This window comes from Cibotium barometz, chromosome 45 (genome assembly GCF_041138505.1).
Source record: "Cibotium barometz isolate CiBa-2024 chromosome 45, ASM4113850v1, whole genome shotgun sequence".
Classification (NCBI taxonomy): Eukaryota; Viridiplantae; Streptophyta; class Polypodiopsida; order Cyatheales; family Cibotiaceae; genus Cibotium; species Cibotium barometz.
The window spans coordinates 37,597,056-37,740,824 of NC_141090.1; the positions used below are offsets into that span (position 1 = coordinate 37,597,056).

Below are 143,769 nucleotides of genomic sequence, written 5' to 3' on the forward strand. Positions count from 1 at the left end.
TGAAAGAAGCTTTTTTAAATGTCGTAGGAATAACCCCAAAACAGAGAGAGAGAGAGAGAGAGAGAGAGAGAGAGAGGAGAATTTGAAATTAAATATTTTAGCAGATTTAAATAAAGAACTTACGACTTTCAATAAGACTTATAATAAATGTTTGTTTAGAAGATGGCCATGGAAGAAAAGCAAAGAGTCTATTAGGCTAGTAGTGCAGCCCACAATCCCTTCTAATGAATGATTACACACAACGTAAGGACAAAACCATGCTTTCAAATTGCATACTATAGGCATGAGTTTGCACTTGCATAATCACTTTGAGCATAATCACCCCTTTGCATGATGGTAAGGGAGTTATAGCAATGGCAAAAACTTTTCATGGTGGTGGTGGGGTTGGGAGTTGGGGTTTATAGGACCTATCTTGTCTTAGTAGGTTGGTTATAGACAAAGCTTTGCCTAGATTTTTGTTTTGAAAACACAATCAAAACATTAAAAGATTAAAACTTGGATACAAATCCATCATACACATAAAAATGTGGTTTACTTAATTATGAGGATACCACATAGTGGCCCGTCATTCATAGTGGTAGTTCAAAGGGAAATCTAAGGTAGTTAAAGGAAGTTGGACATGGAAAAAAAAGAACCAATCACCACAAAGCTCCACTTTTTGCAAGGGGGTCCTAGTGTCCCAATTTTTGGTGGCATTTTGTTCTGGGTTAAGGATGTCCTTGATCCACTTATGACTTTACAAATGCTTTGACAACAAATGCCCATACTATGGCTAGGTAATAGAGAGGATGGTTGTGTGAAGTTCGTTGCTTATCATTTCTTCAACCATAGAAACATCCTACTCAACAAGCATGCAAGTAGATTGAATGTATGTGTGTAAAGGGGTGAGCATTTATGTACCACACTCAAAGATGCTTGTAAACTACATAAGATAGAAGCAATAAGTCCTAGGCTACGTGTAACTTGCTCAAATTTTAAAGCCTAAGGTTCATCTCTTCCCCATGACCCCACTCCACCTTCTTCTCCTCCTCATTCTTTCTCCACACTATTTTGAGCCCTTTGCCACTCCTCCTTTACACCTTGCCCATGCGGTTGTCACTCCACCCTCGGACGTCGCCCATGAAATGGACACTCCTAATGAATGCAAGGGAGAAAATGCAATCTAATGACACTTTAATATTTGAATCAGATGGTAATAAAGGTTAAAAAAATTAAATTTAAGAAAACGGCTGTGTACAAACACAACACATTGATTAAGTGTATTAAGGAGATGGAAGGAGAAGAAAAAACACCCTTTACAAATTACAAGACTAGGTGGGTTGATAGTCATTGTGAGTATTATCTATGCCTGAAAATACATTAGGTACTGAGGCAATGGGTGACATGAACAATTGGTGAAATCATTTTTTATGACTCTAGGGATGGATGCTATCACAAAGTAGCACATTGAATGGACCAAGAGAAGATTATAGAGTTGCACTTGGCCAACCCTATTAGAAGTAACTCCTCCATGAGAGGCCACTAGGGGCTCACTCTACACTCTCTTTGTGTCACCCAAAGAGATCCAAGAAAGCTGGGTAGGAGCAAGAGGGAAGGAGCTATGGAGAGCTCAAACTCTACCTCATGCCAATCGTATGCAAACAATACAAGATGGAGAGCAATGAGAAGGGAGAGCAACGCCATTCCTATTCACATACACCAACAATCACAAGCAAGCAAGCAAGCAAGGCATCACAAGCAAGCAAGCCACCATAAGCTCAAAAGAGAGAGAGAGAGAGGGAAAGAAGGAAAAACTCAATTGAGACAAATGGGATTGTCCCTTTTCATATTTCATAAAATGTCTTATATACATGAGCTCATATTTACAATGTCAGGCCGCCCAATTACAAATGGGAACCCAAAACTAGTCTTCCTAATTTATCTAGCTCTATGTACATCAATTCCATATGATCGGCATTACCCAAGCCGTAAGCTCAATCATCCCATGTCTCATTTACAATTGGTGCTTCGCACGATTACAAAAAGATAAATTACAAAAGAAGTATAGTAGCTGCGTGAAAGGTCATGTTGCGAGAGGTAGGAGCGGGAGGGGCACGATGGAAGATACGGTAGCTCGCCCAGAACGTCATCTCCATCATGTCTTCAAAAGTTTGGAGCCTCCAAGCAGGCATCCACATGACTCGTTCGTAGTAGCCAAACAGCTGCTTGAGTGGGGGCCCTTTGTTGATGTTAAAGGCGAGGCCTTGGACTCCCTCGAAGTAATGGTCCCATGTCAGGAAGGACTCCAACAAGGTGATGATGAGGTTGAAGAATCGAATTGTGGCAATCACTGCTGGGTCGGGGACCTGGTTGTAGTGGTGGATGAAGTCGTGAAAGCGCCTGACCATGGATTCTTCAATACAGGGATGTGGTGGTGACGGGGGCACAAACCATGGGAAGTTGAATTGCAACTTCGGGTTCTTCTATTGCTCAATGTGGAATGCCTTTCAAGCCGAATGGGACGATAATCCAAGATGATCCTCAGCACGCGAGGCACGTTACAGTAGATGTCCCAGATGAAGGGTTTGCTGAGGAAGGGCCGTCACCAGGCCGACTTTTTAAACTTCTGTTTCGGGGGAATTCATTTTAATAAGAAGGCATATTTTTCCATCCAAAGATATCTAAAAACTGAATTACCTCTCTCTAGAACATTTTCTCTCTCTAGGCCAAAACAAGTAGAAACAAGATCTTTTATTATTTCTGAAAACTTGGAGCTTTTGTTCCAATGTTGCCAACCCATGGATTAAAAAAACCCACACAATGTTGTAGGTATTTCTCTTACAGTTAGAAGGGCCATATGAAGGCAAGTTGTCAAAAGGCAAAGAGCAAGGCAACTCATTTGATCTAAGTAATAGGTAACCCTCAAATTTCTTCCATGAACACTATTGTTTTAAGTCAGTGTGCTTGCATGGAATGTGTTTTCAATGTGGCAATCTTTGGACTTGATACATATGTATGGGTCGATGTTAGGGGAGACTATGCACATTCTTTTTGACCTTGGTGCCACTCACAACTTCAATAATGCTGAATTTGTGTAGAAGCTAGGAGTGAAGATGCAACCAAGTGATCAGTGTAGTATCATTTGAGCCTGGTGGCGAGACATGTACAAATTTGGGACATGCATGTGTCTCAATTATCGATATCTATCCAAATTTATACAGTCTCCCTAGATTTTTTTATTATGAATCTAGACAGGGTCGATGTTATACTAGGTAAAGAATGGTTTTATAGCCATGACGTCCATGTAGATTGTAAGGGTCATATTTTGTCCTTTTTAGTGGAAGATGCTCCAGTATGTTTGAAGGGTGAATTTGCGATCGCACCCTCTATTTTGTAATTCAGTAGGACTTTGTAACATAATGGAAGATGATCCAGTATGTTTGGAAGGGTGATTTTGCGGTCCCATCCTCTATTTTGTAATTCACTAAAACTTCGTAATATAATGTGTCTTTTCTCTGAAGTGTTTCAATACATTTGTACCCTTTTATCTGATGTTAATTATGGTTTATAACGGTTAAGTTAGATGTTTGGGGGACACTGGTTTAGGAAGCATCAGTGTGGGGTTTCACAAATGTTTTCTTTGCTGAATTAGTTGTGGTCTTCAAGCTGAATGGTTGGTTGATAATAGAATTGTTTGGATCCTAGGGTCTCAACTTGTGAGAATATTGTAGCTTACAAGATGAGCCATCTTGGGGAGAAAGAGATTTCCTGACAGTAGTCAAAAAATCACAAGATTGGGACACATCGCATAGTGTATTTCCATGTGGGACCCCCATCAGGAGGAGAGCTGTTGGATGCGTGGACATGTGTGAATTATTTCATTGTTTCTTCCATTGGTTTACCATTAGGGTGGACCATGACATGGGGTGGAGGTGTAGTGCATCAAGACTTAGTTAGGAAAGGATTGATCACCCTAACTCGACTTTAAAAGTCTCAAGGAAATTTTATATGGTGTGTATCCCAGTGGTATGGGACGCTAGGATCTGCAACATGTAGAGTTTTTGGGTGTATATAAATTGTTTAACCTTGTTAAGTCCTATCCGTATGAAGGATAGTTACCCTGTGGGGGTGATTTATACGATCAGAGGGCCATCTCGGGCTGATGGGCATTTCATTCAGTATTGGAAGTAGGTCCAAGTGGGGAGCTCCATTGATTTAGATCATGACTCAAGGATCATTCCACTTGTTCGGGTGGAAGGTAGTACCATATTCGAAACCCATTGTTGTTTCAGATGGTAGAGCCAGTGCGCCGGATTGTGTTGGGATTAGGAGAGGAATTCCTTATTATTTTCGTGCAACGTTCCTACAGCAGGTCATCCAGAGATTCAACGAACTTGGTCTTTCTGATTATCCTCAGTTCAATGGGTAGACAGAGAGGGTGGAATCAGGTTTTAAAGGTTATGCTTTGTGCATATGGCTCCAAGCGACCGTTTTATTGGCGAAGGTATATCCCTATTGTCAAGTTTGCATATATAATTACTGAGCATAGAATACATTTGGTAGGAGTTGGATTAAAACCCATACTCCCTGAGACTTTGATAGCTTGAAGGAGACACAATTATGGTGCTTGATAGTTTTAGGAGTCTTTGAGAGGGAGATATGATGCTCCCGAGGTACGAGGATTTACCAAATCTTAAAAAGGATGGACACTATGTTGTATCTAGCACACAGTTGTCTCAACAATTCTAGGTTTCCAATTCCACAAGGAGTTGGAGGATTAAAGGATGGTTTAGGTTCTTCGAGGATCTAAGAAGGTTCTATTTTTTTGTCTTGTTCCCACGATCATATACTAGAGGAACAACAGCTTCAGTTGAGCTAGTTCCTAGATGCTTAGCTATGTGGATTTTACAAACTTGATTTTGAAGACAATTGATGTATGTAGCAAGATTCTCCTTCATTTATTTCCAAGGGTGGATATATCCTAAGTGAGGAGGAATGTTACGTACATAGCACTAACCCTTCAGATTAAGAACTAATCCAACAAGATTTGATAAGCCCTTAGATTAAAAAAAGCATGTGGATTCAGGTGGCTAAGGTTCAAATTTAGTACATCTAACATTATTGGCTATTTATGATTGGATTGGTATTTATTACAACAATAAGTATTATATAAGGAGTCTTGGATTATTATTGATTCATTGTGGTCTGAACCTAGACCAAGAGGCTTACTCCTACCATGGACATGCCAGATCACAGATAGTCCTGCCGAGGGTCCTTGCCTGGTATGGACGCGTGGGAGTGAAGCCTTTGCCCCTGGCTCAAGAGAGATTTGCAAACGTGATCGTACAATTGCTTGCCCGCACCCTTCTTTGTTTGTACTAATCTTGTTTATGCATGGATATTAGCTTATCCCTTACAAGTCCCTTACAAAAACCTTGCATATGGCCGGACCAAAACTAAGAGATTAAAATATTGAGCTCGAATTTCAAAGAAAATGAAGAAAGTTGAAACAACCTAATTAAGTATCATGTTTGCACTATAACCTTTGTGATCATTACTTTCAATAAAGAAAGAGAAGATAGAAAAGAACCATCACGGTAATTATGTGACTGCACATGCCAAGCATATAACAAACAAAATGAAACAGGAAACTTAGGCTAGATGTTTTAAAATCGAGCATCTTGGACTTATATATTAAAACTAGTGGAAATTAGTATAACAATTTTCTGCCTTTAAATTGTAGACATGTTTGGATGTGTACATGTTGCGAGTGCCCGTGCACGAATACATGCATGCATGTGTGCACGCACATGCGTGCGCGTGAGAGTGTGTGTATATGCATGTGTGTGGCTGGGTGTGTAAGTGAGAGAGAGAGAGAGAGGAGAGAGAGAGAGAGAGAGAGAGAGAGAGAGAGAGAGATGCTTAATAAAGAGAATAACTTTTCCTTGCTTTAAAGAGAGGAATGATGCAATTAACAAGGCTTCATACATTCAGCCTTGAATATTAAAGTGTTTTTCTGCTCCTTCCGTGGTACAAATGATAAAGAAACTTACAGCAATGCAATTAGCTATCCATTTTTGTGCCGTCAAATGGCTCATGATTATGTGCTTTGAAAAATCATTTATTACAAGCAAGGCTCATGATTATGTGCACCAAGGATTGAATCTTGGTGCAAGATTCAATAACCTGGCCCTTGAGATAATATTCAACCGTACAATCGGGACCATATATTTCTGCTTTGACAGAATGATTTGTGATTTTTTAAGTGAGTGACTCTAGATCCATGCCTACCCAGCATGATATACTCAACACACGATCTTAGTGCTGTTGAAATCTGTACATTGTTTATTTTGCTTGGAGGAATTTTAGGACATGACAATGCAAAATTTACTACTGGGATGACTCGCATGGACAGTTAATCACGCATGAAAACAGTTGTTAAAAAAAATCTTAAAGTGATAAGTTAAGTTCCAATCAGTTGTGGACATATACTAAAGGTGTTAGTAAATTTCAGAGGTAGATATTGCATGCATCCACTCATTCTTGTTGGTTGAAACTAAACATTCTTTAAAATCAAGAAAAGATCACTTGATACACTTCAACTGACCCAGAGGCTGGAAAAGGCTTCTTCAAAAGCTCTCCGACGACCCAATTCTGGAGTCCAGCCTCCTGCTCTGGCACCCCTTTCTTCTCTGAGCTTCCTTGTTTCTTCATCTTCAAACAAACCTTCACGATCATGGCTAGTCAGTGCAGCAGGTTTGGGTTGTACAAACACACTGCCAGCTGCTACTGCTGGTGCATACATCCCACTTGGCACTTGTCCAACAGACTGCGCCTGCATAATTGCAACACACAATACTCCTTTTCTTCTTTTTTTTACTAAGCATGTCCAGATCCCACAATATTGCTTACAGAATCAACAAAAAGACATGTAAAATAACAACCTTGGATGGCACAAATAGTTTGGTCAAACCAACTACTAGGTGGTCTTACTGTTACACAGCCCATCTGCACGTGCTCAGCTTCACCTGCCCCACGCACTTCCTCTGCCCCCCCCCTTCTCTCCTGTTCTGTGCCTTTGCCCCATCTCCCCACAGCTTCTTATCTGAGGCTAGTTTAACTCCACAGAGCCCCCATAGTCCTGCAGCACAGCCCTATTGTCCTACTAGATTCTGTAGCACATCTCCCCCCATGGCAGCATTTCAGTTGCCTATGCCCCACAGCTGAGATTCAAACCTGGGCAGATAAAACCTTTGGCATGTGTGCGATCACTCGTCAAAGGCGGTTTCTGGATCTCAGTCTGCTTCCCTGACTTGCCCAAAGAGTATTTGTATCATGAGCACGAGACACCAAGGACTATCCTGTCGACTTTGGCTGATGCCACATGTTGCTTAGGTTTTTTGTTCCCTCCCCCAAGACCCTTTCCAGCAGTCATCCTGCATTTGGCTGGTTCTTACCCCTAAGAAGAGAAAAAACTTCGCACCCAAGGCTGTTTTCTGTGCCATCAAATGGGCCATCTAATGAAGCATGCTTGCAATGACTGTCACCAGCCCAGACATTTCCCAGTGTGAAAGGGGTCTGGTGGACTCTTGGATGTCTAAATATTTGGTAAGTACAAGCTTTTGGGAATGGGGGATTATCCAATACAAAAGCTCTAGCACCTCAACCTTAGTCTAGGCGATTGAGATGGCTGCTTGGACACAGAAATGGGCATTGGAGCTCAAGTGTCAAGTGGAAAGCATGTATGGCGAGTTCCCGAGGATTTGGGAGAGATCTAGTATTGAAACATGGTTCTACATGGTGCTCACATACATTTCTAATAAGGTGGAATACAAAGGATCACACTCCTAAAATCTAGGAGGGTGACTATTTTTGGACAACCCCCAATGGTTCTACATGGTGCTCACACACATTTCTAATAACATGGAATACTAAGGATCAAAGTGCTAAAATCTAAAAACGTCTGTAAGCCCAACGGGGCATGCAATGACAGACTCAACCACATGTCCAAGAGATAAAGATATAGAGACAGGGTCGAGTCAAGTGAGCTGCACCCCCCTCCCCTGCTGTCGTGCTGCCCGAGTTCCCCCCTCGTCACCGCCCTGCCCGTTCCCCCCCCCCCCTCCTCTTTCCTGTCCGCCTGCGCCTCCCTTCACCCCCCCTGCTTCTCGCGCCGCCCCCCCTTCTACTCTTGTTCGCGCCCTGCCTACTCCCGGCTCCCGCATTCACCCCTTTCTTGTTTTTGCCAGCACCCCACCCCCCCCCCTCCCGCCTTGCTCCTACCCCCCCAGCCCCACCCACTCCCCCCCCTTCCCCCCTCCCCCCTCCTCCCTCCCCCCTCGCGCCCCTTCCCCCCCTTCTTTCCCTCCTCTTTGCTCAAGAGTTTCAGGCTTTCTTGTGATAGTTTGCTTTCCAGGCCTCAAGAAGGAATACCTTCCTCTTCTCCCGGTGATTGGTGGCGCCATCGGGAGAGTAATGGAACCCCCCCCCAACCGTTGCCTCGGCCCTCGCACGAGCAGCCGGGATTCCATCTCTTCGCATCCGTGTTGCCTCACCGGATTCTATGCCTCACATGATATCTATTCCCAGTCTTCAGGGTGACCCCATTATGTAGCGAGTGGACTATTCCGGCCTTCCAGGCCAATGCATCTGGCCAGAGCTTGCCCTCGGCGTCAGACCAGGCGACCGCCCCGATGGTTTCCCCTCCTACTTCCCGCTCAGATCCTCATTAGGGGGCCAAGGGAGGAGCTCAAGCCACAGAGCACCTAGTTCCGACCATGGATGACCCATCAGCCAAAGAGTGGCGGACGGTTGGCCCCGCCCCGGTTGCCGACCAAGCACCAGACCTGAGGGTCACCACCGTGCGCGCCAAGCTGGCAGCATGCAAGAGGATTCGGTTCTGTCAGAGAACCGTTTCAAGCTTGTCGTGACTTCTCCTCTTGCCCTCAGTGCCCAGTGGGGCAAGTTGACCCCACCCTCTCTTCATCGAGGAGAGCTGCATCGAGCTATGGTGGGGGGACCTATCGACATTCTTTTCCTCTAGGAGCACCATCCTACTAAGGGGCGTACCCGCCGCTACGGGAAGATTATACCAGGCAAGAGTCATACTTTTTGGTCTCCATCCTTCGGCCCTTCAGGGACGTAGGGAGGAGTGTCTCTCTCTGTCAATGAGCAACTTCTGTCGTCTGTGACAGGATCAAGAGTCATACTTCTAGGACGTGCTCAATGGGTTACCATTCTAATTGGAGAGGATAGCGTTGGCTTCCTCAACATTTATGCCCCGAATGCGGCTGCAGGTAGAGCTATCTTTTGGAGCGCTTTCCGACAGGCTCTGCCCCAGGCTGATTTTTGGTGCATGGGCGGTGACTTCAACATGATAGAGGCAGCAGAGGACAGACTTGGAGGTGGTACGGCCACAGTCTCAAAAGCGGAGTACTCTGCATGGAGGAGATGATACTGATTCTTAGGGGACATGACCCTTGGCATCTTCCAGAGTTCGGGCATAGCCCTGGGAGTCTTAGCTTCTCTTGATCGGATAGGCGGAGCACTGGCCCCAACCTCTGTTGGCTGGATAGGTTTTATGTTGATGAGTGGGCTTGCAGCCGTGGAGGCATGGTTAGTATTATGGCAGACACTACATTTTCAGATCATGCGCCCAGTTATTATGTCCCTAGAGGACCCATGGAGGCATGACAGACATGCGAGCTCCAGGATTCCAGACAACCTCATTCAGGACCCCAAGATTTGTAGCCGGATTGAGCAGATATGGGCGGGACTGGACTTTTCCTCAGGATCTACAACGTGCACTTTGGATGATGGCCTTGGGGAGGTCAATATTTTCTTACAAGAGGCAGCCCAGAGTAGATTGGAGGGATTTCGCGAGCAAGAGAGGAGTCTGAGGAGGGGCCTAGCCTCTTTACCGCGTCTTCAGGAGAGCTCCCCAGACAGCCCGTGGATTGAGAGTCAGATCATTGCCGCCCGCACAGAGATTCGGTCCATTGAGGAGAGGAGGGTGGAGTATAGATACCATGCCAGGGCTTCATTCTGGACTCGGACAAAGTTACTAGAGACTTCTTTGAGATAGTCGGCCCACACAGGAGGAGAGACGGTATTCGCAGGCTACGTGGCCAAGATGGAGCTATTGTGTCTGATCCCTCACAGGTGAGAGCCATCACCACGGATTTCTTCCGATCTCTTCTCACTAGTGCCCCATTATCCCCTCAGGTGATGGATGCGCACAAGAGATTTTGGAGGCACACGAGAGAGGTGGTTCCCCCCTCCCTTCGGTCTTTCTTATTGACCCCTTTCACTACAAAGGAGCTGGCGAAGGCGGTGAAGGCATTACCCAAGGGCAAATGCCCAGGGGCGGATGGGCTTCCTGTTTCTTTCTTTATTCGTCATTGGGACCTCATGGACGGTGGCCTTCGTGCTACCTTCAATGAGATTATGCTCACAGGTGCCATGCTAGAGAGGCTCACAGAGGGCTTGATACATTTGATTCCCAAGGAAGGTGGTGATAGATTGGAGATTTGGCAGTGGAGTGGAGACCCATCACCCTTCTAGGGACGGCCTACAAGATTCTGGCCAAGGCCATCAACAGGCGACTTCAGTCTTCCCTCCCAGACTTGATCCATGACACTCAAACTGGTTTTGTTCAGGATCGGAGTATTCTGGACAACATCTTTACCTTTTGGGAGGCGACAGCTTCGGCCAGCATGCGACAGTAGGACCTCATTGCGCTACTCCTAGATTTTGAGAAAGCTTATGACAGAGTGGATTGGAACTTTCTGGAGGACACTATGAGCCGGATGGGATTCCCCATGGAGTGGATTCGTGGAGTCTCAAGACTTTATTCAGCATCTCACAGCCAGGTTCTCATTCAGGGAGCCCGAGGCGATAGATTCCGCCTTTCCCGCTTGGTTCGACAGAGCTGTCCTCTGGCACCGTACCTCTTTCTATTTGTCGCCAAGGCCATGAGTAGTTTTCTCTCCACCCAGGAGACCGGACTTCAGGGATTGTGCCTTCCCCTCCACACGCAAGAGGAGCTGCTGGACTCAAAGTTTGCAGACGACACAGCAGCCTACCTTGCTGGAGATGTTGGGAATCTCCAGAGATTCATGGAGGTGATAGAGATTTTCTGCCGTGCATCAGGAGCACAGATCAATTGGCACAAGTCGTGTGGTTTTTGGTTAGGCACAACACCCACCCCAACTTGGCGACCATTTGAGGCTTTCCAGTGGATCCCGAGGGGCACTCCACTCCAATACCTCAGTTGCCAGGTTGGCATTGATCTCTCCCCCGAGCAGCAGCTCGCTCCGCTTCTTCTGAGTATTCGGAAGAAGCTTCTATACTGGAGCTCGGTGAGGTTATCCCTAGCACGCAGAGTGGTGGTGGCAAACCAAGTACTGCTTGCCACCGTGTGGTACATCACCTTGTGCTGGGCCTTTTCTCGAGCTTGTATTGGCCAGGTACAACGTTTGATCCGGAACTTCTTGTGAGCCGGAAGTGATGGGAGGGCAGTTAGGGCCAAGGTTGGCATGGAGGGTAATCATTCAGCCACGTAGCAGAGGGAGGCTCGGCCTCATTGATCCAGCTATACACGGCCGTGCCCGGCTAGGCAAGTTGATTGTCAAAGGACTCCTACCCGGTGGTGAGCCTTGGAAGGATTTCCTCTTTGCCCAGATTTCAGCACGCACTCCTAGTCTTGGAGGCCCGTGGCTGCAGAGTACTAGATGGATCTTCACAAAGATGCGAGCCCGTAATTTTAGTCCTACCTTTGAGGACAGATTCGCAGCCAGTCTACTTCGTGCTTGGGATCATCTCAGGCCAGCCCTCAGACAGATTGTTACAATGGCCTCAGAGGAGCAGCTTTGGCAGCCTTTGATCTGGAACCCCCTGATCCATTTACCCAGTGGCCACATGCTAGGGGCCCAACTGCACATATCCGGGGGCGCCTTGAGCATGGAACCAGCCAGGTCTCTTGGAGATTGGGTTGCGCATAGGCAATTACCTCAGGAGGAGCAGGAGAGATGCCTGACAAGGATCCGGGGTAGAGACAGGCTCAGCATCGACATCGACTCAGCTATTCCTCCGGAGTGGCTGACTCCTATTCCACACCCGACTCCTCTAGTGTGGCTAGGTGTGTTCACCAGGCACGATATCCTCGTGGCAGTCCATGGAGCATATGAGGACAGTGGTCTGCTCACTTTTTCTATTGGATTACATGGCAGATTAGAGAGATCAGAGCACTCCTTGGAGGATGTCAAAGGCTGCACCTTGCAGAGGGTGAGGGTGATTAGTTTTTGGGCATGGGCAGGGCACGCAGATCCAACACCAGCCAAGGTGGCCAAGGAGAGATTTTGGCGATTATGGATTTGGGAGTGCCGACCTCTCACGCGGTTGCAGTAGGACCCTGGAGAGTGGACTTGGCATGATCCCACAAATCCGGTGGAGACTCTGGATGCCCCTTTCTTTGCATATACAGTGCGGCTTGGCCGCAGGATCCAAATGCTAGAGGTAGATGACACACCGGCACTAGCAGCACACTGGCAATCTTAGGGCCTATCACAACGCTTCCTTTTAGATTTTTGGAAGAGGCTATGGGACAGCTTTCGGCGGCAGAGGAAGATCACTCTCTTCCTTTGGCTGACAACATAGAGGAGTCTGGTGGTGGGTGCTTGGCTGGTAGTCAGAGGTCGTTCAGCAGCTTGCTCGAGGTGCGGCCACCCCCAGGAGTCTCAACGACATTGCCGTTGGGATTGCCCGAAGGCTCAGCAAATTTGGCAGAGGTTTCTCTACATCTTCGCTATGGACAGGGCATCGACCCGGATCATCACTTGGGGTACTGTCGCTTGGGTCACCAAGGCTAGAGTGGTCAGGACTTACGAGGAGGATGGGGGAGGACTTGCCCTTCAAGTCTCCCACCATCGTATTGCAGTAGTACCAGTCACAGCCCCACCGGCAAATGTCTGGCAACCAGGCTCGTACCAACGATGGGAGATTTGGAGTAGCATAGCCCTCATAGAGTGGCCAGCCGGAGGAGAAGCATCTCTTCCCCTTATGATCACTTGTTTCCCGCCCTTATATGAGGCGAGTTTGTATTTAGCCCTTCGTGGTTGTACTTAGCCCTTTGTGTCTGTTTTTTTCTTTAACTAATTGAAGGATCTTTTTCCCAGAAAAAAAAACTGCTAAAATCTAGGAGTAGTACTATTTTTGGACACTCCCCTATGGAAACATTACGTCCGTAAGCGAAGCACAGGGTGACTTGCTCAAGCATCTTTGACTTCAGAGATGAAGTTTATGGGTAGGAACCATCTCTTAAATTGGGACATGTGGCACAACAGTGGATCAAAGTGAGACAAGTGGCCTCACACTTGTCACCTCAACTCCCCATTTGTCATTATAGCTTTACTTGCCATTCTAGCTTATGAGAGCCCCAAATCTATAAAGCCCTCTCTCTTTATGCAGGCTCTATTGCTGCAAACTAGCCTCTATCATGTTGGCAATTCTTCTCTATTCTTGGTGGTTCTCTACTCCAAGGTTATGGCTCTCTGCCACCGCTCTACAGACTGCCCTAATGTTGGCTGCTCTCTTTGTCTCTCTCTCTCAAAGGCTGCCCATGAAGTATACTGGCTGTTGGGGACTGTTTTGAAGGCTTCCATCGCGAAGAAATATTGAGGGCAAGGGTGTTTAATCATTGTATTATGATTTTCAGCCATTGGGCATTTGTCTTCTTAATTGATTATATATGGATAGTCATTGGACACTTGCTATTGCCATTGGGCATGAAATTGAGCCATAGGGCACTTGCTATTGCCATGGGGTAATGTATCTCAGCCATATTGGCTTATGGACGGCTTTATAGGCCTACGATTCAACCATATGGGCTTATGGACAGCTTTATGGACTTACAATTCAGCCATATGGGTTTATGGACAGCTATGTAGGCTATTGGATAAGCTATGTTGGCCATGGTATCCACACGGAATATTCATATGCTTGGCATTTTCATGGGGCTTTTTGATGATAGCGCGTGTATATGAATTATTCATGGTTGTATGTGGATAAATCTGGAGCATGTGCTCCCCCAAAGCTTGTACATGATATTTTCTCCTTGGGGTAGTAAAATACTCCAAGGGGGGGCTCAGCCCATCCTGGCCTCTATGTGGTGTCAGATGTGCACATCTCTCTTCTACAATTTTTGTGGAATTAAGTGGCATATGTCTAAGGTTGTGGCCAATTTAAGTGTTTAATTCAATTAATGGTCAAGTGTTTTAAAAGGCTCCATTCATGTGTGCTTCATCGAAGTAAGTCTAGCTGTGGCAACACAAGACAGCGACGCAAGAGCTGGAGCTCCCCTATTCGTACACCTGCCATCGCCATCGCCATCACCATTGCTTCAACACCCCCCCCCCCCCCCCAAAAAGAAAGGTGTCACCTATGCGTAGCCCCCTCCCTCTCCTCCTACCATCGCCCTCGCTTCAGCACCCTTCCCCACCCACTGTGCGCAACGCTTGCCTTTGCTGCCTCCTTCCCCGCTGCCTCCCGCCTTTCCCTCCTTCGCCGCCTCCCTCCTCACTACCCCTGCCTTCCCCTGTGGTGCACTGCTTGGACCCTCCGCCTCTCCTTTGGCCATCCTGTCCACCGTCTCCCCGTGTGGTGCCCCCTCTCCGTCGTCTGCCTGTCCACCCCTCACCTTACCCTGCACCTCTTTCGTCTCCTTCCGAGCGCCACCCAGCTCACCCTTTCAACTTGCTCCTTCCTTCCCCCTTTTCCCTCTTGTCCGTCTCCTTGAGCAAGTGCTTTTTACTTTGGCGCAATCTCCATTTACAAGTGTTTCAAGCAACTTGTAGTCTTCAAACCTCCAGGAGGACTCCATGGCAGCTCTGCTCTGTCATCCCCAACCGAGGCCGCTATCACCACTTGGTCCCTTCTCCAGTGTTTCACACACTGAACAGAGCCAAGGTGCGAACGAGGATTTTCCACAGAAGAAAGCTGAAGCATTCACTGGCAAAATTTTGGCCTGAAAGATGGCTACAGAGCATGGGCAACATGGGATTTTATTTTTTATTGTAACTTAAAAGGTTTATAAGTCAACAGGTTCACACATCATTAAAGTTTGGCCGGACTTATTACTTTTTGGGCATGTATATGTGGACAGAAGGAGGCACCTAAAGGAAACTTGGCCTACAAGCTGGGAAAAGCATAAAGTTGATATTTTGGGCCAGTCCAGCTACTTATTGCAGAAAGGAAAAGCACCACCCAAAAGTAGAGCTGGTCAACTTTATTAAAAGCTGGGAGGTGTTTCTCTTGGGATCATCATCATTAGGCGCATACAGTTCTGGCAGACTGCAGCTGAGATCTTTCCTTCCCTTCTGCGCTGGCCGTACAGTAGTAGCTATCCTTGGGATGCACATAGCCGACAGCTTGGAGAACTTTTAACTCTTTTATGCATAAGAGGACTCGGCACCTGCTTTGCTGCTGTTCTTGTCTATTGGCCGCCAGCAAGTTGGTCTTACTGTTGGCCGACAGCAGCCACCTTTTCTCTCTTTTGCCCTGTCTTGGAGCTGGTCGTCTACAGAGCCACCGACAGCCATGCTTTGCTAATATGCTATTGCTGGCCGCCTTCTAGTTAGCCGCCTGCTGGCTGTACAGACAGCCGTACAGGAGCCATACAGCCTCCACACGTGTGGGTTTTCAGCTGGTGATTTTCTCACGAATCTGGCCGTGCAATGGGAGTGCTTGGGGCTGATTTTTGTGACTGTTTTGAGACAGCTTTGGACGGTTTTTGGAGCTGATTGTATCTTGGCTCTAGACAGAGATCTGGGCAAGAGTTTTGCTGATGCTTTGTGGAAAATCTAGTGCAAGTCTAGACCTGCACCTTGGTTTCTTGTAAAAGCTTCTATCTGAAATAAAGAAGCTTCTACAAGGGCCGGCCGTTCCAGCTCAGTTTAGTGTCATTATATTATTTGTGCTTCTTCCGCTGTGTTTTCATAGCTCTGTCTCGTATTTGTCTATTGTTCCGGGTCTCCACATATCAGTTACAACCGCCATCCCTTGCCTTTCTTTCTCAGAAGCGGACCTCCAGCTCCTCACTTCGATAGTCGCATCTTTGGAGGCCTCCACCTTGGTCTACAAGATTGTGGGTAGCCGCCCGACACATGGAGAGCTCAGGGGTCTGTTTACAGGCAAGCCTTCTTGGCGAGCCTGGAAAGATCACTAATATTCATCCCTTGGGGCGTGGCTACTACCATGTTGAGTTCAATTTGCCTACAGCTTCGGACAGAGTCATGCAGCTGAGCCCCGTCGCACAACATACGGCCCAAGCCTTCTTTGCGAGGTGGCAGCACGGCTTCGACCCAACGTCCGACCCTCTCGCTGGTGTCTCAGGCTTTCCCGTGACAGTCCGCTTTCTTGGTCTCATGAAGCAATACTTTCCTCTCCTCCCGATATGTCTCCCATACACTCTGACCTCCTCAAGGTCTTGTGATGACCTCTGCAGCCCCGTGTCAATGATATCCAGCTCCTGTAGTCTGATAGGGTTGTCCAAATCAAGTAGTGGGACCTGCTCACTCCCCATCCTAGCGTCCCTGAGCAAGAGGACTTCCCCCAGCTGTGAGAACTCTGTAATACCCCCATATTATGGTAAGTACGGTGACTGCCCATGCTGTGCGGCGTAAGGGGAGTGGCTCAGTGCAAAATAACGCACAACAATGTGGATGACTCTGTCACCGTTAAGCTGTAGTCGCACCCAAAGATACCGTGCATCCTGGTCCTTTTGGACAATGCTGAGAATCTATAGATCTAAAAAGGAAAGCTAGCCCTCTTGAACCACGTACTCCTCCTGGTGTGCGGGTCTCGCCTCAGAAAGCTGACTCCCACTCATACCCGGCTATGTATGGTAAACCCTTCTCAGGGCTTTGATGAGTCTCTCTATAGAAAATGACATCCCTACCTGTGAGAATCACACTAAACCTATTCGACCACAGGGTGCCATTGTAGTTCCATATTGCTAACCTCAAGTGTTTGGTCTCATAGACCCCGCATCCCTATTTGAGACAATGCTCAAATGGTTCCTCACACTATGAGGCAACTTCAGACATTTTGGGATTCATTGTCTTTTCTTAAAAAGTCAGTGAGGGATTATTCGGATCTGACTGTTCCTTTCACAAACCTCCTCAAAGGACGGGGAGGAAACTTGAAAGTCCAATAGTCTATTATCTAGAATGAGAAGCTTGGCGAGACTTTTCGTACTCTCAAGCTTAAGGTGAAGGACTCGCATGTTTTGACCTTCCAGATCCAGGCAAATCATTGGTGGTTGAGACTAATCCAATGATTATGTGATAGGATCTGCCTTGTTCCAACTTCCAAGATGGCCGATTGTGACTTTTGAGGTAGGAAACTTGATGATACCCAAGTCAAATCGGATACTAATGAGAAAGAGTTATATGTGGTGATTCACGCATAGAAAATTTGGAAACATTATTTATATTGATCCAAATTTGTTATCTTGAATGACCATGAGTCGTTTGGAACACTAGGCACTTGAGGGGTACGATCTACCCTATCCAAATAGGAGGACATGTCCGAGACAAGACAAGAGACTCAACAACATTGGGATATGACATAATGTTGATTTGTGGGATGGCCCCTTTGCTTGTTTGGAAAGATGCCAATCAAATCATTGTCTTCTTTGGATGACAAAGAGTGTTTGCAAGTGTTCTTGTACAAATACATATTGTGGGAGTTGACATTGTCTTCAATGATGGAATGTGGCTTAACGATCAAGGCTGGATGGGCATCCCTCTTATATAAAATTCTATAGCTTCTCTAGCAAAAATTTCTAGAAGAGCTTAATACTATGTGTAACTCTCTGATGTATACTGGCCACTAGATCCAGGATACTGCAGCAAGCAAGCTCCATGATCTGCAATAGCCTACAAAGGCATGAACAGAAAGAAAGATTTGCATCAGCACATAATCAGCCTAACCTATGCTCAGCCCTATCTAGCCAGATTTTTACCAAATGTCTTCTTAAGCCTCCATGATAAGTTGCACTATAGTCAGGCTTTGCCCCTACTATTATGGCCTGAGGACTTGAGCCAATGTTGTTTTTGCTAAGTGGATTTGCAGGTGGATTGTTGAAGGTAGTCACGGTGCCAAGAGAGGTGACTGCGAGATCGAGAGAGAGAGAGAGATTACACAACTCAATGATTGCTTTGATTGATGTTGTAAAGCTTACACCAAGTACATGCCTTTTGTAGGTTTAGGACCTTATCTTTTGACTCTCTCATATCACACAGGGGTGTTCACACCTAAGCAGGTGTTCACACACACACACACATACATGAATAAGGTCTTACACACACATAGGGTGGACACATACACATATACTTAGCCCTTTTGGGGCCTGTACACACACGGACACAAGTGGGTACACATGCGAGATGGTCACATACACGAGTACACACACGAGAGCTCTGAAACCCCAACAAACCCCCCTTCAGAGCGAAGGTGGAAATGACATGAGAAGACTTTCAACAATACTCTATGATGGCCTCCAGACCATACCATATCCCAACAAGACATGTTCTACAATGTCAACTCAGAGGTTAAGTCTGAGCAAACCTCAGAGACTCAACCAAGCACTACAAGCTTGTGTATGAGCATGGCTCAAAGGCTCCATGTCTAAGCATGGTTGCACGTAGACTCACCAGTCTGCGGGACTATGGCACCCACATCCTGGAACTCACATGCCAAGCCTAATTTGTGGGAGCTCCACATAGAAGCATTGAGTCCTCAGAATAAACCCTCCTCGCTCTAAACAGGGTATAACATGGGAAATGAAGCCTTTTATAAACCAAGGCACATAAGACAAATAAAAATAACACATAACAAATATTTATTACATATCTTTTTCGAGAGACGAGCCGGGCAGAGGATCCTTACTTACCCTCACACACAAAACATATAAATTTGGAAATTTTAATGACTTCAGGAATTGGTGAAGTGTCGATGAAGATGCCGTTTGTGACGGTGGTGCCAAGCGATTGACCCTTGGGCAGTCATTTTAGGCCCGGGGGCCAAGGCACAAAACCCGATAGGACTTCAATTTGATGGTTTGAAGCTTCAGTTAATCGATCTTACCCAAAAATTCGAAAAGCCCCAATTTTTGCTGACCAGGAAGCTTCAATTTGCTGCTAATTGTTCAATTTTGCGGAAAGCCCCAAATTTATCGAATGTTGGAGCTTCTATTTGATGGAGAGGGATGATTTTGCTGGACGCCCCAAATAATGGTGAGCACAAGAACATTAATTAGACAAATTTCACCTAATTTGTGAAAAACCCTAAACCATTTTCTAATGTGGCATTCACAGGTACAGTCAGAGGTGACATTTGGCAACGCCGACAACTCTGGGCATTGACAGCAAAGGCAGTGCTGATGGCACTAGGCGGAGGCGGTGCTGATAGGCACTAGATGCTGCGGGCTGACAGCAACGTCAACTGTGTAGAGGCCGCACAAAGGCAGTGTCACAACCGCCGGCAGCACTATGGGAGCTGCGTTTAGTGGCACATATGATTGAGGCGACCATGGGCACAGGTGCTGGTGGAGCTGCGTAGGCGTGAGCTGGTGAAGCTGATGGACAGCCTCCAATAGCTAGGCGAATGGTGGGCAGCTGCAGGAGAGATGGCAGGCAGCAGCGATAATGTGACAGAGTGTGAAGATAGATGGCGGTTATGGCTCATGCTAAACCTGAGAGAGAATGAACTGAACCGTAAAGAGAGAGAGAGAACACAACTCAATGATTGCTTTGATTGATGTTGTAAAGCTTACACCAAGTACATGCCTTTTGTAGGTTTAGAATCTTATCTTTTGACTCTCTCATATCGCACTCACATACAATCACATGACAGGGCATATACTTATCTTATCCAGTTATAAGGGGTGTTCACGCCTAAGTAGGTGTTCACAACTTCACACACACATATACATGAATAAGGTCTTACACACACATAGGGTGGACACACACACATATACTTAGCCCTTTTGGGGGCAGTATACACACGGACACAAGTCGGTACACATACGAGATGGTCATATACACGTGAATACACACATGAGAGCTCCGAGACCCCAGCAATTATCTCCTTTCTGGACTGCATCCTGACTCCTTTCTTTGGAAGAGATAAAGCTTGTAAAAACTTTTGATACTTAAAATAATTTTCCCTTTTTAATCCACCAACAGAATATTAACTCGGGTGGGGGCGGTGAACAAAAATTAAAACAAAAAGAGCATGACCAAATAGGTCCTTCAATTAGACTTGCCTGTTCCGAAGTTGCTTCAGTATTCACAAAAGTTTGCACAGTTTGCTTTCTAAGAGCTGCCGATTTTTCCTCTGCCTAAACACCCAAAAAGAAAAAAGGTTATACCATGAATTAACTCTCTCTCTCTCTCTCTCTCTCTCTCTCATGATGATGTATTTTCATGGTAGTTTCTAGGCAGCAGCTGTTCATTTTCTCTTTCTTTTGTCCCACGGTGAGATATAACATGGACTATGATGTAATCTTTTCATCTCATAGGCCCTATGGGTCTTCTGAAGACGATTAATATAACTTTCTTTCTTTCTTGTCTCTTCAACAACAAAGAGAGTTACCACCACAGGTAGTGGCTATTGAGGCCTTGTACTCCGTCCGTGAGGATGAGGATCGGGCACATGAGGTCTTTTCCAGCCTACCCCAATGTATACACAGGGCCTATGTAGTACGTTGGCCGCCCTTCCGCACCTTAGAAGACTCTGTAAAGTTACCCCCAGTGTATGCTGCATCAAACTGCTGAATAAAAGTCAGCGCTTTCAATTTGTCCTGCATCCCACTGAAAGTCTCAAACTTTACTGCTTGACCTCCTTCTTTGTAATCCTTTTGCACCTTTTCTGCATCAGTCCTTACTGCTCTTTGTCCACTAGGTTGAGAAAATTCAGCCACACTGACAGGTGTTGCGGGCCCCAAAGCTGGACTAAAATAAGTTTGAAATCCGGGCTGCACACCTATATTGGCATAAAGAGGGTTCACAGCTTCCATAGGCATCATTCCTGGTGACCCTCTTGACATCAATCCTGGCAAAACTGTGGGCGGCCTAGCCATGGCCTGGAAAACAGACCCACCACCAAAATAGCCAGGCTGGAAAGCAACGAATGGAGGAATGGTCGGCATGACCCTTTGCACATTACTTTCTTGGCCATTAAATGCATGTACTTGTGCCTGTGTAACATGCTGCACTGGATCAGCTGCCACTGCTGGTGTCTGCTCTACATGCTGTGGCATCCTTGGCACTTGTTCCTGTGCCCTCTCAACTGCATGCTGAGATGATTCAGCCTGGGAATCCCCTGTCCTTGACTGCAAATACCTCTTCATCCTGGGATTCTTCACCAACTGTTCAAAGGTACCAACCATGCTCAGGAGCTGCGCATGAAATAAATCCTCTTGTTCCTGTTCTTCCTCTAACAAGGCTGGCTGTACTACTGGCTCCATCCGAGCAGAGGCTGACACCTGGGCACCTGTCACCTCTATATGGTGTCTGCGAGTAGAAGAGGAACTCTCTTCGGCAGGGAGCTTGCCTTTCCCTTTGTCTGTCATACTGTCAACTGAAAGTTTAAGGGAACCTGTATCCAAAGAAAGAGACCGTACTCTTTCTCACCTGTAATTAGTTGTACCTCAATATGTGTCTCCTGTTCACCCAATCCAATCCGTGTCCGGGCTCTTGCAAAAAAGAGGACCCTATCCCGGCAATGGAACCATAAAACCGGTCTATGGACACATAAAGCGGTAATTCATTCTCAAATAACCTGGTCTTACTCAGACACACAATCACAGAATCCTCGCTCCCTCGCTCAACAACACATTGGCCCCGAAGTTCGGCGCCCCTTGCGGTATTTCTTTATTGTTAAAAGGCTGGAAATTACAAAGCACAAGTGCAACAAAGCACTCTACTTACAACAGCTGAGTTTTATAAATTTTGGGAGAAATTTGCCAACATAACTGCACTAAAACTGTTCCATAACATCTCAGAATGAGTCCCAACTGACAGGCTCACTTCCATAGGCATCAGGCTACCCAATGGAGTCCAAAACATCACAATTCGGCTTGCTGTAATTTTCTGCACAGACCTGTTTTCAGCTCTGTTTTCAGCCCAAAATAACCCTTGTACTGTCCTAGAGGACTTTAGCAAAGTCCTCCTGCATTTTGGCATCAACCGGGCAACATAACAGCCCAAAAACAGCACCTAAACAGTGCTGAAACAGCATTGTATTGAAGAGGTTATTACCCTCTTCCGTCCCTGCTTTGGTGTAGGAACCAACTACACCCGTTCCTGTTCAAGGAGGCAACTAGCCTTTGCATATAAGCATGAAATTCACACAACTGTACCTGATTTTATCTGATGAGAGCATTTCCATAGTCTGCAAAAGAGAGAAAGAGAGAGAGAGGCTGTGGGGAGCAAGCTCAACCCTCAATTCATGAGTTGTAGGGCAAGGGAGTGCACCACCATAGCTGTTTTTCCTGCAACAAAACCACACGATGGCTGCAAATGAGCCTCCTTTTCCCGAATTCCCACGCTTCCCTCTTCTCAATGAGGAAAATGCACCAAAATTTGACACTTGGCACATTTTTAAGCCTTTTCCACATGCAATCTTCCAGGCTAAAAATCTCCTGACTGGTTCACATTCTCACAACAGTCCTTTGTCAGCTTTTGGTCCCCTTGACATTCCGCACAAACTGACGCGAACACTTTTCAATTCCGACACTGCCAAAAATAGCAGTTCCCTAGATTTTAGGGATGATGTCATCTGCATTCCTTCTGGTCTCCTGACCATCTTTGACCACTATGGTCACTTCAAAATTTGCTTAGAATTCAAGATACATTCACATTTCGGTGGCGGCCACTTACTAGTGTAAACCGGCCTATGCCCTCATTCAGTGGCCATGTCCTGGACACTGTCATTCATCTTTCAATGCCCATGTCCTGGACACTGTCATTCATCTTTCAGTGTAGTTCTCAGGCTTAGCCAACCACTGGTCCAAAGTCCCACTGGCTGACCCATTCTGACATTGCAATGGCCCAAGCCCTTCCAAGAGATCCCGAGGGAAAACAACAGCAACCAAAGAGAAAGAAAAGAAAAATATATATATATTTATAAAGAAATGTAAATAAAGAAAACAACTGCAAAAAGTTTCACCTCCTGGTGACACTATGCCCCAGAACAGATGGTATGATGACGAGTGCAGAGCCCTATACTCACGGCAGAGAGCCTTGGGAGCCATCAGAGAGCAGGAGTCGAGGAGAGAGATGAGGAGACTTACTCGCCGCAAAAGGCGGGCCTTCACAGAGATACAGGAGCTAGAGATCTTCCATTTCTTCATGAGTAGAGATAGCCCTATCTCATGGCGGCACTTCAGAGAGCCCCGGACACCGACACCCATTGCAGACCCACAGACATGGGACACATATGCAGAGGGCCTATACCACGCCCCACAACAGCCACCTATACCTCAGCCACAGGAGCCTCGACCTACCACAGCTAGCTTCTTTACCCACTTGATGGTAAGGGAAGCTATCCGCCGCCTACAGCATGGACAGGATGCCGACCATATGGGCCTACAAGGTGAGCATCTCATATATGCAGTAGATTCTTTGGCTTCTTTTCTTGGACACCTGTTTAACAGGGCACTAGCAGAGGGTTTGCCTGCGGAGTGGACGATGCACACCATTGTGCCGATCCACAAAACAGGGGATATGCTCGATCCGAGCAACTACAGGACGGTTATGGTTGGCCACGTGTTGGCCAAACTCTGGTGTGCACTGTTGGAGCAAGAGCTTAGCTTATATGCTGAGCGAGCAAGTTTACGCTAATCAGGGCACGCAGGCTTCAGGAGAGCTTTCTCTACCACTGACCATTCGTCTACTGGGTATTCCAGGTACTGGCCAGGTAGTCTAGAGCCTAGTGGATATCACATGCCATAAATCCAAGTATTGTCCACACATCAAAAACAGCACACAAAATCAAATAAATTCAAACATACATCAGTATGTAGTGCACAAGTAATGATCCTCTTGTTCATGGATTGTCTTGTCTGCTTTCATCGAAACCATGCTGAGCCATCTAGCCACTAGGACCGCTCAAACTATCCTCAAGGCCATCTGGTGACTAGGACCGCCCGAGCATTCTTCCATAGTCATCTAGGCCATTTGGTCGCATTGACCGACCAACTATGAGATCCAATACAAACATATGGGCCATCTCGTCTCAATGACCACCCGATTGCGAAATCCAATACAGTCATATGGGCCATCTAGTCACAATGACCGCCCGACTACGAAATCCAATACAGTCATATGGGCCATGTGGTCGCAATGACCGCCCGACTATGAAGTCCAATATATATGGCATCGTTGCCATCCAATGGGTCATTTGGCATCGTTGCCTGGGCTTTTGGGCATCGTTGCCACCCAAACTAGAGCATGTCCAAATAATCATTATATAAGCAGAATAATGATCAACTCCAGTCCAATATATACACAATGAAGAGGGCTAGAGGTACAATTCCTCCCTCTTGAATCTGTCTTGATCGCAAGACATCGATATACCTGTACTTCAAATATATCTAAACCAACCACTTACTCATAAACTCGAAGTATATCTGGATAGTCCTTGAAGTACTTCTCTAGCATTTAATAGCGAATAATTCAAGAAATTTCAAGAGGAGCTTTCTAACTATTGTATTTCCACTTTTTCTCACAGAATAAAACTCAATCTATTATGGGTCCTCCTCCCCTGGTGGATTCTTCAATACAAGCTCCTCCTGTACATGGTTTCCATAAACTGTCATGGAAGGCATTATATATCCTCCAATAATCTGAAAGGTCCAACCGATGATATACATGGTTGATCTTCTTGTTAATCTGAAAGGTCTATATACCATCATTCCCTGACTTTGGCAATCCAAAGATAAAATCCATAGCAATACTCTCCCATAGAACATTCAATGGGTGCAATAGTCCTGCTGGTGTTTGTCGATCAAACTTGACCTTCTGACAAACCAAACATTCTTGAATCATAAAGTTCAATGTCCTTTCTCATAGTAGGCCAATAGAAGTAGCTCTCCAAAGCTTGAAGTGTAGTCAAGGTGTTTCTATGCCCCATGTAGGAAGGAGCATGGCACTCTTCCATTACCTTGGCCTCAATTCTTTGTGTCACACATAACTTGGGTTTGCATCATAAGAAAACCCTACTTGATGACAAAAAAAGTCGCCAAATCTCTAATCTACAATCTGTTCCAAAACATCTATGAAATCCTCTTTGGTAGCATAAGGAACCTTCCTCAAAGTGAAATCCATTTGGTAACCGATAGAAACCGCATGGCTCAGGGGTCTCCGAGATAATGCATGTGCTACCTTGTTGTCTTTGACAGTCATAGGCCACAGCATGGCCTTCTTGGTTCAAGAGTGCTCCAATGTAATCTCATCATGTTCAACCACAAAAAGGCCTAGAATAGCCAACACCAGTCCTTTGCTAGCATAAAGTCTCAAGGCTTCAAAAGGGTTTTGTTTCAGCTTTGGTCCACAAAGATTCCACGCCTTTCTTTGTCAAAACATGCAATGGGCTAAACACTACTGCAAACCACTCGTCGAACTTCTTGGCATGATGTCAATCCGATGATCTTCCAATCTCTCTGGCTTCTTTGCCTTCCTTTCCTTTACTTGTCCCAAGGAAGCTACATTTGAGATGGCGGACCTAGGAATGGCCTCCATGTTTCCTTCACGAGAAATGGAACGGGTAGTTGTAGATCCTTCTGCAATGGTGACTCCTTTGGTACGAAGATAAGCTTTGGCAGCTTCAACTCCTTCGGCTTCAGTGGCTCGATCCTCGATGAAATCTTCAAACATTTGAGCCCTTCTTTGGTCATGTTCCCTCTTGTTTCTCCAAGCAAGGACTTCTTCGTCTCTAAGAAACCTGAACTGTTGAAAGTCGTGATACTCTTCTAATGACCCTGGTTCCCATCCTGAAGTCCTTTATTGGCGGTGGATGGGCAAAAGACAAGCTGAACATTATCAACGACATCCTGATGTGCCAAGAAGATACACACGATAGGGAAATTAAAGAGCTCAAGCAAGCCCATGGGACCGAAGTGGCAAAGTGGAAAGCACAACTTGAAGACCTCAAGGAGGAGCTACATGTATGCAAAGCATAGATGAAAGAAGAAGGGGAAATTAATCCCTCCCTTGCCTTGGAGGTTGAAAGTCTAAAAAACAAAGTGCAGGAAGTTTTAGTGGCCACAAAGAAGAAGATGGAGAAAGGGTGAGCCACGGTGGTTTAAGCAAGAAGTAGAGAAAGAATGGACAGAAGTGGTGAGAAAACACCCCACACCCACCCCCATCATACATGATACCTTGGAAGAGGAGAAGAGGAGGGCTCTTCATGTGAGGGTGATAGGACTAAAGAAGGGGGAATCCCCCAAGCTTGACGCTCTAGCCCTATGCAAGGAACTCAAAGTGGAAGGGAGCCCTTATGTGGACACATTGTTACATGCACTAAGGTTGATTGTCACCATTTGGTCCATCTCCATTTCTGGAGCCACTTCTATGGGACTATCACTCCATAGAGCGGCCAGATTTGTGCCATGTTCACATGGGGCCAGGCCGGTGTCCCATGTGAAAGGGCCAATCTTTTGGTGTCACATGGATGGGAGCCAGATTTGTGCCACCCGTGTGTGACCTGTGCTATATGGACGGGAGCCTGTTGGTGCCACCCGTGTATGGCCAGGATGGCATCTTACCTATGGGATTGTCAGTCCATAGGAAGACCAGGACATATATTCATATTTCTACCCGTGTGCTGTACTTGCACACGGGTGCTGTACCTGCCCAGTGCCTGAATTGCACCTACCCAGTACCTGAATTGTACCTGATGTACCTGAATTGTACCTACAGTATCTGAATTGTACCTGTTGCACTTCAATTGTACCTATTGTACCAGATTGTGATTATTGTACCAGATTGTACTTATTGTACCAAGACCTGTACTTGTTGTACCAAGCCTAAACTTGTTGTACCAAGACCTGTACTTATTGTACTAGGTGGACCTGATTGCATGGTGTTAGGAATTCATCACCATTGACTCCTGCTACAAGCAATACCACGTGCCTCATGTTTCTTATTTGTGTAAACTTAAAATTTGCTAAATTAAGTTCAAAGACTTCTTCAAGTTTTGTGCAAAGCAGGAACAAAGAATGTTTATGCTAACCGTACTCGGGAAGCTTTCCTAGTTTGGTTAGTTTTTCCTTGAGTGGTAGTGCTAACCGCGCCCTCAAAATTTCTGAGAGCCAGAAGGTTAGAATGAGAGCCAGTGAAGGTTAGAAACACTAAGGAATCCAGGAGCAAAGCTTATCTGAGAGAACCAGGCAATGTTCCCTCCGAGTGTACCCCTTTGCCTGTGCTAGTGCGGGCGTGCCTATTGGTGCACCGTCCCGAAAGACGGTGAAAGACAGGTGTGCACCCAGTGAAGGTGGGAGTGTGCCTGTGACTTCTTCGACTGTCCAGACTTCATCGACAAGTACCCAATTGTTTGAGTTGTATTCACTCCATGTGTGGAGAAATCTGGCCTATTGGCCCGTGACACTTGTACATAGAAATACTCCAAGACATACAAATGTATTGAGAGGGGGGGGGGACGGCCCTTTTCGGCCCCAGTGTTGGTGTCAAGTGTTATTGCTCATTTTCAATTTTAATGTTGATAATAATGTCCATTGTTGGTATTAGTTAAGTGCTCTGATGCCAATGTGACTGCTCCCTACAAGAGGCCTATAAATCGGAAGACAAAATACCCATTTTTAGAGCTTGTTTCATTTTCAGATTGTTCACACTCCGAGAAAGAAGAATGTGGTGGCAAATGCTTTGTCTAGGAGGCCTTATATAGCTGCAGTTTCAGTGGCCTCTCATGGGGACTTATCTGCCATGCATGATCTTTATCATTTGGATGCTGATTTTTCCCATATATGGACTGATTTGATGGCTGGTCACTCGCATGCCTCTTATGTGATCAAAGAGGGTTATCTTATAAAGGATAACTGCTTATGTGTGGTGAAGGATATGCGTCCAAAGGTTATGGAGGAATATCACGCTCTACCTTATGCTGGTCATAGAGGTATTTTACCTACGACACGCGTGATCGAAAGATATTTCTTTTGGCCAAGCATGCGTAAAGACATTGAGGCATATGTATGCACATGTATTACTTACCAAAAGGTGAAATTTGATAGGCAAAAGCCTCCAGGGTTGCTTTAGCCATTGCCTATTCCCTCGCAGCCATGGGAGAGCATTACTATGGACTTCATTATGAATTTGCCTAGATCCCAGCATGGGAATGATGCTATTTGGACCATAGTTGACAGGTTTAGCAAGCAAGCTCACTTTTTGCCAGTCAAGAAAACCATTAAAGTTGATCATATGGTGAAGCTTTTTCTTGCTCACATCTTCAAGTATCATGGTATGCCTAAGTCCATTGTTGGAGATAGAGATCCCACGACTACGAGCCTCTTTTGGAGGGCTTTATTTGATAACATGGGCACTAAGCTTGAGTTCTCATCGGCTTATCACCCCCAAACGGATGGCCAAATTGAAGCTGCAAATTCAGCCGTGTTGGATTTGTTGAAGTGTTATGTGGAGGATCAAAACAGTACTTGGGAGAAGTATCTTCCACTTGTAGAGTTTCCTTACAATAACACAGTACATGCCTCCACGGGAAAGGCCCCATTTGAGATTATTTATGGCACAGTGGTCTTGCCACCCATCCTTTGTACAAAGGATGGGATTTTTGCAGCAGATGAGTATATGCGTTACTTGGATATAGCCTTTGCTCAGGTGCAGACAGCCATTGCAAGGTCACAAGACAAGCATAAGAGGGTTGCTGACAAGCATAGAAGGGACATGCAAGTCAGAAAGGTGATTGGGTATTGCTAAAATTTGAGAAAGCTAGGCTTCAGAAGAGGCCAAGACAAGAGAGATAATATCCAAAGTGTAACTTGGTTGAACACAATGCTAATCAATACACTTAAATACACTAAGATTTGAAGGACACTTGCTCAAATACAAGAAGTAAATTGCTGAATTGACAAGAGGCACACAATGAGCCGGAACGGCCGACCCCTCCCTTGAGTAAATTGTATTACTATTGGAGAAATTCAATACATAGTTTCACGGGCATCCATTGCCAAATCCTCCATGCCAATGCATATGAAATTCAGCATTTAGAAAACAATGGTATGTCAATGTAGATCACCAAGGGCTGCCTTGATGCCCGGCCCGACTTCAGTGCCCATATTCTCTACCATTGGCTCTATGTTCTACCAAGCAAGGTAGCAACATCTTCAAGAGCACATAGGGCAAGAGAAATACTACACACGGCGGCTAAACAAGGAGTCCTGCCCTTCTACTAAGTAAGTAATGACAATACATTGTCCAATTACCTTACCAGTCTTCATAGAAGTTGTTGCAAGCGGAAGCCTTCACGTTGGAAGCTTTAGAAGTGTTGATATCTTCAATTTGCCGCAATCCTTCGCGACAAAAGTCTTCAAGAGGATGAAGAGAACCTTGGGAAAGCTTCCCCTATGGTTCAACTTGAGAAAGGAAGGCTGAAATTAGGGTTTTTCAGCAAAAAGACCAGAAATTACAGCAAAAATGAGAGCTGTTTTCCTGAATTTCAGTCATTGGGAGTGAGTGGGAGAGTGATTAGCACTTGGAAACACTCTTGGAAGCTTGGAAAACACCCTAGCAAGTTGGGTATGGCTATGGAGAGCTTGGAAATGGAGAGAAATGGTGGAAAAACAGAGTTTTCAGCCTCCAAAAATCCTCATGAAGAGAAAACACGAATTTCTCTTAATAAGTGAATTGGGGTCCAATCAGGTGAAGGGACATGGGGAGATGCCCATTTATGAGTAAAAGGGGAGGATCAGGTCCTGGACATTGAGTCTTGTCCGCCTCGGGACGTCAGTGAGTGTGAACTTGGAAGCGGTCATAATTTATAAGTGACTTTTGGGCGCCCAAACTTTAATGAAATGGGAACGCACTCACTTATAAATATTGGCTAAGTCCTAAGGGCTATTTGAGCCTAGATTGGGTAATACTTACCACATGTTCACATGCCACACAACCATGTCAGCAGACAGTTTCACACGCACGGTTCAAGGGCGGGCGTCCCCTAGCCCGGAACTACACATAGGTCATGCAGGCATGAAAACAGCATGCAATTTCATTTGCAGGCAAGCACATAAAGATGCTATGCAATGCAGCATTGGCATGAGCAATTTCCGTTCATGAAACCATATAAGATCAGGCGTTTCCAGGCAAGTATATGCGATACCAGACCCAGTGGAAAGCCAATCCTCCAGGCGTTTCCGAGCATGTACACAAAGGCACAAGTCCCAGCGGAAAGCCAAGTCCTCCAAATATTCCGGGCATGATAACATCAAGTCCCAGCGGAATATCATATCCAACTATACAGCATGACACGTGTCAATCACATGCATAGGCACATTCCATAAGCTATGGACACCAATCCAATATGTACATAGTGTGAAAGCAAGAGTGAACCATTCGGGTGGCCAAATGGTGACATCCCCCCCGCTTCTAAACAGTTGTCCGCAACTGAAATGCATCCAAATATGTCTGAAGCACATGCAGGCAATCTTTGAAGAACTCTTCATCTACCCATTTAGCATCAATGGGAAGATAGTTCTTAAACTTCACAAGGTAACGCCTCACAACTTTGCCTGCAGCAAGTTTGCGTTCCTTGTGATACACAATCTGCTCTGGCTGCAAGATCTCCTCAAGCTCATCCACTTGTGGTGGATCCTCAATGACCATTTCACTGGGCTCCGGCCCCACATACTTGCGAAGGAGACTCACATGAAAAGCATTGTGTATGTGCCAATGACTAGGTAATGCCAATCTGAAAGCCACTTCATTGATCTTCTCGATCACTTGAAAAGGCCCATAGTACCTGGTTGCAAGCTTAGGATATGCACCCTCCTTGCCAGGCCTCTTTGCAAGTCTTGCTTTCTCAAATTTCAGCAATACCCAATCATTCTCTTTAACATCCAATTGCCTTCTATGCTTGTCGGCAGCCTTTTTATGCTTGTCTTGTGACGCACCTGAGCAAAAGCAATATCCAAGTCTCTTACATACTCATCAGCTACAAATATCTCATCCTTTGTGCGAAGGATGGGTGGCAAAACCACCTTACCATCAACAATCTCAAACGGGGCCTTTCCCGTAGATGCATGCACTGTGTTGTTGTATGCAAATTCCACAAGCGGTAAGTACTTCTCCCAAAAAGACTTCTGATCCGCCACATAACATTTCAAGAGATCCAACACAGCTGAATTTGCAGCTTCACTTTGCCCATCCGTTTGAGGGTGATAAGCTGATGAGAAGTCCAATTTGGTGCCCATATTATCAAATAAGGCCCGCCAAAAGAGACTTGTAGTCTTGGGATCTCTATCCCCCACAATGGACTTCGGCATTCCATGATGTTTGAACACTTGTGCAAGATATATTTTAACCATATACTCAGCTTTGATGGTCTTTTTGACCGGCAAGAAATGAGCTTGCTTGCTAAACCTATCCACAATTGTCCAAATTGCATCATTACCCTGTTGGGTACGTGGCAAGTCCATAATGAAATCCATTGTAATACTTTCCCATGGCTGCGTGGGAATAGGCAATGGCTGAAGCAAACCTGGTGCCTTTTGCCTATCAAATTTGACCTTTTGACAGGTGATACATGCACGTACATGTGCGTCTATGTCCTTCCGCATACCTGGCCAAAAGAAATACCGCTCAATCATGTGCGTAGTAGGCATTATGCCTCTATGACCAGCATATGGAGGAGCATGGCACTCATCCAAAACCTTTTGCCTCATGTCAGACACCACACATAGGCAATTATCTTTCATGAGATAACCCTCTTTGATCACATATGAGGCATGTGCATGACCAGCCATCAAATCAGCCCAAATAGTGGCAAAATCAGCATCCGTATGATACAAATCACGCATGGTAGACAAGTCCCCATGAGAGGCAACCGAGATAGCTGCTACATACGGCTTTCGTGACAATGCATCGGCCACTACATTCTTCTTTCCCGGGGTGTGCAAGATCTGAAAATGAAACATAGAGAGGAAATTGGCCATCCTCATATGCTTCTCTGACAACTTAGTTTGAGTAAGAAAATACCTCAAACTCTGGTGATCTGTCTTCACAGTGAAATCAGCCCCAAGAAGATAATGTTTCCATATAGTAAGTGCATGAATTACAGCCAAGAGCTCTTTCTCATATATGCCAAGAGATAGCTCCGCATCATGCAATCTACGACTCTCGTAAGCCACGACATGTCCCTCTTGATTGAGGACAGCCCCTATGCAATTTCCAGATGCATCACATTCCACACAAAAAGGCTTTTGCAAATCCGGAACGATCAACACTGGACCATGAGTAGTTGCATCTTTCAATTTGAGGAATGCATCTCTCTCTACATTAGTCCATTTGAACACGGCCTTCTTCTTTGTCAAATCATGCAAAGGAGAAGCAATCCATGCAAAGTGCCGAATGAACCTGCGGTAGTAAGAGCATAATCCAAGAAAACTACGGATCTCATGCACCGAACTCAATTCGGGCCAATTCCGAATTGCATCAATCTTTGTAGGATCCATCCGCACTCCATCTTTGGACACAATATGCCCAAGATAATGTATCTCTGACAAGAAGAACTCACTCTTCTTTGCATTTATGAAGAGTTTATGCTTATGGAGCTCTTCAAAAACAATAGCCAAATGAGCTTTATGTTCTTCTTCGGTCTTCGAGAAGACTAGGATGTCATCGAAGAAGTGTGTACAAGCCCATAAGTTTTATAGTACATAGTACACTTAGTACTTTTAATGTACTAAGTGCACTATGTGCACTAGAGCAAATATACATGTGTGATAGGGGAGTCACACACTCATATATACTTTGTGAGTTGACTTATCCCCATATGTCTCTCTCTCTCTCTCCCTTCTTCTCTGTGTGTGTCTCCCACATGAAACCCTAACTGTTTCAGCTGAGCTTCTTTAGCTCCCTTCACAAGAAGCCTATAAATAGCAAGGATGCTCCTCATTGTAATCATTCTCTCCCTTATGGAGTGGATCAAGTACTAGGACAGATTTTGGGTGTGTTACACCTTTTTAGCAAGGCAGCCTAGGGCTGTAGACTGAGTACCTTTTTGTACTATATGAAATATACTGAATTTCCAGCATTTCTCTCTCTCTCTCTCTCTCTCTCTCTCTACTCTCCCTTCTGTTGCGTTTTTGCATCAGCATGTTCTCAGTGGTGTTTAGGGATGAAAGAAGACTCTCAGAGCTTCCGCGTGTTACATTGGTATCAGAGAATCAGGCTCAGCAAAGCTAAACAGTGATTCAGTTCCATATGATGGTGTACAGGTCCAAGTACATGGATACGAAGCCCAAGGTAAGGAACACAGAATCAGGAAGAGCTCCCAGGAGGTTTGTTGGTGGTGTTCCACAAAGCTAGAGGGGATGGCAGTCCTATGAGCCAGATAGGTTCTCGGGCAACTGTCCCATGGGAGGATTATCCTCCAAGGGGTGATGTGAGAGTGCCAGACTCATTTCTCAGGAATGAAGACCAATATAGTGTTCAGAGTCAGTGTAGGAATAGATTGGGGACTGGAGGGAACAGATGCATAGATCTTATTCACAGTCAAAGTGGTTTTGGAGACTGGGCCGGTTTTCAGTGAAAAGGGTTGCCAGAGTTGGATGGATGACAGAGGGACTTCGGGAAAGATTGGGATGATAACAGTCATCCAAGGAACAAGTTGAAAGCCCATCATCAAGTTTAGTAGAGGGGGATGTCATGTGCAAGCATTGACATGAACATTTCCTAGAGCTAATCTAGAAGGTGCAGCCAAGAAAAAGATCATTAGAGCTAGGATTTGGAGCACAAAGTACGGATATGGCAGTAGGTTGAACTTGGAGCAAGGCATGGAGGACTTGGAAGGCTCAGTCGGCTGCAAGACAGTGGAGTCGGCTGTACCAGAAGAAGGCGGTCCCTTCTGTCTGCGTTTTTGCATTAGCATGTTCTCAGTGGTGTTTAGGGCTGAAAGAAGACTCTCAGAGCTTCCGTGTGTTACATTGGTGTCAGAGCATCAGGCTCAGCAAAGCTAAACACTGATTCAATCCCATATGATGGTGTACATGTCCAAGGTACAGGAAAATATATGGATACGAAGCCCAAGGCAAGGAACACAGAATCGGGAAGAGCTCCCAGGAGGTTTGTTGGTGGTGTTCCACAAATCGAGAGGGGATGGCAGTCCTATGAGCCAGATAGGTTCTCGAGCAACGGTCCCAAGGGAGGATTATCCTCCAAGGGATGATGTGAGAGTGCCAGACTCATTTCTCAGGAATGAAGACCAAGATAGTGTTCAGAGTCAGGGCAGGAATGGATTGGGGACTGGAGGGAACAGATGCATAGATCTTATTCAGAGTCAGAGTGGTTTTGGAGACTGGGCCGGGTTTTTAGTGAAAAGGGTTGCCAGAGTTGGATGGATGACAGAGGGACTTCGGAAAAAGATTGGGATGATGACAGTCATCCAAGGAACAAGTTGAAAGCCCATCATCAAGTTTAGCAGAGGGGGATGTCATGTGCAAGTATTGACATGAACATTTCCCAGAGCTAATCCAAAAGGTGCAGCCAAGAAAAAGATCATTAGAGCTAGGATTTGGAGCACAAAGTACGGATATGGCAGTAGGTTGAACTTGGAGCAAGGCATGGAGGACTTGGAAGGCTCAGTCGGCTGCTGCAAGACAGTGGAGTCGGCTATACCAGAAGAAGGCGGTCCCTTCTGTCTGCGTTTTTGCATCAGCATGTTCTCAGTGGTGTTTAGGACTGAAAGAAGACTCTCAGAGCTTCTGCGTGTTACATTGGTATCAGAGCATCAGGCTCAGCAAAGCTAAACACTGATTCAATCCCATATGATGGTATACAGGTCCAAGGTACAGGAAAGTATACGGATACGAAGCCCAAGGCAAGGAAACACAGAATCGAGAAGAGCTCCTAGGAGGTTTGTTGGTGGTGTTCCACAAAGCTAGAGGGGATGGCAGTCCTGTGAGCCAGATAGGTTCTCGGGCAACGGTCCCAAGGGAGGATTATCCTCCAAGGGATGATGTGAGAGTGCCAGACTCATTTCTTAGGAATGAAGACCAAGATAGTGTTCAGAGTCAGGGTAGGAATGGATTGGGGACTGGAGGGAACAAATGCATAGATCTTATTTAGAGTTAGAGTGGTTTTGAAGATTGGGGCGGGTTTTCAGTGAAAAGGGGTTGCGAGAGATGGATGGATGACAGAGGGTCTTTGGGAATAGAGTGGGATGATGACAGTCATCCAAGGAACAAGTTGAAAGCCCGTCATCAAGTTTAGCAGAAGGGGATGTCATGTGCAAGCATTGCCATGAACATTCCTAGAGCTAATCGAGAAGGGGCGGCCAAGACAAAGATCATTAGAGCTAGGATGTGGAGCACAAAGGACAGATATGGCAGTAGTGGACTAGGAGAAGGACATGAAGAGGATAAGGTGCTGTTGGCTGCAAGATAGGTGCTGTCGGCTGCATGACAAGGTAGGCGGCTGTACCAGAAGAACAGGATTCAGGCGCTTCAGCGTGTATGGTGGCCAACCAACAATTATGGAGAAAAGAGCCCAGTCGGCTGGCAGACCATCGGCCAGCTCTTCTAGTGTCCAAGAAGCCTATAAATAGCAAGGATGCTCCTCATTGTAATCATTCTCTCCCTTATGGAGTGGATCAAGTACTAGGACAGATTTTGGGCGTGCTACACCTTTTTAGCAAGGCAGTCTAGGGTTGTAGACTGAGTACCTTTTTGTACGATATGAAATATACTGAATTTCCAGCATTTCTCTCTCTCTCTCTCTCTCTCTACTCTCCCTTCTGTCTGCATTTTTGCATCAGCATGTTCTCAGTGGTGTTTAGGGCTGAAAGAAGACTCTCAGAGCTTCTGCGTGTTACAGTAGGACACTTCATTGATCTTGTCAACCACTTTGAAGGGTCCATAATATCGGGTAGAAAGCTTTGTGTCACCATTTGGCCACCCGAATGGTTCACTCTTGCTTTCACACTATGTACATATTGGATTGGTGTCCATAGCTTATGGAATGTGCCTATGCATGTGATTGACACGTGTCATGCTGTATAGTTGGATATGATATTCCGCTGGGACTTGATGTTATCATGCCCGAAATATTTGGAGGACTTGGCTTTCCGTTGGGACTTGTGCCTTTGTGTACATGCCCGGAAACGCCCGGAGGATTGGCTATCCACTGGGTCTGGTATCGCATATACTTGCCTGGAAACGCCTGGTCTTATATGGTTTCATGAACGGAAATTGCTCATGCCAATGCTGCATTGCATAGCATCTTTATGTGCTTGCCTGCAAATGAAATTGCATGCTGTTTTCATGCCTGCATGACCTATGTGTAGTTCCGGGCTAGGGGAGACGCCCGCCCGTGAACCGTGCGTGTGAAACTGTCTGCTGACATGGTTGTGTGGCATGTGAACAGGTGGTAAGTATTACCCAATCTAGGCTCAAATAGCCCTTAGGACTTAGCCAATATTTATAAGTGAGTGCGTTCCCATTTCATTAAAGTTTGGGCGCCCAAAAGTCACTTATAAATTATGACCGCTTCCAAGTTCACACTCACTGACATCCCGAGGCGGACAAGACTCAATGTCCAGGACCTGATCCTCCCCTTTTACTCATAAATGGGCATCTCCCCATGTCCCTTCACTTGATTGGACCGCAATTCACTTACTTATTAAGAGAAATTCGTGTTTTCTCTTCATGAGGATTTTTGGAGGCTGAAAACTCTGTTTTTCCACCATTTCTCTCCATTTCCAAGCTCTCCATAGCCATACCCAACTTGCTAGGGTGTTTTCCAAGCTTCCAAGAGTGTTTCCAAGTTGCTAATCACTCTCCTACTCACTCCCAATGACTGAAATTCAGCAAAACAGCTCTCATTTTTGCTGTAATTTCTGGTCTTTTTGTTGAAAAACCCTAATTTCAGCCTTCCTTTCTCAAGTTGAACCATAGGGGAAGCTTTCCCAAGGTTCCCTTCATCCTCTTGAAGACTTTTGTCGTGAAGGATTGCGGCAAATCGAAGATATCAACACTTCTAAAGCTTCCAACGCGAAGGCTTCCGCTTGCAACAACTTCTATGAAGACTGGTAAGGTAATTGGACAATGTATTGTGATTACTTACTCAGTAGAAGGGCAGGACTCCTTGTTTAGCCGCCCTGTGTAGTATTTCTCTTGTCCTATGTGCTCTTGAAGATGTTGCTACCTTGCTTGGTAGAACATAGAGCCAATGGTAGAGAATATGGGCACTGAAGTCGGGCCGGGCATCAAGGCAGCTCCTTGGTGATCTACATCGACATACAATTGTTTTCTAAATGCTGAATTTCATATGCATTGGCATGGAGGATTTGGCAATGGATGCCCGTGAAACTATGTATTGAATTTCTCCAATAGTAATACAATTTACTCAAGGGAGGGGTCGGCCGTTCCGGCTCATTGTGTGCCTCTTGTCAATTCAGCAATTTACTTCTTGTATTTGAGCAAGTATCCTTCAAATCTTAGTGTATTTAAGTGTATTGATTAGCATTGTGTTCAACCAAGTTACATTGGTATCAGAGCATACGGTTCTCTTTCACTTCTATCGTGAGAGACGATCACCGTGAACACTAGCTATCTGTACACTTAGAACATTATGGGCAGCCATACAATGAATGTTGGAGATGCTAATACAAGAGGCAGGGATAATGAAATGCATGCCTCCAATGCTTTACAGGATGAGCAAACTCATGTGGTGCACAATAGGGAACATGAATATGTGGGACAGCCGTCTCGTGGCAAAGAGAAGATGCAAGAAGAAGAGTCGATAGTCTTGAGGACTGAACTTACTCGTATGCAGGCTCTTTTCCAAGCACAAGAAGAAGAATTGAATCTCTATCGCCGCGAGGATCCATTGGTACATGACCGTTTGAAGGCCAAGAAAGCTGAATCTTATATGGATCATGCAATGGCAATGATTGCTCAAGAGCTGCACATGCAACCGAGGGATGCAGCACGTGCATACTTGGCTCGTACCGAGGATGCCTATGCAGAAAAGGCAACCATCCCACATGTCTTGGAATCCCGACAAGTGCCTGAACAAGAACTTATGTCTAAGAGGATGAATCTCCATGCGATGGGAGAGGAACAATCAGTGACTTCACGCCATGCAGGAATACCTCATGTAGCCCGTGAAGAATACAATGTTTATGGCAGTGGTCAAAATGTATGTCAAATGCCATTGCCGGCTGAAAATGTACATGCACAACACATGCAACATGGGCTGCAATTTTCTGTTGGTGCAGGTATTCCACGTATCTCTCATGCCACTCATGCCTTTGAGTGTGCTCGTGAGGGAGAAGTTATGGCTGAAAATGTATCAATGCATGTTGAGGGGCCAGCCATGCCTCATGCTTACAGGGCACATGTATCTATGGCTTATGCATCACCTTGTGGTCCAAAAATGATGCCAGTTACAGGGGCTGTCCCAATGGACAAACATGGGGGAAAACATGTTGAGATGCACACACATGCATCAAAGTCTCGTGACTTCAAAGCCGGAGACAAATCTGTGAAGTTTGACACATATCATGGAGAATACGATGCATCAAAGGCACTTGCTTTTATTGCCCAGTTTGATATTGCTTTCAGTGATGAGGATTTCACTCAGAAATCCATGATCCGGCATGTAAGCATGTTCATGAAAGGCACTGCTGCCCATTGGTGGCTCACGGAGAAGCTCTCACCGAATCCCGTTAGATCATGGGAAGAGTTCAAGGAGAGGTTTTATGCCTCCATTTATGCATGTCACCGAGGCGGAAAGGAAGAGAAGGTTTCAATCGGGATTGCAACCCGTGTACAAAGCGGGATTACAAATGTATCCTGGTCATACCTTACACCAATTAATCGCAGCCGCCACCGCCACCGCCACCGAGCAATTGGAACTCAAATTGAGTCGATCCAATAAGGCTAAACCCTCATTTCAAGGCAAAGAGAGGGCTGTCCAAAACCTGCAAAATGATGGACAGCCACCTAAAAGGGACCAAAACCAAGCTAAATCAAGTCCAAAAGCTGAAAATAAGTTTGCTAAAAAGCGCCCTTATAAGCCGGCAAACTTTGGTCTTAGTGCTGAGAAGAAGGAGCAATATATGCGTGAAGGCAAATGCTTTACTTGTGGCAGCACTGAGCACATGGCAAAAGCATGCCCAAATAAGAAGAACAAAGCTGAAAATGCTAATGTACCGAAGCCTAATGTGCATATGGTTCCGGATGTGCAGGGCAACACTTCACATGATAGCAAAGATAGGGTTGTATGCAAAGCTTGGGGACAACTCAAGGATCAGCCCGCTTTGTTCATGTTTGATGATTGTGCATCTGAAAATTTCATATCCACTCATATGGCAGCTGCTTTGGGTATTGAAGCGGAGGACATGGATCCTCAAATTGAAGCAGGGGCTGCCTTTGTTGGTAGAGAAGTGCAGGTCATGCCTATTTTTGGCAAGTTGCGCATACACATTCAAGGCTATGTGGATCATGAGGATTTTCTTGTGGCGCCTTTGAATGGCTGTGATGTATTGCTTGGAAAGCCTTGGCATACACGTATTGATCCATGCAAGGCTTACAAGACTAACAGGATCACCTTCATGCATAAAGGCCGAGAACATGTAATTGATGCTGGTGAAGAGGGTGATACCATTCTCCTTGTATCTCATGTACAAATTAAGAAAGTAATGAAAAAGAGTATTTTTGCGTACTTGATTTTTGTACGAGATCCTGTTGAGAAAAATAATGTACATGTAAACACTCTTTGTAATGATAGGCTGAAATTTTTGCAAGAGCACAATCATTGTTTTGCTGATGAGTTACCAAATGAGTTACCACCCGTACGACCGGAAGATCATCGCATTGATCTTGTGCCGGGTAGCTCACCACCTAATAGGCCAGCCTATCGTGTAAGTGCATCCCAAAAAGAGGAGATCATGAAGCAAGTGAATGAGCTTCTTGAGAAGGGTTTGGTTTAGCCAAGCTCTTCTCCATATTGTTCACCCGTCCTCTTGGTTCAAAAGAAGGATGGATCCTTTCGTATGTGTGTGGATTATAGAGCTTTGAATAAGCTTACCATCAAGAATCGATTTTCGATCCCACGCATAGACGACATCCTTGACAATTTGGATGGATCGGCATGCTTTAGTCGAATTGATCTCAAGAGTGGATATCATCAAGTGCGTGTAGTGCCTGAGGATGTACACAAAACTGCTTTCAGGACAGCATTTGGGCTTTATGAGTATCTTGTTATGCCTTTTGGTCTTACAAATGCCCCGGCTACATTCAATAGAATGATGGATCGCATATTCCGTGGGTACAGGAAATTTACAGGTGTCTATAAGGGTGGGCATAATGCCTTTACCCCAACAACCTCCCACTTAAAGGCAATGTGCCCTTAAGTGAAGGAAAAGAAAAAATCAGCATGTACATGATAATATACAAGGCCATATCAAGGCTGAAACTGGCCTCATCCAATGCCCATCAAGTGTCTGCAATGAGCAAACCGCTCTGGAGACAAACTCTTTGTCAACAGATCAGCCGGGTTGTCATCCGTATGAATCTTGACAAGCTGAATCAGCTTGTCCTCTATCACCTCTCTGATGAAGTGATACTTCACATCCACATGCTTCGTCTTTGCATGAAAGACAGGGTTCTTTGCCAACTAGATGGCACTCTGACTGTCACAATGCAACAATGGAATATCCCCTGTATAACCCAAATCAACCACTAACCGAGATAGCCATAATGCCTCCTTGCAAGCCTCTGTGGCTGCAATATACTCGGCCTCTGTAGTAGATAAGGCAGTGCACTTCTGCATCCTGGATATCCATGACACAGCACCTCCTGTGAATGTAAACACATAACCGGTAGTAGACTTCCGGTTATCTGGATGACCGGCATAATCCGAATCCGTGTAACCATGCACTAATGCATCCTGTTTGCCAAAGCAGATGCACATATCCTGTGTGCCCTTCAGGTATCTCACGACACCTTTCACTGCTTCCCAATGCTTCTTGCCAGGGTTGGCCATGTATCTAGTAACCACTCCCACTGCAAATGCAATGTCCGGCCTTGTAGCAACCATGGCATACATGAGACTGCCACAAGCTGAAGCATACGGAATCTTGGCCATATCAGCCCTGTCACTATCTGACTGTGGGCTGTCCATAGCACTGAGTTTCACATATGGAGGCAAAGGAGTACTAGTCTTCTTCCCCCCCTCCATATTGAACCTCTGCAAAACTTTGCCAATGTATTCCTTCTGAGACAAATACAACACATGCTGATTTCTGTCCCGAAGTATCCGCATACCCAAAATGTGATTTGCATCACCTAAATCCTTCATATCAAAGGTCTGATGCACCCTCTTCTTCAAGGCATCCATCTCTTTACGAGATTTCCCGGCAATCAACATATCATCAACATACAAGATGAGGATTAATAGACTGCCATCCAAAGCTTTCTTGGTGTATAAGCAGTGATCTATGTCACTCCTCGTGAAATCCTGGGATTTCATGAATGTATCAAATTTATGATACCATTCCCTTGGTGCCTGTTTGAGCCCATAAAGACTCTTTTTCAGCTTGCATACAAGCTTCTCCTTTCCATTCACTGCATAACTCTCTGGCTGTTGCATATATATCTCCTCATGGAGATCACCGTGAAGAAAAGCAGTCTTCACATCCATCTGAATCAAATCCAGATCATCATGAGCAACCAAAGCTAATACAGCTCTAAGTGTGGTCATTTTGACCACTGGAGAGAAGATCTCATCAAAGTCCACACCATATTCCTGCTTGAAGCCCTTAGCCACTAACCTGGCTTTGTATCTTGGCTTTGCATCAGGTGCAACTTTGAGCCTGTAAACCCACTTGCATGGCAAAACCTTCTTGCCTGTAGGCAAATGCACCAACTTCCATGTTCTATTTTTGTGCAGAGAATCCATCTCTGACTTCACAGCACGCTCCCAAAGAGCCTTGTCTGCCCTCTGTAAAGCCTCCTTATAACAAGAGGGCTCCCCACAGTCAGTGAGCATCAAGTAGTCAACCCCTCGAACAAACCTGTCAGGGGGTCTGGAGGGTCTTGTGGACCTCCGTACCCAATGATCATCATTTGCAGGTTGCTGTCCAGCCTGCATATCACCTATTGGTGGCTCCTGTTCCATGCCATAAGGTTGAAAGATCATGCCCGGTATCTCCTCTAACTGTGGGATATCCATAGGGATATCTTCTGCCATCTCTGGCTGTCCATTTGGACCATTTTCAGCACCATTTAAGGGCTGGTTTTGTTGCTGTAATGGCTGATTTACAGCCCTTGGTTGTTGTCCATGATGTCCATCATCATCAAAGATGACTCTGCCAGGCTCCTGTTGCCTTGCAGGTTCCTTATACATGCATGTTTCATCAAAAATGACATCATTGCTGCATATAATCTTTCTATTCACTGGATCCCAAAGTCTATACCCCATTTCACCTCTGTCACCATATCCTAGGAATATGCATTTGTGAGACTTCGGATCAAGTTTGGTGCGTATTTCCTTGCGTATGTACACGTACGCAACACAACCAAACACTCTCAAGTGCTTGTAGGACGGAGGCTTCCCTGTCCATACTTCCTCTGGCACTTTCCCACCAAGCCTCGTGTTAAGTGACCTGTTTATAAGATGAACGGCTGTCATAACAGCTTCAGCCCAAAAACCATGAGGTAACGCAGCATGTGACAACATAGAACGGACCTTCTCCTGAATGGTCCTGTTCATCCTCTCTGCTGTCCCGTTTTGTGGAGGATCATAAGGAGCAGAGAGCTCCCTCTTGATGCCTTTAGCATCACAAAAGTCCTGAAACTGTTTGGACATATACTCTCCACCATTGTCGGAACGCAAAGCCTTCAGTGTTTTGCCAGTTTGATTCTCAACATGAGCAACAAACTTCTCAAACACTGAGAATGTATCGCTCTTCAAACGAAGAGGATAAACCCACACCTTGCGTGTGGCATCATCAATAAAAGACACAATATATTTTGCCCCTCCCAAGGAAAGCTGAGGCATCTCACATACATCTGTATGCACAAGCTCTAACTGAGCATCTTTCTGTCCAAGAGCTTTCTTGTGGGGGCACTGGAGTTGCCTGCCATATATACAATGCTCACAAAACTGAAAACTTGAGAACTTTAGAGAAGGCAAGTAACCAAAACGAGACAATTGCATGGTGACAAACACCAGCATGCATGAAGTAAAGAGTGTCCACCTTAGAGCCTCTGGCAACAACCAGTGAGCCCTTACTAATCTTCCACTTTCCACTACCAAATGTGGTAACATAACCAGCATCATCAAGCTATCCAGTAGAAAACAGGTTCTTCTTGATCTCAGGCACATGCCTGACATCATGGAGCATAAGCTGTGAGCCATCTGAAAACACAAGCCTCACATCACCTCTGTCGAGAATCTGGCATGCATGGTTGTCACCCAAATAAACTACTCCTTCATTGCCAGCAGTATACCTGACAAACAAGTCTCTGCAACCTGTGACATGAAAGGAGGCACCTGAATCAATGATCCATGAGTGCATACCATGACCATCTCCTGCATGGAGTGAATGGGCATCAAGTGAAGACATGAATAGGACTTCATCCTCACTGTCACCTGCATGTGACACATTGACTTCTTCAATCTTGACTCCACTTTTGCCCTTTGGCTTTGCATCTTTGGCTTCATCTTTGTCTTTGTCTTTTCCTTTGCCCTTTTCCTTTTGATCATTCTTCCATTTGTAGCATTGCTTTTTGAAATGTCCCTTCTTGCCACAATAATGGCATTCCAAGTCCTTTTTGGAGCGGGACTTGCTCCTTCCCCGTTCTTGGCTTTTACCCCTTTGCTGGGATCTCCCACGTGCATTCATTGCATTGGACTTTCCAACAGAGTTGTTCTTCCTGTTCATCTCCTCTTGAAGGAGAGCACCCTCCACATCTGCATATGACAGCATAGCATTTGAATTGCTAGTGGCTGTCCTGAATGTGTCCCAACTCTCTGGCAAAGTGCATAAGAGAAAGGTGGCTTTGAACTCATCGTCCATTGCCAACTTTTGATTGATGACCTGGCTGACAACACCATTAAACTCATTTAGATGGGCTGTCATAGACGCCCCTTCCTTCATTTGAAGACCTATGAGTTTCTTCAACCAATACACTTTGCTTGAGGCACTTTGCTGGGCATACAAGTCCTGCAATCTTTGCCACATTCCCCAAGCTGTCTTCTCTTCACGTATGCTGAAAAGTAAAGAGTCTGACACAGACAACATGATGGTGGATCTTGCTCGCTCATCCATATCTTCCCTTTCTTCAGCAGTAAGAGAAGCGGGCATTACACCCCTTTCTTTGATGGGCTTGTGCTGCTTCTTCTGGAGCAACACATTATAGCACTGGGTTTGCCAAATGTCATAATTATGTGAGCCTTTAAGCTTCTTGATGTGAAGCAATGAAGAGCTCTCACCTGTGGTTGCCATAGCAATATGCAACCTTTGACACAGTCAATGCCTGACTCCCTGCAAGATGTGCAAACACTGCACCAAAGCACACAAAGTGCTCACAGTTGTTCTCCCAAAGTTTATCTCCCACTGCGGAAGCACGAATGCAACTCTCCTCCCACTGAATGTGATAAAATCACCAAAATCTGGTTGCTGCAGATTTATGACAGCACCTTAGATGTGCTCTGTTCCCCTTCCAAAATACTGTACAACAGTACTAAGTGCTCACCAATGATGTACTAAATCTGTACCGGCAAGTACAGCAGCTGAAAATGAGCCTTTTCCTCACTCAAATCAATGTACAGCCATGCCAAAACTTGTACAAAGTTGTACCAAATCTGTACCAGCAAGTACAATAGCAATAAATGCTCTCCTGGCTGTCCAAATGAGTGAAAATCAGACCTTGACAGTCCTCACCACTGCATACAACAGTCCCGGACAGAAATTGGGCAAAAGCCCCTTGACTGCAAGTGGATTACTGAGGGTTCAAGGCATAAAAGTCTTCCCTGCTGCTTTGCCAAGCTCAACAAGCACAAAATCTTGAAAAGCCCCTTGATTCAAGATCAATTTCTGATCATGGATGGTACATGAATGCACATGAAGGCATCCAGAGTCTTCACAATGCTTCCCCCTGGCCACATATACATCCAATACATAAAAACCCCTTGATTTACTGGCACATTGAGTGCTTGACAGGCATCAACACATTGCCCAAAACATCAAATGCCAGTGCCTGCATGCAAATCAACCCAATTGGCACAAAAGCCCTTTGATTTGCACTCCAATTTCCTGCAATTTAGCCCCGAATGTGAGATTGCTCACATCATACAGCATGTATGAATGCCCAATGGCACAATTACATCAAAAGCCCCAAATGTTAACACCCAATTTCCTGCCAATTGACCCGGAATGTGACCAATGTCACCCAATGTTGCCAATTGTGCTCAAATCTGAGCCATTAGGACCTGTACCTGCTCAATTGATGATAATGGACATGCAAATCCCAAAATTGAAGCAAATACCTTTGAAATTTCTGATTTCTGTTGCAGAAAGGGGGGGGGGGGGGGGGGGGGGGGGTCGTATTTGCTGACTCGTGTAGCCGAGTTCACATGCAAAGGTGGATTTGGTGGCGCAATACTTGCAGCTCTGGCAGCAACAATGGTGTGGCAACGTCGGTGGAGGCTGCTCAGAGAGCAGCGGGGGCATCATCCGCCGATAGGAGCTGAATCAGTTGTAGAAAGGCCGACTTTGACTGTCCTTCATGCACACCTGCGGGCGCAGCGCACTTGTGTTCACGCGCACACCTTGTGCCACCTCAGCTCGGGCAGCCAAATGTTAGCACTCAGGTGTCGCAGTGCTGAGAGTGGCACTCGAAAGCGTCAGAGGTGCAAATGGCAGCTGATGTTGACGATATTTCACAGTTGACAAAATAGTAGCGACGGATACTGCTGAGATAAAAACCCTAAAAAAAATGTAACCCTAAAACCAAAGCTCTGATACCAGTTGAAGGGAGCTAAAGAAGCTCAGCTGAAACAGTTAGGGTTTCATGTGGGAGACACACACAGAGAAGAAGGGAGAGAGAGAGAGAGACATATGGGGATAAGTCAACTCACAAAGTATATATGAGTGTGTGACTCCCCTATCACACATGTATATTTGCTCTAGTGCACATAGTGCACTTAGTACATTAAAAGTACTAAGTGTACTATGTACTATAAAACTTATGGGCTTGTACACACTATAAGGGTGGGCATAATGCCTTTACCCCAACATCTTGGACACTAGAAGAGCTGATGACTGCTGGTCGGCCAGCCGACTAGGCTCTTTTCTCCATAATTGCTCGTCGGCCACCATACACGCTGAAGCGCCTGAATCCTCTTCTTCTGGTACAGCCGCCTACCTTGTCATGCAGCCGACAGCACCTTATCCTCTTCATGTCCTTCTCCTAGTCCACTACTGCCATATCTGTCCTTTGTGCTCCAAATCCTAGCTCTAATGATCTTTGTCTTGGCTGCCCCTTCTAGATTAGCTCTGGGAATGTTCATGGCAATGCTTGCACATGACACCTACAGGCTTGCTTTACCCAGTCATTGGAAGATTCGCAATGCTTTTCACGTGAGACTTTTGCGGAAGTATGTGGGGCCAAATCCAGAGGAGCCTATCACAAAAGATCCGCCAGAGATTGATGAGCTTGAGGAGATCCTCTAGCCAGAGTAGATTGTATTTCAGAAGTAGAGAAATTTACCACATGGGAAGCTTTCCAGGAGATACCTTGTGAAATTTAAAAATTATTTGCCAATTGATGCAAAGTGGGTAGACGAGGATTATTTTGCTCACTACCCTCAGCTTTTGCAGGCATATCTTGAGGCTTTTCATTTGAGGACAACTGTTTAGAAGCCCGGGGGGATGTCACCATTTGGTCCATCTCCATTTCTGGAGCCACTTCTATGGGACTGTCACTCCATAGAGCGGTCAAATTTGTGCCATGTTCACATGGGGCCAAGCCGGTGTCCCATGTGAAAGGGCCAGTCTTTTGGTGTCGCATGGATGGGAGCCAGATTTGTGCCACCCCCGTGTGACCTGCTTCGTGCTCTATGGACGGGAGCCTGTTGGTGCCACCCGTGTATGGCCAGGATGGCGTCTTACCTATGGGATTGTCACTCCATAGGAAGACCAAGATATATATTCATATTTCTATTGCGCCAATTTTGTGCCCGACGGGGACTTTTTGTAAAAGTTTCATGAAAGGGAGATTTCGTCCATTACATGTGCACATGCATTTATGACTGCATGCATAAACTTGTTTTCAAATGATTTGTTTGCATGTGTTTGCCTGTTTTGCCGTGCCAATACACTAGACGGGGACACCCCCAGTGTACCATGGGAGTGCTACTTATTGACACATTGGTGTGGCATGTGAACAGGTGGCAAGTATCACCATTTTGGCCCTTTTAAAATGTAAAATCCATAAGCTATGGTTAACTTTAATGTTTATAAGCTAATGTATTTACACACATTTAAAATTTGGGCTGGACATTTTCTTTGGATGGTGCCCATAAGTATTAAATAAGTATTAAGGCTTTATAACCTTTTAAAAAAAGGTTTTGCATGGAACTTTAGAATATTTCCCCCACGTGGGTGGTGACCAGCTACTTTCTCTCCATTGCCTACTTTACCTCTACTGTACCCGCCTGTTCTGTACCCGCCTCCCACCTGCAACGTGTGCTGTACGGCTACTAAATTTGTACCCGCCTCCAACCTGTGTGAAACCCGCCTGTTCTGTACCCGCCTCCAACTTGTACCTGCCTGTACTTGTCGTACGACTGTTGTACCTGCCTTGTACCGACTTTTGTACCTACTGTATGACTGTTGTACCTACCTGTACCTATTGCCCGTGTGTTGTACCTGCACACGTGTGTTGTACCTGTCCAGTACCTGAATTGTACATGCCCAGTACCTGAATTGTATCTACCCAGTACCTAAATTGTACCTGTTGTATCTGTTGTACTTAAATTGTACCTGTTGTACCATATTGTGCCTGCTGTACCAGATTATACTTGTTGTACCAGGACCTGTACTTGTTGTACCAAGCCTAAACTTGCCGTACCAAGACCTGTTCTTATTGTACTAGGTGGACCTAACTGCATGGTGTCAGGAATTCATCACCATTGACTCCTGCTACAAGCAATACCAGATGCCTCATGTTTCTTATTTGTATAAACTTAAAATTTGCTAAATTAAGTTCAAAGATTTCTCCAAGTTTTGTGCAGAGCAAGAACAAAGCATGTTTAGCTAACCATACTCAAGAAGCTTTCCTAGTTTGGTTAGTTTTTCCCTAAGTAGTAGTGCTAACCGCACCCTCATAATTTCTGAGAGCCAGTGAAGGTTAGAAACACTAGGGAATCCTAGAGTAAAGCTTATCTGGGAGAACCAAGCAATGTTCCCTCCGCGGTGTATCCCTTTGCTTGTGCTAGTACGGGCGTGCCTATTGGTGCACGGGCCTGGAAGACCAGTGAAAGGCTGGTGTGCACCCAGTGAAGGTGGGAGTGTGCCTATGACTTGGGACTTCTTCGACTGTCCAGACTTCATCGACAAGTACCCAATTGTTTGAGTTGTATTCACTCCATGTGCGGAGAAATCTGGCCTATTGGCCCGTGACACTTATACATATAAATACTCCAAGAAATACAGATGTATTGAGGGGGGGCGCGGGGGGGGGGGGGGGGGGGGGGGGGGGGGGGGGGGGGCTTTCCAGCCCCAGTGTTGGTGTCAGTGTTACTGCTCATTTTCAATTTTAATGCTGCTGATAATGTCCTTTGTTGGTATTAGTTAAGTGCTCTAAAAATGTATATGGGAGCGGTCACATTGATCATGGTAATGCAAAACAGGGCCTTCTCTATACCTTTCTGCGGTGAGAATCTTTAGCATGCAAATTCACAAAGTAAAGAAAGAAGAGAATGAGAGAGTGAAGTAGACGACACCTTATTGGATCCCAAATACCCATTGAAAGTCCCCCCCCCCCCCCCCCCCCCTACAAGTAAGAGTATTTGATTATATTACTCTTTTAAGAATGTTGTACAATGCTTGAGAAAACAAGCGATATGAATGCCCAACGCAAGGACGAGAAGACCGTACGTCGGCTGAGTATCCACCAACTCCGAGGCACTGCAGAAGACTCTTCGGGCCACTGATACAAGTCCAAATAGCGGTAGGACTACACATATGTTGGCTGATTGCTGAAGAGATTCTTCCCTGTTTGCCTAGAGATGAGTAGAATGCTGAACTGCTGAATACCACGGCGTCCCCCCATTCCAAGGGTCCGTCCCCTCCGTCCCCTGTGACTATGATATAAGAACAAGCACACACACCTTCAAGCCTTCAAGCCTCTAGAATCAAGGAAGTTCAAGTCTCATTGCTCATTGCTCAAGCTTCAAGCCACACACACACACAAGCACTCTCTCCCTCAAGCCTCTTCCAACTTCCAAGCCTCTCACACAAGCACTCTCTCCCTCAAGCCTCTTCCAACTTCCAAGCCTCAACTTTCAAGCCTCAAGGAGTCAACCTTCAGTGCCTCACACTCTCTCTCCAATTACTTACACCCCATCCACTCATGGAGGCGGTTCTCGGCCATGGGCATCCAAGCTTTGCCGTACCGGCGAACGGGTGGCGCTGACAAAGTGCGAGCCCACCTCTTGCATGATAGTGGGCATGAGGTGCGGTTTTGCATGAATGTCATGCCCGGAAAGAGACGGGAACTTCTCGACGAGCTTGCCATCTACTACAAGGCGGTCGAAGCAACAAGAAGGACACCACAAGTGGCCGTGGATCCTGTCATGATGGGGAGAGGAACTCAAGCTTCTACGATGGAGTCATGTGGTGGATCGGGCCGATCAGTATCATACGTGGCATCACCTTCACCATCAAGTCAAAATGTTGCTCCATCCATCACGCCGGCACCCTCCATCTCCACGGCCTCTCAACCCTTGCACGGCCCACGGCGACAATCTATACTTGGGGAGAATTGGAACCCCAAGTTGAAGGAGGAGGTGGATATGGCGGTGGCCCGCTTCTTCTTCCACGACCACATTGCCTTTCAAGCGGCCAGGTAAGTGCGATCGCCAATTCATCATTCATGTTTTCATCATACTAGTCCCCTTCTCATTAGTAAATTGCTTTCTTGAATAGGTCGGAATACTTCAAGGCCATGGTTGGGAAGATTGCGGAGTATGGCTCAACCTATACGCCCCCCTCATCCGAGAGCTTGCGCACTACATTGCTCAAGAAGGAGAAGCACATTGTAGAGCAAGCTACCGACAACACAAAGCGGCAATGGGAGAGGAACAGAGTCTCCCTCATTGTGGATGGATGGAACAACACCCACAAGAGGAGTATTCATGGCATGTTTGCACAAAGATGCCTGAGGCTCTTCCTTCTGGAGCTCCGCAGACACAGGGAGTCCTTATTGAGGCCCAGACCAACTTCACCTGCCCAAGGACCACCACAAAGAGGTCTCATTGACTTCTTCCAGACTAGAGCTGGGAGAGCAGATCCACCCACTACACTCGACCTCCAAGTTGATGCAAGAGAGCCCAACCGAGAGGAGTGACACTATACAGGGCCATCGAGCAATGCAGAGCCCAACGTCCCCCACCCCATGCCCCCCACCTACGCTCGTGTCACCACAGGAGGATTTCCCACCACCACAAGACTTTCTCCTGCCGGCTCAGCTTTACTACATTGGGTACCATGATGCAGTGCCGACTTTCTCCTGCCGGCTCAGCTTTACTACATTGGGTACCATGATGCAGTGCCCTATGCGGGATATTTTAGGGTAATGTGAGAGCTTGACGCTCTTTGTACTGGGATTAGCTTTGTCATTTCAGCTCTTGTTCCTTTCTTTTATTCTTAGTACCCATGATGATGTATTCCATGGACATGATGTAATCATTTGGTCTCATAGGTCATTTTGGCCTTTCTGCACACATTTATATAACTCTCTCTCTGGATGTTATCCATTAGGCGTTCCTGGTACCGTACTTTTCCTCATAGTTGTTTCAGTTTCAGTTAGTTGTTTAGTTGTTTTTAGCTTTCCTTACACAGACATTGTATCAGATCCACCAATTGTTGTAACCTTTTTGGTCTCATAGGTCATTTTGGCCTTTTGAAGACGTTAATATATCATTTCATTTCATTTTCATTTCTCTCTCTCTCTCTCTCTCTCTCTCTCTCTCTCTCTCTCTCTCTCTCTCTCTCTCTCTCTCTCTCTCTCTCGCGCGTGCGTGCATGCATCATACATCCGAACAGATGCACAACAACTAGCATCCCATATAAACATTTTTCGCAAGCACATCACTCGTACCAATTAAACTCGGATATATTAGGGGGGGAAAAATAACCTTTCGTGCATTGGATGCAATTATCTGGTCTGCATTATCTTCTTGATATAATTTGACCTTTTCTTCAATAGCCTGAACGTCTACTCCATCTATCAAATTGAAAACTGCATCAAAATCCAGCTTGGTCATTGAGATGTTGGAAGACAGACACAAGAATAGTACAACATGTAACAGCTGATATCAAGATTGAACAAGGTGAATCGAGAATCAGCAATGCATAGGTGGCCTCCCGACCCATGCTGCAGGCCTACGCAACCCCGCCTCTGCCCTAGCTACACCCCTGCTCCAACCACACAGTCCAATTGATTCGATTGAGAGATCCTGAGACTTAAGAGTACTTTCCAAAGGGACTGCCAACACCATCTAGATGCCTGAGAAAGATGTTGCAAGAGAGACCCAAGGGTTAACCTTGTTATGATCTTCCGCACTGACTTTAGGTTACTTGAAAAGAGAATCCCTTTTTATGGACAGCTAGTAAGACTCTATAAGCATATACAGACTTGTGACATTTTCTCACATCTGTGCTTTTTGTAATGAGCATTTCTTAGACTTTACAAGGATGTAGTACAGACTTTCCATTACACAGGTCTAAAACAATTTTCTCACACTGACCAAGAAGCTGAAATACTTAATAACCCAATAAAAACAGGCATTAAGGATATGAGGACAAGATGTGAACCTAACAAGGGGCAAAGAGCGGTTCATTCCTTTCACAGGAACATCAAAAATGAGGACACTAGATGCATAGCCCTCTACTTGCAAGCTGTAGAGAGACACTTCCATGCCAGCACACTTGAAGATAGGAAGTTGCTGCCCAGACACACCTTACTCTTTTCTTTCTACAGATTGGCAACAACAAAGAGCGCGAGAGATTAAAGGCGACAGGTGACACTAAACAGATGACAGTAGCACCTAGATGACCATCCGATACAGGACTTGTCTCAAGACATCTCAGTGACTTGACAACAATCCAAGAGTGAAATCAACTTTCATATGCAGCCCATCTGTGAGGAACAATAGCCCAGCTTGTAGTACAACTATGCAAGAAAAAAAAAAGGGGGGGGGGGGGGGGGGGGGGAAGGAGGTGGGGGGACTGTCCCCCAAGAGCTGGCCCAACTTATAGATAGTAGAAAAAATATGCAAGAAAGGAAAAAAAGAAAAAAACTGACTTAGGAGTCATATTTTGGATATGATCTTTGTAATGGGGTGCATATGCTTATCATACTGCACATGTTTGGAGGTGAAGTAGGAAAACATTTAAAATTTCAAGGTTTGCCAATCATACCTAAGTTGTCATACAACTGCAAATAGACAACATTTTTTTCCAAAAATGCAGTCCCCAAACATGTTATGGAGAGGACACTTAGCTATTTTGTTCTAAATTATACTATTGTCTACGGTCAAGGCTGCTCATTTGTTACCTTCAACATTTCAAGCGTTCCAACAAAGCACATCAGAAGTTCACAAAGCATATATGATGGGTACTATGCAGCATCAAACCGCATCAGATAGTTCTCTCTCATTAGTGGCCTACGACTTTTGCACAAAGTGCCACAAACCATCTACTACTGCTAAGCTTACTTTCAACTGGGATTTGGGAATCTTTTATACAACAAATGGACTCTCATAGGCTCTAACACAGTCCTCTTTATGGAGAAAAAAAAAACAAACGCAGAGTTGAGACAGTAGGATTCATGCAACTATAAGTAATGCGAGCAGTAACATGTATCATGTTCTCTACTTTTGCATAAACCATCTACTGATGAGCTTACTTTCAACTGGGCTTTTGGAAATCTTTACACAAGTCATCCACACATGGCATGAATTCCTTGAACCTGTCGGAAGGCCCTTGCCCAAGTGGCTGTCACATTGAAGGGCGTGTGAGTTTGAACCTCCACACACACACACACACACACACACACACACACACACACACACACACGTACGCACACTTTTTTTTTGGTGAAAGCACTGTTATATTTATTAAAAAGGAATGTGTCTCCAGAAGAAGAGATCTCCTGAAGTAAGTGAAGAAAGAGAAATCAGAAGTATGAAAGATAAGATGATTCCCGGCCATGTAGATGGTCCACAAAGCCCAAAATCTTATCCAAGTAAGAAAGGGTGTATAATCTGGTAATGGTGGTGAAACCGTGGAAAACTGCCAGAAGTCTTGACCAAATTTTCGACCTAGAAATCTAATGCGTAAACGTGTCAAGAGATTGTCGAGGAACTGACGAGCAGAGAGGCAAAACCATAGCACGTGGGGGATTGTTTCCTGTGTTCGAGAGCATCTTCTACAATCCGGTGATGTAATGTGCCTAAGGCCTAAGAAAACCCCAACCGGCAATGCTCCCACCACACATCTCCATAGAAAGACCTTTTGCTTAAGAGAGAGATTACTTTTCCAAATACGTGAGATCACATCACGCCACCACCTTTGAGGCTTGTTTAGATGCCATAAGTGATTGCCATGTTGCTGAATCCATTGGGGGGGGGGGGGCAATAACAAGTGATATGCTTTCGCAGCAGAAAGCAAAGGCATAGGAAAAGGATGGAGTTGAGGCCTCCCTAGAACAAATGACCAATCATCTAGTCTCACTTGGCTTTCAAGAGGAGGCACAGGCTGTAATGGGGCAAGGAATTCCACCAATGTATTCCAAATTTGCCTATGATGCATACCCAATCCAAGTCATTGCCTCACTTCAAGGAAGGAAAGTAGCATGCCATGCATATCAACCACATCATCTATGATGTGCAATCCATGTGCATGAAGGAAATAAGATCTGCAAGGCTCTAAAGCGTCCAGAGGATCTTGAAACACCCTGCTCCAATGAATGTTTTCGAGGCGCAAGGAAATACCGATTGATTGCTACCTCCCATTCCAATGTAGGTATTCCAAAATAACTTGCCAATCCTGAATCAACCCGGTGACATATGGGCAGTCTGGAATTCGTCCTCTAAACTTTCCAAAAACTCTCTCTTTGTAAGAAATAGACCAATGCCCAAAAGCTTTGGTTTGCATGACTGTCACCAAGTGAGAAAGCATGATGGCCCAAGGTTGTCGTTGGCGTAGAAAATCCAATATAAGGGTGCTTTTTCGAGCAATGAGATGCAGATGCATATCAAGTATGTTGAGTCCACCATGCATCTTTGGAGTGCTAACCAATGCCTTTTTTAGAAGACGGAGAGGTTTCCGATCCGTACTTGTGTGCCAAAGACAATCGAAGGCCTTTGACATAAACACATCCAATCTGATTTTGTCAAAGGCAATAATGGCAAGTGAAACTGAACATACGCAATGAGAATGGATTGTACAATTCTCAAACGCACATGAAAGGGCACGTAGATAGTCCAATAGTCGAGTTTCTATCTGAGTTTCTCGAGGACCCATTGCCTTTCTTGCTTAACGGAAACATGCCAACCAATAGGATATCCCAAGTGTCTTACAATTTTTGTGGGTGGGAAAATATGTCCTGGCCATAGAACACTATGCCAGTCACAGTAATTCAAGGACAAGAGCTTGGATTTCTGAAAATTCACAAAAAGGCCAACAGCCAATCCATATAGATGCAAGGCATCCATATGGATTGGTTGTAGACCACTATGCCAATCACAGTAGTTCAGGGGCAAGAGCTTGGATTTCTGAAAATACAAAAAAAGGCCAGCAGCCAATCCATGTAGATGCAAGGCATCCATGATATTCTGAAGATATGTTGGCGTGTTTTTGGGGAAGAAGGAATCATCAGCTGTCACCAATTGGCCGCCCATTTGGTCCATCTCCAGTTTTTGTGTCTCGTTCACTTGAGGCCAGGACGGTGTCTCATGTGAAGAGGCCAGTATTTTTGCTTGACATGGACGGGAGCCAGACTGGTGCCACCCGTGTATGACTTGGACTGTGTTCTATCCATGGGATTGTCACGCCATGGAAGAGCCAGTATTCATGCCGTGTCTTGCCTATGGACTGTCACTCCATAGGGAGGCTCGTGCCTGGAACTGTGTCTTATCTATGGGACTGTCACTCCATAGGAAGACCAGGATTTATGTTTTACGTCGTGCCATTTTTGTGCCCGACAGATATTTTGTACTTGTTCCATGAATGGGAGATATGTCCATGATACTATTTGCACATGCACTCATGTTTTGCATGTTCGAAACTGTTTTCGCATGACTTGTATTTTTGTGTTTGCCTCCTTGACGTGTCACTTACTGAGCGGGGACGCCTGCCAGTGAGTCGTGAAGTTTGCTCTGTCTTCTGACGAGTTTTGTTGCATGTGAACAGGTGGTAAGTGTATTGCACATGTTGGTTTAATAGTTTATTCTCTAACCTTTCATTTTATAAGGCTATATGTTCACACTCACTTAAAAGTGGGCACCCACTTAGGGGCCAAGGTGGGGAACCACACTTCACTTGTGTGTGTGTGGGGATGGGTGCATGGTGACCTACCCATCCCACCATGGAACTGGCCGCCCACATGCAAACGTGGGGACCCAGCCAAATCAAATTGTTTTACTCCCCTTCCAAACTTTAAAAAAGGGAGCCACGACCTCTATCGAGAGCAGACCGGCGATCACCTGCTCCGCTTCAGGCTGTGCCAACTTCATCCTTTCAGCAGTCGGCGACCTCCTCTGTCCAGTAGGCTGCGTTGAATCTTCAACAAGGCGGCTGCTTCATCTCAGACCAGCAGGCTGCGCCTGTCTACAACAGGCTATTAGGCACCTCCATCTCTTCCACGCCTCTTCAGGTTACAGCCAGGCCTCTCCTTCCGTACAAGCGGCTGCCTTCTCTGCTCAGTGGCTGCTACCCCTCCTCCTGTTCAGGCTGCGCTGCCTACCTCAGCAACCGACTGTGTATCCACCACCAGCAAGCTGCACTCCAGCTCCAGCAGGCGACTGTGTATGTACATCTACAGCCAGGCGACTGTGTGTGCATCTACAGTCGGGCGACCATACAAGTTGCACAGCTTTCCACGGTAGGCAGCTGTGTATTCATTCTCCAGCTTTTGTGCTCCTACAGTTAGGCGGCCGGCGGCTGTACTCTGCAAATAAGCGGCCACATCTCCATCTTCTGCAAGCTGCTCATCCTCTCCTCAGGCGGCTGTACCTTTCATGCGTAGCTGCTATTCCTTCAGTTGGTAGCTGTGCTCCTACAGCCAGGCGACTCCTACTATGTCTCCTCCTCCACAAGAAGGCGGCTGTGTCCTGCACAGCAGGTGGTGGTTGTACTTTACATAGGAGGCATCTCCTTTCTTCAGGAGGTTATATTTTTCCCAAAACAACTACTTCTCTTGACTTGCTGCTGTGTCTCGGTGTTTCTCTCAAGTAGCTGCACACACATACCTCGGGTATTGGTCCTCCATCTGCGAGCTACAAGTAAGTGAATTTCAGATTTAAGTAAAGAACTTTGTGGTAAATCTGATAAGGGAATCTCTCCACGGCAACACCCGTTCGGTGCCGGGTAGTCCAAGCTCTTGGAGAACCACGGTCCAAAGGTGCTGAGATCGGGAGAGCCAGGCGTTAGTACGGGAGCACCTGTTTGTGCGTGGTTGTGGAACACCAGTGGGGCGCTCTCCGGCGGAGTCCAGTGAAGGCACAGGACCGTAGAGATTGGACCACTCAAGTGGTCGCTCAACTTCGAACGTCGACTTCGAGCCTTTTGTTTGGTACTGTATTCATTTGTACATGGATATCATGTGGTTCTCTGAACCCATGGAGCATTGTATTTGTTAAATACTCCCAATAAATATATCATATATTGAGGGGGGGGTCGGCCGTTCCGGCCCCAGTGCTGGTGTCCATCTATTTCATTTCATTTCATTTCAAATTCCAGTTGTTATTAAGTTGTCCATTTCAAATTGTGATATTAAGTTGTGCTATTACGCGTGTGGGTGTCCAACGGAGTCTATTCCCACTTGACGGGATCGGTTTCATTGGTATCAGAGCACGGTTATTTCCCTCTTCCTAGTGGGGAAACGAACCTGTGTATTGGAAACCCCGCTTCTAGCACACTTAACATAATGGACAGCCAAGGCAACCCTTTGGAAGTGCCTAATTCGAGGGGCCCATCTAGTGCCTCGCGTGGTTCTGATGCTCTGCAAGGAAGGCACAAGCCCCTTGAAAGAGTTAATGATAGTGATTCAAAGGGACAACTGTCTCGAGGAAAGACAGGCATGCAAAAAGAAGAGCCTGATGCAATGGTAAACGTGACTTTTGAGTCCATGGCACGGGAAGTGGGCAAGAAGCCAAGGGAGTTGGCACTTTCCTACCTCCTCCACAAAGGTGACATCAAAGAGGGGGACGATGGAGAGCTGAAATTCAGAAATCCACCTCGCTTGAAGCATGGAGATCACGCATCTCAAAGGTTGAGGTCATTCATGCAAAGGGAAGAGGTGACAGTCACCTCTCGTCATGCATCTTCTCCACAAGGCACAAAGCCTGACAGGTATATGTACGCTAGTGCTCATGGAGGGCATGAAGGTCACATGCATTCAAGACATGTATCCCATGGTAAGGGTGACAGGTCTGCCACTAGAAAAGTTTTGCCTACTGAGTTGTCTCATGGAGAGACATTGCCTTATGCAGGAAAGTCACATGCATATGATTCTCACGTTCGTGGAGCACATGCCACCGTGTTTCATGAAACTTCCATGATGGCCCATGAAGCCCATGCAGATAGGGCTGCCCCGTTGAATAAGGGGAAAAGAAAAAGAGAGGACCATGAGCCTCATGCCAGAAAGTTCAAGAAGAACAGGTTTGGCTTAACTCCTGAGCAAAGGGAGCAATATGCGAAAGACAGGAAATGTTTTGCATGTGGAAGCAAAGAGCATATATTTCGGCAATGCTCCAAACGCAAGCAAGATGCAAGAGGACAAGCAGTCTAAGCCTAATGTGCATGCAGTTTCCGTTATGCAGGGTAATGTTGATCATGCTGGCAAAGAGGGATATTCCATCCCTATTGTATCTCACATCCGTATTAATAAAGCAATAAAGAAGAATTTGGTATCCATATGTGGCTGCAGTTTCAGTGCTCTCTCATGGGGACTTATCTGCCATGCAAAATTTATATCATTTGGATACTGATTTTTGCTATATATGGACTGATTTGATGGCTGGTCACACCCATGCCTCTTAAGTTCAAAGAGGGCTATCTCATGAACGAAAATTGCCTATGTGTGGTGAAGGACATTGAGACTTATGTGCGTGCATGTGTCACCTGCCAAAAGATGAAATTTGATAGGCAGAAGCCTCCAGGTTTGCTACAACCATTGCCTATTCCCTCGCAGCATGGGAAAACATTGCTATCAGCCTATCACCTGCAAACTGATGGTCACAGTGAGGCTGCAAATTCAGCCGTATTGGACTTGTTCCAGTGTTATGTCACCCAGAGCAGATTGTCTTTCACAAGCATAGAAGCCTACTTGCAGGAAAGCTTTCCAGGAGATACCTTGTGATTGATGCAAAGTGGGTAAATGAGGACTATTTTGTTGACTACCCACAGTTGTTGCAGGTATATCTTGAGGCTTTTCAGTTGAGAACAACTCTTTAGAAGCCCGGGGGGATGTCACCAATTGGCCGACCATTTGGTCCATCTCCAGTTTTTGTGTCTCGTTCACTTGAGGCCAGGACGGTGTCTCATGTGAAGAGGCCAGTATTTTTGCTTGACATGGACGGGAGCCAGACTGGTGCCACCCGTGTGTTAAGCAAGAAAGGTGTCGTATGGACGGGAGCCAGACTGGTGCCACCCATGTATGACCTGGATTGTGTTCTATCCATGGGATTGTCACGCCATGGAAGAGCCAGTATTCGTGCCGTGTCTTGCCTATGGGACTGTCACTCCATAGGGAGGCTCGTGCCTGGAACTGTGTCTTACCTATGGGACTGTCACTCCATAGGAAGACCAGGATTTATGTTTTACGTCGTGCCATTTTTGTGCCCGATAGATATTTTGTACTTGTTCCATGAACGGGAGATATGTCCATGATACTATTTGCACATGCACTCATGTTTTGCATGTTCGAAACTGTTTTCGCATGACTTGTATTTTTGTGTTTGCGTGCTTGACGTGTCACTTACTGAGCGGGGACGCCTGCCAGTGAGTCGTGAAGTTTGCTCTGTCTTCTGACGAGTTTTGTTGCATGTGAACAGGTGGTAAGTGTATTGCACATGTTGGTTTAATAGTTTATTCTCTAACCTTTCATTTTATAAGGCTATATGTTCACTCACTTAAAAGTGGGCACCCACTTTGGGCAACCACTTAGGAGCCAAGGTGGGAAGCCACACTTCACTTGTGTGTGTGTGGGGGTGGGTGCATGGTCACCTACCCATCCCACCATGGAACTGGCCGCCCACATGCAAACGTGGGGAGCCAGCCAAATCAAATTGTTTTACTGCCCTTCCAAACTTTAAAAAAGGGAGCCACGACCTCTATCGAGAGCAGCCCGGCGATCACCTCCTCCGCTTCAGGCTGCACCAACTTCATCCTTTCAGCAATCGGCGACCTCCTCTGTCCAGTAGGCTGCGTTGAATCTTCAACAAGGCGGCTGCTTCATCTCAGACTAGCAGGCAGCGCCTGTCTAAAGCAGGCTATTAGGCGCCTCCATCTCTTCCATGCCTCTTCAGGCTACAGCCAGGCATCTCCTTCCGTACAAGCGGCTACCTTCTCTGCTCAGTGGCTGCTACCCCTCCTCCTATTCAGGCTGCGCTGCCTACCTCAGCAGCCGACTGTGTATCCACCACCAACAAGCTGCACTCCAACTCCAGCAGGCGACTATGTATGTACATCTACAGCCAGGCGACTGTGTGTGTGCATCTACAGTCAGGCGACCATACAAGTTGCACAGCTTTCCACGGTAGGCGGCTGTGTATTCATTCTCCAGCTTTTGTGCACCTCAATATATGATATATTTATTGGGAGTATTTAACAAATACAATGCTCCATGGGTTCAATGAACCACATGATGTCCATGTACAAATGAATTACAATACCAAACAAAAGGCTCGAAGTCGACGTTCGAAGTTGAGCGACCACTTGAGTGGTCCAATCTCTACGGTCCTGTGCCTTCACTGGACTCCGCGGAGAGCGCCCCACTAGTGTTCCAGGACCACGCACAAACAGGCGCTCCCGTACTAACGCCTGGCTCTCCCGATCTCAGCACCTTTGGACCATGGTTCTCCAAGAGCTTGGACTACCCGGCACCGAACGGGTGTTACCGTGGAGAGATTCCCTTATCAGATTTACCACAAAGTTCTTTACTTAAATCTGAAATTCACTTACTTGTAGCTCGCAGATGGAGGACCAATACCCGAGGTATCTGTGTGCAGCTACTTGAGAGGAACACCGAGACACAGCAGCAAGTTGAGAGGAGTAGTTGTTTTGGGAAAAATATAACCTCCTGAAGAAAGGAGATGCCTCCTATGTAAAGGAGGCACAACCGCCAGCAAAGTAAAACAACCACCTGCTGTGCAGGACACAGCCGCCTTCTTGTGGAGGAGGAGACGTAGGAGTCGCCTGGCTGTAGGAGCACAGCTACCAACTGAAGGAACAGCAACTACGCATGGAAGGTACAGCCGCCTGAGGAGAGGATGAGCAGCCTACAGAAGATGGAGATGTGGCCGCTTGTTTGCAGAGTATAGCCACCGGCCGCCTAACTGTAGGGGCCCGTTCCGGCCCCAGTGCTGGTGTCCATCTATTTCATTTCATTTCATTTCAAATTCCAGTTGTTATTAAGTTGTCCATTTCAAATTGTGATATTAAGTTGTGCTATTACGCGTGTGGGTGTCCAACGGAGTCTATTCCCACTTGATGGGATCGGTTTCATCAGCAGACGCCTGACTGACAAAGTCTCTTCCTCCAGGTATGGTGATGCCATGTAAGCTACCATTCTCTACCAGCTTATCTATGTATAATAGCATTGGGTGCATTGCAATAGCATAAAGAAGAGCACTAAGTGGACAGCCCTGTCTAACAAAATGACCCATCTTCTAGGGCATAGATAGACCATTCTCGATGATGCACTGTGCTTGGCCATCCTCCACACGCACGCACACACACACACATATATGTGTGTAGGCATATGCATAATAAATATATGCATGTATATACTTGTGTGTGTGTGTGTGTGTGTGTGTGTGTGTGTCACTGTGTGTGTGTGTGTGTGTGTGTGTGTGTGTGTGTGTGTGTGTGTGGTGGTGTGCGATCCTGCTCGCCTGCGACCCAGTTCGCCTATCGCCTGCGACCCAGTTCGCCTGTTCGCCTGCGACTCACTTTGCCTTCGAAGCTGCGACTCTACTTGCCTGTGAGCCTGCGACTCTGTTCGCCTGCGATTCCTGCGACTGTCCTCGCCTGCGTCTCCTTTCGATTCTGCTCGCCTGTGACAACTGTCTGTGAGCCTGCAATCTCGCCTCTCCCTCCTCCTACTCTGTGTGTGTATGTGTGTGTGTGTGTGTGTGTGTGTGTGTGTGTGTGTGGTTGAGATCTTCGCACGCCATCCTCTCTCCCCGTGCAGTTTCGCCTTCCTTTTCAGAAATTTTAAAGGCTCCTGTATACAGCATACAGCTTTCAAAAAAAAAAAGTTGTTTAGCAGTGTTGTACAGACTTTACTCTTGCAATTATGTCTGAGACTGTTGTGACCTATGCTCGCCGGGATAATGCTGCAGACAGTAACAAGAGGCAGCATGCTGCAATTGAATCTGTCACCATGATTAAGCAAGATTCATCGGATGCACAGTTTGTATATGAGGCTTTATGTGAGGACTTTGTAGACAGTCGTGTCAAATGGAAGGACCCGCCTCCTTCTTTCAGTTACAAGATTAAATTGCCGACGATTGTGTCTCCTCTGCATAGATACTCAGAGAAAGGGATTATTCTCTTCTTTCCAGGTAAAATGCCTTCTGCACAAGAAGTAGCTCAATGGATTCAGTCCATTCTAGGTGGACCCTTTGTAGATGGAGTTCACTTTGCAGCAAGGGGTTTTTATGATGTATTACTGTCTGATGGTCAATATAAGCAGCAAATGCTTGAAACTTCTCCCCTTATGTTTAGTGTACAGTTGGTACATGTGTTACCTTGGTCCCCGACCAAGGACTATCAGTCCTTGATTAGGCATCGTTGTCCTGTTTGGGTCGAGGTCGTGGATTTTCCGGATTATTTGAGGGAACATTTGCCAGGTATAGCAGCCACTCTGGGCAAAGTGGTTTGTGCACCTCGTCCTACAGGAAACAAAAACAGATTTTGCATCTTGTGGGATACGGACCATGAGCAACCACCTGCAATTGCTGTTGAAGTAGAAAATGTGCGTGGCATGGGTGCACGTTACTTCAAATTAAATTGGGGAGTCTTTGCAGGTGCTTGTTTCACTTGTCGGCTACCGTCGCCTGCTTTCTTGTGCCAACCTGCGCCTGCGCCTGCGCCTGTATGGGTCGGGCATCGTGCATAGAAGGTAAGATATGGACCGCATTGGTGGTAGCAGGCGGGTCTGGAGGAGCGGGGGATACTGCGGCAACTCTAGCATAAGGCTCTTTGGAGGCTTGCTCCGCTTGCCTTTTTGGACAATCCTTCTTACCATGCCCAATGGTATGACAGAAAAAACATCGGTTTTCTGACTCATTCTGTCTTTGCTCCTCTAGAGGAAGATAGCCTCCAGTAATGCCTGCTTTAGTCTTTTCCTCAAGGGTTTTCTTAGGCTTGGATTCCTTACCCCTTGAACTAGAACTAGGACTGTTGTCTGTCTTAGTGTCTTTAGAAGACGAATTACCCTTCCCTTGTTGGGATTTGGTACTGGACTCTGATGACTGCTTGGGCTTGCCTCCATTCATCTTCATTTCTTCATTCTGAGTAAGAGTCACAGCCCGGTCATATGTACTAGGTTCAAAGTTACGAACTGTGAACCAAATGTTAGGATCCAATCCACGAATGAATTGCTCCATCTTGGACTGCGCAGATAACCCTAACTGCTGTGTTAAAGTAATTACCTTTCCAGAAAACTGAAGCACTGGAGATCCGTTCTGTCTGAGTCCATAGAACTCATCTGCCAAACCGGTCATGTACTAGGGCGGGAGAAATCTGGTCTTCAGGTCATCGACAAAGGTATCCCAGCAGAAAGCTGTGACACCTGTGGTCTGGTCTGTATAGAGATTAGACCAATGTTGCCACCAAGTGACTGCTTCACTAATGAGATGGGGAGCCGCTATGTGGACTCTATCCTGAGGATCTGTGATCCTAGCTAATGGAAAATGAGCATTAAACTGATGAATAAATTGATTAACTGCTAAATGATCACACTTACGATCATACTTATTGAAGTTTGGTTGACTGCGAATGACGGTAGTTGATGCTACGGACTGCAGGCTGGTGACACCTATGGCTGGGGAAACTGAGGAGAGATACTGATACCTCAAGTGTATGGTCTCCTTTTCCCGTTGGTGCTTGAGTAACATACATTCTCGATCAAGCTCACGTTGGTGTTCCCGAGCGGCAAGTTCAGCCTAACGCCGGTCTTCGTTGATCCTGTGATGGGCTTCCTCATAGTCCCGTCTTTCTGTTTTTTCTTGTTGCTTTCTAGCTTCTGCTTCTGCTTCTGCTTTTTCTTCTCTCCTTCGGGCCTCATCCTCTCTCCTTTGTTGTTCAATCTGAAAGAACAGGGAGATAAAGTCGAGTGCTGCTGGAGGCAGAGGAGGACGTGCTGTTGCTGCCTCCAAGAGTTGGAGACGCTCCATGAGCAGCTGGTTCTGAGCTCTAAGAAGAGCTATGGTGTCTCCTGTAGACGTAGATGGAAGAGCATGGTCTCCTTCGGGGGAGATGTCTTCCGGCTGACCAGTACTCTCTTCTATAGACATGATGCTGAAGTCGGTGGTCGTGCCGGAACGCAATCTGACCATCCAAGGATGCCCTCACGCTAGGATACGGTGTGTGTGGACAAGCTGAATCTGATACCAATGTAACATGCAACGGAAGTCTTCATATTGGAGGATCCTGTCACACAAATGCTCACACCGTCTTCTGTATCCTGAGTTTCGCGAGTTTAGCAATCCACTTTAATACTTCAAACTTTAGAGAGAGATGAGAGAGAGAGATGAGTACTGTACACCGTATTATGGGGTCCCGAATTACCCACTGAAGGGCCCCCTATTCCGTTACCGAGATAGTATTTGCTTTATTACTTTAGAGAGAATGACTGTGGACTGTAGATAAGCCAAACGCAAGATCTCAGAGGATCCGAAGCCTGGCTGAACTGTACACGACTGTAGAAACACCACAATGAACTGATCTCGAGCCTATGCACTCTTCCCAAGGGTATGAGGAAGGGCTGCACACTTAGAGGCTGAGAAGGGACTGTAGTGGACTGTTCTAAGCTATGAAAATATGCTGAAAATGCATGCTTATGAATGTTGTGTTACCTTCACCAAATGGCTGGAGCATGTGTGGATGATGCATAGAAGGATGTAGACTGCTGTAGGACTGCTTTAGGACTGAAAACACAGACCTGGACCTGCTGTAGGACTGAAAACGCAGAGCTGTAGTGAACTATACACAGGCCGGCTGTGATATATGCAGAAAACGCAGGTGTTTGCTGATTTGGGGCCTGTGGAGGTACTGAATGGCTGCGCCTGATGGCTGTAGGGACTGCTGAACTGCTGCGTTGGAGAACCAGGGTTGGCTGAAGCAAAACGCAAGTACTCCAAGGGCTGGATGAGACTATGGCTGCAGGCGGGGATGCTCCTAGGGCTGATGATATGAGGCGCCTGGATTCTGAGGGCTGAATGGAGAACTAAGCACAATGCTTGCCTATTTATACTAGTTGGGAGTTGGTCAAAGTTGGCTGATTGGTCATAAAGTTAATAAACTTTATGTTATAAAAATGGCATTAAATGCTAATAAAATACTATAAAATATTGAAAAAATACCAGATAAATCCTAGTTCATTTCCTAAGGCTTTTGTGATGTTCTAAGTGATGCACAGGCATATGAATGCATGTTATGCAAAATGCAGAGTGCTTTCTGATGCAAACCCTAAGGCTTCTACTGACTCTACATGCATGAATGATTCTCTCCAAGTGGGTTAAGGGACTTGACTGACTGACCGACCGACCGACCTGCTAAGGCTGAGGAATGACCTACGTAGCTCGTGCCTAACTTATCCTGGACTGAGGATATACAATGGGATCACGGCATACGACAAATATCATCTTATTGGGTTAATGTTCAGATGTTGCACTGCTGATGATGAGCTATCTTGTCACCATGCACTGAGTGCGGAGTGCATGTGAGCAAATTGTGCATAGGCTGCTGCAAGGGTAGGTCCCCGCACAACCTGACCAAGGATTATCTGATGTAGAACCCTGTAAGGACTAGGGTTTGATCACATATCAAAGAAACCCTACACGAGGTTTCGTAGACTCGATGCCATACGCATTGCATGACCGCGATAGATTGTGGCTAGCGACTCGCCACCCAGCATAGGTTCAATGCCTCCAACCACCCTTGAGCCTGAGGTCTGATTGCCACAAGGAGCCTACCAATCTCAGATGACCCGAACCTGGCATCCCATATTACCAGGCCAAGCCACCCACTCACAACTCCATGGCCTTGAGGTCTTGCACGCCCCTGGAAACTATCATGTCCGCTGCGTGGATACCTCTAAATGACTCATAATGCCCCCAAGGACCTAACCTGAGGTTAGCGGCATGTGCTAGCCCAAGATTAGGGCTAGGGTTAACCCAAGATTAGCGTTAAGGCTTAGCAAGGTGTGGGGACTTGGAGGGTTCACACATAGGCTGAGGGCTCTAGCACGATGAGGTCTGGATTGGCCATGGGCTTATAAATAATAGCAAGGGGCTAGTTATAGTTAAAAGGTGTGGGGACCTGGAGGGTTCACATGTAGGCTGAGGGTGCTAGTAGGATGAGGTCTGGATTGGCCGTGGGCTTATAAATAATAGCAAGGGGCTAGTTATAGTTAAAAGCTTATAAATAAAGCTTAAAAGCTAATAAATAAAGAAAGGGCCAATAATAGCAGAGTTATTGCTATATAACTGACCTTGGCCCTACCCTAACCCTAGGCTGGTTGGGACATAACAAAGGGACAAACAAAAGAATAGGGAATCGGCAAACGCAAGTTCATGCTGATGGCTGGGCTGATTTGCATTGATCTTGACATAAATAATTGGTTGCTCGTGTGATTGAAAGTGAAGAGCGTGAGCCTTGTTTATATAGACTCCTCAGCCCCTCATGAGTCCCTTGATTTCTATGCCCCTCAAAACTGCCGATGCCTGGACCTAATTAAGCTCCACCACCACAGAGATCAGCTATATAGAGATTTCATCCGACCCAAGATGGAGGCCCTCGTGGACAACCACAAGATAGCCCTAACCCAAATGCCCCTCACAATAGTCAGAGGGTGGTTTGAAACGCATTTCCTAAATGTTTCACACGCGTTTCAAAAACGGGTTTCGTAAAATTAGGCCAAAGTTTCCCACAAGTTTCCTACCTACAAGTTTTTTCATGTAAAATAAATGTTTAGAATGTGTCACGTGCATCCCGCACTTGGATGCCACGTAGACATTTCTGTACAGAAGGTGCAGGACCTGGGATGGTGAACTGGTCCCATGTGAGCCCAGTCCGGGACGAGTCAGCCAGGGATCCATCTCAGTCGTCCGAGGTCAGGTGTGCATCGTCCTGCACATGAGTCCAAGGTCAAGTGTGCATTGTCCTGCACATGAAGCAGTGCCAGTCCGCGCTGTGAGTCTCCCTCTGGAATGATGTCAAATGTGCTGTGTATCTGGTTTGCAACTGGATGCCAGGCCTCTGTAGGCATGTAGGTTGCATGTAGAGATGGGGCCAGCCCATAGGGCTACCCAGTGTGAGGATTTGTATTTGCACTTGTAGAATGGGCATGGGGGAGGTATAGAACCATCCCCAAGGGGCCAGGAGGGCCCCCATTGTGCCCACCAGCCATGGCTTGGGCTGGAAGGGCTGTCGGCCAGCCCTAGGGCTGCTGGACAGGCAGCCGACAGGGTCACAAACCCTACCCAGCCAGTCGGCCAGGTGTGGGGGGCAGTCCCACACCCATGCGCATGGTGCCCAGCAGTCAGGAGGCTGTCCCAGAACATATGCGCAGGCTGGACAGCAGTTAATCAAGTGTGAAAACGTTTATTAATTAGACTCAGTCGTGGATGCTCCCTGAAGCCAGCCGACTGCATAAAGTAGAGGGTATAAATACCCAAGTCATAAATCATTTCATCCATCTCACAATTCACCAAGAGCTCCAAGCAACCAAGGGCCAGGACAGCCAAGAACATTGCTAAAGCTAAGGGGTGAAGGACTGAAGGTCAAGGGCAGGTTTTCCAGCCAAGAAAAGGTCAAGTACTTTGTATTTGTTCAGATTTACATCATTCTAATAAAGCAAATACACCATCCGTGGTGGGGCCCTACAGAGGGTAATTGGGACCCAATACTGTGTCCTTCTCCATCTCCCCCTTCTCTCTCTATTTTTCTGCACATCGTCTTTCAGTTTGTGCGTTAATTCCGTCGCGAAAAGAGTGCTGATTTCTGAGTTTTGAAGTACCGATCCTTCTCCGAAGCTTCCGCATATTACAGTGGTATCAGAGCTCACTTCAAGGACAAAGATTCAGCAAAGAAAACCAGAAAATTTTTTTCGCTCGTGTGGTTGGTTTTTAGACGCCGGTGGACTACCCCTTTCGGAGTGACTCCTGTCCCTCGAAGGACGGTTGGTTTTTAGCCTCCGGAAGCCTCCGGAAGTCTCCCACACAGATAGTGGATGGTCAGATTGCGTTCCGTAAAGGAATTGCATTTTCCCGCTATGGCGAACTTCGGCGACGAGAGAGAACCAGAACCATGGGACCAGAGTGCACCAGGCAGCCCAGCTAGGGCACCCGGCTTGAGTGTACAAGACATGTTCCAGCAGATGATGCGAGCAATCGCAGACCAGACAACCAAGTTGGATGAACAGAAGGCGCGGATTTTGGCTCTGGAGGAGCGTTCTCGCTCTCCAGCGTCGCGTTTTCCATCTCCTCCTCCCTCTCCTTCCGTATCCCAGATACCAGATCCTCGTCACAGGGACCCTCTCGCAGGGTCACAGCCGCAGCCAAGCTCCTTGCTTGAGATGCAGATGCGTGCATTGGAGATTCGACAACGAGAAGACGAAGCCATGCGACGAGTAGAACACGAGCGTTACCTCCGAGCTTTGGACGCCAGATTGACACCGGCGGCGCCCTCGAATCATTTTCCCGAGAAAATGAATTTCAGTAAGTATAATGGTAAACTCGATCCCACTACTCTGTATTCATGGTTACATCAATTTGAAGCTTACTTTGCCGCAGTTAGGAAATCAGATATTGACAAAGTGATCTTAGCCAGTTGGTATTTGGAAGGTGAGGCCATTCCTTGGTGGACTCAGTGGGCTCATGCCCACACCAGATCAGGTATGGCAGCTTATGGGTGGGACGAGTTCGTCCGTGACCTTAAGCAGCGGTTTTTACCGCCCCACTACCTTGAGCGACTCGAAGACGAGTTCAAGGGAGCGCGTCAGAACGCGCAACCAGTCCTTCAGTTTGCCAATAGAATTTCGACCTTGTGTCTACAATTAGGCTTATCTGATGCGGACAAGAAAGGGCAGTTTTTGTATGGCCTAGACACGCAAATCCAATGGGAGGTGCGTATGTTTAGGCCAGCCACCTTTGAGGACGCACTCTCGCTTGCGCAGAGTGCAGAAATGAAACACAATGGTGGCAAGCCCAAGACTTCCCAGCCGGCTTCCCCCAAGGCTAACGCCTCGGGGGGCAAAAGCCAGAACCAGACGGGGTCTTCCCCAGGACAGAGCCCGGGAGCCTCTCGCTTCAAGAACTCGAACAATGCGTCTAAGCTTACTCCAGACCAGAAAGCGGAGGCAGGCAAGACAGGTGGCAAGTTGAGTGCTGAGGAGCTTTCTCAGTACAGGAAGGAGGGTAGATGTTACTTTTGTCACACAAAAGGACATACTTCTCGGGATTGTCCGAAGAAGCCTCCAAAGGCCGCCGCCGCCTCCACAGCTTCCGTGGTGAGCACAGCTCCCACACAGACCCCGGTGGCTACCCCCAGTTCTTCAACCCCCGGTGCTTCAGTTGGAGCAATTATTAGCCGGGAGCTCGAAGATAAGCAGAAGGGCGCCCATGACCAGGAGTATGAGCGCAACGAATTGCTCAAGTCCTTTGGCTACATAGGTGGCCAGAGAGTCGTCGTCTTGTTTGACAGCGGCAGTACAGAGGATGTGATCACGGAAGAGGCCGCTAGGCGTGCCCGTTTCGAGCTAACTCCGGTGGACAAACAAGTTGAGGGTTTTAGCACAGGTATGACAACGAGCGTCAAGTATGAAGCTCTAGGTGCTAAGTTAGTGATTTAGGGCATAGAGTTTGTGCGTGACTTTATGGTTGCCCCTCTTGTAGGAGCAGACATAATTTTGGGTATCCAGTGGTTTCACAAGTTTCTTCCTGATGTCAAGTGGGACAAGCACACGTTCCAGATCGATCGGAATGTGTCAAACACCCCTGTGACCATTAAGTGTGAGCCAGGTATTCCACACTTTCCGCTCATAAGCCACTTGCAGGCTAAGCGAGCAGTCAGGAAAGGCGCACAGTGTGCGATGATTTACGTCCAGATAGCCCAGACGGTGGCCAGTGCTTCCGAGAAGTACTCGGTTCTCCATGAAAAGTTCCAGAAGATTTTTCTTCGGGACAGTCTCCCTCCCCAGCTTCCCCCGTCCAGACCGGAGGATCACAAGATTGACCTCCTCCCAGGCTCGGAACCCCCGAGCAAGTTCCCGTATCGCCTTTCTAAGGCAATGGAATCGGAGTTGGACCGCCAACTCCAAGAATTGTTGCAAGCTGGCTTCATCCGCCCCAACGTGTCGCCATTTGCAGCACCGATCTTATTTGTCAAGAAGAAAGATGGGTCTTCTCGGTTGTGTGTCGATTATCGTGCACTCAACAAGCTGACTATCAAGAGCCGATTCCCGATGCCTCGAATTGACTATATCCTCGAGAGGCTGAATGGAGCTAAGGTGTTCTCCAAACTGGATTTAAAGAGTGGGTACCACCAGGTTCGGATTGTTGAGGGGGACATCCCCAAGACAGCTTTCCGTACAGAACGGGCCCACTATGAATTTGTGGTTATGCCATTTGGATTGACGAACGCCCCAGCTACATTTAACCGCATGATGATGCGTATTTTTCGGGAGTTGATTGGAGTGTGTGTGTTCATATTTTTGGACGACATACTCATATTTTCAGCTACAGTTGAGCAGCATGACATTGATGTGGAGAAAGTCCTTAGGTTGCTGGAAAGCAACGAGCTCTATGTCAATGAAAAGAAGTCAAAATTTTATATGTTCCAGGTACATTACTTGGGATATATAATCAGTGCCGAAGGCATTCGACTTGATCCGGCTAAAGTGGCCGAGATTGTTAACTGGGAAGTACCTCAGACTGCTTATGACATTAGATCATTTGTGGGTATATGCCAGGCATATTCCACCCACATTGACAAGTTTTCTGATCTCTCGGCAGACCTCACCGATCTGCTAAAGAGAGTGAAAACAAGGAGGCAAAAGATTCGAATGACTCCACGAGCGTTGGAGGCATTCCAGAACCTCGAGGTGGCTTTGTCAGAAGCGCCTTGTTTAGCCCTTGCCTCGTGGGACGAACCATTTCAGGTGATCACCGATGCGAGTAACATCGCAATTGGAGGTGTATTGCAACAGAATGGTCATCCAGTAGCTTACGTGTCTCGTAAGTTACTGCCCGCCGAAAAGAACTACTCAGTCTATGATCGTGAACTCCTAGCAGTCATACAGGCCTTGAAACATTGGAAACATTTCCTGTATGGCCGTGATTTCGAGGTCCGCACTGACCATCAGGCATTGCGCTGGATTCAGACGATGCCAAGTGCACAGTGGAGTGATCGACAACACCGCTGGAGTCAGATATTCCAGCAGTTCAGTGGCATGATTGAGTACCTTCCAGGAAAGGCCAATCCAGTGGCCGATGCTTTGAGCAGGAAGGGACAAGTATCTACGATTCAGACCACTAGACTAGACCTTGTTGGTACAGGACTAGAAGACATGAAGCACACGTACGCGGATTCCGAGGAATTCGGTACACAGTGGGAACAGGCATTGGATGCCACAGGACCATGCCATTTTCTGATACGCGATGGTTGGCTTTACTACAAAGGCCGACTGTGTGTCATGAAATCATTCCGGGCAGCTCTTCTCCATGATGCCCATGACGCCATTACAGGTGGTCATAGGGGCATGAACTCGACTCTGGAGAAATTAGAACGGCAATACTATTGGCCAAAGGTGAGGCGTGATGTGTTTACATATGTACAACGCTGTGACATTTGTCAAAAGGTGAAAGCTCCTCGTGGAAAGAAGATAGGGTTGTTACAGCCTTTGCCAATTCCTGAGGGTCCTTTCCAAGACATTTCGATGGACTTTGTCACAAATCTGCCTCCCAGTCCGAGTAAGCGTAATACACAGTGTTTGACTATTGTTGACAGGTTCAGCAAATTTGTGATGCTTATTCCTTGCAGGGCCAATGTGACCGCCGAGGATGTTGCCCAGCTATTCATTCGGCATTGGTACCCGATTGGTGGGATTCCTAGGACCATAGTGTCAGACCGAGATGCCAAGTTTACCAGTCATTTTTGGAGGGCATTGTTTGATAATTTTGGTACTAAGTTGAATTTTTCCAGTGCATTCCACCCACAGACAGATGGCCAGACAGAGATATACAACCAGTTGGCCTTTGATGTGCTGAAGTGTTATGTCCACGATCAGCAAGGTAAGTGGGAATCGTTTTTGCCTTTAGTTCAAGCTGTTTTGAATGATTCTTTTTCTTCAGCTATTGGCAGGACTCCATATGAGGCAGCGTTTGGAAGGCCTTTCCAGTCGTTGTTAACCAGGACTTCGTCTTCAATACCGGAGGCGAACAGAGTGACGGAGTCTTACCAGGAGATCCTAGAGTCCGTTAAAGACAGATTGGCTAAAGCGCAAGAGGCCTACACTCGACAGGCCAATAAAGACCGAAGGGACATGAAGTTTTCGGAAGGGGATTGGGCATATCTTCGGATTATGAAGCAAAGATTAAAGCAGGTGGGCAAGCGATGCCCAAAGTTGTCTTTCAAGAGCTTCGGACCATTCCCCATCCGGAAAAAGATTAATGAGGTGTCTATGCAGTTAAAGCTACCTCCGAGTTGGACTATGCACGTTGTATTTCATGTCAGTTGGTTAAAGCCATATGCAGGTCCACCCCCTTCAGAGGTCAAAGACGAAGCGGAACCAGACATCATTGATGAAGCAGAAGTAATGGTTCCAGAACAGATCCTTCTGCACCGTTTCAAGCATGGCTCAGGCCGAAGACTACGACAGTTCCTCACGAAGTTTCAGGACCGAGGAACTCATGAAGCGGTATGGCTCGACAAAGAGTTTTTCGAAGACTATCCGGCATTATTGACGGATTATTTGGAGGCTATGCAGCTTCCGTCAAGTTAAGCAGAAGGGGATGTCACGTGCATCCCACACTTGGATGCCACGTAGACATTTCTGTACAGAAGGTGCAGGACCTGGGATGGTGAACTGGTCCCATGTGAGCCCAGTCCGGGACGAGTCAGCCAGGGATCCATCTCATTCGTCCGAGGTCAGGTGTGCATCGTCCTGCACATGAGTCCAAGGTCAAGTGTGCATTGTCCTGCACATGAAGCAGTGCCAGTCCGCGCTGTGAGTCTCCCTCTGGAATGATGTCAGATGTGCGGTGTATCTGGTTTGCAACTGGATGCCAGGCCTCTATAGGCATGTAGGTTGCATGTAGAGATGGGGCCAGCCCATAGGGCTACCCCAGTGTGAGGATTTGTATTTGCACTTGTAGAATGGGCATGGGGGAGGTATAGAACCATCCCCAAGGGGCCAGGAGGGCCCCCATTGTGCCCACCAGCCATGGCTTGGGCTGGAAGGGCTGTCGGCCAGCCCTAGGGCTGCTGGACAGGCAACCGACAGGGTCACAAACCCTACCCAGCCAGTCGGCCAGGTGTGGGGGGCAGTCCCACACCCATGCGCATGGTGCCCAGCAGTCAGGAGGCTGTCCCAGAACATATGCGCAGGCTGGACAGCAGTTAATCAAGTGTGAAAACGTTTATTAATTAGACTCAGTCGTGGATGCTCCCTGAAGCCAGCCGACTGCATAAAGTAGAGGGTATAAATACCCAAGTCATAAATCATTTCATCCATCTCACAATTCACCAAGAGCTCCAAGCAACCAAGGGCCAGGACAGCCAAGAACATTGCTAAAGCTAAGGGGTGAAGGACTGAAGGTCAAGGGCAGGTTTTCCAGCCAAGAAAAGGTCAAGTACTTTGTATTTGTTCAGATTTACATCATTCTAATAAAGCAAATACACCATCCGTGGTGGGGCCCTACAGAGGATAATTGGGACCCAATACTGTGTCCTTCTCCATCTCCCCCTTCTCTCTCTATTTTTCTGCACATCGTCTTTCAGTTTGTGCGTTAATTCCGTCGCGAAAAGAGTGCTGATTTCTGAGTTTTGAAGTACCGATCCTTCTCCGAAGCTTCCGCATATTACAGAATGTAACCAGTTATCATTGCCTAGGCCCCACCTGCCTACATGTAACATAGTACACAGACAGTTGTCACTCACAAACAGCAATTCAATATCATTGTCGCATTGTACCAGTGGCACTTACAAGGGTGTTGTTTCTTCTCTATGCTCTAGTTGGATTTTTTTTATCATGTTCCATGATTTTGTCACTTCATGGACACATTGTAATACTTTTGGTCTCATAAAACCTTTGGTCTTTCATATACGTTAATAGAACTCAGGTCATTGATTTCCTAGACCAACGATACCTAGGACTCTACCTGATCGCGCTACACCGCCACAAAGATTAGCTATGCAAAGAGGCACACATGCAGACCCCAAATACCTCACGCGCACCATCACGAGTTTCTTTCATGCAAACCAGGATGGAGGCCGACCACCACGAGATAGCCCTAGCCCAGATGCCCCTACTCGACAAACCAAGCAATGCACACTGAAAGCACGTGCCACATATGCCACCCCACCTAAAAGATGTCTCCCTAGACAACGATTCGGGTGCAACGAGCTAGACGGCCAAGACCCACTAGGTTGAGGAGATGCTCCACCCAAAGCTTCAAATCCGAGAGATCCTCCAAAGATAAAGGAGTTCCCTTGCACAGGCAATGGATGTGGAAAGCCTCTATGAAAGTCATAGCTATCAAGGAGCCACTTGGATCCCCTCACATCGTATCATTGTAGCATTGACCCAATGACGCTTTCCGGGCTATTGTTTCTTTTCTCAGCTCTAATTCGGTTTTTAAAATTATGAGTGGATGTGGAGAGCCTCTACACAACACTCATAGCTGTCAAGGACCCACTCGGATCCCCTCACATTGTATCATTGTAGCATTGAACCACTGGCACTGGCAAGGCTGTTGTTTCTTCTCTCAGCTCTAGTCGGGTTTTTTAAATCATTCCTTTTTCCCATGATTTTTCCACTTCATGGACACATCGTGACACTTTTGGTTTCATAGACCCTTTGGTCTTTTGTAGATGTTAATTTGCTCTCTCTCTCTCTCTCTCCAAAAGTGAATTAAAAAAAGAATTAAAGCACTGAAAAACTTTGATGCACGTTGTACAACTAAAGCTTCCGCACGTGCATGTAACAAAGCATGCAGGTGGAAATCAAAGGAACTACCCAGTTTACTTACTCATATCCTCGACCTTTTCCAAGTAATCATTGTAAGCTCGCAATGTAGGAAAATCGTCCTCTCTTTTGTTATATCTACAAGAAAAAAAAAGGAAAGAAATCAAAAAGTAACACAAATTGCTAATACTAATGTTAATGTGCATGTGCACATGCATGTGTGTGTGTGTGTCCATGTTTATATATGTCATGTCAAAAATTGCATGCGTGGAAGCTTTATTGCCTAATCCACAGCCCTAAGCTTGATTAAGAACAAGATGTTCATTAATGAAATGATTAAGACAGAGGAGAGAAGAAAGATAGTGTTGGTGTAGAGTTTTCTCTGTATTATGGTATAAAAAGGTGACATAAATGTTTGTACATCTCCCAAGCCCTTGGTCTACCCAATAGGGTGACCTCTGGCCTTCTACATGATTTCTATTGACTTCTATTATTCTTCAAAAGGTTATGATGATGCAAATGATGCCTTATGCTTATATAGGTCTTGGTAGAGCTGGTCGGCCAGGAGAAGGAGCTATAGACTTGTTTATATGTCCACGACCTGATAAATTCAGCATTAAATGATGTCTCATTCACACGTGTGGCCCTAATGCTATCCATGCTACCGACTGGCTGCCCATACTGTTGCCAACTGCTCCTAAGACCATAACCTAGCCTTGCTAATGTCCTAAACCAAGGAATATGCTGTCTAACCAAGGAATATGTTGTCTAACCAAGGGAATATGCTGAATATGCTGAAACTTATGCCATGGCACAAGCGTGCACGTGACAAGGCCTACGATTTCCTTTCCCTTAACATAGCGGTGGGTCTACCAGAACTGATCATGCCTATTGCTAGGCCTTTGGAACTGATCTAAGAGCAAATGATGTAATGATTCTGAGTACATACTCCCAGAGAATGCCTTCCTCCAGCTTTGCCTGTTGTTTGCAGACCACTCCATATGCTACCCTAGCTGCATTCTTCCGATGGATCTGTACACCTTCTTGGGACTATGCTTAGTGGGTGAACTTGAATGCTCTGATACCAATGTTGCATGCGCGGAAGCTGTACTGCCTAATCCACAGCCCTAAGCTTGATTAAGAACAAGATGCTGATTAATGAAAATGATTAAGACATAGGAGAGAAGAGAGAGAGTGTTGGTGTAGAGTTTTCTTTGTATTATGGTACAAAAAGGTGACATAAATGTCTGTACATCTACTAGGCCCTTGGTCTACCCAATAGGATGACCTCTGGCCTTCTACATGATTTCTACTAACTTTTATGTTTCTTCAAAAGGTTATGATGATGCAAATGATGTCTTATGCATATATAGGTCTTGTGTAACATGGGGAAGCTCTGGGGAGTCTTCTTTCAGCCCTAAACACTCTTGGAAACCTTCTGATATAAAAACGCACCATCTGATGCAAAAACGCAGGTAGAGAGAGAGTAGAGAGAGAGAGTGAGAAGTGCTGGAAATTCAGTATATACTATGGTACAAAAAGGTACATATCTTGCAGCCCTTGGCTGCCTTCTTGAAAAGGTGGTAAAACACCAAAACCTGTCCCCTATGGGACCTCTAGTGATCCCAACCCCTAGTGGGTTTGAATGAATAAAACAAGGAGCAAGTGTGCCTTTATATAGGCCTTGGGATCCATGTGAAAACTGGCCGACTGCTGGTCGGCCAGCAGACTTGCCATAAACACCAAAAACGCATGTGGAACTGGCCGACTACTGGTCGGCCAGCAGCCTTATTGGTCAGCCGCCCCTGATGAAGCGCTTCAGTCCCTTCTGCTTGCGCCTGCTGCTGCCCCTTATCTGCTGGTTCAGCCGACCATGTTATGGGCAGCCGACACCCTCTTTCTTGCAGCCAGCCGACTCAACTTATCTGGATCATGCGCTTCAGCTGTCTGCTTCCTTCCATGATCCCACTTGTCCTGCTCCATGCTCACCTCAGATGCTACACCTGAAGCTCCTACATTCTGGTTCTACTGGTTCATAGTCTTTATCTGTTTGCCTCTTCTGGATCTAGCCCTGAGAATGTCCATGGCATCCGTGATGCACATGACATCTTGATAGAGCTAGTTGGCCAGGGGAAGGGGCTGTCCGCCTGTTTATCTGTCCACGACCTGATAAATTCAGCATTAAATGCTGTCTCATTCACACACGTAGCCTTGATGCTATCCATGTTGCCAACAGGCTGCCCATGCTGCTGCCGACTGCTCCTAAGACCATAACCTAGCCTTGTTTATGTCCTAAATGCTGTCTCAACCAGGGAATATGCCGAATATGCTGAGACTTATATCGTGGCATGGGCGTACACGTGACATGATAACCAAATGACTTCTTGTAATAATAGGTGCGACGGCAAGATCCAGCGTTAAGTAGTCTTTCATATATCCCCCATTTTGTACCAGTATGGATTTGTCCCTTCTAATACGTAAGTTTGATTTTCATCTCCTTTCAATGTTGAAGTACAACAATCTGTGAAACTACTGTAACTTATGACGCCATTAGTGTTGAGGTACAACACTTGGCTAGCCTACTTTCACAGCCTTTGTACTTCTGCAGCAGGCACATGAAATTTTAAGGAATATTAGTAAGCAGAGAAAAATTTATGTTTTCACAGGTGCCCATCTTTTCATAGTCGTGCAGTCAGCCACTGCAGGTCAACACTCAAAAACCACCAGGGATACCTGCCATACATTCTAATGTCGAATGCAGCTACTGTCTCCACCAAAGCGGCACAAGCGAATTCCAAGTATCGCTGACTTGGCCACTTCCCAGCACCAGTGATGTCAGCAACTGGGCAACAGTGCATCCATTCCTGCCAGTTATGCCACACAAGCAGAAATGGCATCCCGGCCCCCCCTTCCTCATCAGAGGCTTAAACTTACCAGTGAGGGCATGTGTTCAACATGATTGAAACAGAAAGTGACATAAAACTTATCACATCAATTAGCACAGACGCCAGTAGATGAATCCAATCAAATTCAAGCTGGGCACATGAAATTATTACATTAAAATGAATTGAACTGGGAATGGAAGGGAAGGAGAGGGAGGGGATCTTAAGCAACACTAATGTTATCATGGGTTGGTTTCAGAGGAGCCGTGGATTTCACATCATTGAAACGGAAAGGCTCATACAATGAAACACATCAAGAAAAGAATTCCTAGCTTTACAAATAAAAGCCAAAAAATAATAATAATAATAAAAAGGGGAAGGAGGGGGCTTGGGCCAGGGTTTTGAAAAGCAAAACCCTGCTCCAACCTTCATGTAAGCTACGATGCTGAGTAGGGTTTTAACCCTACTTGAACCTTCATCTAAGCTACTATGTTGGGTTGGGTTTTAACCCATTTAAAATACCAAATTAAGATCAAAAGGGACCCATGGAAACAATTGAGCATGAAATTCAGCAAGAAAAATAAGTGGGTTCTTGATAATGCCATGATTTTTCAGAAAGCAAACCTCAACTCACATGTTCAGGATTCTGCGCCGAATTGCGAGGTCCTTGTTCATTCTCTATCAACCAAAGAGTCCTTGGCCTTAGCGCACAAAGGGTTCAAGTGTCTGTGCTCAAACTCTTGTGAAAATTTTGAGCATAATAGGCAGTGGCTGGGTAGTCGTGCGCAAGGGCTCAGCGTCGGTAGTGGACATGAGAGAGAGAGAGAGAGAGACAGAGAGAGAGAGAGAGAGAGGCGCAAACTGGGAGGGAGCGAAATATTGTTGCATATATATTAGAGAGAGAGAGAGAGAGAGAGAGAGAGAGAGAGAAGGCTCGAGTGCACAAAAAACTATTTTTTTTGTTTAATATATTAGAGAGAGAGGAGGGCTGGAGTGCACAAAAAACTATTTAGAGAGAGAATTTTAAAGAGAGAGAGAGAGAGAAGGCTCGAGTGCACAAAAAACTTTTTTTTTTAATATAAAAACCTTCTACATAACAGATTTCAATTTTTTTGCAAAATTAAAAGTACTTTCCACAAAAGAATGAAAAATCTTCAACTACAGAACTATGCCCTCAACAACTTTGCATGCCTACCTTGCACATTGCATGCATACTACATCACTCCCAAAATGCACCCCTCTTGGTCCATGTCAAACCTATAGCACACCCATGTCTGCATCGCCAAGGCACTCATCCCAATGCTCCCACTACAGCACGTCGTCTAGTGTAGTGTCCATGTCAACATGCCATAGCCTTTTGGCTCCCACGTATGCATCGCTTTTAGAGTGCCTGTAAACATATTAACACCAAAAGATATCACCTCCTTTCTAAACATGATAAACAAAGAGGCTAAAAGACTTGTTGTAGGAATGCCACGTGACAATCATAAGGAATTCCTCTCCTAATCCCAACACAATTCGACACACAAGCTCTATCATCTCAAAACAACAATGGGTTCTGATTATGGTATTGACTACCTTCCACCCGAACAAGTGGAATGATCCTTGAGGGTCTAAATCAATGGAGCTCCCTACTTGGACTTACTTCCGATACAATGAAATTCCGATCAGCCCGACATATTCCTCTCATCATATAAGTGACCACAAAATTAGGTGAAAGATTCACCCTCCAAAAAAAATACCCTTCCAACTTCTTTATCAAGTCGCGCATAAACTCTGTCTATCATAGGGTAGCTATCCTTCATAAGAATAGGACATAACAAGGTTAAACAATTTCCCACAAACAGTACATGTTACAGATCCTCAAATACACACCATATAAAATTTCCTTCAGACTTTTAAAGCCGAGTTACGATGATCAATCCTTTCCCAACTAATGCACTACACCTCCACCCCATGTCATGGTCCACCCTAATGGTAAACCACTGGAAGAAACAATGAAATAATTCACACATTCCACGCATTTGACAACTCTCCTCCTAATGGAGGTCCCACAAGGAAATATACCATGCGATCTATCCCAGTCCTGCGATTTTTTGACTATTGTCAAGCAATCTCTTCCTCCCCAAGATGGCTCATCTTATAAGGTACAATACTCTCATAGGCTGAGACCCTAGGATCCAAACAATCGTGTGATCAACCAACCATCCAGCTTGAAGGCCACACCTAATTTAGCAGAGAAAACATCTGCGAAACCCCACACTGATGCTTCCTAAACCAGTGTCCCCCAAACATCTAACTTAACCATTATAAACCATAATTAACATCAAGTGAAAGGGTACAAATGTATTGAAACACTTCAGAGCAAATATACATTATATTACGAAGTCTTACTGAATTATAAAATAGAGGGTGGGACCGCAAAATCACCCTTCTAAACATACTGGAGCATCTTCTATTATATTACAAAGTTCTACTGAATTACAAAATAGAGGGTGCGACCGCAAAATCACCCTTCAAACATGTTGGAGCATCTTTCACTAAAAAGGACAAAATATGACCCTTGCAATCTACATGGATGTCATGGCCACAAAACCATTCTCTACCCAATATAACATCGACCCTATCTAGATTCATAATCAAAAAATCTAGGCAGACTATAAATTTGGATAGATATCGGTAACTGAGACACACGCGTGTCCCACATTTGTCCATGTTCTACTGCAAGGCTCACAGGATACTACACATGATCACTTGGTTGCATCTTCTTTCCTAACTTCTACACAAATTTAGCATTATTGAAGTTTTGAGTGCTACAAGGGTCAAAAAGAATGTGCATAGTCTCCCCTAACATCAACCCATACATATGTATCAAGTCCGAGAAGATTGCCATACTGAAAACACATTCCATGCAAGCACTATGACTTAAAACAATAGTGTCCATGGAAGAAATTTTGGGGTTACCTGTTACTTCAATCAAATGAGTTGCCTTGCCCTTTTCCTTTTAACAACTTGCCTTCATATGGCCCTTCTAACTACTATAAGAGAAATACCTACCCTTTCTAAAGTTTTAAAGGGTCTGCTGATGCTTTTGATGCTTCTTTGGATTGGGTTCACCCTAAGATTGGGTTTGGTTTTGTGGAGCCTTGTTAGAAAAAACTATTGCTTCCGCTTGGAAGCCTACTTAGAGGTTTCTGTGGTTCGAGGTTTCTAAGAGATGTTCTTCTGAGTCTGGTCGGCCATTGTCTCTTCATAAATCCTAGCATATTGGATGGCATCTCTAGTATCTTGCTATGATTATTCTTTACCTAGTGCTTGTGTTCCCATGTTGCCAACCCACGGATAAAAAACCCACACAATGTTGTGGCATCCATGTGTGGCACTCAAGATTGTACCTTTTTGAATCCTTGTAAGTATGTGCCAAAATATTTGTTCTTCATATCCAAGTCCAAAAACTTCACCACTATATCAAACTCATCCTCCGTCTAGAGGAACTCATCTTGAAACACCATCTCGAACTCCACCCAAGTTCTCAATTTATTCCTAAGTTCTCTCCATCATGTCAGGGCTTTTCCTTGAGGCCCCTAACCATTTAAATCTTCCAGGCTTCCGAGAATGGGTGGAACCCGAAGTGTATATTTTGGCGATTAAGCCAAAGAGTCAACCACCTCCTATGTCCTCTCCTTTTTCTCACCCGCAACTACTACTACTGCCAATCACGCAGGAACCGTTGCACAACCAATCACTAACTACTGGAGCAAAACCACTGATCACTTCTCAAAATTCTGCTCAGAGTTATGTCATCTAGTCCTCAAAGTAAGTCTTCTTAGCTCCTTCTACCACCTCATGCTACACCTCCATGTGGTCCCCATACCCTTGAGGTGATCTTCCCATGGTCGAAAACCTCATGAACAAAGGGAGGTTTGTTGCTGCAAGATATCTATGCGACCAATTCTGAAATTCAGAAAAGCGGGAGAATAAACATACGTTTGATGTGACAAACTGGAGAAAATTATGCAAAGAAAACAAGGTGACCCACTTGTGCTCCATGCATGAAAGATGAAGAGGTAGCTAAGAATCCTCACAATAGTGGTCAATCGATTTTCATGTGTGCTGAATAAAAGTGGCCTAAGGCCTCCCCTTTTATTTAAAAAAAACAGGCCCAAGTGCTTTTTTCTAAAAAAATGGGCCCCTTTTCTAGTAGTGTGTTCAAAACTTCCCCCCTCCCAGCACCACCCTACATAAATGGCTGCAACATGCTTTTTTGAAACAACTAGCCATCCACTCCTCTCTCTCTCTCTCTCTCTCTCTCTCTCTCTCTCTCTCTCTCTCTCTCTCTCTCTCTCTCTCTCTCTCTCTCTCTCTCTCTCTCTCTCTCTCTCTCTCTCTCCGCCCCTGCTACTCATCTGTGCTAGGTTGAACTCCTACACTCACCTGTTTGTACTAGCCCTACATAGCATGATCGTGCCCTATACGGCATGTTTAGAGCCCGTACAACCTTATGCTAGAGTTGCCCAACTTGCACATCATCTGTTTGGTGCACACCTGTGCATAACTCACAAATTCCTACACAAAACAACTACCTATTGCATACCCCATGAAACCCTATACATGGTGGCCTCATCTATGCATGTCTGGCTGCTATGGTGTTTACCCATGCTAGCAACCACATATACCATGGTACACTACAGTGCTGACATACTAGAGAGAAATAGGGTTTTTTTCTTTCAAAATAGGGATTGTTGGCATAATACATGAGTATATGACAAGGAGTTCTTGTAGGCTGTTGTTAAACATCATTTTGTTATATCTTCTTATGATAGGAGATGTAGTGGAAGGATTGGGGGGCTGGTAGGATAGTTTCCCAATGTCTAGCCCCTAGGGACTGCAGTGATGTATAGATTGTTGAAAGAGAGGGAAATAGAAATTTATTGAGTTCAACAAGCTTTTGAGGGTTAGCTAGAGCCCCAAGTGTTGGTAAACAAGATGTATTGCTAGTTGAAAGTCAATGTATCGGTTCATGCAATGAGTTTTATGTGGAAGGTGTTGATAGTGGCCTTTCCCTTTGGCAACAAACTCTGGGCGTCAGAATGGTGCAAGGAGGTGCTTGCACAATGTATGTATCTTGATCACAATGGATTTTAGGGAAAAGGGAAGGACCTACAAGTGAAATTAATTGCCTATTCTCCTTTATTAGGTTCAATTACTTATTATGAAAGAATTGGACTTCTAAGAATGCACTTATTTTTGGGGTTTTAGCTCAAGGACTTAATGTCACGGAGGTGATACACAATATAAAGCCCAAGCCAATGTATGTTCTTGTACAAAGGATCATTTAATGAGATTCTTGCTAGAAAGAGATTTATTTTGGGAAGAAATGAGGATAAGGCTTGATTTTTACCGGGCATCCTTGCAATTTAAAATTGATAGGTTTGGTGAAATATATAGCAAGTTTTTTTGTGTTTTAGAGTAATTTTGATGGGGCATTTTAAAATTTTGCAAGTATTTTATGGTGCTTAGGTTAGGCCCAAGGGGCCAGTGCCATTTTTTAATGCAATTTGAAGTTTGCATCATTGGGGTACAACCATTTTAATCAAGTAACCATACTAATCTTTTGGGTGACGTAGCAATCTAGGGCACGTACAATTATCAGGGATGTACCAATTGTTGCGACATACCCTCAGCTCTATATGGCACATGCAGCCTCAAGAGGGGTCGAGGATGAAGAAGGTTTGGGGGTCACATCTTGGCACGAGGGGCATTGATCTTGGCGGTGGGTGGTTGTTGAGTAATCTCAGGCTAGGGTGGCATGAGGCGGCGAATCTTTTTGGAAAGTGAGGAGAATTGAATGTGCTGGGTATAATGTTTAAATGAATTGATTTACCCACACTTTTGGTGGGATTTTGACCAAAATGACAGGCGCCAATATTGCCGACGATATTGTGCGTACCCTCAGGTAGGTAAAACCTACTCCAGCCATGTTTTCTCTCCTCCTACGTGTTTTGGGGTTTCCCCTATTTTTCTTTGTTTGTTCTATTTTCTCTCCTCCTCTTGGTCTATTCTCTCTTCTCGCACCTTATCTTTGTTATTGTGGATTGTGTGCAAGCTACAAATCAAGACTATATATGGATCTTATGGCAAACCTAGAGGTTAACATGATGAATGGGGAGTGACTATAGTCCGCTCAATGGAGCTGAATGTATAAAGAAGTTTGCCGAGATGGTCAAGTAGGTAACTCATAAGCTATTTTTTTAGTTTAATTGAATTTAAGTAATTTGATTCAATTTAATTTAATGTGGGGGTGGAGGTGGTGAGAAGAGGAAGGTGAAGGGGATGGGTGGCGAAGAGGAAGGCGGAGGGGGATGAGGGCGCACATAGAAGAGGATGGCAGGTTGAGTAGGGGCGAAGGAAGCAGGGCAAGGTGAGGAGGTGGAGATTACTTTCGAGTCAAAATTACTTTGGGCCAAGGTGAGGAGGCCTGAGATTACTCAACAACTGCTCGTTGTTGCTAAGATCAATGCCCCTCATGCCAAGATGTGACCCCCAAACCTTCTCCACCCTTAATCCCTCTTGAGGCTGCCTAGATGGCAAGAAGGTGAGAAGGAAGGAGAAGGTGGAGGGGGAGAGCTCAAGATTAAAAAAGAAAAACCATCCTCAGATTCAGTATATCAGCATTTGCACAAAAAAACCCTAGCTATTTTTACAACTTCTAAGACATTGATATATTGTGTCTAGTAGTGTTGTTCCAACAAATTGAAAAACTCACGTTGGAAATCTACAAATTGGCTTTTTCAAAATCTTTTTCCAATTAGTGCCATGCAGAAGCAGCTACCAAAGACTTGTTCAACCAGCCAAGTAAAAGAGCCCCTCCATCCTCCTTCAGCTTGTATTTCTCATTGTAGCATTCAAGGAGGCACTTGATAGTGTTATTGACATACAAGCTTAGAGGGTGAGGCCTGAAGCCATCAGCATATGTGCTCTCCACTTGCCTCTCTACGATCTACATTGAGGGGTTCCCCTTCTTCCTCAGTCAGAATGTCATGTATACGAAGCTCGCAGGTAGTCGTGGTTACCATGGAGGGTACAAAACCAAGAGTGAGACCCCATGCTTGCATGCATGCTTCCCCCTCCTCTCCTTGTTGCCCAAGGGCAAGCTAACTCATTGACAATATCATGAGCTAAGCAGTGTTCCTCCACATTGACTTTGTCTTTGCTTTCTCTAGGAAGGGCTACATCGATGGACTCGAAGACTGCAAAATAGTAGTCTAATGTTTCCATAAACCTTTCTAGAAAGGGTGCGGTGCTCGTATTTGCTTCTTGTTCTACCAAAGTTAGCACTTTAGGGTTGAGACTTCTAGCCATTCTAAGAAGATGATCTTGTGGGTTATTTAAGAGATCACTCTCATTTGGCATGTGATGAAGTTGAAGAGCAAAGTTCATACCAAGGGCCTCTCGAGTCCTCTCTATCATGTGAGCTTGCAAATCGGAGAGTTTTGTTGAGATAGTACTTAACTCCAAAGGGACTCTTAGGCTCCCTCTGCAAGCTTACTGAGCCTCTTTGTAACAATATGCATGCCACCCAATAGGTAATATTGGGATGTAGGATCATCCACAGTCGTGATTATGATTAAAGGAGGACCTCTAGGCCTGCTTGCTAAAGCTTGAATGAGGGAAGACCACTGAGTACCTTGGTCAATCTGGAAATCAAAGATGTGAACCTTGGGCTCATCTTTAAATGCTTCAGCTATTGCACCATTTGCTACCATACATGCAAACTTTATGTAAGGGCAGATTTCATATAGCTTCATAGCTGATAGAACTTCTCCAAATGGAGCTTTCATACATTTCAATGCCTTGTAGATAGAAGAGCAGGAATCTTGAAGTCCCTGAGTCCCTAGAAGAAAACCTTTTTTAGTACCTATAGAAATAGGGGTACCTTTAAATGTAAACTGGTTTTGCAAGCCCTCATTGGGTGGAAAACTGGCCAAGACAATTGCTGTTCTTGTTGGCCTACCAGAGGTAAAGGAATATAGACGACCTAGTTGTTTTGCTTATGGGTTGTTCTTCAGCGAGTCCTAGATATGGACTTGTAACTATGTAAGGTTTTGATTGACATTTTCAAATGCTTTTGTCTCGTTTTTCTGATTATTATTTCAATCGATCGTGGGCATAGGTGTGCAACAAATGCATGTGTGTCATCATAAATGTGTGTGTGCGTATGTTTGTGAGACCAAAGTAAGATAAATTTCTAGGTTCACTTGTATTCAAGAGAGGGATAGATTGCACAGTTATCTATGTGAGAGATCGCGAGAGAGATACAAAATTGACATGATGTGAGTGGATGTGATGAGATGTGAGTGGATGTGATGAGATGTGAATGCATATATGTGTGTGGAAGAGATGCGGATATAAGCAAACACTCTTTGTATGTATCTAAATGAAATGTGTGTATATGCATATATGTGTGTGGAAGAGATGCAGATATAAGCAAACACTCTTTGTATGTATCTAAATGAGACGTGTGTATATGCATATATGTGTGTGGAAGAGATGCGGATATAAGCAAACACTCTTTGTATGTATCTAAATGAGAGAGAGAGAGAGAGAGAGAGAGAGAGAGAGAGAGAGAGAGAGTGCACGTGTCTTTTGTATGTGTGAATGTCTAACATGTAAGTGGTATGCAAAAACCGGCTCTAATATGTGTGTATGTCTCTTCCATGTAGTTGGAGCTTTCAAAAAATTATCTTTGTCAACCAAGACTACTCTTGTGGCACTATGAAAACATAGGTTAGTTTCATTTGTGTAATTTGTAAGAGATTTCTAAAAACTTGAAAGAAAGTGGAAACTAATTTTCATACTAGGCGATTGAGAATATGAATTTATGTTGCTTTAAAATAGTAGAATGAAGTGAGAGGGACCAAGAGATATCTTATGAGTATCTAAGCCAGGCTCATGGCCTCTTGATGTAATCCTTCAATGATTGTGAGCTCTTTGTGAGCTATTGCTGCTGCTGCATGGGCTTGGTTAAGCTATTGCTGGAGCTTAGTAATTCTATTGATAGTTGTGCCCAGCTGCTTTGTTTGTTTGTCGAACTTTTTCTGCAGCTCCATGAATTGTACATTAGTTTGGTATAACTCCTCAGACATTGCTCTCTCCTGGGCTTTGGCTAATAACATTTTCCTCTGTGAAAGTTGTGTCACTTCTTGCTATTGGGAGATGCAGTTTGTCATCTGTTGGATGAGCTCCCGTGCCATGTTGGCAAAGACGTGGGCAAAATTAGGCACATCTCTGCAGGCCGCATGGATACTCTTTGCATATTTTTGGCTGGAGTTGAAACTGCTTGTGCGAGTCCAACGGAGAGTATTGACTGTGTTCTTGGTGTCATTGGGGGATGAAGGCCCGGCCTAATCATGAGGAGGCATCTTCATGAACCTATCAGGGGGTGGGGTCTCATATAAACTTTAGTTAGGAAAATCCTGCCTCTGGCGCTCCTCTTCCTCTTCTGCAGCCTTCTTAGCGGCTTCTGCAGCTGCAATAGCACCGAGCTCTTCCTGTGTGGGCTTGGGGCTTAGAGGCGAGGCTGTTCTGTAGGGACGGGTTCATGGTGGGGCCTCTTGGCCGGTTGTTAACACAATTCTAGGGTTAACAAGAGCTACCGCCATTATCATACATCAAGGAGTCACGGTAGATACACCCAAAGGGTCATACATCTAAGATATGAAGCAATAGTGTCCAAAGCTACAACTTGGACGGGCGCCCATAATGGTGTGATGGAGTATTTATGACGATTCCCACTTCAAGAGCATGTGGTAGTAAGTTAGGATGAAGTCATGTGATGTACTTCATGGATATATTACGAGAGTAGTCATTGTAAAAGCATTAGGCCTCTTATGAGCCTAAAGTGCCCGGCCAGCCACGGTTGAAGTAAGTGTAAACACTTATGGCCATGTATATAAGTGAATATCTCTCATAATATAACATACTCTCCCATTGTGCAATGGAGTCTTGCTCTTGCTAATCTCTCTTCCTAATGCATGCTTGTGAGTGTGTGAGTGAAGTGAGGTGAGAGAAGGGACGAGTACCCGTAGTGCAACACGAAGGTGTGACAACGCTCACGGGAGGCACGGTGGAATTACTTCTCAAGGAGTTGTAGAACTTGGAGACCTCAAGGGTTACGAGCTTGGCCATTTGAAAGATCCTCACGACAGTTGGGGTTCACCAGGTGGATGTATTCCAAACATTTTTGGCGCCGTTGTCGGGGAGCCATCCTTTGGCTTTTTTCATCGTTTTTCCTCTAATCTATGTATAACCCATTGCCCATTATCTTGTTTAATGGTGTCCCATGAAAAAGATGTGGATTTGATGGTGATTTGTGTGAGATTTGGTGTAGAATAGCTCTCTTTTTTGTTTTGAAAAGAGTGCCTTTTGCTTAATTTTTAACTTAAATTATTGTTTTTATTTTTGTTATTGTGGTTTTTTATGTTCTTAGGGCTTACACATAGTTTGTATTAGGCTTAGTTTGCATCCATTGCATCAAACAATGCAATAGAATGTAATTTTTAGTGAATGTTAGCTCTCTTTAGTGTTAAACATAGAACTGAAATCATTAATTTTAGTTTAACTATGTGTTTGTTGTTGAAATTGTTTGGATTAGAGTGTTAGTAAGCATTAGGAGTAGCTTAATCTTTCAAAAAAAATCTTAAAACCATTAAAAAACCCTTGAATTTGACTAATTTCTCTTAATGGACTGGTTTTTGTCATTAAGGGTGATTAATCTTACTTAAGAGGTAAAAAAATTAGAAAATGTGTTAATTGGGGTCTAAATTGATCATATGAGTAGTCAAAATTAGTATTCTTGAGTGTTTTGAGAGCATCTAGATGCATCAAAATATCTAATTACATCACTTTTTTCATTAATTGAAAAAATTTGACTCTGCTTAATTTTGCCTTAAAAGAGAAGACCATAATTAAGAGTTTAACTAATCCTCTATTTTAGATTAATTTACATATTTGTTGATGCACAAAGATTAGCATTCCCTTGCTCTATCCAATGATGTGCTCAATTGTGTGAATTAATTAAGGATTAGTGGTTAATTAGAGTCCTTGATTAGTGTAAAAGAGAAAAAGATTAGTAAAAGAATTAATCTTAGATTATTTCTAATCACTTTTTTACATAACTCATTAAGGCTAATGAGCATTCAATGAGTAGATGCTCACGAGTTGTCAAATTGTCCAATTTGGGGGTCATTTATTAAGGGTGTCATTAAAAGGTTGACTTTTTTAATTCGCAATTACCTTTTGGGAAAAATGCCCGTATCCCTTTCATTTTAAATTCAAAAAATATCCCCCCCCAAAAAGAAAAATTCATATTTTTCACTAAACTCCCCAAAAAAAATTGAATTTAATATTCTGTGAAGTCCGGTTCACGGGCATGAACCATTTTCTGCAACTTTACGGAACCAGAGTTTACACCCAAAAGGTTCACATCCTCGGAAACCACGCGCAAAAAAAAAGAATTTAATATTATATGAAGTCCGATTCACGGAGTGAACCATTTTCTACAACTTTATGGAACTAGAGTTCACGTCCTCAGGAACCGCGACAAAAAAAAAAAATTTAATATTTCGTGAAGTTCGATTCACGGCGTGAACCATTTTCTACAACTTTATGGAACTAGAGTTCACACCCAAAAGGTTCACGTCCTCAAGAATCGTGCGCAAAAAAAAAAAATCAAATCGAATTTAATATTTCATGAAGTCCGGTTCACGGCGTGAACCATTTTCTGCAACTTCACGGAACTAGAGTTCACGCCCAAAAGGTTCACATCCTCGGGAATTGCGTGTAAAAAAATTTCGAATTTGATATTCCTGTAAAGTCCGGTTCATGGCATGAACCATTTTCTGCAGCTTCACGGAACTAGAGTTCACGCCCAAAAGGTTCACGTTCTCGGGAACCGTGAAAAAAAAAAAAGTAAAATTTATAAAACCCATGAAGTCCGTCGGCGTGAAAAGGGGTCCGTCGGTCAAAAAAAAAACTCTGGAAAACACACCTGTTTGGAAGCCTGCATATCTCCTAAACCGTATATCCACCAATGAAGATGCTCTAGGGCTCATTAGAAAGCTAACATTGAGCTCTTCGACTTTGGACTTAGCCGTCTGAAGTCAAAATCGACCATTTTAGCCTCTAACCAGCAATCTCAAAATTTGACTCGAAAATCGAGGTAAAAAACAGCCCAAAAACCATGAAAAATCACAAAAAACAACACAAAAACGACGATGAGCCATATTCGGGCTACTTTTTGAAGGTCTAAACAACGAAATCACGGACAACTCAAAGAAACAAAGTTGTTGTACTCCAAAAATACTACAACTGTCTCATACAGAGTTTTTCAAAATTCTTTTTGAAACACCCTCAAAACGTGTTGCGAAAGAGGGAAAAAATTCTCAGAAAAATTTAGTGATAGAAAATAGGTTTTAGGACCTCCTCTTCCATCTGGGAAGTTACTAGGTTTTAGGACCTCCTCTTCCATCTGGGAAGTTACTAGCATACGCTTTTTCCAGAAAATTATCTTTAAGAGATTCACATGCGTATAGCGCCTAAGCTAATTAGGGTGAACAAACACCCATTTGACCCAATGAAGAGTACGCCAGGCCTATTGAGGATGTAACGGGCTACGGGAGAATATAAAAAGAAAAAAAAACCTGTGTTTGCTCATTAATGAGCATTTAGGCATTGTGACATGGCCATGATGGAGGGATTGCTAGGGATCACACAAGGACTGAACCCAATGGCTGACATCTTCGAGCCATTGAGATCTATGCCACAAATGCACCTCCCGATATACCATTGGCTATGCCTATAACAAGCGTGTCATTGGGTTTTATACCCCCTATCACTTCGATCCCACCGGGCTTTGGTCCCTTATCTAACAACTCCAAAAATCCTATAAGTACCAACCCTTTCCTGGATGTCCACACCTTGGACATATACTGACTAGTTTAGGAAGGGGGTAGCCCAAGGACTCATTGAGTCTCTTCCAACAAGAGCACTCACATATGGCCTCACTATGGGCAAATATGATGGAACAACAGACCCTGTTCAATTTATTCAAATGTTTGAACAGAGATGTGAAGCCTTTGGAAATCCCAATTGTCCCACCAAGGTACATGCGTTGAACCTATGCTTAGAGGGAAAAGCTAGTCGATGGTTCATCACATTGACCAACTTCAAAACCTTGATGCACAAGAAGCTGTTGCTCGCAAGTCATGACCTAGCTGACCCATAAAATCAATTAAAATAAGAAAACTATCGAGGTCAAAACCTGCAACTTCATGAGGTCAAAACCTGCAATCTCACGGAATTCCTTTTCACGGAATTACCTCTAACGGAATTCTAGTTCATGGCCTATAAATTCACGGAATTAAATCTCACGGAACTACACTTCATGGAATTACCTCTCACAGAATTCCATCTCACGGCCTAAACTTTCACGAAATTCCATCTCGCAGAATTACACTTCATGGAATTCCATCTCACGGCATGCATTTTCATGGAATTCCAGTTCACGGCCTGAACTTTCACATAATTCCTTCTCATAGAATTACACTTCACAAAATTCCATCTCACGGCCTGCGTTTTCATAGAATTCAAGTTCATGGCCTGCATTTTCATAGAATTCCAGTTCACGGCCTAAACTTTCATGGAATTCCATATCTTGGAATTACACTTCACGGAATTCCATCTCACGGCCTACACTTTCACGGAAACACCATTTTATGGGATTAACTTTCACGGGTTTACGCCATTTCACGGAATATCTCTTCATGGACAAAAAACCTGCAATCTCACGAGTTCAGGTTTCTCTCACGAATTACAATCTCACGGCTTAAGAACCTGCACTTTCACGATTTAAGCCTCATCACACGGATTAAGCCATATCACGTATTAACACTTTTCAAATGATCTTCAATAGCCATTATATATTTATTAAGCTGATTGCTTACTATTCTTTTGGCTAAATAAATGTAGCAGCTGCTCCATGAGTACATATCCATACTCATGCACTGGAGAACATTTGCACCAAAGCCTCACCATCAATAACTTCCAGGTACATCTCTGGATGGGGGGGCCATGTTGGGTGAAAGCCTGGTCAATGGTACAACCCATTGCTTGAAATTTTTCTTCAAATTACAAACCTCTCCAAATGACGCTACTATCTTCACAAATCAATGATCTATCTATCCTTTCAATCCTCACCAACAAGTGGCTAATTCAACACACAGAGCAATTCAATAAGAGTCTATACGACTCAATTTTTGTACTTCATGTAAATCTGCTTCATAAGAGAACTTAAATATACATAAAAACATAAAAAGCACTCGGGCAGAAGAAATCAGGAACATGTCTTACCCAGCAACATTTGACAAGAATCCTGCCACACAAAGGGACATCATTGAAGGCCAATTCCTGCAAATAATCAATGAATCAAATGAGGAACTGAGAATCACCATCTCGTACTGATGATTAAGTCCACGTTCCTCCGGATCCTTCGGTCTCTTCTCTCCCATTATTAACATCTCTTAGCATCCCCACTAACACAAATCACATGTAACATTGCTTATGATTGCTAAAAACAAAGTGAGCAAAAAGCTATAAAAAAAACGTGCTCACACAAATATGCAATCATTTGTAAAAAAACCCCACCCCCCATCCCATTAGGAATTCCCAATAAACCACTAACCTTTTCATTTACTAACTATCTTTTCTTATTTCTTCCAGAGGAACAACGACCATTGAGTGTTAATCATCATCAAAGTCATCTATAAATCTTGTCCATTCTCCCCACAGAAAGGTTTTCAACGCGATCACAAGGACGCAATCGCCACCATCAGGAAGGGGGGGATGTTAACCGAATTCTAAGGTTAACAAGAGCTACCGCCATTATCATACATCAAGGAGTCACGGTAGATACACCAAAGAGTCATACATTCAAGATAGGAAGCAATAGTGTCCAAAGCTACAACTTGGACGGACGCCTGTAATGGTGTGACGGAGTATTTATGGCAATTCCCACTTCAAGAGCGTGTGGTAGTAAGTTAGAATGAAGTCCTAAAGTGATGTACTTCATGGATATATTATGAAAGTAGTCATTGTAATAGCATTAGGCCTCCTATGAGCCTAAAGTGCCCGGTCGGCCACAGTTTAAGTGAGTGCGAACACTTATGGCCATGTATATAAGTGAATATCTCTCATAATACAACATACTCTTCCATTGTGCAATGGAGTCTTGCTCTTGCTAATCTCTCTTCCTAATGCATGCTAGTGAGTGTGTGTGAGTGAAGTGAGGTGAGAGGAGAGACGAGCACCCATAGTGCAACGCGGTAGTGTGACAACGCTCGCGGCGGGAGGCACGGTGGAATTGCGTCTGAAGGAGTTGTAAAGCTTGGAGATCTCAAGGGTTATGAGCTTGGCCATTGGAAAGATCCTCACTACAGTTGTTGCAGTTCACCAGGTAATCTCTTTTGGATATGTTTCAAGGAGTGTTAAGATGAGCCATAACACTGGTGGGAAAATAGGAGAGGTGAATGTGTTGAAATCATGGATCAAGCTCCCTAATCAACTACTTAATTAGATTCTAATCCTATACCAATGACAACACTAATCTAAGGTGGATAAAAGTAAACAATCCTCATGGTGATGAGTGTGAGCTGATTAAGTTTGAACTCAAGTTCAGTTAGGTTACAAGATGGAAACTTGTACTCATAGAAAGACTTGAGATGTTGTGCTTGTATTCCAATGCTTCAAATGTCCTCCTTTTATATGAGGAAAGTACAACAAAGCTATGATAGCTCATGTGGGATAATCTTGGCTAGGTGTAAGATTCCTCTCTCCAGCTTTTGAGGTGTACAGGTGTAAGAACCTCCCCCTTTTGATCTTATAATTATTCCCCTCTGAAATAAAAGAAAGATCCTATTTTGGCCTAGAGAGAGAAAATATCTAGAGGGAGGTAATTCAAAATTGAGATATTTTTTGGATATAAAAATCTTCCTAGTGTTCAAAATAATTTCCCTTGAAACAAAAATTCAAAAAGAACTTTCCAATGTGCAACTGGAATTGATTGAAAATAGGTAAAAAGGAGCTTATCTTGAGGGTCCAAATTTTTTAAAAATTTCGGATTAAGGTTCCTATGGACCAATAAGATAAATCCAAATGTAGGGAGGAGATAAATTGAAGAATAAAAGAAAATTCGCCAAAAAATGAGTAAATAATCACATAAGATGAAGAGTTGACTAAGGACAAGGTTTATTAGTTAAAAAAGAACTTGAGATATTTAGAGGAAATGATGCATTTTTGACACCTCAGTGTGGGAAATTTCCCCTCATGAAGGAGGCACCTATTTCACATGTGTGGATGAGTTTTAAACTCACAAATAATGAGATATTTTTATCTCTCCTCTCTCCTGTTTCAACTAGATCCAAAAAGTAAGCTAAACTGACCTAAAAATGGTCAAAAAGTGACCAAACTGATCTGGAAAATTCTAGAATCAGTTTGCTTGGTTAGAGGCTCATTTTTTCCTATAAATAGAAGCCTCTCCCTTTGTAAAAGCTTAATGGTGTTTATGCACTGTTACTCTGCTTTTGTCGTCTTGAGCTATTTAACATTGAATTTCTTGATCATTCAATTGTTTTTTGGCCTAATCCTCTCCAAGTGAATTTGGTGGCCACTAGTCTGCAAACAAGAGTAGAACCCTTAATCCCTCAAGCCAAAGGAAAGCTTACAAGCTCTTTTTAAGCTTAATTCTTACTTATTGTGAATTTTTAAATTTATGGTGTTCTCAAATTTTATGGTTTGTAAATGTTGAATTAAAATCTGATGATATGCCTTGATGGAAAGGCCACCCTCTTTACAATTCAATCCTTCTCAATCCTAGAAAGTTTAATTAAAAGATTGATTAAACTCTTTTCATTGTTTACTCTCTTTGATTTTTAGAAAATGGAGTAGATTAGAGATATTAGAATTCAAATTGGATTAATTCAAGTCATAAATTGAATGATAAAATTGAGAAATGGTCACAGCCATACAAAGGAGGTTACAGTAAAATTTTCTTAAATTTTGTGGAACTAAAGTTTATCATTAGGTTATTCTAAAAAAGAGTAATTCCTTCCATTTATGCATTCTAAAAGAGTAATTCCCTCCGTTTGTGCATTCTAAAAGATTTATTTTTATATCAAAAGTTCTATTCTCATTAAAATTGAATTTATGCATAGGAAGATACATAAAAGATTTATTTTTATTTCAAGAGTGTCATTCTCATTAAAATTAAATTTATAAATAGAAAGATGCATAAAGGATTTATTTTTATTTCAAGAGTGTCATTCTCATTAAAATTGAATTTATGCATAGAAAGATGCATAAAGGATTTATTTTTATTTCAAGAGTGTCATTCTCATTAAAATTGAATTTATGCATAGAAAGATGCATAAAGGATTTATTTTTATTTCAAAAGAGCTATTCTCATTAAAATTGAATTTATGCATATAAAGATGCATAAAGGATTTATTTTTATTTTAAAAGTGTTATTTTTCTTAAAATTGCATTATGCATAAATAGACGCGTAAAGAATATTTATATCAAAAATTAGAATCCTCTTAAATTCTATGCTTAAATTCTGTGAATAGAAGTGATGAGAATGTGAGGTGAATAGATGTGATGAGATAAGATGTGAACTAGATAGATGATAAGAATGGATGGATGAATGTGGTGTGAATAGAGGTGATGAGAATATGAGGCGAATAGATGTGATGAGATAAGATGTGATTTAGATAAATGAGAAGAATGGATGGATGGATGTGGTGTGAATAGAGGTGATGAGAATATGAGGGGAATAGATGTGATGAGATAAGATGTGAATTAGATAGATGAGAAGAATGGATGGATGGATGTGGTGTGAATAGAGGTATGTGAATTAGATAGATGATTGGATAGATCTGATGTGAATAGAAGTAATGAGAATATGAGGCGAATAGATGTGATGAGATAAGATGTGAATCAGATAGATGATTGGATGGATGGGTGTGATGTGAATAGAGGTGATGAGATGTGAGGCGAATAGATGTGATGAGATAAGATGTGTATCAGATAGATGATTGGATAGATGTGATGTGAATAGAGGTGATGAGATGTGAGGTGAATAGATGTGATGAGATAAGATGTGAATCATATAGATGATTGGATAGATGTGATGTGAATAGAAGTGATGAGAATATGAGGTGAATAGATTTGATGAGATAAGATGTGAATAGATGTGATGAGATAAGACGTGAATCAGATAAATGATGATTAGATGGATGGATGGATGTGATGTGAATTAGATAGATGTGAATGGATGGATGGGTGTGATGTGAATAGAGGTGATGAGATGAGAGGTAAATAGATGTGATGAGATGTGATGTGAATTAGAAAGATGTGAATGGATGGATGGATGTGAATGGATAGAGGTGATGAGATGTGAGGTGAATACATGTGAGATGTGATGTGAATCAGATAGATGGGAATGAATGAATGGATGGATGTGATGTGAATAGAGATGATGAGAATGTGAGGTGAATAGATGTGATGAGATGTGATGTGAATCAGATAGATGGGAATGAATGGATGGATGGATGTGATTTGAATAGAGGTGATGAGATGTGAGGTGAATAGATGTGATGTGAATCAAATAAATGTGAATGAATGGATGAGATGTGATGTCATGTGAATCAGAATATAAATGAATGATATGAGATGTGAGTGAATGTGTATGTGAAGAATGGATGTGAATGAGTATGTGAAGAATGGATGTGAATGAGTACGAGAAGAATGGATGTGAATGAGTATGTGAAAGAATGGATGTGGATGTATGTGAAAGAATGGATATTGATGTGTATGTGAAAGAATGTGATGTGATGTAAAGAGATGAGATGTGACATGAATATATGTGGATGTGAAGTGATAGATATGAATGTAGGGATAGATGCGAGTAGTCATACATGTGAACGATTGGATGGATGTGGATGAATGAGATGAGATGTGTATGAATGAGATATGATGTGGATAGAAGTGATGTGATATAATGGTGATGAGAATGAATGTGATGGATATGAATGAATGTGATGTGAATCGAGATAGATGTGAATGAATGAATGAGACGTGAATCGAGATAGATGTGAATGAATGAATGTGATGTGATGGGATGTGAATCGGGATAGATGTGAATGAATGAGATGTGAGGTAAAATGTGAATGAATGAATGTGATGGGATGGGATGTGAATCGGGATAGATGTAAATGAATGACATGTGAGGTAAAATAAATGAGATGTGAATCGGGATAGATGTAAATGAATGACATGTGAGGTAAAATAAATGAGATGTGATGTGAGTGAATGTGATGTGGTCTGAATGGATGAGATGTGAGTGAATGTGATGTGGTCTGAATGAATGGATGAGATGTGAGTGAATGTGATGTGGTCTGAATGGATGAGATGTGAATGAATGTGATGTGATAAGATGTGGTTACGGTGGGTAGATGCGAGTAGATGACATCTGATGAAGGATAAATTGAGGAAAGATGTGATGAGATGAAAATGATGTGATTGAATGAGAATAGGAATACTTATGAAATGGTTGTGGAATTAATTAATGTGGTTTGATGTGGAGTAATGTGGAAAGACGAGAGTTCATTATAGAAATATATTTTTGATCTGTTTTTAAATGACTGTTTTATGTCAAGAATGCTGGAGAAGCATTTTGACCGTCTTGTGAATGAGGTCATGGAGATCTAATCTAATAAAGTTGCAACAGCTGACGGAGAGTCATTGGAGGACGTCTCGCGTAGCAAGGTCGACCGAGATCTTGACTAGCCTCGGTTCACGAGATTAAAATGGTGAGCTTTCGGTACGGTGGATGAGGGACCAAGGAAGCGGCCTAGTGAAGCATTAGGTCACCTGCGAAGGATCCTAGAGGGTGCTGACCATACGGTGCTCGGACTCTGGGTCGCCGACGATACCCACACGTGCATCGTGGAAGATATTGGAACAAGGAGTAAGAGTTGTTTTCTAAATTCGGGCATGGATCTGGTTGATTGACCTTGCTAGTCCTCAACAGATGAGCTCATGGCTCTTTTATATGGATCCATTGGTTGATCTTGTTGATCTTCAATGGAGATTCCATTTTTGATATATGAATATATTGCCGTTTACTATGAGCTAGGAACTGTCGAAAAGGTCCCTGAGTGGATAGGTGGTGAACGTTCTGGTTGCCAATGATGCCATAGGTACACCGATGAAGGAATGATTGAAAATAAGGATTCAATCGGAGATTTTGAGGATTATGATCAATGACACAATGGTTTCATTAAAAGATTATTTTTTTTAAAGATAGTTGATTTTGTGAAAAAGGCAATTTCATATTGGGTGTGTAAGTGGTGTGACTAGTTTTAAGTTTGCATGAATATTCGGCCACGGGGCCCGGGAATTCTTTTCCCTAGTACCCAGGATAAAACCTAACCAAATTCTTAATTGGATCCCATTACTACAGTGGTTGGGCGGTTGGCTCTAACCCACCGGACTGGATGGGGCTAGGCTGGACTGATGGATCCCTAAATTGAGACTCAATTCTGTTATGGTACGATAGATGAAGTAAATCCCAGACAAAAATTGTTCTATGGAAAAGAATCAATGGCTGTGCCTCTCAATGAGGAAAAAAGCGTTGGTCTCTATGATCCAAGTGCAATCTTTTTCCTGATCTGACTATGGGACTTACGGGTTTGGTCAAATCACTTTAGTTAGTTAAGGTTTTTGACTACGTTAGAGAACAATTTATCCTGGAGGAATCGCCCGTGCTTTCCGGGCAAGGAAAGTTTTTCTGGGTTCGATTTTGGAAGAACCGATGGATTAGTCTCTTGTTTGGATATCCGTGGGCAAGGCCCCGAGTGTGGCCCTACGCAAGAAGTGCTACTTCCACTGTTAGCACCCCTGAATTCATTGTGCGATGGGGGACAGGGATCTTACAGCTGGTATCAGAGCGAATTGGCTAATGAGGATCAACCGAGAAGCCAAAAATGTTAAAAGTTTATAAGGAAGCAGTAAAAGATTGTAATTGCGTGATAAAATTCATACAAATTGTTATTTAGACTGAAAGTCATAAATTAGTAATTGGGTCTTGAAATGGAAGTACCACAATTGCATGGAATCCTTGACTTGCTTGAGGCCTAAACATGATGGTATTTACCTTATAATTCCAAGGATCGTGTGACTACCCATATATACCGAGGGTATAACTGTAGCTCTTTACTAGCAGTATATACGAGTAAATCTAAGACTTGAAATTATAAGCATAAATGCTATCCAGATGATGAATTCGAATGTGGTTGATATGATTTTTAAATTCTGGTTGAGAACTGATGAGTTGATTTGGATTATGATTGAAAAATAATGATTCCTGAACTTTGATTGAAATGTAATAAGCTGAGCAATACCATAATGAGGATGAATGGGACGAGTCCCTGTGTGATGATGTTCATATAACTGGAAGACGTTAATGACTTCAGCAAATCACTATGAGATTAGTGGATTGTGCTGATAGATTGCTGCTGTTAACACTTGACCTAGTAGATCAAGTTAAGGGATGTCAAATTAAAAATCTGTATAATTGAAAATTCCCATGGAGGACTATTCAGATAGAAGGTTCGGTCTAATGGACCATTATTGTGATAACGATTTGAATGTTATAATCTGAGTGAATTGTTATATAAAGATGAGTTCTATATAAGGGATCTTTATCTTGGGATTCTGTTGGGTTCATCAGACTATAAGGAACCCCAGAATCAGTTGGATCTAAAGGAAAAGAGTTATCCTCTAATTTTGTGAGATGAGGGCATCTCGCGTTTTTTAAGTGGGATAGGATGTAAGTTTCCTCCCTCCAGCTTTTGAGGTGTACAGGTGTAAGAACCTCCCCTTTTGATCTTATAATTATTCCCCTCTCTGAAATAAAAGAAAGATCCAATTTTACCCTGTTTTGGCTTAGAGAGAGAAAATGTCTAGAGAGAGATAATTCAAAATTGAGATATTTTTGGATATAAAAATCCTCCTAGTGTTCAAAATGATTTCCCATGAAACAAAAATTCAAAAAGAACTTTCCAATGTGCAATTGGAATTGATTGAAAATAGGTAAAAAGGACCTTATCCTGAGGGTCCAGATTTTTGGATTAAGGTTCCTATGGACCAATGAGATTAATCATATGGATAAATTGAAGAATAAAAGAAAATCTCCCAAAAATGAGTAAATACTCACATAAGATGAAGAGTTGACTAAGGACAAGGTTTATTAGTTAAAAAAGAACTTGAGATATTTAGAAGAAATGATGCATTTTTGACACCTCAGTGTGGGGAATTTCCCTCATGAAGGAGGCACCTATTTCACATGTGTCAATGAGTTTTAAACTAAAAAATAATGAGATATTTTTATCTCTCCTCTCTCCTGTTTCAACTAGATCCATAAAGTAAGCTAAACTGACCTTAAAATGGTCAAAAAGTAAGCTAAGCTGACCTAAAAATGGTCAAAAAGTAAGCTAAACTGACCTAAAAAAGGTCAAAAAGTAAGCTAAACTAACCTAAAAAAGGTCAAAAAGTGACCAAACTGATCTGGAAAATTCTAGAATTAGTTTGCTTGGTTAGAGGCTCACTTTTCCCTATAAATAGAAGCCTTTCCTTTGTAAAAGCTTAATGGTTTTTATGCACTGTTACTCTGCTTCTGTGTCCTGAGCCATTTAACATTCAATTTCTTGATAATTCAATAGTTTTTTGGCCTAATCCTCTCCAAGTGAATTTTGGTGGCCACTCTTGTTGCAAACAAGAGTAGAACCCTCAATCCCTTAAGCCAAAGGAAAGCTTACAAGCTCTATGTAAGCTTAATTCTTACTTATTGTGAATTTTAAATTTATGGTTTTCTCAAATTTTATGGTTTGTAAATGCTGAATTAAAATCTGATGATATGCCTTGATGGAAAGGCCACCCCCTTCTCTTCTTTACAATTCAACCCTTCTCAATCTTAGAAAGTTTCATTAAAAGATTGATTAAACTCTTTTCATTGTTTACTCTCTTGATTTTTAGAAAATGGAGTAGATTAGATATATTAGAATTTAAATTGGATTAATTCAAGTCATAAATTGAATGATAAAATTGAGAAATAATCAGCCATACAAAGGAGATTATGGCAAAATTTTCTTAAATTTTGTGGAATTAAAGTTTATCATTAGGTTATTCTAAAAGAGTAATTCCCTCTGTTTGTGCATTCTAAAAGATTTATTTTTATATCAAAAGTTCTATTCTCATTAAAATTGAATTTATGTATAGGAAGATGCATAAAAGATTTATTTTTATTTCAAAAGTGTCATTCTCATTAAAATTGAATTTATGCATAGAAAGATGCATAAAGGATTTATTTTTATTTCAAGAGTGTCATTCTCATTAAAATTGAATTTGTGCATAGAAAGATGCATAAAGGATTTATTTTTATTTCAAGAGTGTCATTCTCATTAAAATTGAATTTATGCATAAAGGATTTATTTTTATTTCAAAAGAGATATTCTCATTAAAATTGAATTTATGCATAGAAAGATGCATAAAGGATTTATTTTTATTTCAAAAGTGTTATTTTCCTTAAAATTGCATTATGCATAAATAGATACGTAAAGAATATTTATATCAAAAATAAAATCCTCTAAAATTCTATGTTTAAATTCTGTGAATAGAAGTGATGAGAATGTGAGGTGAATAGATGTGATGAGATAAGATGTGAATTAGATGGATGAGAAGAATGGATGGATGGATGTGGTGTGAATAGAGATGATGAGAATATGAGGCGAATAGATATGATGAGATAAAATGTGATTTAGATAGATGAGAAGAATGGATGGATGGATGTGGTGTGAATAGAGGTGATGAGAATATGAGGTGACTAGATGTGATGAGATAAGATGTGAATTATATAGATGAGAAGAATGGATGGATGGATGTGGTGTGAATAGAGGTGATTAGAATATGAGGTGAATAGATGTGATGAGATAGATGTGAATGTGATGAGATAGATGTGATTAGAATATGAGGTGAATAGATGTGATGAGATAAGATGTGAATCAGATAGATGACTGGATAGATCTGATGTGAATACAAGTGATGAGAATATGAGGCGAATCGATGACTGGATAGATCTGATGTGAATACAAGTGATGAGAATAAGATGTGAATCAGATAGATGACTGGATAGATCTGATGTGAATACAAGTGATGAGAATATGAGGCGAATAGATGTGATGAGAATATGATGTGAATAGAAGTGATGAGAGTATGAGGCGAATAGATGTGATGAGATAAGATGTGAATCAGATAGATGATTGGATGGATGGGTGTGATGTGAATAGAGGTGATGAGATGTGAATCAGATAGATGATTGGATGGATGGGTGTGAATAGAGGTGATGAGATGTGAGGCGAATACATGTGATGAGATAAGATGTGAATCATATAGATGATTGGATAGATGTGATGTGAATAGAGGTGATGAGATGTGAGGTGAATAGATGTGATAAGATAAGATGAAAATCAGATACATGATTGGATAGATGTGATGTGAATAGAAGTGATGAGAATATGAGGTGAATAGATGTGATGAGATAAGATGTGAATCAGATAGATGATGATTGGATGGATGGGGATGTGATGTGAATTAGATAGATGTGAATGAATGGATGGATGGGTGTGATGTGAATAGAGGTGATGAGATGAGAGGTAAATAGATGTGATGAGATGTGATGTGAATTAGATAGAATGAATAGATGGATGGGTGTGATGTGAATAGAGGTGATGAGATGAGAGGTAAATAGATGTGATGAGATGTGATGTGAATTAGATAGAATGAATAGATGGATGGGTGTGATGTGAATAGAGGTGATGAGATGAGAGGTAAATAGATGTGATAAGATGTGATGTGAATTAGATAGATGTGAATGGATGGATGGATGTGATTTGAATAGAGGTGATGAGATGTGAGGTGAATACATGTGAGATGTGATGTGAATCAGATAGATGGGAATGAATGGATGGATGGATGTGATGTGAATAGAGATGATGAGAATGTGAGGTGAATAGATGTGAATAGATGTGATGAGATGTGATATGAATCAGATAGATGGGAATAAATGAATGGATGGATGTGATGTGAATAGAGATGATGAGAATGTGAGGTGAATAGATGTGATATGAATCAGATAGATGGGAATGAATGGATGAATGGATGTGATGTGAATAGAGATGATGAGAATGTGAGGTGAATAGATGTGATGAGATGTGATATGAATCAGATAGATGGGAATGAATGGATGTGATGTGAATAGAGGTGATGAGATGTGAGGTGAATAGATGTGATGTGAATCAGATAAATATGAATGAATGGATGAGATGTGATGTCATATGAATCAGAATGTAAATGAACGATATGAGATGTGACTGAATGTGTATGTGAAGAATGGATGTGAATGAGTATGTGAAAGAATGGATAAGGATGTGTATGTAAAGAATGGATGTGAATGTGTATGAGAAGAATGGATGTGAATGAGTATGTGAAAGAATGGATGTGGATGTATGTGAAAGAATGGATATAGATGCGTATGTGAAAGAATGTGATGTGATGTAAAGAGATGAGATGTGACATAAACATATATGGATGTAAAGTGATAGATATGAATGTAGGGATAGATGCGAGTGGTCATACATATGAACGATTGGATAGATGTGGATGAATGAGATGAGATGTGTATGAATGAGATATGATGTGATGAGATGAGATGAGATGTGTATGAATGAGATATGATGTGGATAGAAGTGATGTGATATAATGGAGATGAGAATGAATGTGATGGATATGAATGAAAGTGAATGTGATGGATATGAATGAATGTGATGTGATGGGATGTGAATCGGGATAGATGTGAATGAATGAGATGTGAGGTAAAATGAATGAGATGTGATGTGAGTGAATGTGATGTGGTCTGAATGGATGAGATGTGAGTGAATGTGATGTGGTCTGAATGGATGAGATGTGAACGAATGTGATGTGAGGTAAGATGTGATAAGATGTGGTTATGGGTAGATGCGAGTAGATGAGATCTGATAAGGATAAATTGAGGAAAGATGTGATGAGATGAAAATGATGTGATTGAATGAATATAAGAATACTTATGAAATGGTTGTGGAATTAATTAATGTAGAGCGACCTATAATGGCTTAGTCATTAGAGGGATCACTACATGGGATAAAGTCACAACAAATTCCATTTAATTAGAAGATAATATAATGGTCAAGGGAGCCAAAGCATCGAATTCTAAATCTGTTGCTTCCAGAGTCACTGGATAAAGCACTTCTTTGTCAAACCCATTGCTAAAGGTAAAACTTTAGCGGAGACCAATTTCACAGACCTCATAAAAGCACCCCAGGAGGAGATGAAGGCAAATAAAGCTCTTGAAAATGTACATATATACCCAAGGAGAGAGCTTTAATGGTGCTCAATCTTTTGACAAGGGCATTCACTAGTGAGTGTCAGTCCTAAGGGCATGGTATAATGGGAATTGTACTTTTTGTGGAAGTTATGGTCATGAGGCTTCATAGTGCCGCACGCGTTTACAACCCCTTGCTAATGCTTCCAAACCTTAGCAGTTAGCTTTAGGAGCTCCATCACAGCACACACATTATAATGCCTACTATAACACCTCAACCCAATGTTGAGTATATGGCATAGCAACCTAATGCAAAGGGGATTTACAATGCCCAAAATGTGTCGTTACCTCTACTAGTTTTAGGACCTCAACCTCCACCTCCACCTCTCCGAGGATTACACAATTGAACTAAATAGGTTTCGAGGAATCTTTTAAGTGTCTAGAATATGACGTTGACTTGGACAGTGCATCACATGTCGCTAAGGAATCCACAAAGCTTTATCCAGACTACTATGTAGTTGATGTAAGAGTCGGAGTCAAACTAGTATACCAACTAGTTGCACAATAGGAAGAGGTTGAGACATCAATAACTCTACTGTCAAGAGAATACCTCTTCCAATGCTATCATTTTTAGGAACCAAACCGAGTCTCTGAGTGTCCTATCAGAAACCAACTAGTCACCCAAGCTACATCTTCTAACATGCCACCTGCAACCTATAGTCATTGTGACATACATCATTGGATCAAAGATTGCCCAATGAAAGCTGTAGTTGTAAATTAGCAAAATGGTCCTACCATGATGCTACTTATCAACATGATTGGAATAAGTGGTCAAACTCATAGATCAATTTTAAGAAACCCTAATCGACCTATGAATGAAATAACAAGACTCATGGCTCAAAACACACAACTCCATGGATGACCGCAAGGAGATTCCACCACTTTGTCTATGATGGACCTACTGAAGTGTAGACTTGGCACAATCTAGTGAAGATTGTAAGCTAGTCTACATTGCTAAAGACCTCACCAAGGATGAGGAGATTGTTCTCGTTACTCTTCTTAAGGAGTTTAGGGATTGCTTTGCTTGGACATACCATGACATGAAAGGAGCTCCCATAGAGGTGGTATAGCACACCATCCCCATGGTACACCCAATGTTAAACCAATCCAATAGTGACCCTATCTGATGAATCCCAAACATGCAAGTATTGTGAAGGAGGAGATTGACAAGCTCATTGGAGTGTGGATTCATCTATGAGATTGAACACTCAAAATGGGTCTCACCATTGTGGTTGTGCCCAAGAAAAATGAAAAATTTCGAGTATGTGTCGGTCTCAAGAAATTGAATGTTGCCACACACAGGGATCACTACCCCTTGCCATATTTGAAACATTTGTTTGAACGGGTGGCAGGTAAGGAGGCTTATAACTTTTTGGGTGGATACTCAGGCTACAATCAAATTTCTATTTCACGTGAGCACCAAGCCAAAATAGCTTTTATCACTGAATTCGACCTAATCAACACACCAGCCATATTCCAAAGACTTATGAATATCCTTAAGGTGTGGAGGATAGTGAAACCTCATCTATGGGTAGTTTTAATTGGCAAGTTGAAATTGCTTAGAGAGCCATTCAGTTGGTGATAGAGGACCCTGGGGGAGATTTAACAATGGAGGAAGAGACAGAGGTGGACATGGTACCTATTATTGCCCTATAATGAATAGAATTAGTGAGGTGAGAGGGTGTATTGAGAGATAGAAGGAAGAATGCAACATTTTAGGGATTAGTGAAGGGATGGGGACTTTCAGTGATTGGCAGTTCAAGAGCATAACCTATTTGGATTGAAGTGTTTGAGGAAGGGTAGATGCAAGGATTGGATGATTATGTATGGGGGGACTAAAATAGGATTTAGTGGAACCTAGTATTATAACCAATCATCCTAATGGTAAAATTTTAGTGACAGAAATTCAGGTGGAGGGGGAGAGGGTGTGGATGGTGTTCATAATCACAAGGTAAGAGGGGAGATGTGGGAATGGATTACAAGGTTAGATTTTCAATGTCCATGCATCCTTATGGAGATTCTAATATGGTAGAGAAGCATGTGGATAGGTGTGGTGGGAGCACTGTGCTCATGGGGTAGGAGAAGAAGAAGTGGGAAATGCTAGAAGGTAAGCTAGGCGTTCTTGATGGAAGAGAGTTGGAGGTGTGGGGATCTGAACCTAGGCACACCTATTGTAGCTTGCAATATATTGGGTCTTCTTCAAGGATATATAGAGTCTTCTTCAATCAACAAGCCACTTGGGTGCCTCATACTATATACATAAAAGTGGACCCCTGCTCATGTTGGTTGAAGGATTAGACTTGGATTCATGGGGCCAAGCTGGTTAGGGTGTGTGCTTGTATGAGGAGATGATTAAGAGTGAGCTAAATGTGAACTATTGTAATGGACTCTGGAGTGAACTATTGTAATGGAATCTGGAGGGTAAGGTGGAATATAAGCACTTGGAAGAAGAGGTGGAAATTTTTATGGAGCCTGAATATACCTTTGAAAGTACATACCTTTTTGTGGAGAGTATGTATGTGGGCTTTTCCTCTTGGATACAAGTTGGAACACAAAAAACTTTACCTTAAGGGTTTGTCCTAGATGTGGATCAACAGTGGAGGATGGAAGACATGTTTTCTCGAGATGCCCTACTACTAGGGGACTATGAATCAAGATTGATAGGTGGGTGTTTTTTACTAGTATAGGTCTAAGGGGGTCTTGGGGGGATTGGTTGATGGGGAAGCTGGCTGGACCAGAGGGGGCAGTTGATGTGGTGTTCTGCTTGGTTAGATATACTTGTTTATGGGATATTTGGACCTCTAGAAACTGTCTAGTATCCCAAAAGGGATTAAGGCATGGATTAGATGATGTGGAATTAATGTACAGGTGTGTGCATCACAACTGGTCTATATATTATGTGAATAAGATGAAAGACAATACATTTGTAGAGTTAGTGCATGATTTACAAACTAGGATAGGATGAGCCACTCACATGATAATGGGATAGTTGCACATACTAGAGAAACCTAACCAATTCATGGCATGTGGCATATATGTGCAGGGAAAGATTTGAAGGAATTGGTGTCTGACAAGAATAATAGAGCTGGTTTACCAAAGTTTGGGCCTAAGACACAAAAGTGGTATCTGATGGAGAAAAAACCTGCACGCACCTTTACGGCAGCACACATAGAAAACCCTATTGGAAGAAGACTTGATGTGTAGATATGGACCAAGAAAGTGGCTATGGAGGAGCAGACTCCTAAGGGGAGCACCATTGGCTTGCAATAGAGTTATTACATCAACTTGGAACACTAACTTTTGTGTGGGATGATGAGAGGTGGAATCAAATCTAGGGGTGTGTACTTAACAATGAAGAGATGTACAAGATTCTTTGATCAGATCTAAGCTGGCTTGTATATAGCCTAACAGTTTATGAATATAAATATAATTATATTTCCCCAAAAGAAAAATACAACCACGACACTCAAACGAACTTCACTCACCATCAATACGTGATAAGTAATTGGCTTTGGATTACAACAATATAAACTTTAGTGCCACTAGTTAAGAGTTTCACCATTTCTTTAGTATGCTTTGCACTTCAAAGTTTTTCATGATATGAGTTATTGTTGCTTTGAGGGTACCTTGACTAGTGTTAATAACTATTTTGTAGTTGCAAGTAAGTTTCTCTTAGAGGGTAAAAAATACATGTTTGACTTTCAACTTCCATTCCATCAATAGTAAAGTAATACTTCACTTTGAGGGTAAAAAATACATGCCTACCTTTCATACACTTTCATCAATAGTTAATAAGTTAAATATTCTTTTCGAAATATATATATATTTCCTTACGAAACATATATATGTTGGATTCGAAAGCATATTAAATCAGAACATATTCCATAATACATAATTCTCGCTGAAACAAAAGTTCCTTCAAATAATACCAACAATATATGATATGTGAATTTCCCTAGCAAATTTTGAATGTGCTTTTTAAGTTCAAATTATTATTATTTTTGAATTGCGAGGGTTATTTCAGACACAATATTGACGAACTACATGCCAAATAGTTAACTTGTTGAAATGAATTGCATGAAGGCCTTTGCGATACACACCAACACTTGCCCACCCATCGATAATACCAAGAGCTAATCGAATGCTTAAATTGGGCTGGATGGGCACGCCCCTGTTACACAACCAAAATTGGACAAACTTCAAAAGGTGAAGTGGAAGCTGATTGGTGCCCATGCTACGCAATTTCATGGGCAACCAGAGTCGGCTGCCACTCTAGCAACAATCAAATTCAAGTATAATGCATTGAAAACTAACTTTTTTATGATTTTGGCTTGGACGGTGTGTAAACTCCTTGCACATTGAAGACTACCAACTCATGCCGAGACCATGAATACCCATTGGGTGAGATAGGGCAATGTGTAAAGGCCCTGAAATTGGGCCATCCTTGCGAATCTAACATACTAGGAAACACAATTTCTTTTGTACAATAATTATAGAGTTATAGATAGCACTTCAAACGCTCACATTACATAATGGGCATGGGAGGAATCATAAAACTTATTTACAGCATAAAGGATTGGTTTAACAACAAGCACAATTCTGACAACGTTTTTCAGAAGCTAATTGAATCAACACCTCTGTAATTACACCACCCCTCAACTCATAAGTAATCTTGATTCATAAAAGAATGTAAAGGGGTACATCTGGTTGCAAACACAGCAGCAGGCTGGCCATTATTGTGCTACATTAATGGGAAAGAATGGAAAAACCCTAGGAAATATATGGAGATCCCCACACTGTAAGTAAAGATACACAGTACCTCAGTCAAGAAGGCTGGGGCATGGGAGGCCCCGGTGGTAAACAACCCCCATGTGAGGCTTCAGAGCCTGGCTTGCCTATGTACAGAGATGAAAACCAAAGTTAGTGATGGCCATGACTGTGGAAGCAAAGATTGCGCAGAGAAGCTGCATTTATGAGAACCGATTTCACCTCTACAGGGGGGCATTTCACTTCAAGCGAACAGGAAGGCAAGCCAAGCGAGGAGGAAGGGGGCAAGGAAGGGGAGAGAGGAGGGCGGGGAGGCGCTCATGGGGGAAGGGGCAGGAGCGGGTGAATCTGCAGACACCACAGCCATGAGGGAGAGAAGGGTGAGAAAAGCAAGGGCAAGGATGAGGGAAGGGGTGCGTGAGGAGGCCATGGCAGAGGCAGCAGTGGAGGAGCTTGAGCGATGGGAGATGAGGGGGCACAAGAGTGCGTATAAAAGAGGAGGGTGGGAGAGAAGGTAGTGAGTGGAGAGCCCTCATCTGGCATTGCCAGCCCAACCATGCTGCCATCCAGTTACCCCACCACTACGGTTGGGCCTAACCCCACACAACACAGCTGGCCTATTTTGTCCTCCCACCCTCCCACCACCCATTTCTTTGTGGGCAAGCAATAAGAATCTTCTGCTCTCCCACTCCAAAGGTTTTTAAAAAACCCTTCTTCAATCCCCCTTTTCTGCCCTCCCTGGGATACTTCTTACCTTTACCTTAGACACCCCTCTCTCTCTCTCTCTCTCTCTCTCTCCCCCCACAAAACAAAGGAAGTCTCTTACAATCTTCAGAGACTCTCTCTCTCTCTCTTCCCGTCGATTGGTCTCTCTAGATCAATAAAATCGATGTTAAGTCTCTCTATCTCTCTCTCTCTCTCCTCGTCTCTCCATCTCCGTCGATTGGTCTCTCTAGATCAATAATTTCGACGTTAAACGTCTCTCTCTCTCTCTCTCTCTAGGCAATCTCTTACAATAAAGAAATTCTTATGTGCTTTAAGAAAACCCCCGAATCCAACTCTCTCTCTCTCTCTCTCTCTCTCTCTCTCTCTCTCTCAAACAAAGAAACTCTTACAAAATATCTTCTTGTTAAAAACCCTCTTAACTCAATTTACATTTCAAATATCTCTAGGTAAATTCATTACAAAATAGGTTACAAGCCCTTTTTTTAATGTTTTCTTCAAAATCTTTGGGTACTCTGGTTATAACAACAATAGCTTCTATATTTTCACATCAGTAGTTCTTATGTTTGCATCAAATCTCCCACATGCACAAGCTATGAAAATTGTGACCATAAACTAAGTATAGGTCAAGTGTGGGCACTCTCTTTGACATGCAATTCAAGTCTCTCTCTCTCTCTCTCTCTCTCTCTCTCTCTCTCTCTAAAACATAGAAACTCTTACAACAATAGAGAAAATTCCCTCTTGTTAAAACCCTCTTAACTCAACTTATACCTTTGGGTAATGTCATAACAAAATAGTTTACAAGCCCTTTTTTTATGTTTTCTTTAAAATCTTTGGGTGGTTATAAAATCAATAGCTTCTATGTTTTCACATCAATAGTTCTTATATTTAGATCAATTGTCCCCCATCCGCAAGCTATGAGAAATGTGAACATAAACTAAGTATAGGTCAAGTGTGGGCTATCTTTGATATGCAATACTACTTGTGCAATCATACAATTGGCTACTCATGCAAAATAATATAAAATACAATTGATGGTTCTTACATTATTGAACCCTAGTAAGTTTAAGTTGACAATTTGTTGAGAGTATGGGCCATCCTAAAATTGACTCTTTAAGAAGAGAATTTTTGTCCAAACTCTCCTACTTACCTCCCCTTTGATTGGGCCTACACATGCACATGATGGATACATCCCTTACCTTGGCACAAGCATGATGGATACATGATGGATACATCCCTTACCTTGGCACAAGCATGAAACTTACACACTCTCTTCTCCTTACCCTCAAGTACATCCCTTAAAACTCCTAAGATGAATGCCTCTAGTTGTCCTAGCCACACACATGGAACTGTTTCCTCTTGGCTCATCACATTGATATGTTATTTCTTACCAACATAATTTTATTACAAAAACTTAGGTGCAACTAGTCACCTCCACACAACCCCCATGCTCCTTGATAATGCACACACACACACACACGCACGCACGCATGCACACGCATTACAGTAAATTTAACGACTTGGGAAAAACAAAGTTGTTTGTAGAAATGTTTAGTTGAATGCATGAATGCACATTCAAAGATCACATAGTCTTCATCCAAAAACTATAATTAAAGAATGTCCATCGAAATACTATGAGGTTAAAAATAATCCTTTTTTTACATGGCTAAAATTTCACCTCACTTATGTTTAAACAATGTAATAAAGCTTTTCCTATCAAAGGAGTAATCTTGAAGTTTTACCACATGCTTTTTTTGGGGGGTCATAATGTTTTGATTTTTGAAAAATACAATCTATTAAAAGAGCTTGTATATCTTTACATGTACATGTGAATTTTTAAAATGTAATGTTTTTGTACCAACACCAAGAACAATCACTCTGATTATAATCCTCTTTTGCTTTCATAGCTAGTGTATTTCAACTTTGTAGATATCAAATGTGCTCTACATATGGTTATTACGTCTCAAAGAATAGCTTAAGGTGCACGGCCATAAGAATCTCTCACATCATGTGTGCATTTCAACTTTGTAGATATCAAATGTGCTCTACATGACACTTGTTATGTCTCAAAGAATAGCTTGAGGTGCACGCCCATAAGAATCTCTCACATCATATGTGTCCTTGATTACATTCTTGGAAGAAGAAAGTACAGACGTGTTATAACTTTTCTTTTTGTAAGGAAACTTCATGTATCTATTATTAAGTTGAACAAAAAACGAGAGCATATATGTGTAGTCACATCATACTTGAGGTCTATATTATAGAGCTAGATATTAGTCTTCTGGAGTAGGGTGTTCTTGATTGATGTTCACCTATTGGATTCCCTCCAAAGACCCCTTTGGTGATAGTTCTAAATTTTACCTATAATTGATCAACCCTTAAGAGGTTTTCAAGAGCAAGAAGGCAAACATGTTGAAGCATGTGAGTATGATATGCATTGTATTTTCAAAAGAATTTAAACACTTATATTAAGAATGTTAAAGAGAAGACAAATAAACATGAGTTTATATTTTGGAGGAACAACTTTTGTGTAGATATTTTTAAAAAATAAACTTTTTCTCTATTCAATAGCAATCACATCAATAAAATGTAAACACGTTAACTAGAGTTCAACAAAGACATTTTAATCAAAATGCTTATGTGGCAAACTTACCAAAATCTTGCTTTAATAAAATAGTTACATGGTAGAGTTAATGAAATATAGTAGAGTCAATAAAACATTTCATCCCATAGCTCACAACACTAGATACCTTAACACTAGTTTGGTAATAGGACAAAAAAGTGTCCTTTTATATCATCAAGTCTATATTGAAGGAAAATTAGGATTTTTTGAGATCACATTGGATACCTCTAGGCTTTTCAATTTCCTAAGAATTCATAGGCCAAATTACAGTTGTAATACAGAGTTGGTTGGACTATATTTGGATCAAAGGCTTTAATTAGCTAATTTCTCATTGCTTTCCAAAGTTTTTTGATGTGCATTGCTTCACAAATATATATATGGTGTAATACAATCCATATTAGGCTTAAAAATCAATTAGAACTCCAAAATTAAGTCTTAATAAAAATTCTAAGGTATTTAGTTGTCTTTAAAAAAATAACTTTGAGGATTTTCAAAGCTAATCAAACAATCATAGATTAGGACAAATCTTGCACACATGTTCTGTATAATGTTATGCTTTGCTGGTGCATTTTGTGAGAGCTAATCACACAAACACCTATCCGTTTAGGCACTTTGTTTTAGACGAAAGTTTATAATTTTAACCATATTTATTACTATAGAATTAGAGACTACTTCATGCATTTTTAAACATCTCACAAGGCTTTAAGTGGAATATCTAGTCATTTTATATAATAACGAATATTAATTTTATAAGTTTCTAACTAGATGATTCAAATATAAGCAAGGGTTCATATACGTTGTTTTGTTATCAAACGCAATTTTGAAAGTTGAGACCATCACCTTGTCTTCTAACTAAGTTGAAATATTCAGATATATATTCTTGACCGATTACTTTAGTGGAGACATTGGTTTATTAGTATAACTAAAGTAAATCACCATATAAGCTCACACTATTATCGTATTTTGGGTGTCAAAGACTCAACAACTAAAAAAGAAATTCTAAGAAGCAAATTAATTTTTTATAATAAAAAATCTATCTCTCATCTCTTAAATACTATGTAAGATTTATAATAAGTCGAGAGACCATTTGAGAATATAAAATGAATTTTATGAATGTTCCTCTACAATATCCATGGCTAGAAAGAGGTCATTTTCTAATACAATCTATGTATCTCCTATATTTTTAAACATAGGATTAAAAGGAAATTCATTACCATCAATAGAAGGATCTAAGGATATTGGTAAATTCACTAGATGATGATGGGTCCTCCTCATGTTCTATCAGTTGATTCTCAATGACATCATCATCCATAATATTTACATTATGAGCATCTCTTTGATTACCCAAAGCATTGGGGACATTATCACCTTCTTTCATTTCTTCCTCAACACTTTTATCTTCAAATATGTGTTTACTTCGAGGTGCAACTTGTATTACATACAACCATTCTTATTTCAACGAAGCTCGTTGGAAGATTACCTTCTCCATATTATAAGAACTATTGTGTTCTCTCCATTCTATAACAATAAAAAGGTAACATATTAAAGAAAAATATTTTTGTTAACAATATTTACCTGCTCTCACATTGTTGTGCTAGTACAAATGTATCATGATATCTGTCCACAACTTTGAAATTGGGAAAAATGTACACACACGCTCTTTAGGCTCTAATCTAGGCATGGATAAAAAAATAATTATAAAATATGAAGTCTACATGTAGATATATGAAATTTCTTAATTGAAATGTAGAAAGAGCTTAAATCTATCAAATTTGATGGATTTTAAAAGACAAAAGTTAGGAGGTTAATCAAGAGAGTCACATCAACCAGCTCCACATTTTAAGTTCAAATAAAAAATTATTTTTTGTTATCTTCAAAATATGGTCCCAATCTTAGACAAAGATATTGTCAGAAGAGATCATTTTTTCTTGCATGTAGGAACCTACTTTATAAATTTGTAACTTGTTTGAATTATAGCGCTGGATATACCTCTACTTATGGTGATTTATTGATTATATTTAAGGTTATTTTTATCATTTTAATAATTTTCTAAGGTTTGTCACATTCATAAGGACCTTCCTTAGAAGAGAAACACAAAAATACCACTCCCATTAACAAGATATGTTTTTTTTTAGCAAACCCTTGAAAAGCCATATTTATGTCCTGATGAGAGCACACAAGGTAAGAGACTGAAAATTGTTCTTCTTCTTCACATAACAAAAGAGTTCTACAAAGAAGATAAAGTGACTAACACACATAATAGAGTATATACAAGCAGTCCATAATGTGAACACGGTAAGAGGAGTGGGTAGATGTGGATTGGTCTCGGTAGAGTCCAGTTGTAGAATCTCTGGCAAAGATATGTCGGTGCCAGCTACCAAACTCGTCGATGATATAAATGTCAAACGGTCATACAGGTGTCTCGTGAGTATTGTCAGCTCATGTTGAGCTTGACATCTCAACAGGGAAGCCATATCGAAGTAGTAAGCTCTAGGCTGTTAAGGTGGCTTAAAGAGGGTGGAAGGGGAGTTCATAGAGATCATGAGGGTGTTGGAAGGTGAGCAACCCTTGGAAGAAAAAATGGGGGATAAGAGTTAGGCTATCTATGGGGAGCTTGGATAGAGCATATGTATACTGTTGGCAAGAGAGGGACTCTTCTATATAGATATCGTGTTGGAGAAGGTTAAGGCGAATGGCTCGGAACTGTAGATCAAGGAGCTGATAAGGGGTTTGAGGGGGGGATGCCAAAATGGGGAGCTCGGTGACAGTCTTTATGAGTGCATCCACCTTGTGGTCGACCGAACTGGACGAAGGAGCCAATGGAGTGGATGGCGGCTAGGTGGCCCAGGCCTCAGCATCTCCGAGCTTCTCATGCAAGTGATGGATGGTGGCCTCCATTAAATCGCAGTGCTTTGTAAAATCCGCGGTGGTGGGGGCTAGAGTATCCTCTGCTATCTAAGCTGGGCTCATGGCCTCTTGATGTAGTCCTTCAATGACTACTGTGAGCTCTTTGTGGGCTATTGCTGCTGTTGCATGGGCTTGGTTAACCTGTTGCTGGAGCTCAGTAATTCTATTGATAGTTGTGCCTAGCTGCTTTGTTTGTTGGTTGAACTTTTTTTGTAGCTCCATGAACTGTACAACATTGGTTTGGTATAACTCCTCAGACACCGCTCTCTCATGGGCTTTGGCTAATAACATTTCCCTCTGTGAAAGTTGTGTCACTTCTTGCTATCGGGTGATGCAGTCTGTCATTTGTTGGATGAGCTCCCGTGCCATGTTGGCAAAGCCATGGGCAAAACTTTGGCACATCTCCGCAGGCCACATGGATACTCTTTGCATAATTTTGGCTGGAGTTTGAAACTGCCCGCGCGAGCCCAATGGAGAGTGTTGACTGTGTTCTTGGCATCATTGGGGGATGAAGGCCCAAGCTGATCATGAGGAGGCATCTTTGTGAACCTGTTCAGGGGGTGGGGTCTCGTATAAACTTCGGTTAAGAAAATCTTACCTCTAGCGCTCCTTTTCCTCTTTTGCGGCCTTCTTAGTGGCTTCACAGCTGCAACAGCACCGAGCTCTTCCTATGTGGACCTGGGGCTTGGGGGTGAGGTTGTTCTATAGGGGCGGGTTCATGGTGGGGCCTCTTAGCCGATTGTTAACCCAATTCTAGGGTTAACAAGAGCTACCGCCATTATCATACATCAAGGAGTCACGGTAGATACACCCAAGGGTCATACATTCAAGATATGAAGCAATAGTGTCCAAAGCTACAACTTGGACGGGCACCCCTAATGGTGTGATGATGGAGTATTTATGAACGATTCCCACTTCAAGAGCGTGTGGTATAAGTTAGGATGAAGTCCTAAGTGATGTACTTCATGGATATATTATGAGAGTAGTCATTGTAATAGCATTAGGCCTCTTATGAGCCTAAAGTGCCCAATCGGCCACAGTTTAAGTGAGTGTAAACACTTATGGCCATGTATATAAGTGAATATCTCTCATAATACAACATACTCTCCCATTGTGCAGTGGAGATTGCTCTTGCTGATCTCTCTTCCTAATGCATGCTACTGAGTGTGTGTGAGTGAAGTGAGGTGAGAGGAGGGACGAGTACCCGTAGTGCAATGCGACGGTGTGACAACGCTCACGGCGGGAGGCATGGTGGAATTGCTTCTCAAGGAGTTGTAGAGCTTGGAGACCTCAAGGGTTACGAGCTCGGCCATTGGAAAGATTCTCACGACAGTTGCGGTTCACTAGGTAATCTCTTTTGGATGTGTTTCAAGGAGGGTTAGGGTGAGCCATAACATTTTTGGCGCCTTGCCGGGGAACTATCCCTTGGTTTTTTTCATCGTTTTTTCTCTAATCTACGCATAACCCATTGCCCATTATCTTGATTAATGGTTTCCCACGAAAAAGATGTGGATTTGTGTGAGATTTGGTGTAGAATACCTCTCTTTTTTGTTTTTGAAAAGAATGCCTTTTGCTTAATTTTTAACTTAAATTGTTGTTTTTGTTTTTATTATTGTGGTTTTTCATGTTCTTAGGCCTTGCACATAGTTTGTATTAGGCTTAGTTTGCATCCATTGCATCAAACAATGCAATAGAATGTAATTTTTAGTGAATGTTAGCTCTCTTTAGTATTAAACATAGAACTAAGAACATTAATTTTAGTTTAATTCTGTGTTTGTTGTTGAAATTGTTTGGATTAGAGTGTTAGCAAGCATTAGGAGTAGCTTAATCTTTCAAAAAATTTCTTTAAACCATTAAAAAACCCTTGAATTTGACTAATTTCTCTTAATGGACTGGTTTTTGTAATTAAGGGTAATTAATCTTACACAAGAGGTAAAAAATTTAGAAAATGTGTTAATTGGGGTCTAAATTGATCATATGAGTAGTCGAAATTGGTATTTTTGAGTGTTTTAAGAGCATCTAGATGCATCAAAACATCTAATTACATCACGTTTTTTGATCGTTTGTAGGTATATCCCAGATAACCCAATTGCGAAACCACCTACAAACCCAATAGAAAACCCTGCTATATCCTACCACCACCAAACCTAAATGAGCTTCCACTCATATCGATACCCTTGCTAGTTTTTCATTTCTAGTTAGTCCTCTTTATTAATATCCTTTCACCATTGACATCTAGGCACATAGACTCAAACAGTCTTTCTTACCTTGTCATCTAGTCGGCACCCATCAATGTATTTATGCCTTCCATCACACCCAATGGCATGAACTACACCTTATCAAGGCACTCCCGGCATCAGATCCCATTCTTACATTCAACATCCATGCCTCATGCCAACACCTTGCATGTTTGTCTTTGATCCAATTGTCTTGTCTAGTCTCATCCTCTTCATTGAGTCTCATTCTTGCTTAGTCCAGCCTTCTTTCCATCCATGAAGCATAATTTTGGTTAAATAAAATAGATTTTAGTGCATGAACATGAGTCATCCCAACTGAGAAAAACCGATCCATCTTCCTCCAAGAAATATCTCAATGATCAACAGTCAAAGGATCGTTGAATGTGCCAATTTCTCTCATCACATAGATGATGAGCATGTGTAAACAATAAACTTCACAACTCCATCCTCCATCTATGGCCTGAATGGACTATCTCTTCATCACGTGAAATAGATGATGAAGGATCCGATGGTCGAAGTCTAGATGTCCCAAATGTATGCAAAAAGTTGGCAAAAGTGATGTATAATGTGATCATGTCGGGTAACCCATGGTACTACGTACGAAGAATCCCAACTAAGAATCTAGCATCACACATGCATCCCCAATCATTGAGTCACAAGGATCATGGCGATTAGCAGAGGGGTAATAGTAATAAACCATGGCTACGTGTGAACACTACCCAATGCTCAAAGCATGTGAACAAGAGCTACAATGCACAATAAACTCACATCGTGTGAATGCGCCCAAACTAAGCACCAATGTTCGTGAAAAGAACACCATGCACCCAAATTTGCGAATAAAGCCCACAATGTGTTAATATGCATGAACACTCCCCATAAAAGCCCGAAGCATGCGAACACCTCACACAAATGTGCTCGTGTGTGAACAAGTGATCTCACAATGCATAAAAACATATGAACAAAGCCCGACAATGCTCCAATGCGCGTGAACAATGCCTAATAGCCACCATCCACCAAATGCATGCCCACTGTGTGTGTGCGAACGCCCCAAACCTATCCACAATGCACATGAACAACCTCCACGAGACTCAAGATGTGCACATAAGTCACAGTGGGTGTGAAACACTGCTACAAGGCCCAATACATGTCCATAAAATGGTAAGTACGCAATGTAGAAGGGAAAGGAATTGGGTGATGTGAATGGATAAAACAAGCAGGGCTGTGCACCAAAAGCAAGGTAGGGTGTGAAGGGCCTTAGCAAAGATGGACTCCAAAAAGTAATAAAGTGTGAAATGGGCAAAATATAGGGTTTTGGGGAATGTGAAAAGGAGTGTAAAAGAAATACACACGTATGCTTTTTCACCTTTCTACTTTCACACTTCTCCTCCTGTGTTCCCTCTCCCTCTCCCTTAATCCACTACATCAATAGGTATATAGACATAGCTGTTCCAAAAGTGCACTAAGAATTGCATGGGGTTGAACTTTTGTAAAAGATTTAAACTCAAGAATCACTTAACTGTTACCAAGATTTGATTTTAGCATAATAAACTTTACATAATCTGTAAACTGCTTTGTTCTACACTGTAGATTTGCAATAGAATTGTACTCTGTATTATTATCTTCAACACAATTCTTAAATCTGCACAGTAAACTGTATTTTATACATTTCTTGAAATTGTAACAAGCTTCTGCACACTTTCTTGAAACTGTATCAAATTTTTGCATAGCAATCTAAAAACCTTGCAACAATCTTGATTTTCTACACCACAATCTTCTTCTTGTAATCAACTCAAGATTTGGCAATTTGGGATTTGATCTTGAAGAAATTAGGGCTTCAAGGATTGATATTTGAAACTGTATGCTCTCTAAGCAAGAAATTAGAGCTTCAAGGATTAATATTTGAAACTGTATGCTCTCTAAGCAAGAAAATTTCTCAATATTGGTTACTATAACTTCTACAAACCCTAATTTCAAAAATCAAGATCAAGAAATCAAATAATAAAGTGGATTAGGATTTTGAAAATAGTGATTAATATAAATTTAAAAATGATTAACACAAATTTCATTGTCAATCTTGTCAAAACAAGAAATTAGTAAAACTGAAAACTATGTAAAAATCAATTTTGAAAATGTTCAATACTAATCATGATCAAGATAATGCATTTTGAAAAATTAGATTAACAGTAACTCAAAAATGATTATCATTAATCAAGATTAATAAATTACATTATGAAAATTGAATTAAGTATAATTTGAAAATGATTATCATTAGTCACTACCTAAGCAAGGATCTAAGCCAAGAGCTCTGATATCAATGAAAGAAAGGTAGCATCTAGATTAATCTAGATTTAGCTTAATTAACTTTAGATTAGCTTAGATTAGGATGATTAGCCTAGTTTAAGAGAGAGAAGAGAGAGTAAAAGACTTGTGTATTCATGATTATCAAAAGGTACAATACTCTTAGAGCACATACCTTTATAGTCCCAAGGTCCATGTGCCTTAATCCCACATGTAAATGACCCTAAGTCCATGTGCTTAGGCCCATCCCATGTGCATGTGCATCCTAAGAACACTTTGTTACTCTCTCTCTCTCTCTCTCTCTCTCTCTCTCTCTCTAACAAGCTACAAACTTTACTAAACTATCTTACTTTAAATTGATAATAGTATATTTATCTTATTTGACCAATGTTATAACATACAATAAGAGATGATTTTTTAAATAATTTTAAACTAATGATTTTTCTTAGGTCTAGTTTTTTTTCCTTTTCCCTGTTTTTGAAAGTATTGTAGGTACCTTACCATCCTAAATTTGCTTCTCAACTTCGTGACAATATTCATAGGTTTCATCACCATTGCCTATTTTTTAAAGCTATAGAACCTATGAGCGCCTGGGACTTTACTCTATAGGTACAAGTTGCGTATGGGCATCGGTATGGGTCGTATGGATGCCCATACTGATGTGTTAGAGGTGAGCCCATTTAATAGCTTTTCTTATTAATGTTTATTTTTTTTAAAATCTCATAAGACTAGGATCACTCACTACAAGAGATCTACCTAGTACCAATGTTCTTAAGGAGAGTTTTTTTAGGCATGTGATCTTACGGGCCTAGATATTATCATCAATAATTACATTGATATTTACATGGACATCTCCATCAGTGTTTGCATCAAAATTTTCTTAATGGATTTTATCAAAAATATTAGTAAATACATATGATTTGAGAATATAAAAGAAATTTTATGAATATTCCAATACAAGATCCATGGCTAGAAAGAGGTCATCTTCTAATAGAATCTCTGTCTCTCCTATATTTTTAAACATAGGATTAAAAGTGAATTCATTACCATCCATAGAAGGATTTGAGGATATCAGTAAATTCACTACTTGATGATGATGGGCCCTTCTCATGTTCTATCAGTTCGATTCTTATTTCAATGAAGCTGGCTGGAAGATTATATTGTCCATATTAAAAGAACTATTGTGTTTTCTCCATTCTATAACAATAAAAAGCTAACATAAAAAAGAAAAATAATCCACATTTTCTTGACAATTATTACATGCTCTCACAATGTTGCAGTAGTACAAATGTATCACGATATCTGTCCACAACTTTGTTGAGTCGATAACAAAGAATCGGCTTTTAACTCTTTAGATTGTTACATTTGGAATTATAGACCACTTTGAACCATTGAACGTCAAGAATGAATATGTAAAATTGCCTAAAGCTTACATTTATGATATCTTATATGATTCCACAATAATCAAGGTTGGAAGTGAGAAGGTTTGTATTATCTTGCTTGACTCTCTTGGAGAAAGTTAGCCATTATTCTAGATTCAAAGGTCATTCTTCTCTTATCTATGCGCTCCATGCAAAAGTGATGACCATGGGACCATAGTGCTCCAAATTTGCAATACTATAGTAAAAATTTAAGCAAAAAACTATTTCTCTTTAAGTATATTGTTTCAAAGAAATTTCTACTAGGGAAACACAACACTAGATATTAGTTGGAAAAAAAAATATCAAGTGCTAAAATAGTTTTTAAAACAAAGTCTTCCATGGTCACCATTTAAGTGCTTTTAAAAAATATCAAAAGTTTAAATTTTCTTTAAAAATACTTTAAATAAAAAGTTAAGCACATCACAAATATAATACAATTATGTATGTGTGTGTGTATTTAGTATATGGGCATGTACCTTTGAAATGCTCTCACCCATCTCTAACAAAAGACACAAAAACAAGGTACCAAAGAAGCAAAATATATGCTAAGGGCTTAGCCCCTCACCATGCAATTTGCAAATTAAGCTCTCTTATAACCAACAAAAATAGCCAACAAAGGAACCATGGCACACAAAAGATGTCTTCCTCACCATCCTCACTATCTCCCTCTTCTTCCATAATTCAAGAACAAGAAAGAAGAGAGCAAGAGTTGTGCCAACCAAGAGAGAAAGAAAGAAGGAAGAAGATGTACCTAAAAAGAGTCGTGCAACTCCAACCAACTTTTCCAACGATCTCTTCTTGATTTTTTTATTAAATTCTAAAACATTTTGAGTACATCTTTCCTAAGGTCCAAAGACCTTTCATTTTTACAACTAAAGAACTTCAAAAAGTATCCTCAAACTACCCTCAAACCTTCCAAAACTTGAGAAAACTCACACACATACATATTGACCATGGCTTTTAAAATTTATACGGACCCGCTATTAAATTGCCATGACAATTTACATTGCATTTTACATTATTGGAAGCTCAATAAAATAATATGATTTAATAGCCAAAATGCTAAATATTTATGGATATAGACCAATAAAATGTGCCAAATTTAGCACAAATTTGGAGGCTAACATTCCTCCTCCACTTAGCTTGTGAACGCTTTTTTCTTGGAATCAGCACCTCGAACATGTCAATGATGTAATGAAGGGATTTTAGTGTACACATACATATGGGAGATGGATCTAGACACATGGGTACTTGAGAGCATTTGCATATATGTTGTGTAGGGCGTATGGGGCCTTGGGACTATAAAAAGGCACCAACCCTAGGATATTGTACTTTTATGACCTTTTGATACCCTTGGATATATATGACCATTTGGTTATCTTCTTGCTTCGAGCAAGCTTCCATGGTGAGCTGCTCTCTTCTTGAGATGCTAGGACGGTGACCTACACCCTTGTTGTCTACTCCATGTATTGAGTGGTCCACTATCTTGTAGTGGTATCAGGGCTCTTGGCTTAGATCTTGATGCTTCGATTAGGAGATTAATCATTTTCAGATTGTTCTTAATTCAATTTTCAAAATGTATTTTCTTGATCATGATTAGTGATAATCATTTTTGGATTACTATTAATCCACATTTTTAAAATGCATTTTTTTGATCATGATTAGTGTAAATCATTTTTGGAATTTATTTTTACACAATTTTTAGATTTGCTAATTTCTTGATTAGCAATGAAATTTGTCAATCATTTTTAAATTTTTATTAATCACTATTTTCAAATCCCTAATCCAATTTACTGCTTAATTTCTTGAAGTACTTTATTTGTTGAAAATTTTCTTGATTTTTGAAATTAAGGATTATAGAAGTTTCAGCACAACTAGTTTTGAGTGATTTTTTGCATTTATTGCTTAGGGAGCATACTTTTTCAAAGACTAATCCTTAGAGCCCTTATTTCTTCAAGATTGAAATCCTAGATTGCCAAATCTTTGAGTTCTTGAAGGACTATTGCAAGAAGAAAGTGGTGCAAAAATTTGGTGTAGTTTTAAAAAAGTGTGCAAAATCTTGATGCAATTTCAAGAAAGTTTATTGCATCTCATCCTTTCTTTAAACGTATATAGTTCTTCTGAAGTGGTTTCTCTTTGGACACTATCCACCATTTATAGCTCCAAGCACATCATCGTCTCCTTCATCTTCTTGATCTCCACGAACCAAACTTACTGCTACATCACATTGTGGCGCTTAGCACAAAGTTATAGGCATTATGGGCTTTCCTTTGCTAACCCTATCCTCTCTTCTCTTTCCATTCTTCTTGAAAATTTTGTTCCCGATTAGTGCACCAATGAACAATAGCACCTTGCCAACAGTACCAATTTACCATAAAACTCGTTCAAGAAGGGTTGCAAGTAGACTTGCATGATCTCAAAACCTACAAGAAGAATGCTCTTAACACCAAGAAGACACAAACCCACACATACTTAGCAAGATGAGAGACTCAAGAAATTGTCATCATCATCTTCACTCTCACTATCACTCTCTTCTCCCATACTGAAGAAAGCACACACACAAGAGAGACAATTTGCTGCAATAGCCAAGAGAGAAAAGAAAGTGGAAAGAAAAGGCACATAAGGAGTCGTGCAACTCCCTCTCTCCAACTTCCTCAACCAACTCCTCTTCTTGGTTTTTTTACTTCTAAAAAAGTAAACTAAGATTCAACACATTTGAATTTTTAATGGTATAGAAACCATTCAAATTTGAAAAAGTGTTCTCCTATCCTTTTCTCTTGAAATGTGAACACACACACATATATCAACCATGGATTTTAATAAATTGCGGACCTACTATTAAATTGCCATGACAATTTACATTCCTTTTACATTGAAATCTCATAAAATAATATGATTTAATAGCCAAAAAACTAGAATTTATCGATATAGACCAATAAAATGTGTCAAATTTAGCACAAATTTGAAGGCAGGTTACTAGCCAGCCAAGTTTTAGGCAGTTAATTGCATTTGTACACATGTTGCCTAAACACTTACGTTTTTAACAAAATTTTATTAATTCTTTTCATGATAACGTTTAGATAAGTAGGGTGGACAATACCCCTTTCAGATCGTAGCTTATGAGGACTTTCCACACATTCCTTATTATTTAAGCCATAGGAAACTCCTCTTTTTAAAATATAAAGAGAAAGATAATAAGAAAATTGAGGGCTCCCTCTCCACTACCCACCTACTTTGCGGATAACCACTCCTAACAAACCTTAAACTATATCCTAATAGACTTCACTAAAGCTTTGCACTGCCTTTATGTCTATTAAATTATAAAGGAACCACCCTTAAATTAAATCCCCTAAACATAAAACTTTGCAAACATATTCTTCACTGAAAAATAATAACTTTGCTTTCAAAATTCCTCTTCAAATTTCTTACAAAACTCCTAATATTTACCCTCTAGTATGTCATCAATGAAGCTAATTATCAAAGAGAATACTAGCAATTAATCCAATTATCAAACAGAATACTAGCTAAGCATATCTTATAAACTTCAAATCTTGTACGCCACTAGGTCTCAAAGAGAAATATATTTTCCTTTCTTTAGTACCCCTAGATTCTCTACCCATTTGGAGATATAAGGCCTCCACTGAACATCCAAATTAGGTCCCTTTACACTAAGTCTATGAGATAGAATCCATTTCTGGCCAAATTCTTTTGCATACTTATACTACACAAAAAATGAACTCTATTCTCTTTTCAACTTCCCCAAATTGATTTTCAATTCTCAATTATTAATTTTCTAAAATCAATCCAGAAAATAATAAAATTAATTAACCCTCATTAAAAGAAGGTGTTATAACAGATTTGACACTTCTCCTAAGCTTTGAACAACATCTTTAAGCTTCTAATTTTTTTTTGGAAATTAGGAAAAATCTTTTTCCATTTATTAATATTCATTTATATAAATTTTTAGCTCATTAAAATAGTTGATATTTCCTTAATCAACCCAAATAAATATATTCCTTTCAAGATCAAAATTTTTGTAAGTAAAGAACATAATTAACTAATTCTCTAATGAATACCATTAAGAAAATTTCATTCAATATCCCATTCAAAATAATTATTTGCTGATTCTATCCTCATTTTGGAAATTAGAAAATAAATAGCAAATTTCATCAAATAATTTCCAAAATTTTAAGTTAAGAATTTTTAGTATATTATTTATTTGTTTTAAATAATTTCTCAATTATCATCAATATTTAATATAGTTCCTTTATAAAATGACATGCAGCAAGTTTTGATTAGATTGCTTAATCCAATTCAAAATGAGTTTGAACAATTAAATTTAGTACCTAATATCTTGTTCCATCTTTGTACTTAATAGTTTGCTTAAATCATCATTAAATTTCTTAATATTCCTTAATTACTTTGTTTATTATGTGTAAAGAAAGAGCACCAACCTCAATGATTTGAATTGTTTAAGCAATTAATGTTGTAGATTATGTTGCTCTTACTTTGGGGGCTCTACAGAGATCAAAGCTAATCCTTTGCCACGTTCAATTGCTCTATTTAGTCACAAATTAATGCCCAATTAAGGAAAATGTAGTCCCCTAATCTCCTTGCTAATTACCCTCTTTTCTAGGGTTCTAAAATGCAAGAAGATGAGAAAACCGGGTGGAAAAGCATACATAGTTGTAGAACATGCACCCAATTGCCTATTTTTGCTTTCTCCCCACATATTTCATGCACTATGCTCTTCTCCTCTCCCCCAAAAGTCCACATTTTTTTTCCTTCATGCATAACCTCCCGTCCCAAGAACCTCAAGGGTCCCTTCACACTATTTGGTACCTCTTCATATCTACCATGTCCGACAAGTCTAAAATTTGGTCCTAGGGACTCCAAATGATGCACGCAACTCACATTATGCATAAATCTACATCCCATTGTTGGGTAACTCGAATCCATCAAAGCAAGAGAACACAACCTACAAGTGTCGCATGTTAAAATTTCCATAAAATAAATTGCATGGGATTATGCCATGCCTAAAAGTAGGCACAAAAACCTAATGAAAGCCACCAAGAAGTAGTAACGGACCTAATTTCTAAATATAGCTATTTTTATTTACTAAAAATAACCCAATTAAATGTTAAAAAGGGTAAAAATTGCACAAGATGCACAAATTAGGCTTAAAAAATGACCATTTAAAGCATGAAAATTAGGGTTATCATTCCCCCCACACTTAATTGCAAAGCATCCTTGCGAGCACTTCATCTCAAAACTGCTACTCTACAACTTTTCTTCTCTGCATTGCTCCAACATTATCTCATTCCTCTTGATCGTTCCATCTTTACTACGTCACATCGTCTCTTTCCTCTCGATCATTCCATCGTCTCAACTGCTACTCTGCAACTTTTCTTCTCTGCATTGCTCCAACATCGTCTCATTCCTCTTGATCGTTCCATTGTCTTATTCATCTCGATTGTTCTATCTTTACTTCTTCGTTAACTATGTCAAACATAACTTCCACCAGTAACTAGCTCACAAAAACTTAACATTTAACACTAGAACAAGTATTTCTTCATTCATTCATTACTTTCTCTAATGACAATCATAACTAAGTCACATCTCCACATTAGCATGTCAAAAAGATAAACACTAATACTAACCCTACTTAGAAACTAATACGATTCCACCCTTAAACTGAAGCACCACACTCAAGAATGTCTAAGGTTATGACTTAAGTCTTTTGAACAATATCTATTCATAGAACTAATCTTAAAACCATATATTCTAACCCCATAACTAAGAATGCTAATAAGTAATTAGACTTCCCTAGAAAATATTTAGTATATCTCCCACTCTTATTTAACTCTTACGAAACTCCCCTCTACCCATCACATTTATTGATATATAAAGCCTAAGGCACCACCCCATCGAGACCAAAGCAATGTCTCAAAGACCTATATAGAGAATCTAAAAACTGCCAAGACCCTTAAAAAACTCACCTATTATTAGCACAAACAATTTTTCTCAACACAAGGTCCCACCCCAAGACAGATCAAGGCATCGGCTCTGGACCTCAACATTACTGCCAAGAGTATCCCCAAAAACCTACCAAGAATCTCACAAGATGATGGTTATCTTCTTGGTCCTTTTTAAAATTTTTATTTTTGTTTTTCTTATATTTTCTCCAACTCTTAACTGTAGCGCTCATTTGTTTTTTTTGTTTTTCCCTAAACTAGGGCATTCCTCTCACTTCGCAACTCAGCTATGAAACTAGAACATAAAGCCTCGAGATAATCCCAGTCAAGATATGGCTTAAGTAGTTTTTCATACTCCCTTGACATACCTTAAATAGAACCTACGCATAGAATGACATTAATACTAGCTCCTAAGAAAAGTGAAGCTTTAGAATCTATCTAAATAGTAACATAGCATAGAACATAAATCAATTATGACTTTCCATTCTCACATTTTCATCACTCACACTTATATTCTTATTCTTTCACACACATGCACAATTATTTTCGTTACTCAATCACTCTTCCACTTAACTCACACATGCATAATAATTGTAACTACTTTTTTAAAGAACACACTAACACCACAAATAACATCATCAAAATTAAGTTTCAAATACACTTAATCATTCCATCATCCCCATCTTCATGTCTTCACTCTACTCTCTTGTTTGCATCTACCACTTCTTATGTCCATAATACTTCAAAATTAAACCTGGCTTGACAACACCAACACTGCACCAATAGCTTAGTCCTAGACTGCTCATAAGGAGATGTAAAAATTGGAGACCACATAAGCCCTAGTTCAGGAAAGCCAGAAGAAGTTTGAGGAATGGTTACAAGCAGTCGAGCCTCTAAAACGGTGTATCCTGGATGAAACATTACATGGGAATCAAAACAATTGAATGTGCCAAAGCGTAAGAACAGAGCAGCGAGACTAAATCTAAACAAGGGGGGAAGAAGAATTTCTTCTCAAGGATGTTTGAGGAAAGAGGAGAAGTGATAAATCCTAACTTGAAATCTTACGATAATGACGTTGGTCAAGGACGAACTCCCAGTATAGATGTGGCAGGGTTGACAACCTTTCTCTCTATTGAAATAAAGATGCTAATTGGAACCTGGTTGAGAGAAAACCCCCAACTAAGGACCGATTTGAAAGATTGAGTGGAAGGGAGAATACAAGCCAATCTGCCAAACCAAGGAAGAATCACCCTTGCTTGTCGAGGAAGATTTGGAATTGATTGAAGGGAGGACCTACCAGAATTAGTTCAAATTATGATCAACCAAATGGGAAAGTATTATGAGAGTGATGACATGAATGTAACACTTCTAGTGGTGCATAAGGGTTATCAAGCTCTTGCAATCCTTTATGGGGTAGAGCAGGAGTATGCATCATCACATAAGAATTTTGAAAAAAGTGGGAAGAATCAATCTTAGAGACAACAAAGCTCATTTTGAAAATGGCAGACGGTACCATGTTGTGACCTGTGCGGGGGCTTTGCAAATGTGCGCTTTCGCCGCACAGGTCGTAGTTGGGGACTTGCACCGTATGCGAGCCACGAATGGCTGCAAGCATACAACCAGGAAGGCAAGCTCAAAACAGAATGCAAAAGGTGTGTCACTCACCGCTTAACTGCCGCCTTGAAGGATTCCCGCGTCGCAGCCGTGAAGGAGGAGCCGCCGTCGCGCCGCTCTACCGCCTCGCCGCCGCCGCCGCCGCCGTGCCGCTACACAGTGCGCTCGATCGCTCTCTCACTCACTCTCTCTCTCTCTCTCTCACACACGCAGGAGAAGGAAACCAAAGACATAAGGCAAGAGCACTCTTGTATTCACAACACATGAGAATGAGGATTTTAGGGTTACATTTGACTCTTATAGGTGACTTGGCCGTTCACACTTGGGCGCCCATACATGGTCGGCCGACCCTAACCCTTATACTACTGATATTCAAGGTGCGCCTCTCATCAGCGATCACCCAATCCCTTTATCCTTAACATATGGTGCCGACAAGCCCGGCCCATGACTCAGAATATTTAAATTAATGACGTAAAACATAGTACGTCTCAATGTCCGCCATGGGTTAACATGCCCCCCTTTCTGATGTAGATTCCATCCTCGGAAGCTATGGTATGGTAAGCTCGATAGGGTTGTTGTGGTGGACCGTCTGCAAAACAGGGAAGTAGAGTGAAAGTATGCTGGAATTCAAAAGATATAAAGTGTATAAATTCAAGCATGTTAGACCACAATGGATGTTGCTATGAGAACTTAGTTTAAGGGTCACATGAATGAGCTAGTGTAGCAAATTAACAGGACTTTAAAATTATTGAAAGTAAATCAAGAGTTAGCAAGGTGTCAAAGGTTAATCAAGGTTTATAACTGGCTTAAGTCAAGGAAAATAACCAAGCTTAATAAATAAACAGATGACCACACTGTGTCTACTCTAAGAACAAGTTAATACCACGAGCCTAGGGACACAAGAAACATCAGAGTTACAGGAGCCTTTTGCCTTTATTTTTTTATGCACATGACAATTTTTACACTCAATGGCGACCTTCCTAAGGAAAAACTAACATCGATCCTGGTACCATGTTTAACACAAGGCATTATCCAAGAATCTATTAGCTCACTTTAGGCAAGGCTACCCCCTATTAACCACGGCATCGGTGTGGAGTAGAATACTCCTCGCCTACCAAGTATCAATAAGGCGATAGGCCAACATTAAAGCACATCATAGACTTTTATTGCCATTTATTGTAGGCTTCTTTTTTTTTAATAAATAATTTCTTTTGATCGTCGCTCCTGAACTATAATTTGTCTTGCATCCTTTCGACAAAGGGGTAAAAGCTATGTCCTAGAGGTCAACACACACATGGCCAGGTGTCAAACATTAAGATGGTTTGACCCTAGACCTTAGACAATCGTATTCCAAGGTTAACTAAAGACGTCATGCATTCTCAGGAATATATCCAATAAGGTTAAGCTCATTAATGATTTTCACTAGCACGTCAAGCAACTTCACAAACTAAGTATTACATTGACAATTTCCATGTGGTCATGCATTATAGTTCATGCAATTAATTGAACACAAAAAACGGAAGAGAGTGGGTATGGAAGAATTACACCTGTATTTTGGAGATCTCCTTGATTTGACGAGACAACTTGCAATTTGATGTAGATATATTTTGATGAACATTGCGGCAGTCTCAAGACTTGAAAGCGAACCCACCTCAAACTTTTTAACCTGTACAATCAACTAACAAGCACTATACCTCGAGAGGCACATCAGTGTGAAAAATCTAAGACTCGTTTAAGGAATCTAAACTAGAAAAAACTTGAAAACACTAACCTACCTACCAGTCACCACACTACTACTGAGGATACGGTAACAGGATGTTGTAGAGTCCTGGCTCTAGCCCTAAGGCTAAGCCTCTATCTGTATCATCCAAACAAATAAAGTCAACCTCAGTAGTGCCATGAGTTTCATCCGTCCATTCATCATTGTCAGATATTTTCTTTTCATTTTCCCATCCACATAAACTCATCAAGAATGTAACCATGTGAGGATAGTCATCTTGTGGAAAAGGAAAGCATTGGGCTATCGGGGATATGTCCTTTACGGAGTAGGGGTCAGTCATGGTCAATAGGAAAATTAGCCATTCTAATTCCTCAACATTTTCCTCTTTGGCTAGTACATCTATATGATCCCATTCAGTTTCAATTACAGGATAGCACATGTGGAATATCTGAGAAAGGTACAGATGATACCTCTCACCAAAGGTAGGAGTGGATGAAGTGTATGATGATCGTGCATCTGCCATATCTGCAAACACAGATATAGCATCAGTAGGTTTGTGACAGGTCAATCTAGTTCTTGATTGTATACGGATATTTATCCTCTTTTTGTGCTCTTACTCTTTTTACTTTTTTTTTATTTTATTTTCTTTGTTTTATTTTTTGTTGTTTTTTTTTAAATGTATGAAGCTATATATATACATCCCCTTGAATTTGGCAATTACATGGTCAGGGGAGAAGGTTAAGGAAGAAGCATTAGAATGTCGAGCGTGAGTACATGCTCCCCCTTTCCTTGGGTAGATCATATTATTTGCAATGATGTTGCAGCCTCTTGGAACCAATTTGTCCAGCGGGTCATAGGTTGTGATGTGGGCAGATAGCTTTTTATGACCCTTGTGGCCACATCCAATTGTAGAGATGGTAGTGTACGCTCCCATTGACGAATGGAGGAAATTGTTTCCGACGATACTATTACTAGGGGAGACGTAGACTCATCGGTCTTTTGTTGGGTGTTGACAAGAGTAGGTGTAGAGCATGTAGAAACTTCTATATGAGTGTGTGCCTGGCATGAGGAGCTAGAAGCTTCATGTGGCTCCCCCCTTCCTGAGCTAGGTGGTAATGATCGATATCGTTTGGGAATCCAAACTAACTCTGGAAGAAGTGGTGCAGAGCACTCTATTACCTCTTTGTCAAAACAGAGATTAATGTCTTGTTTGTACTCTCGGCTTGGCCATTCGCTTGCGGATAGTAAGGAGTAGATTTATGATGGGAGATCATGAAATTTGTTGTGAGCTCCTTAATCACTTCATTTATAAAATGCGTACCATTGTCGCTCACAAGTTTAAAAGGACAAACGAATCGTGTGATTATATTTTCAAAGAGGAACTTGGCTGTTGTCCTCGCATCTGCCTTACGTGTCGCTTTCGCTTCAGCCCATTTGGTCATATAGTCAGTGGCCACAATAATATACCGAGATTGTGTGTTGCGGGCCGCTGGGCTAATTGGACCTACAAAGTCTAAACCCCACTTTTCAAATGGTTGGTTTACTTTGATTGGATGTAGGGGCATCTGATCTTTCCTCTGGGGTTTCTTGTATCGTTGGCATTCATCGCAACCCTTCACAAAGAGTGATGCATCTTGGAACATAGTGGGCCACCAATACCCTGATTGTAAGATCTTTCACACAGTTAAGTCTCCTGAGAAGTGACCACCGGCTACGCCCATATGTGCCTCTTGCAAAATGTATAGATACTCATCCTCTCGGGCACAACGCCTAAGAACGTCATCCTTTCCTCTTTTATAAAGAGTCCCGACTATCAGGCAATAGGGTTCGCATTCTTTGATTAGCTTTCGAGCTAGATCCTTACGAAGCTCCTTGGGTGAAAAGCCATTAACCAAAAAGTTAACAATCTTCTCACTCCATTCAGGCATTGTCTCCACCATGAACAGGGAAGTGTCAGGTAAGTCATCATCAACCCCCGTAGGAGCCTCACCATTAGGTATACGAGACAAATGATCAGCCATAACATGTTTTTTGCTAGGTCTCACGACAACAGTGAAATCAAACTCAAGTAGAATCAATAGCCATCGTGTGATTCTTCCTGTGGAGCATGGTTTGTTTACCAGATACAACAATGCTTGATGATCCACATAGAAAACAAACTTGGTGGCAAGGAGGTAATAACGAAATTTCCTTACTGCATATATCATTGCCAACCCTTCTCGCTCCGTAGTGGTGTAGTTCATCTCAGCATCATTCAACTGGCGACTGGCAAAGCTAATGGGGTAGTCTAGCTTGTGTTCTCCAGGTTGAGTTAATACACACCCAATAGCAAAGTTTGATGCATCAATATGCACATGGAAGAGTAAATCCCAGTTAGGCATTCTCAAGATTGGAGCACTCGCCAAGGCCTTCTTTAATAGCTCATAGGCACGGTCACATTCTTCGGTCCAAATAAACTCGATGAGAAGCTTATACAATGGTCGAGCTATCTCAGCGAAGAATAGAATAAATCTTCGATAATAACCAACGTGGCCCATAAAGCGTTGGACTCCCTTATAGTTGGTGGGTGGTGGCAATTCCAGAATGACCTTGATTTTACTCTCGTCCGTGGAAATCCCATTTTTGGACACTATATGCCCTAAGATAACTCCATGTTTAACCCAAAATTGGCATTTGAAGGGATTCAAGGAGATGCGATATAATCTACACCTTTCAAATATTTTTCGTAAACACAGCTCATCCCAAGAGGAATGAACACAAAGATCATCTAAGATCAAATGATCTATGCCACAACGATTACATGTAAGTACCGGCATTCCCGATGTGCTCCCTTGATTTGGTTGCATTTGAGTAGCGACCTTCTGTAGCCTATTAGGGCACTCCGCTACACGATGCGGTCCACCACAATCATAGCATTGAAGAGGTGGTCTCCTCGCCAAGGTATTAAGGTTTTGCCCTCTTGTGGCGAGAGCAGCTGCTTGATATACAGGCTTGACTTGCCCGAAATGATCCTCCATGTAGTACTGGGGAATCATTTCAAACGTATCAATCCCGTATGGAGCAGTGGGGTCTATCTCCTGTTCATAATCCCCACACGCACTATGTGACTTACAACCCATCTGGTTTATTGGGGTTATCCTTGGATGTGGAGGTTGTGGTCCTAGCACTGGCGGTGGTAACGGCACAGACTGGACTACATTCGGATTCCTTGAAACTGTGCTGTGACAATTGCTCGACAGGTTGGGCAGGCATTAGCGCGGGTACTTGAGGTGTGTTTGACCAGGCTAGTGGTGCCTGATTTGCCAACATTCGCTTAAGTACTAGGCAATCCTTAGATTGATGGCCGTACTTACCACATGCATTGCAATTCCCATTGAATTTGACTCTGAATGTGGGACATTCACTCGTGCTATGTGGTCCTAAGCACACCGAACACCATTGTTGCTCTCTCCTTGGGCACATATGGCTATTTTGAGGAGCTCGATTACCCCTAAAGTATTCTTGGAGAGCCTTAGTGAGGTCGATCACAGACATTTCAGATATTTTGGGCTCCTTGGCAATAGGTTTCACTGTCATTGGCTCGTGCCCAGATACTTGCGAACTAACGGATTTTGTTTCCGAAGACACCTTTTTACCTGCAATCATCAAGTTGTCTTCTAACTGGATTGCATTGGCAGTGGCTGCTTCCCACGTTGTAAGACCTCTAATGACTAGGCCATTGTAAATGTCCTCGTGGCGCAATCCTCGGATGAATCTATCGAGGAGTTGGTTGTTATTGAAGCGTTCATCGGGAGTGCAGCGAGATTTTAGATGCTTCAATCGACTTATAAAGTCTCTCACTGACTCCCCTTCCTCGCGTTCAGCTTTTTGGAGTTGAGATGCTACTCCCCAAAGCACACCCTCACGTATGTATTCTTTCAAGAACAATCTCTTGAGAGTGGGGTAGTGAGTGCGCTCTTCAACCCTTAAGGTTCGATACCAATCTCCGGCCTTCCCACTCAAGGTTAAGCCTAAGGCTTTACACTTATGCAGCTCATTGTGCTCTTCCAAGGAATCACACACGTGTTCAAAGACTTCAATGTGCTTCCTAACATCCTCGTTACCACTGAAGTTTTGAGTGAGCTTAGCCACTTGTACTGCCTTGCTTCTAGGTTTTCTCTCAAGCATGCCCCGCATGTTTTCCACAATAGATCGTCCGATCGTCTGAGCAAACGCTGCGAGATCACCTAGGTGAGCAGGCATAGCTGGTGGAGGCACTTCTGGGATAGCCTGGCTGATAGGAGTTGGCGTTGGTCTGAGTATGTTGGCAAATGACGTAGGATATGATATGTGACTAGGCCTAGCTCCTATTGGATAAGGGTGGTGATAAGGCGGTCGTGGAGCATACGCCATTGGCATACTAAGAGGCGTAGGAGCTACATGAGCATGAGTAGCCATAGATACATAGGGTCGATAGGCACTGGCACGCACTGTTGTAGGTACTGTTCCACTAGGTAGCGGCGTCGTACTAACTACAGTGGTAACAGGTGCGCTTTCTGTCATGCTCATCATTGGGGTAGGCATTGTGGATTCCCTAATGGAAAGTTGAGCCAAGGTTGGAAAGCTAAAGTTACTGCTCGTGGGCTCAACCTGCATTGAGACTCCAGGCGAAACAACATATGAAGGGTCTATGGGACTCACTGAGGGAGTCTCCAATTGTGATAGGGTTGGTTGTTTGGCCTTGCCCGTATCCAAAAACCTCATAGGGCCCAGTGGAAACTAGGTTCACTCTCCTATTTTGCCTCTCAATTTGGATAATTCTATGAATAACCTCACATATCATTTGTTGTTGCTCCTCTAGATTAGTGGCGCTAGATGTAGATCGTAGGACTTCTAACCAACCTACATGGTATGTGTAACCCGTGTATAGGTCCGTTAGAGTCTCTGTGTGTAGATCATATTCCCAATTTTCATTGAGAAATATCCCATCCAGACTTGGTGTGCCAAACGGTTCTCTTGAAGTGGACGCAATGTCACTTCTTATGGGTTGGCTTCTAGGGACCTCTACTTTAGGAAGAGCATCGGAATGTGGTAGCTCAGTAGGGCCCTCATTAAACGAAGTGGGTAGAATATCCACATGGACACTCCTTGGGAGGGTAGGGTCTACAGGAGATGTGAATGGTGAATCCACTACCCCACCTTCTTCATTTACTTCGCTTGTCGCATGTTCAGAGCGCGTAGCTCTACTAAAGGTCTCTATTAGACAACTAAACATGCTAGATCCGGGTTGTGGGGCCCACACTGGCATGTTTTGGCTTGTCTCCTCAGGGTTCTTGGTAGGGTGTCCTTCCATGGCTTCTGAGTTAGAGGACGAGTCACTATCCACTATTCGTGGATCTTGGGTTGCACTCCCTTGGGTTCCAGTCGAAGGCCAAGATGCTAACGTGGAGGAATGGTGTGAGCCTGCGTAGACTGAAACGCTTTCTAGTGGCTCAGGCTCTAGCACCCGACCAGAACGTAGATGCATGTGACGTGGGTACCCTACGCGCGTTGGTAACTACCCTTGAAACTCACACAAGTGGTTTCTTAGGTGTTTCGCACCCCGTTTTTACTTGTTTTTACATTGTTTTTAACTTGTTTTTGATCCCCTTACTTACGGTCAAACTTGGACTAGGGCGCGTGATAGCTCGAAACGAGCGTATCGTTCAAAGGGTCCTAGTGTGCTTTACAGCACCGTGTTCGCCTATCCAGAGCTCCTGTGGTCCTCAAAACAGTCCATTTCCCTTGGGGGGAAGGGCCAAAAGCCTATTTGCTTGTGGAGGAAAGGGTGAGGGCTTTATCCCACATGCTCACTTTACTCCTTGGGGAGTGGGCTACATATAGGGCACGACTTCCCATAAGCTCTCACTTGAAAGAAAGCTATGGAGGCTCACTCTCCTATATATATATATATATCAAAAGACCGAGACCGAGACCGGGGTCGTGGGTCAATTGGGGTTCTTTCTTTTCAAAAAAATTTTCTCCAATTAAAAAATCTTTCCTCTCCACACGTTCACGTTTGGTTTTTTCTTTAAAAATAAAATTTAATTTTTATTTTTTATTTTTTAAAATTAATTTTTTCTTCTTTTTTTTCTTTTTTTTTGAGAAAAGTTTTCTAGGGTTTCTTTCTGGGGTTCCGCCTTGGCCGTAGCACAGTTCGCACACAGCACAGATCTGGGGATTCAGAAATCCCCCCCGCACACAGATAACCAGACAACAGAACGCGCGCCCACACGCGGAGTGGAAAAATAACAGAAATGCAGAAGACAAATTACAGAGACAGATTGCAAAACACAGAAACACCTCAACAACAAACACACAGTCGCTTTCCTACAATGTAAATTAAACTTCACGCAGCAGCCCGAGCTGCAAACTGGAGCTTGGTGCAGGGTAACTCCCCGGCAGCGGCGCCAAAAATGTGCGCTTTTGCCGCACAGGTCGTAGCTGGGGACTTGCCAGACACCGTATGCGAGCCACGAATGGCTGCAAGCATACAACCAGGAAGGCAAGCTCAAAACAGAATGCAAAAGGTGTGTCACTCACCGCGTAACTGTCGCCTTGAAGGATTCCCGCGTCGCAGCCGTGAAGGAGGAGCCGCCGTCGCACCGCTCTACCGCCTCGCCGCCGCCCCCGTGCCGCTACACAGTGCGCTCGATCGCTCTCTGACTCACTCTCTCTCTCTCTCACACACGCAGGAGAAGGAAACCAAAGAGATAAGGCAAGAGCACTCTTGTATTCACAACACATGAGAATGAGGATTTTAGGGTTACATTTGACTCTTATAGGTGACTTGGCCGTTCACACTTGGGCGCCCATACATGGCCGGTCGACCCTAACCCTTATCCTACTGATATTCAAGGTGCGCCTCTCATCAGCGATCACCCAATCCCTTTATCCTTAACATATGGTGCCGACAAGCCCGGCCCATGACTCAGAATATTTAAATTAATGACGTAAAACATAGTACGTCTCAATGTCCGCCATGGGTTAACAGCAAAACCTAAAGATGAAAGTCTTCTCATTTCGCTATATTACCATATGTTTGCGGTCATGAGCATTACTAGACATGTGGATTCATACGATGTGTATTAGGCATACCTTTTATGAGAAGTGCTAAGCTAGTTCACGATAGTGGGCTATGGATCACATTTATCTATTACGAAAGGACTCACAAATCTTGAAGGTAGATGTGTAGACATGGAAAACTCATTACATGGATGGAGGGTTGTTTGGAAATGATTCTGAGACCATGAAAAGAATGGCCTCTGTATAACTCTATGCAACCCATGAATGATCAAAAGAATCGTTGGAAGAGGATGTCTTGTACACCTTGCTTCTGAATGAGGTTTTTTGTGAAAACTGGATGCATGTACTAGCAACAGTCGATGTCATGGGAAAGACTGGGACAAAGTATGTGGAGCGAGGTTGGGAGAATGAAAAGATAGTCACCATAGTGTGCATAAATTTTTCTTGCTTTTTGGTTTTTTATTTTATTTTATTTTTTCTAATTTTTCTGAATAAAATAAAACAACACACACACACCAACCTACTCTACTAACATTACCTCGCCATGTACTCCGCAATAAGCCACGGATGTGATAACCACCCTCATCATCAGAATCATCATCAACTAAGGACAAGTCTATCCAAGGTGAAGTTTCCATTAACAGCATCTAAAGCATACATCCATCTCACAATGTAAGAGGAGGCACTACTGCTACTAAATGAAAGGGAATAACCTCTATAGGCAAGTCAGCTAAGACTCTGTATCTCCCTCTACTAGCTATAAAACTTGTCACTGTCTCCCAAAAAAGCATGCTTGTATGGTAAAAGGATCTCATAAATAGACGGATCTAGCTGAGCAGCTCGTGCCTATCTTGATTTCTCCATATCATACTCAGCACCCTTATCCTAGGCTAATCAAAACCTCTAGCTGGTGGAAAAACACTTCCTACATCATGTCTAGTAGGTGTGACACCTATTGTCCATCTAGCAAGACTATCTCAGCATCACCTAAAGTATGTCCTACATTGCCAACATATATAAGAGGCCGCACAAAACATCCTCCTCTCACACATCTCACACATCCTAACAGTGTGGAATTGAAGTAAAAATAAGTGCACAAACCACAACAGCACTCTGCTTTGAAGACATACAAATATCATGAATGAGTCTGAAATGGAGGAATCTAAAAAGGTCCTCGATGATGCTCCTATGTACTGCTTCTATCCAATGCTGGTGCACTCATGCCACTTCACATAAAATCATGCTTCCACGTAAGGCATAAGTGCACTCAAACAAGCCTCCACAACAACTCTTTCAAACTATTATGGAAAACTTTACGTGACTCTCCACAAGTTTCACCCAAGAATGCCCATCGTGTGTTTGCTTCATTCCATGCATTGGCGAGGATGAAGGATCAAGTACCTTAGCGAACTCAAAAGCCACATTGCCATTGTAAATTTGTGGAATCTCATCCACTTTTTCAATAAGCATACATGCTAATATTATTTTGTGAAGAACACCTTCATGAGATTCCATAGATAGTAAGTATTTCACTACACTCTTCTGATAGGGTGTGTCTATACATGCTTTAGAGAATGTAAAAGATTCTTCTATTGTGAGATCAATAATCGGTTGCCTTGGTGTACTTATTGTATTGTTTCTTGAATCCTCTACTAATGGAACCACAAGGTGTTCTATTGTTATATCTTTATCAAAGATATAATATGGTTCTTCTCCAATGTGTCTCGAGCTAATTGGATTGGATTGGATTGGTATAAGATGGTTCTTCTCCAATGGATCTCGCTGGTTCTTCTCCAATGGGTCTCGCTGTTTGGATTGGTATAAGATAATCTACACCATCCTTCTTTGTTTTTATTGCAAATACCTTTGACCCAAATTGAGTAGATAAACTTTCAATATAATCGTCAGGTTTAGGAATATAAAAACGCCCTTAATGAAACCAACCTATGAATATTGTCACTCGAGAAGTTGAGAGGAAACGTTGGGATGGTAAGGTACCTACAATACACTTGCAAAAACATGAAGAAGAAAAAAAATAGACCTAAGAAAAATCCTAACCCTAACACTTTCACTTTCACACTTGTAGAAAAGGGAGAGGGAGAGAATGAGGAGAGAATCTATTAAAAAAAACCTGCAAAACATGAAAAAAACCTCAAAATCCAAAAAAATAAAAGGAAAAGAAAAGTCCTAATCCTAATATATAGAAAAAGTAAAACCCCAACCCTAACAAAAAGGAAATCCTAACAGATAGAAGGGGGGAGAAAAGAAGAGAATGCAGAGAAAGAGATCGAAGCACTTAAACTTGCAAAACATGAAAAAGAAGACACAAAATTTAAAAAATAAGTAAAATTAGAAAAAAGAGAAAAACCCTAAATATGGACAATAGCCTTACCTATATCATACCTACTTGTTGCAAGGCAGAGGACGAGGGAGATAATGAGGAAACAAGAGAGAAGATCAACAAGGAGGAGAAGATATGAGAGGGCCTGTACAGAAGAAGAGGAACTTTTTCAAAAACAAAATATTGAAAGGAAAAATAGACAACTAGTATCGAGTTATTTCAAGTTCTATTTTCTGTGTCAGTGGTAAATACATCAGTTTTAATTTTTCCCAAGGTCAACATGTGTGTTAGTAAAAGCATCAATATATACACCAGTGCCGGTATATGTGTATATACCAATGATGCTAGTATATATGTTGATAATAGCGTCAGTATATATGTCGATATCAACGTTGGTATGTGTACTAGTGTTGGTATATGTATTATTGATCCGATACTATTGTCGACTTATATATTGATATTGTACAGGACCCCAATGCATGTACCGATGCTTTTATCGATGTAAAATATCAAAAATAATTGTTAGTATTGACCGACTAACAAAATATAGCTATATATATATCATGCATCTTATTTTTCTATCAATCTACCTTGGTTCTCTCTCTCTCTCTCTCTCTCTCTCTAATGGAGCATGTAGACTATTCTTCATCTTCAAAAGTTGAAAGCGTTTGCATAGAGCGTACAATGTCCTTGCACACATTACAAGTACTTGACAAGAAGGAAACATCAAATCACCATCCAACATGTTGAATAATACTACAGAGAGGTTGACAGATCCATATTGCAACACATAAGAAACTGTGATTTGGTAAGTTAATTGTTCTCTTTAATCTCTCTCTCTCTCACGCATTGTCTCTTTCTCTCTCTCTCTCTCTCTCTCTCTCTCTCTCTCTCTCTCACACACACACACACACACACACACACACTCTCTCTCTCTCTCTCTCTCTCTCTCTCTCTCTCTCATTCTCAATCTTTCTCACTCTCTCAATCATCATGTCTACGTAGGATGTGGATGATATGTAATTAAGGGGGCTTGGTCTTGGGCTTAAGTTAGAGCTTTAGGCATGGTTTGGACATAAGGGAAGCCCATGGGCATGGATATGGTCGAGCAAGTGTCGGGGCCCAACATTAATAAAGTGTGAAAAGGTGGACAAGTATATAAGTGAACAAATTATAATTAGAGTCAACTAATCATTTTACTAATCAAATCATACTTTCTTGGAACTTTAAGCTTCCATGGCTATGGTGGTACTCCCTTGAGTGCACGTGGTACTCCATTATGAGTGCATTTCTTTCTCTCTTTCTCTCTCTCTCCATCACTATAGTGGTATTAGAGCTATGTCTTTGATCCATTTCCACCTTAGTTTCAAGAAAAGTTGAGAAATTCTAGGATTTCTTGATAAATGGGACTTGATGATCTTGTTGAGGGGAATTGATCTTGCTTGAGTGGAATCAATCTTTTGATTCACCCTTTTCCTAAGCTTTTGGGGCCATGGATTGTAGAGGACCCCTAAATTTTAATCTTGGGACTAAAATTGGGAGAAAATTGTTGATCTTGATTAGGGAGTTAATCCAAAACATTTTACTTCTCCTCTTCTTCTTGCTTGATGTTGGGAGAAATTAGGGCTTCAATCCACATATTGAATCGTTCCCTCTTCATCCATAGGTGGCAGCTTATCAATGACTTCCAATTGAGGTCCCACATACTTCTTCAAATGTGATGCATGAAACACATTGTGGATCCTCGTGGTAGAGGGTAACAACAATTGGTAGGCAACCTCACCAATTCTTCTCAACACCTTGTAAGGTCCATAAAAGCGATGAGCAAGCTTTGTATTCGTGTCTCTCTTCAATGAAGCATACCTTGACTTAGGGGATTCTTAAGAATATATAATCCCCTTCTTTGAACACCACATGCTTCCTTGACTCATCGACATATTGCTTCATTTGATTTTGTACCTTAGCCATGTTATCCTTGCACCTTTGCAATATTACACACATCTTCTCAATCACCTCTTTTGGCTTGAGGCTTCACCTTTTCCTCATTGAATGCAATAGAAGGTATATCCACCTTATACTCATACATGGATTCAAATGGAGACATGCCAATACTCATGTGATAGGTGTTGTTATGACAAAATTCAGCTAGGTGCAACCATCTATCCCATGATGCCATGGTCCCCCCGGGCCTCTCCTCCAATGCCCGAGGTACCCTCACAAGCATACTTAGATGCTAAGAAATTGAAGTGAGAGTACAAAGTGAAGTGTATGTGGATGTAAGTTCAAAAGAGAATGTAGGAGCACTTACAATGTGTTTAGCATGACTCATGCTACTTTCATTTTATCAATTACAATGAGCATGTTCTCATGCTTTCATCCAATCATCATAATAGCTCCAATACACCAAATCATATCAAAACGACATCCAAGTAGCATTCAACATCATGTAAGTCATAAGACAAAAGTACTTGCAAGCAATAGCTCCACACTTCAAGAAGTAGGCATAGTCTCCTCAACATGTTCCATGCAAACACAAGATTTTCTCACCAACATCGAAGTGCAGCCATTGCTACAAGATCTCTTCAATGATAAGGAGTTGTGCAAGAACATCAAGTTGTGGAAACAGTAGATTATGGTGCTGTTATGCAAGATGCCATCATGGAATCCTCTTATCTTCCTTCTTGCACTCCCCGGATAGCAACAGCACATTCCCAATCTCCAGATTTTAGAAGAAACATTGCAAAATTGTAGAAGAAACATTGCAAAATTTTTGAAGTAATGACATTTTGAAACGTAGCTTCAGATGTCCAAACGTACACAGCTGAAATGGGTAGAAGAAACGCCATCGCATGCTGTTGTTTGCAGATGTTCAAATGCCATAATGGTTGGCGAAATCATACAAAAATAGTGCAAAAAAAACGCTGAAAACAGACCTAGGCAAGCCATAGGGTCTTATGCAAGCCAAAACAGTCATGATTAGCAAGACGATTAAAGGCGATTTTTCTGCAAAAAAATGGGATGTAGAAAAAACGTGAAGAAATCCATGGAATCGTGAGATGAAACGTTGGTTTCTTGTGATCAACTTGAAGAGAAGGTTGATTACCACCAAAACCCTAGGGTAATGCATGCTGCTCTACAAGCTTTGTATGCGTGACTGGAAGTTCTAAGCTCGGGTGCTTATTGGTTGCATAGTAGGTTTCTACCACATCCCTATACACCTCTTTAATTGGGTCGTCTTGATAGATTTT

At 42.7% G+C, this 143,769-nt stretch overlaps 1 protein-coding gene, 1 long non-coding RNA gene and 1 pseudogene across 2 annotated transcripts; all 3 read right to left on the minus strand.

The window, feature by feature from the left end:
• Window positions 1-6,398: 6,398 nt before the first annotated feature.
• LOC147612719 (cyclin-dependent kinase-activating kinase assembly factor-related / CDK-activating kinase assembly factor-like protein) lies at window positions 6,399-79,133 on the minus strand. Its single transcript, XM_086783289.1, has 5 exons — window positions 78,899-79,133; window positions 75,447-75,520; window positions 51,660-51,763; window positions 20,306-20,380; window positions 6,399-6,814 (listed from the first exon to the last, which is right to left on the minus strand). Exons 1-5 carry the CDS (start codon window positions 78,937-78,939, stop codon window positions 6,578-6,580), a joined length of 531 nt encoding a protein of 176 aa, XP_086639415.1. The 5' UTR covers window positions 78,940-79,133; the 3' UTR covers window positions 6,399-6,577.
• A 5,939-nt stretch (window positions 79,134-85,072) lies between these two features.
• LOC147612720 (chitin-inducible gibberellin-responsive protein 1-like) lies at window positions 85,073-91,765 on the minus strand (annotated as a pseudogene).
• Window positions 91,766-109,506: 17,741 nt separating this feature from the next.
• LOC147612721 (uncharacterized) lies at window positions 109,507-110,080 on the minus strand. Its single transcript, XR_015263489.1, has 2 exons — window positions 109,841-110,080; window positions 109,507-109,746 (listed from the first exon to the last, which is right to left on the minus strand). It is a non-coding gene; the product is annotated as an uncharacterized LOC147612721 (long non-coding RNA).
• Between the last annotated feature and the right edge of the window lie 33,689 nt (window positions 110,081-143,769).

Coding starts and splice junctions, on each gene's coding strand:
- LOC147612719 (XM_086783289.1), bottom strand. CDS start 78,939: ATGAACAAGGACCTCGCAATTCGGCGCAGAATCCTGAACAT. Junction 75,521..78,898: donor CGGCGCAGAATCCTGAACAT/GTGAGTTGAGGT, acceptor TTTTTCTTGTAG/ATATAACAAAAGAGAGGACG. Junction 6,815..20,305: donor CTGAAGCAACTTCGGAACAG/GCAAGTCTAATT, acceptor GCAATTATGCAG/GCGCAGTCTGTTGGACAAGT.